Here is a 140769-nt window from a genome sequence, read left to right as displayed (position 1 = left end):
TGGGAAGGCCCGAGAACCGACTTTTTACTGGCAGCCACTAGAAATACCATGTGAACGCATGAAATCGAAAAATTTCCTGGAACTCATGTGCACAGCTTCCACGTGGCCCCTGGGAATAGGCCGTGATACAAGAAAGTGTGTCATCTGGGCTGAGTTGGGTTAGTAAGGGTAGATTTGTAGCTGAAGTTGATCTCCTTTAAGACCAGAACCAGGTTTCAATGATATTGGATGGAAATCTTTCCTAAATGTGTCATGCACGCTCTTGTCTCCCTTAACGGAGAGCGTGTGGCACTGCATAGCACTTGGATGGTTTAAAAGGGCGATTCAGCAGTCTGTCACAGCTCAGCAAGGTGGCCTGGGGCGCCTTTGTTTCACAAATGGCCTAGTGGTCTCTACAACCATGTACTACCAGCTCTGTGGCTTGTTGGCCGGTGGGCGGCTGCTGCTGCCCCTGCCTTCTTTTGGCCGGTCACTTCCCCCTGGCATCCCAGTGACCCATGGCACACTACATATCTTTTTGCTTTTTCGCCGGGACAATAATGTCTGTCTGGTAGATGCTGGGCCTTCCTCGGCCTGACTCTAAGGTATGGGTGCAGGCCCTCCCTGCAGGCAAGGCACACTTGCTGAGGTATATAGAGCTGGGAGAGAGGACAGGGACACACCCCACTCACTCCATGCCAAAGTGCCAAAGGCCAGAGGAAGGTGGTGGACATGCAGCCCTCCTCCTGGGCCGTCAATGTCGCACGGAGAGACTGACTTCCTCCACTCACCATTGAGATATATGGCGGCCATGCCATTACGCTTACATGCTTGTGCAGTAAGGTGCTTGTTGTCCATCCAGGTTTTAAAGGTAGAATACACGCCCAGGCTGGTCCCAAACTCTTGGCCTCCCAAAGCACTGGGATTACAAGTGTGAGCCACCGTGCCCTGCCTCTTCTTCTTTTGAGCTGAGAGGCTGGACTGGCTGCCTCTGAGGTTGCCTTCTGCTTTATTGTTGCTGTGGTTTTCAGGATGTAGCTAGGGCCCTACAGGAAAGTACCCAGGACCTTAGCTCATTTCACCTCCCTGTTCTGCAAGACCTGGTCCACGATACTTGTCCTGAGTTCTCACCGTTCCATGTGGCCTTTGGGAATCATCCTCATAGGTAGAGGAATTGAGGCTCGGGAAGGGGACTTGCCCATGCAAGACACTGCTTTGATGGAAGATACGCTTAGCATCGTCCAGCCTCTGCAGCTCATGGGACTGGCTGCCAGCCCCAGTCCCAGAGGGTGTGGCCTTGGAGAGGGGCTTTGGATCTCCTTCCTCTCCGGCCTCCTGGTTTTGCCCCTCGCCCTGCATAGAAAACTCCCGGAGTCCTCATGTCTCACGTTTCCCACGCTGTCTGGGATCTTCTGGAGATGGTCACAGACAGGAAAGCCAGGGAGGGCCTGATAGGCGGACCAGGAGTCGGGGAGAGGAGGAGGGTGCCTGAGGTCATGACTGTAGGGACTTCTCAGAGAAGGACACTTCAGGGGGCAGTTGGTGCCCCCATCTGGGAACGTTCTGCAGGTCCGAGCCCTCTGAGGATGATGAGGGCGATTGATAACCTCTGAGGTTCCATCCACCCCTGGGGGCCCCCATCTTGGGAACCTCTGTATCCTTGTATGGTTCAGTTCCTAGAGGTCACAGCAGGGACACACACCGGGGGGAACTGTGATTATATGGGGGAAGTGGTGATATTTTTAGAGCTTTCTGCAGAACACACTCCTGGTTTCCTGCTCTCCAGTCACACAGGTGAGCTTCATTGGAAGCCTCCCACCAGCTTCTGCTTTCTGCTCTAGTCCTTGGAAGCAAGGACTTCTTGTTCGTTCTTGTTAGAACAGAAGCAAGCCTTCTCGTTCAGATATCGCGGCCTCTCCTGGGTAAAGCTAAAGACCCACTTACCGATTTTTCTGTAAGTGGAGTAGTCAGGGACCATCTCAAGCGGGGGTGGTAGGGGGAGGAGCACCATGGGCTTAGAGCCCCTCTGGGCCAGTGATGCCTAGCCTGCTGCATAGCCCATTTGTTTTGTAGACTTGCAGTGCCAAACTTCAGCTTTCTGGGCTCCAACTAAGGGCTTGAGCTCAGTGCTGCCCTAGAGGGTCCTGAATGCCTTCACTTACAGAACCTTAGAGTTGCAGAGACCATCAGAGAAAAAGAATTAAGAGGGACACCTGTAATCCTTAACGCTTGGGAGGTTGCAGCAGTGGTGGATCACTTGAGTTCAGTAATTAAAGACTAGCCTGCCAATATGGTTAAAACCCCGTCTCTACCACAAACAGCCGGGCATGGTGGCAGGGGCCTGTGGTCTTGATATTTAGAGGCTGAGTAAGGGAGAATTGTTGAGCCTGGAGGTGAGAGGTTGGCAGTGAGCCACCACACCACGCACTCCAGTTCGCCTGGGTGAGGAGCAAGACTCTGAGGAAAAAGCAGGGGGAAGGAAACCGGGACTGAGGAAGGGAGGGGTTTGGCTCCAATGAATGGAAGGTGAGTGCACCAGTAGAGCCAGGACCTTGACCCAGGTGTCCAGACTCCCTGCCCTTCTTGGCATTATCAGGGCCCCCAGATCCACTGCCAGCCTTGTCTTTGGATTGGGAGTAGGCGAGGAGAGCAAGAAGCTGCTGTTTGCGTGGCACAGCCGCAGAGACAATCCTGTTTAAGAACACAACAAACAAACTCAGACCATGCACAGTGGCTCATGCCCATAATCCCAGTGCTTTCGGAGGCCAAGGTGGGAGGATCTCTTGAGGCCAGGAGTTTCAGACCAGCCTGGACAACATAGCAAGATTCTGTTTATATATATATTTAAAAACTAAATAGATGTGGTGGCTTCACCTGTAGTCCCAGCTACTCAGGAGGGTGAGGCAGGAGGATCACTTGAGCCTAGGAGGTGGAGGCTGCAGTGAGCTATGATTGCACCACTGCACTCCAGCTAAGGGCTTGAACTCCAACAGAGCAAGAGCCCAACTTTGTGAGCCCAGCATGCTTCCACCATGTCACTCTGCTGGCATGACCCTACTCCCTCTAAAAAGAAATATGATGAATTTAAACCAATGAGGTTAGGTGTGGAAAATACCATCCCAGCATCTTGGGAGCTGGAGGTGGGCAGATTTGGAGGTCAGGAGTTTGAGACCAGTTTGCCAATATGACGCAAACTCTCTGCCTTACTAAATATACAAAAATTAGTCGATGTATGGCACACACCTGTAATCCCAGTTATTGTGAGGCTGAGGCATGAGAACTTTTCTGAACCCAGAGGCAGATGCTGCAGATGGCCAAGACTATGCCACTGCACTCCATCCAGCCACACAGTGAGACCCCTGCCTTGGAAAAATAAATAAAAGACCAAATGAGTGACCTGAATATAATCATTGTAGGGAACAAGACGGTAATCCCAGCACTTTGGGAGGCCAAGGCAGGCAGATCACGAGGTCAAGAAATCAAGACCATCCTATAACATATGCAAAACCCCCATCTCTACTAAAAATACATAAATTAGCTAGGCATGGTGGCATACAGCCTGTAGCCCCAGCTACTTGGGAGGCTGAGGCAGGAGAATTGCTTGAACCTGGGAGGCGTGAGACAGCAGTGACAAGATCACACCACTGCACTCCAGCCTGGCAACAGAGCAAGACCACCTCCTCCCTCCCTCTCAAAAGAAAGAAAATTACCACTGGTACAATACTCTGAAGTTTTTTTTTTCTTGATTTTTCAAATTAGTTTCTACTACTGTCCTCTTTCTGTCCCAGGATCCAATCTAGGGTCCCACTTCACTTCCAGTTCTTATTCTCCTCGTCCTTCTCTGGGCTGGAACAGTTTGTCAGTCTTTATCCTTCATAACCTTGTTACTTTCATAGAGGTGCTTTATTGAATGTCCCTTAATTTGAGTTTGTCTTAAGTTTTCCCATGTTTCGACAAAGATAATGCCCTTCATTATTTCTTTTTTGACAGAGCCTCCAGCCTGTGCTGGAGTACAGTGGTGAGATCATAGCTCACTGCAGCCTTGAACTCCTGTTCAAGTGATCTCCCACCAACCTCTCAAGGCGGCATAATACACACAGGCGATGCCACCACACCTAAGCTAGTTTTTCTTTTTGGAGATGGGGTCTTGATTGTTGCCCAGGCTAGATAATGCATTTTTGACATTAAATCCCCCCAAAATGGTGTGTCCCTCCCAGAGCATCGTATCATGGGGTGATACTGACTTGTCTGTTACTGGTGACGAAGGTCATGAGCATTTGCTAAAGTGGTTTCTGCCAGGTGTCTCCTCTAAACAGGTGCTATGAGAACCTGCATTTTTTGTTTGTTTGTTTTTGAGACAGGATTCTCTCTCTGTTGCCCAGGCTGGAGTGCAGGGTGTGGGAGCCTTGCTCATTGGAACCTCTGCTGCCCAGGGTTCAACGATTTCTCCGCCTTAGTCCCCCTGAAGTAGCTGGGATTACAGGCACCTGCCACCACGCCATTAATTTTTAGTTTTAGTAGAGATGGGATTTCACCATCTGCCAAGATGGTCTTGAACTCTGGACCTCAAGGGATCTACCCACCTCGGCCTCCCAAAGTGCTGAGTCACCACGCCTGGCTTTTTAAAGACGGAGTTCATTTTGTTGCCCAGGCCGGAGGCAGGTACAATCTCAGCAACCTCCACCTCCTGGGTCTATGAAAGATTTCATGCCTCATTTGATTTATATTGGGACCAGGCGTACACCACCATGCCCAGCTAATTGTTTGGCTTTTAGTAGAGATGGGGTTTCTCCATGTTAGGTGGTATCAATTCTCCTGACCTCAGGATCCACCTGCTTCAGCCTCCCAAAGGCTGATTACAGGCCAAGCCACCGTGACCCGCCCGAAGTCTGCATTTTGCTAACACTGGTAGGGCGAAATACTTTTTATTTTCTTAGATCTGGCTACAGGTATGAAATGATTGGTTTTCAGAGCCTTTTTGAGACAGGATTCACTTGTCAGCTTCCATGGCCTGACCAGGTGACGGATTGTTGGCTCACTGCAGCCCCAACCTCCTGGGTTCAAGCCACCCTCCTGCTTCAGCCTCCCAAGTACAGCGCACTCACCGCCTGGCAGACTTTTAAATTTTTAGGAGATGGAGTCCCACTATGTTGCTCAGGTGGTCCTCAAACTCCTGGCCTCAAGTGATCCTCCCACCTCATCCTCCCAAAGTGCTGGAATTACAGGTGTGAGCCACCACACCCCTCCTGAGTCCTCTGAATTGCCCAGGAAAAACAAAACTAGTTATCTCTACACACAGAGGCACCCAAGGAGCTGCGGAAAGCTGCCAAGGCACCTCAGTGACTTATTTGGTGATGAGTACAGTGGCTTTCTCTCACTCAGTTTCTGATAAGCTGCAGCACCAAGTTTGCTCTTTTCCCAGTGCCTCCTCTCAGCGGTCCGTCCTGCAGTCCGGGGAGCATCCCTGCCACTGTGCCCGTGCAGATGCCAAAGCCCAGCAGAGTCCAGCAGGCGCTCGCAGGTAGGTGCCTGCCCTTGGGCTGCAGAGCAGTCCAGTCTGACTCAGTGGGGAAGAAATTGTGATGTGGGGCCTTGTCACCCTCTGGATCCTCAGGGAGAGCCATGGCTTCCAGGGGAGCAGCTTTTCTGGTGATGTGAAGTCCCCCAGAGTGAGCCCAGGCACCCATCCTTTGGCTCTCTGGGGACGTGGGTCCTGATGACGGTGGGCGCTCGAGTGCAGAACTTTTCATATCCTTTAACATTTTTGCATTGAATTGCATTATATTTAAATAGTCATTTGTCCTGAAATGTTTTAAACATTTCTTAAAGGAGCCCCCTCTCTGGGAATTAATGACCTATTTCTGCTGCATACCTCATCTTGAATAAGAAGCACCTTTTGGGTCCAGCCAGATCTTGTGCTGTACTAACCATACATCTGCACATCTTGAACTGTTTTGGGTTTCATTTAATTTTTAGAAACAGCCCTTGCCTTGTCACACAGCATGGGACAGGCAGGCATGCTTAACCCAGCTCACTGTCTGAACTCTGGGCTCAAGCAATGCTTTCACCTAGTGATCCCAAAAATACTCTACTACATTGGTCTCTCGCATCCATTCTGTTTCAGCAGCCTGGGTAGCAGGGGTTTGGTAGAAGCCCACACATGGCAGGGTTTTGGTTTTTCTTTTTCTTTTTGAGACAGAGTCTGTTCCCTGTCACCACTGGAGTGCGCGGAGCGGGATCTCAGCTCACTGCAACCTCCCTGCCTCCCAGGTTTAAGCAGTTCTCCTGCCTCAGCCTCTCCCGAGTAGTTGGGGATTATAAATGCCTGCCACCACACCCAGGTAATTTTGTATTTTTAAACAGAGATGGGTGTCGCCATGTTGACCAGGCTGGTCTTGAACTCCTGACCTGCCCCATCCACCCACCTTGGCCTCCCAGTGCTGGGATTACAGGCATGAGCCACCATGCCCCAGGCCTTTTTCTTGTTGCAGAGGATAGGATCTTGCTGTGTCTCTCAGGCTGGTGTGCAGGCTTAGGCCATAGCTCACTGCAGCCTCCAACCCCTGGGCTGAAGCGATCCTTCTGCCTCATCATCCTGAGTAGCTGGGATTACAGGCACATGCCACCATGCCCGCCAGTTTTTTTATTTTTTATAGAGACAGGGTTTTACTATGTTGCCCAGGCTGGTCTTGAACTCCCAGGCTCAAGCCATCATCCTGCTTTGGCCTCCCAAAGCACTGGGATTCCCATCACGAGCTGCCGCGCCCAGCTGAGGTTATTTTCTAACTTCTGGAAAGTGCGAGGTATGTCAGGAGGTAGATGGCACCGCCGTTGCTCACAGGGTGATGTAGCAGAATTCAGTGAGTTGGTGTTTTAGGTGAGTCGCTGTCATAGTGCAGGGTGGCTGAGAGGGGACAAGTCTGGAGGCAGGGCGGCTAGTGCAAAGCCTGATCTCAGACCTGGGGGCACCAGCCAAGGCCTGACCAGCTTCAAGGTAGTGGAGTGGAGTAGGAGGTTTGGTTTGAAACATTCAGAGGCAGGAGCCGTCAGGCTGAGGGTTGTGAGGGGGGATTGGGGGTAGACTGAGGCCTGCTGGAGCACAGCCAGTCATGACTCAGGAGCAGCCTAGGGCTTGGTGTGTGGAGCACAGCCAGTCATGACTCAGGAGCAGCCTGGGGCTTGGTGTGTGTGAATTCATTGCATCCTTAAATCACTGAGGTAGGGGCTTTTGTGCCCATTTTCTTTTTTTTTTTTTTTCGAGACGGAGTCTCGCTCTGTCACCCAGGCTGGAGTGCAGTGGCCGGATCTCAGCTCACTGCAAGCTCCGCCTCCTGGGTTCACGCCATTCTCCTGCCTCAGCCTCCCGAGTAGCTGGGACTACAGGCGCCTGCCACCTCGCCCGGCTAAGTTTTTGTATTTTTAGTAGAGACGGGGTTTCACTGTGTTAGCCAGGAAGGTCTCGATCTCCTGACCTCGTGATCCGCCCGTCTCGGCCTCCCAAAGTGCTGGGATTACAGGCTTGAGCCACCGCGCCCGGCCTGTGCCCATTTTCATTAGAGGAAACAGGCTTGGAGAATTAAAAAATTCTCTGCCAGCCCTTGGCAGAGCTGAGACACAGCCCCGGGCCTTCTTGCCTATGACAGTTTGGTGCTGCTGAGTCTGGGGGGAGGTTTGGAGGGACTGATGGCTGTGGAGTGGCCAGTGGAGCTGTTCTGGGGCAGTGGGATTTGGCTGTGGGCCTCAGAAGAGCAGTTTGTGGCGGAATGAGGTGCCCCGACCCCTCACTGGAGCGTGTGCGCTAGAGACCGCGGGCGGGACTCTGGGAAGAGAAGCCTGAAGAGAAAATGAAGGAGCAGCCAGAGAGGTGGGGGCAGGAGGGAGAGGAGCTGGAGTGGGGCAGGGGAGACGGAATGAGCAAGACGCACTGGCCAGAAAGTCCCTGCCCACTGAAGTCACCATGCGGCGCCGTGGGGAAGTCACAGTGTACCGTGTATGCGCGTGTGCGTGGGCGGCCGTAGTGGTGTTGGAGACAAGTTGTGGGTAAACAGACGGGGCCCCCACACGGTTCCTCATGGCCTAGCTCCTTCCAGCTCTGGGGCTGTCGCGAGCCTTCGTGGCCAGGCCTGACAGCGACCTCTGAGGCCATGACACAGATCTGAGTGCCCAGGATGTGGAGTTACCACCTGCCCCCTTCCTCTGCTCTTGAGGCTGAAGGTTCTATCCAGGCTGCGTCCCAAATTGTCCATCCTGTTCTCTGTCCCCGTGGCTCTCAGAGCAATCCCGTAGCAAAGCAGGTATTTTAACGTCCGTTTTACTTGTGGGGAAACAGATTCGGGAAGCTGGTTCAGGCCTAAGGAAATAGGAGAGCCTGCAGGCTGTGTAGCCTGCTGCCTCCCCCAGTTCAAGGCCCAGTGTTGGTGCCTGTTGGGGGAGCGTTGTCTAGGGGAGCGGGGAATGAGAGGAGCCTGGCCAGCACCCCAGAGCCAGAGCTGGAGAGCGGTGTCCTGTCACCCTGGCGTGCTTGTGGGTTGAGGAATTATACCATGCCCGGCTGCAGAGACGAGTCTTCGTGCACAGGGTTTTGCAAGGAGGTTTATAACCAGGAGGTCATGCTTTGGAAGGACTGGGTGCTGGAGGCGCTGCTTCCAGGTGATGGTGCCTCCAGGTGACAGCTCCCCTGGCTGTGGCATAGCCCAGCCCCTCCTTTATCGGGTGGGGGTAGGGACTGTGAGGCTGGGGCCAGGGTCTCCACCCCTCCTCTGGTCACAACAGTGGTCCATCCACAGCTCACACTGCTGCCCGGGGCAGGGGTGGGTGTCAGCAGCCTGCCCAGGACTGCTCAGCTGGTGAGGGCTAGCACTGGGCTCGAACCCAGGCTGGGAGGTCAGAGCACACAGAGGAGAGGCTTGGATCTCAGCCCTGGCCCTGGGTGCTAGAAGGAGGGGTGTCTGCAAATTGGAAGTGAGAGTCAGTGAGTGGGGGCTTCACTCTTCGGGGCTCTGACAGCGGGAATCCTCCCAGATGGGTGGAGAAAAAGGCTGTGGCCCTCTGAGTTATTCAGGTGATTCGGGGGCTGTCAGGAGTTTGGGGGGCTGTCCCTAGCCCTCCTCCTCTCCAGGCTTCTGGGTTGAAACTTGTGTGTTTGTGACTTGAATTCAGGGGAGTGGGTCCTGCCTTAAAAAGGACACGCATGTCGCTCATGTGGCCTCCTGGGGGCTGGTGGCGGCCCAGGGATGTCTTCATTCCTCAGCAAACACAGAGGGCTGCAGGCCTCCCAGGGACCAGGCACTGGAGATGCAGCTGCGGGCGGGACCTCGTGGAACTGGTGCTGAGGGAAGACAGTCCATAGAAGCAGAGGAGAGTGCATAGCAGGAGTCGTCCAGCAGAGCGGGGCAGGAGGCTTGGAGGCACAGGCCCCGTCAGGCGGTGTTCAGGGAAGGCCTGCCCACCGAGGCAGTGCTGCCGGAGAACCCTGGGTAGGGAGATGTGTTCTGGTCTTTGGTCCTCCCAGAGGACGCGGGTAGTGCAGAGGCACCAGGTTCTCTTGAGGAAAACTGCATCTGTCCCTGTCCTTTCCCATCTCTCTGCCACCGCGCCCGCTTGTCCTTCTCTCCACCCAACATTCAGTTCCCACAGGAACCGCATTTGAGCCAGGAACAAGCTTGGGACGTTGAGGGCATTACGCTCCCGGGCTTGAACCTCCGTCCTCTGATGCACGCTTTGGTGTCTCCTGCTGAGCGGCCACTGCAACTCACCCTGCCCGCCTTGGCTGTGCTGCCCAGGCTGGTGGCTGGCCTCCGCTTCTGTCCGCACAGCCAGGCACATGTGCCGGGTTGAGAAACTTTGTTCTTCTAGTGGGGGCGCCGTGGCTGGCCCTCACCCCTGAGTCACGCCGTCTGTTCCTGCGTGGGGAGTGGGGTCCAGGAGGGCTGGGATCTCTACCAACTCCCCCGGCACCCGACTGTGCCCAGCCTCTAAGCCAGGTTCTGCAGACCCCGGAAGCCACCTTAAGGGATGGCTAAGAAGCTCCGGGCTTCCCCTTTCCCTGGAGAGGAGGTGCTTTTGACCTGACTGACGAATGACAGGGAGGACCGGGGAGCTGGCACTATGGAGAGCAGGGTAGGCCGAGGGTGTGGCAGAAACGGGTTCGTCCAGCAGGAGGACACGCTATGTCCCAGGAAGTGCTGGGTCATCAGGGAGCACAAAGGAAGCAGTGTCAGAGGAGGGTCTCCCCAGGACAAGTGCGGGGCTCCCTGCAGGTATTGGGCAGCGGTGAGCCCTGGAGAGAGTGGCCGGTCCGTCTCAGCATAGCTGCTGACCGCAGGCCCACCCTTGCCCGACGGCATCAGGGCCACAGCCTGGGGCTTTGCTGCAGCCCAGCCCTCACAGGATGAGGACGCTGCGGTGTGGGAGCAGGCCCAGGGGCCACGTTCCTGCCCGTCCACCCCAGTGCTGTCGCTGAAGGCCGTGGCACGCAGATCAGCCAGGAGGGGTGTGGAGCACACACAGCGAGCGCCGGGTGGAGGCTGGAGGCCTGGTAACCCCAAGCCAGGAAGGCCAGGGGCCTCCTGGGGAAGCTGAGCCCTTGGAGCCAGCCCCCCCCAGGAGACCCCATGCCCTGGGCGGCTTTCTGGAGTGGTGTCCTCCGCCCTCTGCTCTCCTGAAGTCACGGGCTCCGTCCAGTCCCCACCTGCACACTGAGGGCATGGGCTTGTCTGTGGACCCTGGGGCCAGGGCTACCATGAGCCAGGCTGCCCCACCCTCTGGTTCCTGGCCTGGGTAGTCCTGGCAGCCCCTAGAGGCTGCATTCCCCAGGAAGACCTGTGGGTCCCTGTGGCCATTGATGGTGTCACGTCCTTGGCCTGAGCAGAGTTTGTTGGCGTCACATGCCGAATGAATCTTCTAATGTCTCTCCCTCTCTGCGTGTCTGATCTCACACCCGTGCAGGCATGACGAGTGTTCTGATGTCAGCCATTGGACTCCCCGTGTGTCTTAGCCGCGCACCCCAGCCCGCCAGCCCTCCCGCCTCCCGTCTGGCCTCTAAAAGTCACAGCTCAGTTAAGAGATTGAGGAAAATGTCCGTGAAAGGTAGTTCCTGTTCCCAAAAGCTCTCTGGCCTTTGCTAAGCCTCCTTCCAGCCTCGCTGCCTCTGACTGTCCTGCACAGACGCTCTTCCTTCTCTCTGCGCCCAGTCTCCTGTGGGAAGGGGCTCAGTGGCCCTTCTCCCTGCCCTCACTCGGCAGCAGAGGCGGCCCCTGGAAGCTGACTTTCCGCCGCATTCCCAGAGTTCAGCTCCTCTCCTCTAGTCACAGCTGGCCTGTGGGGGCTTGTTCTTGAGGACTTTGTGATTTTTATAAGCAACAAGTTGTGGGTGATAGGCGGCGCCCGGCTCAGGATGCGGGGACAACCGTCCCTTCTGCCAGGGCCAGCATGTGTCTCGGGAAAGGCTCCCAGACAGTGGTCCAGGTCTACTGCCCAGGTCTGCTGCCCTGGCCCCCAGCCCTGTGTGGCCGCCACGTGGGCTGCCTGAGAGGGGTCCCTTGGTGACCTCTGCCCTGCTCGTTGCATGGCCAGGGAAGGAGAGGCTTTAGGACCACAGCAGGTTCAGGGAGTTACAGCAAGACCTGCTCGGAGCAGCCTGTGATGATCAAGTTCTGAACCTTTCCCAAGCGGGTGCTGGCCCTGCTTCCACCCCCGGGCTGCGGAAGTGTGGACTGCAGCCAGTCCAGACTCTCTCGAGTGGGCGTGGTGGCGGGCAGGGAGCGTGGTCATGGTCCTGCTGGCGCTCAGTGGCTGTGTCATCTCAGCAGGTCCTCCCGGAGCCTCCGCTTAGCAGAGGAGCTGGGCAAGGACTAGGAAGTACTCGAAGCACCTGGTATGCGGCAAGGGTGGCTTCCGATTGTGTCCGACCTCCAGCCCACAGGCGAGGAGGTGTGCTCAGGGAGGGGTGGGCCTTGAGCTCCTGCCCTCAGCCCAGGGCTCTGCACGCCCTGCCCTTCCCCTGCCCTGGGGGAGGAGCCGGACTCGTTGGCAGGCCGGGCTGGCAACCTTCTGTGGCACTTGGGTTTACCTGGGAAGGACAGGCTCTTGGCGGGTCACCTCGCTGGCCCCTTTTGAGACATGTGGCTAATGGAAAGCTCCCTTCCATTCTGAAAAGCTGCAAGGGCTGGGGTGGGTGGGCGGGGGTGGGATGCTGTGCCCGGCCTCACCCCAGGCTCACCCGGAGATGGCTCTGGAATTGGCAGGCTTTTCTAAAGGAAAAGGCCCCCCTCGGCTTGAGTAGGGCGTTCCAGTCACACGGAGGGCCACCCTGAGCCGGGGAACCATCATTCTGGTCTGGCGTTCTCGCCACAGTGACTGGAGTGTGGGTTCGGGCAGTCTTTATGGGTGTGTGGAGGGGTGGGGTGTGTGGAGGTATGTGGGGTGTTTGAGGTGTGGGGTGTGTAGAAGTTTGGGGTTGTGTGGGGTGTGTGGAGGTGTGAGGTGTGTGGAAGTGTGGGTGGGGCGTGGAGATTTCTCTATCATGCGTGTACTTTTTTTCTCTTTTTTTTTTTTTTGAGACGGAGTCTCACTCTGTCACCCAGGCTGATGCAGTGGCTGATCTCAGCCTCACTGTAAGCTCCGCCTCCCGCTCTTTAGGCTATTCTCCTGCCTCAGCCTCCCAGAGAGTAGCTGGGACTACAGGCGCCTGCCACCTCGGGCCTCCTCTCGCTAGTTTTTTTTTTTTTTTTTTTTTTTGTATTTTTATGAGACGGGAGTTTCACCCTGTTCGGCCAGGACATGGCTCTTGCATCTCTCTAACTGTGATCCTCCGCCTTGCCTCCCAAAGTGCTGGGATTACAGGCTTGAGCCACTGCCTTTCCATTTCTTTTTTCATTGAGATGGAGTTTCACTGTTGTCACTTCAGGCTGGAGAGTGGGCAACAGTAACTGGGTTCATTGCAACCTCCGCCTCCTAGGTGGGTTCAAGTGATTCTCCTGCCTCAGCCTTCCAAGTAGCTAGGACTACAGGCATGCGCCACTGCGCCCAGCTAATTTTTTATACTTTTAGTAGAGATGAGGTTTCACCATTTTGGCCAGGCTGGTCTCAAACTCCTGACCTCAGGTGATCCACCCATCTCAGCCTCCCTATTAGCACCCACCATGCTGAAGATGAGAACCCAGCATGTCTCGGAAAGGAGCAGGGGTTTTGGGACACAGGTTCTACCTCCTCATGTCTCCAGGGTGCCCTGGAAGCATCACTGACCACAAAGGAAGCCCTAGATGGGCACCAAATCACCCCTCTCTGTCCTCTGCAAAGCTGTCTGCACCCACTCCCCCGCCCGGCCCCTGCTGACTGGCCACCAGGCCCAGCGAGTTCTTCCCCACATCCCAAGCTCCCCACCTCCTGAGACCTTCTCCTTGTAGTCGCTCCAGCCCACCCTCTTCCCTTGCAAAGACTCCACATCCTCCAGGCCCAGCTTGCGTCGCTCAGGATGACCCATCACATGCCCTCTGCACCCTCCACAGCACTGACCAGAACCCTAGCAACTGCATCCACCCGTGGCTGTAACCATGGTCCTTCTACTCCTCCCCAGGTGGCAGCAACCCCAAGCCTGCCTCATTCACAGCTGCATCGCTGGGACCCAGCCGGGGCGTGCCACGTGGTGAGTATTCTAGAATGTTCTATACACCGCTTCAGAATGACAGAGTGAAGGTGGACAATGATTCCAGTCAGCACCTCCAGTTGTCTGAATGAGAAGAGGCCTGCAAATGCCCCCATATGATGGCCGCCCCCCATGGCACTGGCTGTTGGAGTGCCGGTCCAGGGTCCAACATTTAGCAACCAACATCAAATGTCCTAGTCTCTCCTAAGCCGCATAGACTGATAAGGTGACATTTCTCTCACTTACGGACAGGAAACCGAGGCTGAAAGAGGTCAAGGGGACTGGGTGTGGTGGCTCACACCTGTAATGCCAGTGTTTAGGGAGGCTGGGACAGGAGGGTCGTTTGAGCCCAGGAGTTTGAGGCCAGCCTGGGCAACATACTGAGATCCCATCTCTGCAGAAAATTTAAAAATTAGCCAGGTGCGGAGGCGCACGCCAATAGTCCCAGCTACTCAAGAGGCTGAGGCGGGAGGACAGCTTGAGCCCAGGAGTTGGAGGCTGCAGTGAGCTATAATCCCAAGGCACTCCAGCCTGGGTGACAACAGGCCCCACCTCTAAAAAAAAAAAAAAAAAAAAAAAATCAGGCCAGTCACGGTGGCTCAAGCCTGTAATCCCAGCATTTTGGGAGGCCGAGGTGTGCGGATCACGAGGTCAGGAGATGAAGACCATCCTGGCTAACACAGTGAAGCCCCATCTCTACTAAAAATACAAAAAAAAAAAAAGGCAGGCGTGGTGGCAGGTGCCTGTAGTCCCAGCTACTCAGGAGGCTGAGGAAGGAAAATGGCGTGAACCCAGGAGGCAGAGGTTGCAGTGAGCCGAGATCGGGCCACTGCACTCCAGCCTGGGCGACAGAGCGAGACTCCATCTCAAAAAAAATATATTATAATAATAATAATAATCAGAGCTGATGCAGCGTGTGTGCACGCTGATGCCAGAGCCCATGCCTGCTTCTTTCCAGGGGTTGCTCCAGATCTGTCTCCCTTCCAGGGAAGGCGGTCTTACCCTTCTCATTGAAATCTTGCTGGGGTAGTACAGTCTGGTACCACACCAGAAGCCCAGGGTCCCAGTCTTATCATGAGCCACACGACTGTGAGGACGTCACTGTAACTACCTGGGTCTCAGTTTCCTCATTGGCAAAATGGGGATAAAATATGATGTGTACGCTTGAGGGGACAGTCATGGGAATCTCCAGATTGTATCAGTGGTGGCCCTACCGGCCAGGGCCCTGCATGGGCGTGTTGTCACAATGAGGGTGTGTAGTGCTTGAGAGACGTGGGTCGTGCTCTCCTTTCCTCTTCCCCCTCTTTAAGCAGGGCCTGTAAGTGAAGCCCAAGGTGAACCTCAGACTGAGTCCTCCTCGCTAAGACAATGGGCCGTAGAGCCAGACCCGACCTGGGTTTGTTCCCTGTGCTGCCTCTTAGTCGTGTATGTGTGACCTTGATTGAATAACTCAAGGTCACACATACACTACTTAATAAAAGGTGACATTTATGTATTTATTTAGAGTCTCACTCTGTCACCCAGGCTAGAGTGCAGTGGCATAATCACCACTCACTGCAGCCCCACGGCCTCCTGGGCTAAAGCCATCCTCCTGCCTCCGCCTCCCGAGCAGCTGGGACTACAGGCATGTGCCACCACACTCAACTGATCTCTTAATTTTTTGTAGAGACAGCGGTCTCACTCTGTCACCCAGCTGAGATTACGGGCACGCGCCACCATGCCTGGCTATCATATCATCTTGATGGTAGTATCTAAGCTCTCCAAGCTTGCTTTCTTTGGGAAAATGGAGTTATCAACATGTATCCTAAGTGTTTTTCATAGGGATAACACAGACAGGTGTGTATAAGGTACCCACACAGCACTAGGCATACAGCAGACAGTCAACCCATCTCGGCCTCCCTGCCTCTCCTGGCCCCTCACCTCCAGCACTTGCCTACCCTTTCAGTCTCGAGGAGGAATGGCCACGAGGGCAGCCCTGAGTATACAGCATGAGAACACAGGTGAGTCAGGCCTGCAACAACTCCGAACACAGGAATCGGCAGCTCTGTGGGTGCTAGGCCTGCCACAGAGCTGCCAATTCCTCCGACAAAAGCCCACAACCCGCCCAGAGGATCAGACCTGAGGTGCCCTCGGGCAGGCGGGCTGAACAGCTCAGCTCAGTGTCTTCAATTAGAAGTTTCTGTAACCACAATGAGGTACAAATCAGAGGACTGCCTTCCAAGCCAATTACTCCTGAGTGTCACTCATCTCTCGGGCAGCCAGGGCCGCCTCCATCATCGGCACACGGGGAAAGTCCCAACATGTCCTCATGGCCCGGATGAAACAACTCTCAAAACAGCCTGGGAAATACAGGTGAGGACTTCAGCTAAAACATCTCATGAAGGCACGCGGCCTCCCCGATGGAGGGCGTGCCATGTCCCAGGCCCTAGGAGGGTACTGGAGACTCCAGAGGAGGATGACAAGGCACACAAGCCCCTCCATGACCAGCCACTGTTCGTACTCACACCAAGCCCTCCACCTTTGATACCTACAGCTAATTCTAGAAAGTTCCAGAACATTCCAAGCCACTTACCACCCTCTAGCAATTGATCCTCTCTCTATACCAGCCTCCAAGCAAACACGCCCATCCTTCCAAGACCCAACCATGGCATCCCCTCTCCTGCGCCCCCCACCCACACTCTCGCCAGGGAGGGCTGGCTCCACCCACCCTTGTGTGCACAGCACAGGCCACTTACACAAACACAGCTGCACTCCCTGGTTTCGGTGGCCTTCTCCCCACCAAAACAGAAACTCCCTGAGGGCAGAGCTGGGGCTGCAGCTCTTCAGGTGCCCAATATCCCAGAGGCTCTGAAACACCAAAGGAGGGGTGAGCCTTCTGCTCCAGGGGCACAGGCACCTTTGAGTCACTGCCCAGAAACGCCCACTGTGTTCCCCTTGAACCCAGCAATTATGCACAATACAGTGGCGAGTCGGTGCACCAGTCTCTGCAGCAGCCTTGGCTTAACCATCACTTAGCTGCAGCTTAAAAACCTAATTTGTTTCAGCTCCTAATGATGCGGGTTCATTATGAAAATTATTAGTATTATAATTGGCCATGGGAAAAAGCCTCAATTTGGAGGCAGCCTAAACACTTTACAATAAAGGAATTCTTGCACCAATTATGGAACATTCTAATGATGGAATACAAATCAGTCTTAAAAAATGAAAGAAAGGGCCAGGCACAGTGGCTCATGCTTGTAATTCCAGCACTTTGGGAGGCCAAGGCGGGCGGATCGCCTGAGTCCAGGAAGACAAGACCTGCATGGGCAACACAGCAAAATCCTGTCTTTACAAAAAACAGAAAAATTAGTCATGTTTGGTGGTGCGTGCCTGTAGTATCAGCTACTCAGGAGGCTGAGGTGGGAGGATCGCTTGAGCCCTGAAGGTTGAGGCTGCAGTGAACCGTGATTGCACCACTGCACTCCGGCGTGGGTGACAGAGAGAGACCCTGTCTCATAAAAATAAATTAATTAAAAATTAAAAGTCTGGAAAGAACAACACTAAAATGTCACTGGAATTAAAGAACTATGGGATTGTTTTTGTTTTTGTTTTTGAGAAAGAGTCTTGCTCTGTCGCCAGGCAGGAATGCAGCGGCACAATTTCGGCTCACGGCAACCTTCACCTCCCAGGTTGAAGCAGTTCTCCTGCCTCAGCCTCCCAAGTAGCTGGGATTACAGGCACACACCACTACGCCTGGCTAATTTTTGTATTTTCAGTAGAGACAGGGTTTTGCCACATTGGCCAGGTTGGTCTCAAACTCCTGACCTCAAGTGATCCACCCGCCTCGACCTCCCAAAGTGCTGGGATTGCAGGTGTGAGTCATTGCACCCAGGTTATTCTTTCTTTACCTCTGTTTGTACTAGAAAAATGTTCTAAAATAGTCATATAACTTTTTAATAATCAAAGCTTTTTTTTTTTTTAGACAGAGTTTCATTCTTGTTGCCCAGACTAGAGTGTAATGGCGTGATCTCAGCTTACTGAAACCTCCACGTCCCGGGTTCAAGCGATTCTCCTGCCTCAGCCTTCCAAGTAGCTGCGATTACAGGCACCCGCCACCAAGCCCAGCTAATTTTTTTTTTTTTTTGTATTTAGTAGAGACAGGGTTTCACCATGTTGGCCAGGCTGGTCTCAAACTCCTGACCTCAGGTGATCCACCTGCCTCGGCCTTCCAAAGTGCTGGGATTACAAGCATAAGCCACCGTGCCGGGCCAAAGTTTTTTGGGTTTTTTTGTTTTTTTAAATATTAACAACTTTGACCCGGAAAAACAAACCTTGCTTTTCCTTTACAGTCTCTTGTCAGGTTTTCACTGCAAATCTGTCCATAGGATCGTGGCTGAGGCACCATGGAATGCTGCTGTTCTACTGGAGATGCAATTTCATCCAAAAGAAAAAGGGAAAAGTATCCAAAAGTCTTTCTAGTCTCAGGGGAATTAGAAAAGCTTCAGAACAAGATCTGCGCTGGCACAAGAATCTGAGTGGCAATCACCCTGCCCAGCTGTGAGCCCTGGGGCGGGTGAGCCCCACACATGGATCTCACTGCAGTTGTGGCCTCTAGGAAGAAGGCCTTGAATGCAGATTTTAAACAGGTACTCAACTCAGACTGAGCTACGGCTCCTAATCACTACTCAGACCCGGCTATTTTCAACTTAACAATATGTGAGAAACCCATCTCATCACTGCAGACCTGCTGAAATCTGTTACGACTAATTCTTCAATCCTCACCAGAATGCTGGCTGTCCTGCCTCTGCTGTCCTGAGAGAAGATGAAAGCCACTGGGTAGCCACAGGGCAGTTATGTCCCCTTCTCTAGACTCTGTGATTCCGGCAGTTAGAGTGGGTTCAGAAACCCTTATACATGTGATCATATGCTGTCTGTCAACATGTAAAACAGGCCAAGCGTGGTGGCTCACACCTGTAATCTCAGCCCTTTGGGAGGCCAAGGTGGGAGGATCACTTGAGGCCAGGTGTTTGAGACCAATCTGGGCAACAAAGCAAGACCCTATCTCTTAAAAAAAGGAAAAGAAAAGTAAAACACAGAAATGTGGGATGTTGTTTTTGACACAGAGGTGGCCTCCATTCCTAATTTTCTTCAAGAGAACCATGAAGCTCCTTTGTAAAATAGGAGAGTTTTCTTTGAGACAGAGTCTCGCTCCATCACCCAGGCTGGAGTGCAGCGGTGCGATCTTGGCTCACTGCAACCTCTGCCTCCCAAGCTCAAGTGATTCTTGTGCCTCAGCCTTCTGAGTAGCTGGAACTACAGTGCACCACACCACACCTGGCTAATTTTTGTATTTTCAGTAGAGACGAGGTTTCGCTATGTTGGCCAGGGCTGGTCTCAAACTCCTGGCCTCAAGTGATCCACCCGCCTTGGTCTCCTAATAAAGTGCTCGGATTACAGATGTGAGGCACTGCGCCCAACTGGAAAATGGGAGAGTTCTGAGAAGTGTGGACTGGAAACCAGTGACAGGAGGTAACTTCTACCTCTTCCCAGCTCTGATTCCACTAACATGGTCTAAACTTTCCAAACTCAACCCACACCACTGTTCAAGTCCTTCTTTTCTAAGCTGTTTCTCTTTCGGGTACTTTCCAAGAGGCCTGGGCCTGAAACTCCACACCCCACCAGCTGACACAGTGTGCGTGACCTGGAACTAGAAATGACCTTCTCATAGGGCAGATGGCCACCCACGGGGGACACCTTGTTAGAAAGCCTCTCCAAAGACCTGGGAGAGTTGAATCCTGACACAGACATATCAAAGAAATGTTCTACTTTACTAGAAATTTTGTTTAAAATGTACAAGTTAAAATCAGTGGCTGAGCATGGTGGCTCACACCTACAATCTTAGCTACTCAGGAGGTCGAGGCAAGAGGATCACTTGAGGCCAGGAGGTCAAGACCAGCCTGGGCAACACAGAGAGACCCCCATCTCTATTTATTAAAGAAAGGGGAAAGAAAACAATTTGGTAATATATATCGAGAGGTTTAAAAATGTTCACTTCCTTTGATCCAATAATTAAGACTCTAACTTGAGAAAACTATAGAAGAATTTTGACGTGAAGCTATTCACTACAGCACTGTATTACGTAAAACAGAAGCATAGGGCAAACTCCATAGAAGTCAATAAAATGTTAACAGCTGTCTTTGAGTGGAGAAACCATAGGAGACTTTTCTTTTTTTTTTCTTTTTTACTTGCTTCTTCTTCATACATAGGAGATGTTTTGTTCGACTTCCTTATATATCTGAAATTTTCACATTTTCTAAAATGAGAAAGCATTACTTCTGTTATCAGAAAAAAACTCTCCTGGCCGGGCACAGTGGCTCATGACTGTAATCCCAGAGCTTCGGGAGGCCAAGGCAGCAGATCACCCGAGGTCAGCAGTTTGAGACCAGCCTGGCCAACATGGTGAAATCCCGTCTCTACTAAAAATACAAAAATTAGCTAGGCATGGTGGCAGGCACCTGTAATCCCAGCTACTTGGGAGGCTGAGGCAGCAGAATCCCTTGAGCCCGGGAGGTGGAGGTTGCAGTGAGCTGATAACTGCACCATTGCACTCCGTCTGGGCAACATGAGTCTCAAAAATCAAAACAAAACAAAACAAAACAAACCTCTCCTTAAAATGCCAAACACTTTTAAAAGGTCATAAATGTAAACCAAACCACCACCACCGCTGTGTCTTACCATCATTACTTTAAATGGCTGCTGCTATCCCAGTGCGGTTTCACTAATATCAGGCCCTGTCAATTTACCATGGCACCTCCCTGACAACAGACACATCCCCCCATCCCCGAGTTCCACAAAAATGGAAGAACCAACCATCCACATTCCTGACTATGACAGCAGTCCTGTGAGTATGGCGGGATGGGGCTTTGCTTGAAAAGAGAGATCACTCAGGCCAGTGCCTCCCACACCTTAGTGAAAGATGGCACGAAACCAGCATGGGATTTGTCCCTTGCACAGTGGGTGGCTGGAAGGGAAGTGACAACTCTTCTGGCTGGGGCCTGACGAGCCCTCCAGGGACAGGTCAGAGCAGAACCTTCCAAAGGGCAGCCACGGTGCCAGCCCAGTAACCTACAATTCCCTTGTGGTCAACCAGCTTCTCCAGAACTAAGAACCCGCTGACTCCTGGGTGGCCAAGAGCAATCTGACCGCCTACAGCCAGTCAGAAGGTGGAGCCCTGGTTTACCGGCCTACCCAGAGGGGAAAGTGGAGGAGTAATGGGGGCAGCAGTGGATATGTAATAGTAATAGCATGCCTGGGGCGGTGGCTCACACCTTGTGATCCCAGCACTTTGGCTGGCTGAGGCAGAAGGACTGCTTTGAGCCCAGGGGTTCAAAGTTGCAGTGAGCTATGATCGTGCCACTACACTCCAACCTGGGCAACAGAGCGAGAGCCTGTCTCTTAAAAAAAAAATAACAGCAGAGCAGGAACCTGCATCCAGGAACAGAGCCCTCTGCTCCTCCCTCAGAATGAATGGAGACCAGAAATCAGATGTTTATGCCCAAAAAAAGCAGGATTTCGTTCAGCACTACTCCCAGATTGTTAGGGTGCTGACTGAGGATGAGATGGGGCACCCAGAGACAGGAGATGCTATTGCCGGGCTCAAGGAGATCCTGGAGTACAATGCAATTGGAGGCAAGTATCACCGAGGTTTGACGGTGCTAATAGTGTTCTGGGAGCTGGTGGAGCCAAGGAAACCGGATGCTGATAGCCTCTAGCAGGCCCTAACCGGGGATTGGTGTGTGGAACTGCTGCAAGCTTTCTTCCTGGTGGCAGATGACATCAAGAATTCATCCCTCACCCACTGGGGAGAGATCTGCTGGTATCAGAAGCCGGGAGTGGGTTTGGATGCCATCAATGACGCTATCCCTCTGGAAGCATGTATCTACTGCCTGCTGAAGCTGTATTGCCGGGAGCAGCCCTGTTACCTGAACCTGACTGAGCTCTTCCTGCAGAGTTCCTACCAGACAGACTGGGCAGACTCTGGACCTCATCACAGCCCCCCAGGGCAATGTGGATCTTGGCAGATTCACCGAAAAGAGGTACAAATCTATTGTCAAGTACAAGACAGCTTTCTACTCCTTCTACCTTCCTGTAGCTGCAGCCATGTACATGGCAGGAATGGATGACAAGAAGGAGCATGCCGATGCCAAGAAGATCCTGCTGGAGATGGGAGAGTTCTTTCAGATTCAGGATGATTACCTTGACCTCTTTGGGGACCCCAGTGTGACCGGCAGAGTTGACACTGACATCCAGGACAACAAATGTAGCTGGCTGGTGGTTCAGTGTTTGCAGCGGGCCACTCTGGAATAGTACCAGATCCTGAAGGAAAATTACAGACAGGAGGAGGCCGAGAAGGTGGCCCGGGTGAAGGCACGATACGAGGAGCTGGATCTGCTGGCCGTGCTCTTGCCACATGAGGAAGACAGAGCCAGGTCATGGGCCTCACTGAACAGTATGCAGCGCCCCTGCCCTGAGCCATCTTTCTGGGGCTTGCGTGCAAAATCTACAAGTGGAAAAAGTGACCTAGAGACTGCAAGGGCGGGGAGAGAAGGCTCTCAATAAGTCAACTATTGTGTAAAATAAATAAATAAATAAATAACAGCAATGACTACCAGGTAAAGGTTTACCAGGCACCAGGCACTGCGCTAAGCCCCTCCACCTGACTAGTAATTCTCGTTGGTCCTCACAACCAGGGAAGCGGGATATTTCCATTCCACAACAGAGAAAAGTGAGTCACAAGAAGACATGCGGCTTGCCCAAGGATATCCAGGGACTGAGAACACCCAAATCTGTTTCCAGAGTTCCTGTCTTTCCCACCAAGACAGACTGACGCCGGACAAACTGGCCTGTAGATGTGTTTTGCTTGGGCTACTGAGGTTTGGCTTCTAAAAACTGAGTGGATGTTTAAAAATTGGAATATTTAGCCAGGCTAAGTGGCTCACGCCTGTAATCCCAGCACTTTGGGAGGCCGAGGCGGGCAGATCACGAGGTCAGGAGATCGAGATCATCCTGGCTAACACGGTGAAACCCCATCTCTACTAAAAACACAAAAAATTAGCCGGGTGTGGTGGCACGCGCCTGTAGTCTCAGTTACTCGGGAGGCTGAGGCAGGAGAATCACTTAAACCCAGGAGGCGGAGGTCACAGTGAGCCGAGATCACGCCACTGCACTCTAGCTTGGGCGACAGAGTGAGAATCTGTCTCAAAAAAAAAAAAAAAAAGGAATATTCACAGTAAAAAAAAAAAAAAAAAATCTAGATTTCCAGCTTCCCTTGAAAATGAGAAAAGATGGCAACATTTGCAGGTAGGACCTAGATCCATGATCTGCTTGGCAACACCAGCTAAACTGCAATGGTGGCTGGGACGTCCTCTCTGGGTGACCACAGCTACCACAACTCCCTGTGGCTGGGGCCAGCATGCTTTTCCTGTAAAGGACAGAAAAAGTCTTTGCAACAACTCTGTCACTAGACCACAAGAACAGCGATAAACAATTTGTAAACAGGAGGGGTTGCATAGCAATAAAACTTTATGAACTAAATCAGGCAGTGGGGCTGAACACGGTGGCTCACGCCTGGAATCCCAGCACTTCGGAAGGCTGAGGTGGGCGGATCATTTGAGGCCAGGACTTTGAGACCAGCCTGGCCAACACAGGGAAACCCCATATCTACCAAAAAAAATACAAAGATTAGCCAGGCGTAGTGGCATGCGCCTGCAGTCCCAGCTTCTTGGGAGGCTGGGGCAGGAGAATCACTTGAACCCAGGGGGCGGAGGTTGCAGTGAGCCAAGGTCACGCCACTGTACTCCAGCCTGGGCAACAGAGTGAGACCCTGTCTCAAAAAAAAAAAAAAAATGGCAGTGGGCCAGATTTGGCTGATGGGCCATCACTTGCAGACCTCTGCCCTGTGGCCTCCCTCACATCTGCTACCGTGCTTTCACACTCCTACAGTTGAGCAAGACTTCTCTGAACTCACGTCTCTATCAAAAAGGGAGAGAGTGCTCTGCCTCTGGCTAGCTTGGCCAACAACACGCCCTGCCCTCTGCAGACATGTCAGCCTTTGCCCAACACCTAAGGGTGAAATACAGCATCCAACAGCACAGCAGGCAGCATGCCAACAGAGCCACACCAGGCGTTGATAACATTCTCTGCATCCGGGAATCAGGCCCTGGCCTCTCTCTCCCCTTCCTCTCTCCATTCCCCCCGGATCGTCAGGATCTGTTCCCATGGCTTCAATATTCCCCTGCATACAGATCACCCAAAGCCATCCTCATGATGCCCTGCCTGAGCCCCTCAAACCCTCAGCTCCCGCCATCTGGACCTCCTGGCAGTGCCCGGGGCGGGTCAGGCTGTTTCATGCCCTTCGTCCCCCACTGAGAATGCCCATTGCCCTTGTCCACTTACTCATCTCTTAATTCCTAACTCGAGACTTTGCCCTGTGAGATCTTTCCTACGTTCACTCCCGCTCCACAGGCAGAAGTGGCCACTTCTAACAATCAAGGCCCACATGACGTCTGAGTGCCATTATCTGTCTCCTCCACTGGGGAATGCATAAGCTCCTTAAAGGCAAGGATCATGTTCAGGAAAAGACTTCAAACCAGACCCAGAAAACTGAGTACTAGTAAAAAACTACATTTCACTATGTTAAAATGAAGAACGGCTGATCAACAGAAGACACCTTAAAGAAAGCGGAATAATAGGTTAAAAGCTGGGAGAAGATATTTGCAATAGACACGAAGGATTAAAATCAGCAATATATAAAGAGCCCTAGAGATCAACAAAAAATAAAGCACCAAGAACCCTACTGAAAAACTAGCAAAAGACATGAATATTTCACAGAAAACACATATGCCAATAAACGTAAGAGGAGATAGTCAGCAACGGGGCTGAGGGACCTAGAAACCAAGTTCCCAAAGATTCCATTTTCTACTCATTCACTTGGCCAACAGCAAATGTTGGTAAGACTGTGGAGTTGCAAGACACAGTACACTGCTGGTGAAGTGGATACTGGGATAAGCACTTCATTCATGAAACAGTCTAGCAATAGCTACGAAAGATGAACATTGCTGAGCATGGTGGCTCTCTGTCATCCCAGCACTTTGGAAGGCCAAGGCGGGTGAATTGCTTGAGCCCAGGAGTTCAAGACCAGCCTGGGCAACATGGTGAAACTCCATCTCTATCGGAAAAAAAAAAAAAAAAAGAGCTGGGCATGGTGGTGTATGCCTGTAGCCCCAGCTACTTGGGAGGCTAAGATAGGAGGATCACACGGGCCTGGGAGGCAGAGGTTGCAGTAAGCCGTGATCACACCATTGTACTCCAGCCTGGGCAACAGAGCAACATTTTGTCTCAAAAAAAAAAAAAAAAAAGTTGAACATTTATTTACCCTATAACCCAGCAAAATACCACTCCTAAGTTTATATTCTTACATACGTATGATAGGAGACATACATGGAAATTTTGGAACAGAATGCTTACAATACCAAAAACCTGGAGGCCGGGCACGGTGGTTCACGCCTGTAATCCCAGCGCTTTGGGAGGCTAAAGCAGAAGGATCACTTGAGACTAGGAGTTCAAGACCAGCCTGGGCAACACAGTGAGACTGCCTCTACACAAACTTTAAAAATTAGCTGGGCATGGTAGCCTGTGCCTGTAGTCCCAGCTACTCCGGAGGCTGAAAGGGAAGGATCCCTTGGACCCAGGAATTTGGGGCTGCAGTGAGCCATGATCATGTCACCGCATTCCAGCTGCCTGGGTTACAAGGTAAGACACTTTCTCTAAAAAAAGAAATAGGCTGAACGTGGTGCCTCACGCCTATAATCCCAGCACTTTGGGAGGCCAAGGAGGGCGGATCACCTGAGGTCAGGAGTTTCAGACTGGTCTGACCAACATGGAGAAACTCTGTCTCTACTAAAACCACAAAATTAGCCAGGCATGGTGGCACATGCCTGTAATCCCAGCTACTCAGGAGGCGGAGGTTGCGGAGAGCCGAGATCACACCACTGCACTCCAGTCTAGGCAACAAGAACGAAAACTCCGCCTCAAAAAAAAAAAAAAAGAAAGAGAAAGAAAGAAAGAAATACACATGTAAGATAAACGAAAAAAATGAAAGAAAGGAGATAATGATTACCTCAGCATAAGAACAGAAAACAAGTTCAAATGAAATGATTGGATGTTCTAAGGGGACCTGATAAAACAGAAAACTTTTTAAAGTTTTTTAAAATTAAAAAAAAAAAAAAAGATTAGATGTATACTTTTGTTTCATGATCCCAGCTTTTGTTTTGGGTGCCTAGATTGCCGGAGCTTACTACATTTATTAAAAATAACTTACTAAATAAGGAAAAGTAGGTCAGGCATGAACACTGAGGAGTATGTACTAATCAATCTTGTTCTCAGCTTAGCTGATAAGGCAAACACCAAAGGGACTGCTGAATTCATCTTTGTACTCCAAGTGCCAAGCACAAGCCCTGGCGCACAGAATTTCGGGAGGCATTTGGGGAATGAATCAGTGCTCTTCTCTCTAGCCCATGGCCTCATTTCCTGTTGGCCTCTTAATACCTTCAACACGTCTGAGGCCAAACGCATCTTCCTTCCTCATTCTCCTTTTCCCCCTGGATTTCCCCCAGGCGGCCAAGAGAAAAATCTCAGACTCTCAGTCCTCCTCAGCCCGCTCCCCCAGGCCTAGCAGCTGCCTGCCCTCAACTCTGAAGCCCCTTGCTAACACCTGGCCGGGACCCTTATGCCTCTTACTTTAATAAATACTCCCTCCCAGCCAGGTGCAGTGGCTCATGCCTGTAATCCCAACACTTTGGGAGGTCACAGTGGGTGGATCACCTGAGATCAGGAGTTCGACACCAGCCTGGTCAACACAGGGAAACCCAATCTCTACTAAAAATACAAAAATCAGCCAGGCGTGGTGGCAGGTGCTTGTAGTCCTAGCTACTCGGGAAGCTGAGGCAGGAGAATCACTTGAACGCGGGAGGTGGAGGTTGCAGAGCTGAGATTACGCCACTGCACTCCAGCCTGGGTAATAGAGCTAGACTCCATCTCAAAACAAACAAACAGACAAGCGCTCCCTCCCAAACGGCTTCTCCAACTCTGCTTTCTCCCTCTCATACATCTCAGATAGAAGGCGGGGGGCAGGGCGGGTGACAAGATTAAGCTTCCTGAACTACCATTCTGATCTTGTTTTTTACACACCTCCCCTGGATCTCTAGAATGAAATTCAGATTCCTTAGGCTGATAGTCAAAGTCGATCACAATACAGCCCCTCCCTTGCTATCAACAATATTTGCTGGTGCCCTTCCCTTCCATCCCCCCTCATGTATACCTCCCCCACCACAATCCCCCTCCACAGTGTAAGTGATCCAGAGTAGTTTAATCTACTACTCCCGTCTGCATCAGGGTGTCCCCACCCCCATGACTCTGCTCCGCCCTGAATCCCACCTACTTGGTCCCCTGTCCTGACCTTACCCACCCTTTTATGGCCCAATTTAAACAGCACTTCCCACGATGCCTGGATGTGCCCAGCAGAAAGCAAACACCCTCTAAATTAGCCAGGCGTGAAGGTGTGCACCTGTAATCCCAGCTACTCGGGAAGCTGAAGCACGAGAATCTCGAGCCTGGGAGGCGAAGCTGCAGTGAGCTGAGGTGGCACCACTGCACTCCAGCCTGGGTGACGGAGTGAGACTCTGTCTCAAAAAGTAAACAAAACAAAACAACAACAAAACGAATGAAAGAAAACATCCTCTTATCAACTTCCTTATCAGTTCTCTATGTTCACTTTATCTCTTCGACTAGACTATGAGCAACTGAGGGCAAAACCACTTATCTGCCTCTCCCCATGAAGAAGCTGGCATGGTGTAAGAAGACTGTCACAAAGCGAATAATCCAGTCTAACCCATTCCACACGCTCCAGTGTGCTCCTTTGAAATGTCCCTCACGAGGCCAGGCACGGTGGCTCAGGCCTGTAGTCCCAGCACTTTGAGAGGCTGAGATGGGAGGATCACTTGAGGCCAGGAGTTAGAGACCAGCCTGGACAACATAGAGAGACACTGTCTCTAGATAAAACATTAGTCGGGTATGGTGGTAGGCACCTCAGCCACTCTGGAGCCCAGGAATTTGAGGCTATGGTGAACCATGATCACTCCACTGCACTCCAGCCTGGGCGGCAGCAGCAGACCCCAACTCAAAAAAATAATAAATAAAATACCCCTCATGGAAATCTAAAATCCTTCCGCTCCCGAGTCTTGGCATGGCCCACATAACCCTCCCCACTCAGCCCTCTGCCTGCTTTTCCAGCTTCCTCTACCACATACTAAGCTACTTACAGTAGCCCAGCTGTGTACCGGTAGCTTCATGACTTTGCAAACGCTGACTCTTCTCCCAGACGACTGTGCCCCACTTTCTAAGTCCTACTCCTCTTTCACAACCCCCCTCAACTACCACCTTCCAGGAGCCTTCCTGACCTCCCTCTAGCCCTCCCCTTTCTGGATGTGGGTAGGAGGGCCTTGTGCTTTCCCCCAGCTCAGTATATGTCACACTGACAATACTTTGTCACTGACTCTGGTTTGTCTTTTCCACCAAACAATGCGCTCCCAAAAGACAGAGATCTTGTCTGGCACCCAGTAAAGGTTTATGCAACAAAAGAAATGAAAACTGCCAGTTCAAATGCAGAAATCGTGACTTGTGTCTTCCATCCCATAAAGCATGTCTTAAAGTGGAAAGCATCTTCTAAGACTAGTTAGTGAAACAGGAGAAGCAGCTGGCAAGACGCCACTGCAATTTATTTGAGACAGGTGGCAATCAACAGTCAACTTCCAGGGCGCACGTTTATCCTGCAGACCTCAAATTCCACCCTCCCCAATCCTCACCTTCTCTGCACCAGATAGAGAAGGCAGCAAGGTCGAGTCCCCATGGCTCTCACCTTTTCTCTCTGGAGAGCTGGCACAAACCGTCCCTTCTGGATGAAGACACCAGCTCCTTAGGAAGAATGACTTGTTTGAGTTCCCATCTTGATACAAACCACAAACAACAAAAACCGGGCAAATCTGAAAGGCTTGCTGACTCAGCGACACAAATTCCAAGGCACCTTTGCCAACTAGGAAGAAGATGATCAGGTTTTAAATTAAACAGCAGTTAGTAAAAAACAAAGGTACAGATGTTGGATCCGTGTGCTGTGCCTGGGGACTGAAAATCACCAGATTTATTTTCCAATAGCCTGGGCGGAGCAGAAAGTACAATAGTCTTCGTCCACCCACTTAACAATCAAGGAGATAGCTGAAAAAAACAACAAGCAAACAAAACCCTGAGCCCTTTTTAAGTTTTTTATTATTATTATTTTTTGGAGACGGAGTCTTGCTCTGTCACCCAAACTGGAGTACAGTGGCATGATCTTGGCTCACTGCAGCCTTCGCCTCCCAGTTTCAAGCAACTCTCCTGCCTCAGCCTCCTGAGTAGCTGAGATTATAGGCATGCGTCACCACACCTGGCTATGAGCCCTTTTCTTTAAAAAAAGAAAAAAAAAGTTTGTTTTTTTGTTTGTTTGTTTTTTGAGACAGGGTCTCCCTCTGTCGCCCATGCTGGAGTGCAGTGGTGTGACCATAGCTCACTGCAGCCTCCAGCTCCTGGGCTCAAGCGATCCTCCTGCCTCAGCCTCCCAAGTAGCTGGGACTACAGGCACCCACCAACACGCCCATCTGATTTTTTACAGAGACAGTGATCTCAGGAATCTTCTTGTTTCCCAGGCTTGTCTCAAATTCCTGGACTCAAGTGATCCTTCCACCTCGGCCGCCCAAAGGGCTGGGATTACAGGCATGAGCCACCGTGCCTGGCCTGAGCTTTTTCCACAGAAAGCCCTAAAAGGACTTCATAAGCCAGTCTGGCAGCTAAGCATCCAGGAAATCAACACACCAGAGACGGTAAATATTTAAGGTCACAGAGCAACCGAATCAGAGGGCTTGCTATCCAGATGGCTTAAGTAAGCCCGGATGGTGGCCACCAGAAAGTCTACCTTCTAGAGCGCTAGAGGAGCTAGGAGGGCATGCAGAAATATTCTGAGTTTCTCAAGGGTCCAGACGTCTGTACACATGCTATTTATTTCCATCGCTGTTGGCGCTTAGAGAAGTGGAGCCAGCTTGGAGGAGGAGGGCAGCTGGCTGAGACAGTCGCGATGAAAGCGCAGCTCCAGAAAAGGGAACCGAGTTCTAAATCTTTTTCGGCACCCCTTAAGGACCCCAAAAAGTGACCCAGGGCCCCAGGAACTCCCGGGAAGGCTCCCCACAGGAGAGCAGGGAAGCAGAGTTAGGAAGCAAACTCCTCCAAAGTACAACCCATGGCCCAGTGAGTCCCTTCACCTGGGGGTAGACCCCAGCAGGACCCATCCCTCGTCAGGGAGCCAGTGGCAATCTCGTCACCGCCTCCTCCGGGTACTTTGGGAAGGGGTGCGCTCCTCCCGAGCGACCCGGACTCCCGGGAGCGGCGCCCCTCCGCCTGCGAGCCCCTCAGCCTTCACCCGAACGTCCTCTCTCGCACCTGGCACCCTGTCCCGTCCAAAGCTCCCGGCGCCTCCCAAGTCCCCCAACTCCCGCCCTCAGGACCTTGATCCCGGAGACCGATAGCCCCGACACCCTAGATCTCCCGGGACCCCCGGGTGTCGCCGTCGCCCCCCCCTCACACCCACGCCCGCCCCCTTCCGGTCCCAGCTAGGCTCCAGCTCCCCGCGCCACCCCACGCCCCCGGGACCGCAGCCCTAACGACGCGCAGGTGGCCTGCCCGCCCTCTCACCAAGGCTGAGGAGGACGAGGGGACGGGACGGAGGGCACCACCGCGCTCAGGCTGCAGCTCTGGAACGGCCTGGGCAGGGCTCTGGCTGTAGCTCCGACTCTCAGGAGAAGGCAGCCAGAGTGAAACTCAGCGTCGCAGCTTCCGAGAGCGCCGCTGCGCATGCCCGGGGCGTGCGGCCTTCTGGGAAATGTAGTCCCGGTGGGGCCCAGGGGGCGGGCGGGAGGGGGGGCTCGGGGGGAGGGGCTCAACCCAAGGCGCACCTGCTCCGGTGTCTGTTTTCTTCCTTCACCTGTTCACTCATTGACTTATTCCTTCAGTAATTACTGACTTAATTTTAACTAGTTTTTACTAGTACATACATAGTGCCAGGTCATGTGCTACTGTGTTTCCCTTTTTTGTTTTTAAAATTAATTTTATTTTTCTTTTTGTACAAATGGGGGTCTTGCAGCGTTGCCATGTTGCTCAGGTCGATCTCAAACTCCTGGCCTCAAGCGATCCTCTTGCTTCAGCCTCCCAAAGCACTGGGGTTGCAAGTGTGAGCCATCGAGCACAGCCTTTTTAAATTTAAATTTTTGTCTTTTTCTTTTCTTTTTTGTTCTTTCTTTCCTTTTTTATTTGTAATATTTATTTATTTTGCTACTGTGTAGTGGGAGTGTGGGAGTGAATAAGTGAATCAGAAATGGTTTCTCGGCTGGGCGCAGAGGCCGATGCCTGTAATCCCTGCACTTTGGCAGGCGAAGGCTGGCGGATCACCTGAGGTCAGGTTCTAGACCAGCCTGGCTATTCTTGGCAAAATCCCGTCTCTACTAAAAATCCCAAAAGAATTAGCCAGGCGTGGTGGCTTGTGCCTGTAATCCCAGCTACTCGGGAGGCTGAGGCAAGACAATCACTTGAACCCTGGAGGTGTAGGTTGCAGTGAGCTAAGATCGCGCCATGGCACTCTAGCCTGGGCGACAGAAAAGGAATCCCTCTCAGGAGGAGGAGGAGAAGAAGAAGAAGAAGAAGGAGAACGAGGAGGAGGAGGAGGGGGAAGGAGGAGGAGGAGGAGGAGGAGGAGAAGAATAGAAAAAGAAAAGAAAAGGTTTCTCGCCGGGCGCGGTGGCTCACGTCTGTAATACCAGCACTTTGGGAGGCCGCTGGGGCCAGATCACGAGGTCAAGAGATTGAGACCATCCTGGCCAACATGGTGAAACCCCATCTCTACTAAAAATACAAACGTTAACTCGGTGTGATGGCGCGCGCCTGTAATCCCAGCTACTCGGGAGACTGAGACAGGAGAATCACTTGAACCCCTGAGGCGGAGGTTGCAGTGAGCCGAGATTGTGCCACTGAACTCCAGCCTGGGCAACAGAGCAGGAATCCGTCTGAAAAAAGGAAGGAAGAAAGAAAGAGAGAGAGAGGAAAGAAAGAAAGAAAGAGAGAGAGAGAGAGAGAGGAAGGAAGGAAGGAAGGAAGGAAGGAAGGAAGGAAGGAAGGAAGGAAGGAAGGAAGGCAGGCAGGCAGGCAAGCAGGCAAGCAAGCAGGCTAGGTTGGTTTCTCTCCTGGGAAAGCTTCGTATCTAGTTGGAAAGTCAGGCACTTAAACATACAATTACAATATAGTGGGGAAAATGTTTGGATAAAGGAGGGCACAGAAGGATATGCCTAACTTGGGAGTGGGGAGAAGACATCACAAGACAGATAAAGGCTATGTGGGTTTTTCAGTCCATAGAGAAATTTGCCAGTTGGAGCACAGGGAAGCTATTGTAAAGCAAGAGAGATGTGAAAGTGCCTCATGCACTCTGGAGGCAGCCCAACGTTCCTGGTGGCCAGGACAGGGGACACATGGAGGGAAGGGAGTGAGGAAGGAGAAAATGCACTAGGCTATGGCAGGATCTGAGGAGTATGGGGAGAAGCCAGGGTAAGATTGTGATGAACTTTAGATAATGTGAGTGTTCACACATGTGTGCACATACTACATATGCTGAATATTATGTATACAGTTTCAGTGGGATCAAGTTTCTGTGAATCTTGGAGGACCATGCACCCAGTTAGAGATACTTACCTGGAATGACATTATCCTAAGGTCATTGATCCTTTACAGGGTTACTCGGGAGGCTGAGGCAGAAGAATTGCTTGAACTGGGGAGGCAGAGTTTGCAGTGAGCTGAGATCATGCCATTGCACTCCAGCCTGGGTGACAGAGCAAGACTCCGTCTCAAAACATATATATATATACAAAAATTAGCTGAGTGTGGTGGTACATGCCTATAATCCCAGCTACCCGGGAGGTGAGGCAGGAGAATCACTTGAACCTTGGAGGCGGAGGTTGCAGTGAGCCGAGATGGCGCCATTTCACTTCAGTCTGGACAACAAAAGTGAAACTCCATCTCAAAAAAAAAAAAAAAAAAGGAAAATAAAATAAAAATCTGACCTCAGGTAATCTGCCCGCCTCAGCCTTCCAAAGTGCTGGGATTACAGGTGAGGGCCACTGCATCCGGCCAGAGTTCCATTTTTATAACCTGAAAAGACGGACTATTTTTATTTGGGCAAAATAAAGAGTTCTGGTTGTGAAAAGAAGTAAAATAGGGCAGTATCAAGAGGGAGAGTGGGGGGCATGGACTTTTATATCTTTGACAGGAGAGAGAAGAGTGTGCTGACTTCTGAAACTGCAGCAGGGTGTCTGCCCCCTGGGAACCTGGAAATGAGGGAAACAGGCTTGGCCACTTGCAAAGTGAACTTGAAACTAATATATGTAGCAAAGGGTCAGAGACAAAAGAACTGCCTGGCAGGAGGGGGCTGGTTAAATAACCCCAGAGCACTAGGCAGCCCCAGAAGGAATGAGGAAGACTCACAGTGCCCTAGATCTATAGTTAAGCCAAAAAGGAACTTTGAGCAAGGCAAGATGGCTCATGCCTGTAATCCCAGCACTCTGGGAAGCGGAGACAGGCGGATCACCCGAGGTCAGGAGTTCGAGACCAGTCTGGCCAACATGGTGAAACCTGTCTCTACTAAAAATACAAAAATTAGCCAGGTGCGGTGGTGCACGCCTGTAATCCACCTACTCGGGAGGCTGAGATAGGAGAATCACTTGAACCTGGGAGGCAGAGGTTGTAGTGAACCAAAATTACACCATTGCGCTAGCCTGGTTGACAGAGTGAGACTCAGTCTCAAAAAAAAAAGGAACTTTCAAAATAGAGGGTAGAGAATATAGGAATATGCACCCATTTGTGTTTTTTAAACAATTGCATACAATAAAGAAGAAAGTTTCTGGGAAGAAACCCAAGAAGCCCTCAGAAGGTAGGGGGATAAGCTGAAGAATTTTTTTTTTTTTTTTTTTTTTTGAGACGGAGTCTCGCGCTGTGTCACCCAGGCTGGAGTGCAGTGGCGCGATCTCGGCTCACTGCAAGCTCCGCCTCCCAGGTTCACGCCATTCTCCTGCCTCAGCCTCCGAGTAGCTGGGACTACAGGCGCCCGCCACCACGCCCGGCTAGTTTTTTGTATTTTTAGTAGAGACGGGGTTTCACCATGTTAGCCAGGATGGTCTCGATCTCCTGACCTCGTGATCCACCCGCCTCGGCCTCCCAAAGTGCTGGGATTACAGGCTTGAGCCACCGCGCCCGGCCTAGCTGAAGAATTTTTAAAGATTTTATTTATTTATTGATACAGTGTCTCCCAGGCTGGAGTACAGTGGCATGATCATAGCTCACTGCAGCCTCGACCTCCTGGGTTCAAGTGATCTTCCTGCCTCAGCCTCCTGAGTAGCTGGGACAACAAGTGTGCACCACCATGCCCGGCTGATTTTTGTATTTTTTGTCGAGACAGGGCCTCACCATGTTGCCCAAGTTGGTCTCAAACTCCTGGGCTCAAGCGTTCCTCTTGCCTCAGCCTCCCAAAGTGCTGAGATTACAGGCGTGAGCCACCCACCGCGCCTGACTGAATTGTTAAAGATTTAGAGAGGGCTGTCGGCCTGGCGCAGTGGCTCATGCCTCTGATCCCAGCACTTTGGGAGGCCAAGGTGGGAGGATCACCGAAGGTCGGGAGTTCGAGACCAGCCTGACCAACATGGGGAAACCCCGTCTCTACTAAAAATACAAAAATTAGCCAGGCGTGGTGGTGCATGCCTGTAATCCCAGCTACTGGGGAGGCTGAGGCAGGAGAATCTCTTGAACCCAGGAGGCAGAGGTTGCAGTGAGCCAAGATCGCACCATTACACTCCAGCCTGGGCGACAGAGTAAGACTCAGTCTCTAAAATAAATAAAATAAAATAAAATATAAAATGAAATGAAATAAGGCTCTCTCCTCTCTGGCAGTATCCCCACTCCCCACAACACACACAGTAGGGCAGTTTACCACTGGCATTCTTGCATAAAGGTCCACAGCCTAAGGGGCAGTGGTAGGAGCAGCAGCAGGAAGTGTTCCTGGCAGGAGTTCTTTGTCTGAAATTTTCTGCCTAGAGATGGTGTCTTTTTTTTTTTTTTAAACTCCTCAAAGGCTGAGGTTTATTCAACACACCCAGCCCACCAGCGCTCTGAAGCAACTGAAAATGAATGACGTGGCCCAAGAAAGAATGTGACTGTTGGCCACACAATGGGGAGTGGTGTTGAGCAAAGAAATTTAGATTCTAATACCCATAATCCCAGCACCTGGGGAGGTCACACTCCTGAGCTTGAGCTCAGGAGTGTGAGACCAGCCTGGGTGACAAGGCAAGACCCCATCTCTACAAAAAACAAAAAAATTAGCCAGGTGTTGTGGGATACCCCTGTGGTTCCAGCTACTTGGGAGGATGAGGCAGGAGGATCACTTGAGCCCAGGAGGTCCAGGATGCAGTGAGCTATGATGACACTACTGTGCTCCAGCCTGGGTGACAGGGTGACATCCTGTCTCAAAAAAAAAAAAAAAAAAAAAAAACAGAACAAGTCGGGGCGGGGCATGGGTAGAGCGTGTTTGCAAACTATTGGAACTTTTCCACCACTTGATGAATGAACGGCGAGCACGTGTACCTTACTTTAGATTTACCACAAGGGAACCGGTGAAAAGGATGAGCCTTTTATTTGGTTTTTGAGATGGGGTTTCACTCTTCTTGCCCAGGCTGGGGTACAGTGGTGTGATCCTGGCTCACTGCAACCTCTACCTCCCATATTCAAGTGATTATCCTGCCTCAGCCTCCCAAGTAGCTGGGATTACAGACACGTGCCACCACGCCCGGCTAATTTTTGTGTTTTGAGTAGAGATGGGGTTTCGCCATATTGGCCAGGCTGGTCTTGTACTTCTGTTTGTTATGCAGGTCACACCTGGGTCCTGAGCAGGGGCCATCATCGGAGACACCAGGTGATGTCCATTCATCAGAAATAATGAGCAAAGCAGCTGTGGCTTCTAATCAGACCATCCCTCTAGGGTGTCAGATGGAGGCCAATTAGTGGAGGCACTAGACAACCAAATTCTGCCTTTCCAAGCAAAACACCAGCAAATGCTCTAGCCCTTAGCATTGATGCTAGAACCCAGTGTCTTGCTTTTGCTTGGATTTTCATGATCTTTTCTTGCTCTGGGCGAGCTGGGGGCTGGTTCTAGGATCAGAACCTTCAGAGGCACTAAGAAATGCCACCTGGAGTGGAGTTAAAGAATTTCTTTTTTCTTTTCTTTTTTTTTTTTTTTAACTCCTCCTGCTATTGTCAGAGGCGGGTGAACCAGAGCAACTCCATTTTGAATAGGGGCTGGATAAAATGAGGCTGAGACCTATTGGGCTGCATTCCCAGATGGTTAAGGCATTCTAAGTCACAGAATGAGATAGGAAGTTGGCTCAAGATATAGACCTCACTGATAAAACAGGTTGCAGTGATGGCTGGGCGCAGTGGCTCACGCCTGTAAGCCCAACACTTTGGGAGGTTGAGGCGGGCGGGTCACGAGGTCAGAAAATCGAGACCATCCTGGCTAACACGGTGAAACCTCGTCTCTACTAAAAATACAAAAAATTAGCTGGATATGGTGGCGTGCACCTGTAGTCCCAGCTGCTCAGGAGGCTGAGGCAGGAGAATGGCCTGAACCCGGGAGGCGGAGCTTGCAGTGAGCCGAGATCTTGCCACTGCACTCCAGCCTGGGCAATAAAGCAAGACTCCATCTCAAAAATAAATAAATAAAATAAATAAATAAATAAATAATAAATAAATAAAACAGGTTGCAGTGAAGAAACCGGTTAAAACCCACCAAACCCAAGATGGCGATGAAAGTGACCTCTGGTTGTCCTCACTGCTATGCTCCCACCAGCACCACGACAGTTTACCAATGCCACGGCAACGTCAGGAAATTACCCTATATGGTCTAAAAAGGGCAGCATGAATAATCCACCCCTTGTGTAGCATATCATCAAGAAATAACCATAAAAATGGGCAACCAGCCACCGTCGGGGCTGCTCTGTCTATGGAATGGCCATTCCCTTATTCCTCTACTTTCTTTTTTTTTTTTTTTTTGAGACGGAGTCTCGCTCTGTCGCCCAGGCTGGAGTGCAGTGGCCCGATCTCGGCTCACTACAAGCTCCGCCCCCCGGGTTCCCGCCATTCTCCGGCCTCAGCCTCCCGAGTAGCTGGGACTACAGGCGCCCGCCACCTCACCCGGCTAGTTTTTGTATTTTTTTAGTAGAGACGGGGTTTCACCGTGTTAGCCAGGATGGTCTCGATCTCCTGACCTCGTGATCCGCCCGTCTCGGCCTCCCAAAGTGCTGGGATTACAGGCTTGAGCCACCGCGCCCGGCCATTCCTCTACTTTCTTAATAAACTTACTTTCACTTTACGGACTTGCCCTGAATTATTTCTTGCGTGAGATCCAAGAACCCTCACTTGGGGTCTGGGTAGGGACCCCTTTCCTATAACACCATCATTCTCAAGTTTAGTTTAGTTTTGTTTTGTTTTAGAGACAAGATCTCACTCTGTTGTCCAGGCTAGAGTGCAGTGATGTGATCACGGCTCACTGCAGCCTGGAACTCCTGGGCTCAAGAGATCTTCCCACCTCAGCCTCTTAAGAGTGCTGGGATTATAGGCTTGAGCCACTGCATCCAAACTCAGGCCTTTTTTTTTTTTTTTTTTTTTTAAATATAAATTCCTTTTTTTTTTTCTTTTTGAAATGGGGTCTTGCAGTGGCTGGATCATATCTCACTGCAGCCTCCAACTCCTGGGCTCAAATGATCCTCCCGCCTCAGCCTCTGGAGTAACTGGGACTACAGGCACTCACCACCATGCCTGGCTAATTTTTATATTTTGTTTGGTAGAGATGGGGTTTCACTATGTTAGCCAGGCTGGTCTCTAACTCTTGGGCTCAAGAGATCCCTCCACCTCAGCCTCCCAAAGTGCTCGGATTACAGGTTAAGCCACTGTGCTCAGCCCGAATTGATTCTTTTTTTTATTTCACTTTTCCCCCTGTGATACAGCCCCAGGAGATCCTCAAATAAATTCTTAAAACAGTCTTATGACTCTAATGTCAGAAATCTTATCTACAGGAACAATGGTATGCAATGGTCAGGAACTAGTGCCACCTGACTTTTAGCAACAAGGAAGTGGGCCAAAATTGCAGCCTGATTAATGCTTAATTATAACTCTGTTTCTGTCCAGAACCCAGCACACAGTTCTTGTCACTCCTGTGGGGATAGTTTCATTCTCATTGTAAACGAATATTCTGATGCATTGGTTTGGGATATATAGATTGTTCAAGAAAAGGGATCAAGCCTGGTGCAGTGGCTCACACCTGTAATCCGAACACTTTGGGAGGCTGAGGTGGGTGGATCACCTGAGGTCAGGAGTTCAAGACCAGCCTGATCAACATGGCAAAACCCCCATCTCTACTAAAAATACAAAAATTAGCCAGGCGTGATGGTACGCACCTGTAATCCCAGCTACTCGGCAGGCTGAGGCAGGAGAATCGCTTGAAACCCGGGAGGCGGAGGTTGCAGTGAGCCAGGATCGCGCCATTTGCACTCCGGCATGGCCAACAAGGGCAAGAATCCACCTCCAAAAAAAAAAAAAAGAAAGAAAGAAAAGAAAAGAAAAGCACGCTTGGTGACTGTGCTAGGTTTTTTGAGATGAGTTTTTTTTTTGTTAAATAAGAGCAATTTTGTTTAACTTGGGGGTTATTTAAAGATTGTTTCAAAATATGGATTTAGGAAGGAAATAGAAACAAGGTGGGAAGAAGACCAGTAAGTAGGAGAGATGTGAAGAAAAGTTATAAGTATGAGGATGTATTTTTGGTAAAGAAAGTTGAAAAGAGAGTAATTTTTCATTTTGCATAAGAGAAGACTTTGGCCAAAATCAAGAGGAAAGGAAAGTAAATTTCTGTCCTAAAGTAGATTGCTAATATAAAAAAAGATGTATAGGAGAAAATTGAAGGTTTAAGGAAGTTGTAGGTTTGTGGAAGATTAATCTCATGAAAGGAATTTTGTGTGTGATTAAGCTGGCTGAAATTAGAAGGGGATTATTTATAAGATTTTTGGCCGGGCGTGATGATTCATGCCTGTAATCCCAGCACTTTGGGAGGCCAAGGCAGGTGGATCACCTGAGGTCAGGAGTTCGAGACCAGCCTGGCCAACATGGTGAAACCCCATCTCTACTAAAAATACAAAAATTAGCCAGGTGCATTTGGTGCACTGTCCCACCGGGGAGGGTTGAGGGGCAGGAGAATGCAGCTTGAACGCCTGGGAGGCAGAGGTGTAGTGAGCCAAAGTGCACCATTGCACTGGCCTGAGGTGACACAGTGAGACTTGGTCTCAAAAAAAAAAAAAAAAAAAATCATAAATATTTATAAGATATACTAAAAATTGAACTTTCTTTTCTTTTTTAAAATTTATTTCCTTTTGGGGTGCTTTTGTCTGTTGCTTGGAGGCTAACCATGGATTGAAGAATATAAGCAATCTCAAAACCGCCGCAACCCGCCTCCCCAGTTCAGTAGGTCACCCTACTGTCCAGAGTAGCAAGTCCCGGTGCCTGCTCAGGCTCAACTAATTTTGCATTCAAGCAGAGATGGGGAGTCTCACCCGTGGAGTCAGGCTAGTCTCAAACTCCTGACCTTGTAATCTGCCATAAGCCTCCCAAAGATATTGGGATTTTAATTTTCTTGGCCCAAGGTGAGGTTTGTTTTTGAGGCAAGGTCTTGCGCTCCACCATGCCCAGGCTGGAGTGCAGTGGCGATCCGCCGGCTGCTGTAGCCTTAATCTCCTGGGCTCAAGTGATTCTCCCACTTCAGCCTCCCAAGAAGATAGGACTACAGGTGTGCACCACCACACCTGGCTAATTTTTACTTTTATTGTAGTGGTGAGGTCTTCCCATGTTGCCTAGGCTAAAAACTGAGCATTAATATCAAAAGTACACTGATGGATTCAAGACCACAATTTGGGCCCCTATGTTGGAACCACAGGGTTTTTGTGGACCATTGATCTGCCCTTTACAAGAAAATTGCAGAATGGTGTAAACCTGGGAGGCGGAGCTTGCAGTGAGCTGAGATCCGGTCACTGCACTCCAGCCTGGGTGACAGAGCGAGACTCCGTCTCAAAAAAAAAAAAAAAGACTTTTCTTTACCTTTTAGGTAACTGGCCTAGGAAACAGAGAATCTCTGTTTCATCAAGAATATTGGCCAGGCACGGTGGCTCACGCCTGTACTCCCAGCACTTTGTGAGGCCAAGAAGGGCAGATTACCTGAGGTCAAGAGTTCGAGACCAACCTGCCCAACATGCTGAAACTCCGTCTCTCCTTAAAATACAAAAATTAGCCGGTGTGGTAGTGAGCACCTGTAATCCCAGCTACTTGGGAGGCTGAGGCAGGAGAATTGCTTGAGCCCAGGAGGCAGAGGTTGCAGTGAGCCGAGATCATACCACTGCACTCCAGCATGGGTAGCAGAGCAAGACTCTCCTCAAAAAAAAAAAAAAAGTATTTATTGTGCTTTGTGTCTTTGAAATCTTTTCTCACTTTGGTTTTATTTCACAATGACCTGTGATCCTACTTTGATCAAGCGTTTTAAAACTTTGATATTTGACAAACTTTTCAAAAATCACAATTAAGGCAGACACAGTAGCACACGCCTATACTCCCAACACTTTGGGAGGCTGAGGCAGGAGGATTGCTTGAGCCCAGGAGTTTGAGACCCACCTGGGCAATATAACAAGATCCCATCTCTACAAAAAATAAATAAAATTAGCTGCACATGGTGGCACATACCTGTAGACCCAGCTACTCTGGAGGCTAAGGTGGGACAATTACTTGCTCCAAGAGTTCGAGGCTGCAGTGAGCTATGCTTCCGTCCATGCACTCCAGCCAGGGTGACAGAGTAAGACCCTATCTCAAAAAAAAAAAAAGCCAGGCTGGTGGCTCAAGCCTGTAATCCCAGCACTTTGGGAGGCCGAGAGATGGGTGGATCGAGGTCAGGAGATGAGACCATCCTGGCCTAACATGGGTGAAACCCTGTCTCTACTAAAAAAAAATACAAAAACTAGCTGGGGTGGGGTGCCTGTAGTCCCAGCTACTGAGAGCTGAGGAGGCAGGAGGTGAACCCGGGAGGCAGGGCTTGCAGTGAGCTGAGATCCGGCCACTGCACTCAGTCTGGGTGACAAATGAGACTCCGTCTCTCAAAAAAAAAATCAAAATTAAGCATTTTTGACCTCAAACTAACTTTAGGATGTTCCAGAGGACTCCTGAACCTCTCAAAGGATCTGCAAAAAAAGAAATATTAAACCAATTGGGCCTGTCTGATATATTAATTTATATGAGGCTGGGCACAGTGGCTAATGCCTGTAATCCCAACACTAGGAGGCCAAGGCAGGAAGATTGCTTGAGCCCAGGAGTTTGAGACCAGCCTGGGCAAAATATCGAGACCCCCGTATCTACAAAAAAATTTTTATTTATTTTTTTATTTTTTAGACAGAGTCTGGCTGTTGTGGGCCAGGCTGGAGTGCAGTGGTGCCATCTCGGCTCAATGCAAGCTCCATCTCCCTGGTTCAAGTGATTCTCCTGCCTCAGCCTCCTCAGTAGCAGGGATTACAGGCACGCACCACCACACCCGGCTAATTTTTGTACTTTTAGTAGAGACGGGGTTTTGCCATGTCGGCCAGGCTGGTCTTGAAGTCCTGACCTCAGGTGATCCACCCGCCTCGGCCTCCCAAAGTGCTGGGATTACAGGAATGAGCCACTGCGCCCAGCCAAAAAATTTTAAAAATGTAAAAATAAAATAAAAAATAAGGCTGGGCATGGTGGCTCACGCCTGTAATCTCAGCACTTTGGGAGGCCGAGGCGGGCGGATCACAAGGTCAGGAGTTTGAGACCATCCTGGCTAACATGGTGAAACCCCGTCTTTACTAAAAATACAAAAAATTAGCCGGGTGTGGTGGCGGGCGCCTGTAGTCCCAGCTACTTGGGAGGCTGAGGCAGGAGAATGTTGTGAACCCGGGAGGTGGAGCTTGCAGTGAGCAGAGATTACACGACTGCACTCCAGCCTGGGCAACAGAGTGAGACTCTGTCTCAAATAAATAAATAAATAAAATAAATTACAAGAGAAGGATCGGCAAAATAAGAAATATTTCACCTTGGCCAGGCGCGGTGGCTCAAGCCTGTAATCCCAGCACTTTGGGAGGCCGAGACGGGTGGATCACGAGGTCAGGAGATCGAGACCATCCTGGCTAACAAGGTGAAACCCCGTCTCTACTAAAAAATACAAAAAAACTAGCCGGGCGAGGTGGCGGGCGCCTGTAGTCCCAGCTACTCAGGAGGCTGAGGCAGGAGAATGGCCTGAACCTGGGAGGCAGAGCTTGGAGTGAGCTGAGATCCGGCCACTGCACTCCAGGCTGGGCGACAGAGCAAGACTCCATCTCAAAAAATAAATAAATAAATAAATAAATATTTCACCTTGAGATATATTTATATGGGTATGTTATTAATATATTCAAAAATTATAAAACATACCTAGAAATCTGATGTATCAGTCAATTTTGGTTCACAAATAACATTCTTGTCAATTATGTCATCATTACGATGGACTCAGACCAGGTTTTGGCCATGGCCACTTGAAGTCTTCATGTCCACACTTAATTGCCTTAGTCTAATGTCTTTCTGAAAGCTTCTTGCCAGCAATTATAATCCCAGGGAGTTATGTCTTCAAGGAGCTTCATGGAAAGAATGAAGTCTGACAAGTATGGGTTTCTAATAACTGTGAGTTCACACTATTGAACTAAATTTCCAAAACTTGGCCAGGCACCGTGGCTCACGCCTGTAATCCCAGCACTTTGGGAGGCCAAGGTGGGCGGATCACCTGAGGTTGGGAGTTCGAGACCAGCCTGACTAACATGGAGAAAACCCGTCTCTACTAAAACACACACACACACACACAAATTTAGCTGGGCGTGGTAGCACATGCCTGTAATCCCATCTACTCGGGAGTCTGAGGCAGGAGAATCACTTGAACCCGGGAGGCCGAGGTTGCGGTGAGCTGAGATTGTGCCATTGCACTCCAGCCTGGGCAATAAGAGCGAAACTCTGTCAAAAAAAAAAAAATTCCAAAACTCGAATGAAGAAACTGATGGGTTTGTGAAATTGCTAATACAGATCAGAGCAAGAATTACTTACAAGACTGAATGAACTGATGAAAAAGAATTATGAATCTTTTTTTTTTTTTTTTGAGACAGGGTCTCACTCTGTCACCCAGGCTGGAGTGCAGTGGTGTGATCTCAACCTCCGCCTGCCAGGTTCAAGCAATTCCCCTGCCTCAGCCTCCCAAGTAGCTGGGATCACAGGCACCCGCCACCATGCCCAGTTGGTTATTTTTATTTTTATTTTTTTTGTGTGACAGTGTCTCGCTCTGTCGCCCAGGCTGGAGTGCAGTGGCCGGATCTCAGCTCACTGCAAGCTCCGCCGCTGGGTTTACGCCATTCTCCTGTCTCAGCCTCCCGAGTAGCTGGGACTACAGGCATCCGCCACCTCGCCCGGCTAGTTTTTTGTATTTCTCAGTAGAGACGGGGTTTCACCGTGTTAGCCAGGATGGTCTCGATCTCCTGACCTCATGATCCGCCCGTCTCGGCCTCCCAAAGTGCTGGGATTACAGGCTTGAGCCACCGTGCCCGGCTGATTATTTTTTTTTTAAGATGGAGTTTCGTTCTTGTTGCCCAGGCTGGAGTGCAATGGTGCGATTTCGGCTCACTGCAACCTCTGCCTCCCAGGTTCAAGCGATTCTCCTGACTTAGTCTCCCTAGTAGCTGGGATTACAGGCATGTGCCAGCATGCCCCGCTAATTTTGTATTTTTAGTACAGATGGGGTTTCTCCATGTTGGGCAGGCTGGTTTCGAACTCCTGACCTAAGGTGATCTGCCTGCCTAGGCCTCCCAAAGTACTGGGATTACAAGCGTGAGCCACCAAACCAGGCCTGGATCTTTTTTTTTTTTTTTTTTTCACGGCAGGGTCTTGCTGTGTCACCCAGGTGAAGTGCAGTGGTGTGATCATGGCTTGCAGCAGCCTTGAATTCCTGAGCTCAATCAATCCTCCCACCTCAGCCTCCCAAAGTGCTGTGTTACAGGTGGGAGCCACTAGACCCAGCTGAATTATGGATTTTTAAGGCTGCTTTATGTCAAACATTGCGGGTTCTTTTAATATTGTTTTCCAGATTTAAGGAAACTTTTTTCTTTTAAGCTTTGTATAATTTATAGTAATTTGGTAAAGTACTTTTGAAAACAAAAATGAAAATATTTGCTTTTCTTCTCTACCTGAACCCTCCAGAATTTAGAAGCAATTTATGATTATTCTTATTTTTACAGCAACATGGTTATTTGCATAGGTTCAGTAAGAATCTGTTCTCTGTCCAGGCACAGTGGCTCACACCTATAATCCCAGAACTTTGGGAGGCTGAGGCAGGCAGATCACTTGAGATCAGGAGTTCAAGACCAGCCTGGCCAACATGGCGAAACCCTGTCTCTACCAAAAATACAAAAATTAGCCTGGCACGTTGGGCATGTACCTGGAATCCCAGCTACTAGGGAGGCTGAGTCAGGAGAATCACTTGAACCTGGGAGGTGGAGGTTGCTGTAAGCCGAGATTGTACCACTGCACTCCAGCCTGGGTGACAGAGTGAGATTTTGTCTCAAAAAAAAAGGAGGGCCAGGCATGGTGGCTCATGCCTGTAATTCCAGCACTTTGGGAGACCAAGGGGAGCGAATCACAAGGTCAGTTCGAGGTGACTATAGGGAGAAAAATTATGTTTCAATAGAAAAATGATAGTTTACCTGTTATTATAGTAATGTTCATTGTTTGAGTTATTTATCTACCTATAGACTGTATTAGATTCTGGATTCTTCTAGTTTTCTCTAATGTCTGGCTACAATCTCTAATTAAGAATGAGAACTGGCTGGGCGCGGTGGCTCACACCTGTAATCCCAACAACTTGGTAGGCTGAGGCAGGAGGAGCACTTGAGGTCAGGAGTTCAAGACCAGCCTGGTCAACATGCTGAAACCCCATCTGTACTAACAAAATAGAATAAAATTAGCCGGGCATAGTGGCATGCCCCTGTAATCCCAGCTACTTGGGAGGCTGAGGTGGGAGGATGGTTTGAGGCAGAGAAGTCAAGGCTGTAGTGAGTTATGATGGCGCCACTGCACTCCAGCCTGGGCAGCAGAGTGAGACCCCATCTCAAAAAATAAACCCACACCCAAAGTGTTGGTTTACAGAGGTTTTCCAGTGCAATAGGAAGTTTCTGGAAACTTTAGGGAAAGAGGAGGACTAAGCAATGGAATCAAGAGAATCCGTAGTGGTTTTCCACTACCTTTCATTTCTAGTCTAGTTCCCCTAGGAGGCAGGCAGGCCACGCCCTCTGACATTGCTGCTGGAGGCCGTGGCTCCTGGCAAAGGCCCAGGGAAACTATCCTGCTGAGGCCCATCTGGAGCTGGCGGGGAGCTGACACTCAGGGTCACATCTTAGTCATAACTCCTCCCCTCCCCTGACACAGCCACTTCCTCTTTCTGCTGAGGACAGAAGTTGAATGAAGGACAAGCTCTCAGAATGTTGCAACCCCGAAGAACTTGAGTACGAGGAAGAGACGTGTGTTTATTGCGGGAACCGTTCCCTGGTATGTACTGGCTCATAGAACAGCTCCAGCAACACGTGCTCGGATGCCAAGGGTGCCATGAAGACCAATCCTCGCTATAATCCTGATGGAAAGAACTTCCCTGTCTGAACAGAGGGTGGTGGTAAGTAAACGGATTGTCAGGGGTAGAAGCGCCCAGCGGACTCCAAGCCTGGAGCATTTTGCCGGAGACCTCTTGCGTGAACCATGATTCCACCAAGGGCTCAACTCATTCCCCCAAGCAGTCACGTCATCCCCGTATACAGATGAAGCCACCTGCTAAGCTAGAAGTGGCAGGAAGAGGCCAGGTGTGGTTTGTGGCTGCTTGGGCAGTTGAGGCACGAGGAACGCTTGAGCCCAGGAGTTGGAGTCCAGCCTGAGCAACATAGCAGGACCCCATTTCAAAAAAAGAAAAGAGTGGCAGTTAGGACTAGGACCTGGGGATATGGCTTCAAGGATGTTTCCGAGCCTCCAGGCCACATTCTCTGCCTTTCCAGTTGATCATCTCGACAGGGAAAGCCTACGGGCACATGCGTGCCCAGATGGGCCAGCATCTCCCTTATCCAGCCCATGAGGCCTCCCTCTCCAGGCCAAGCCCCACTCTTTACTAGGCATTGAGGCCTTCCATGTCCTCAGGGTACAGATTCTCCCCCTGTCTCTCCCCTCCCCTCTTTTTGAGATAGTCACACTGCAACACCCAGACTGGAGTGCAGTGGCATGATCTTGGCTCACTGCAACCTCTGCCTCCTGGGTTCAAGTGATTCTCCTGCCTCAGCCTCCCCAGTGGCTGAGACTACAGGCACTCACCACACACCCTGCTAATTTTTATATTTTTAGTAGAGACAGGTTTTGCTATGTTGGCCTGGCTGGTCTTGAACTTCTGGCCTCAAGTGATCCACCTGCCTCGGCCTCCTAAAATGCTGAGATTACAGGTGTGAGCCACCACACCCACTTCCCCATGGTTGAGGATTTGCTTCTGGATCACCACCTCCAGGAAGCCCACCTCCCCAACCCCTAGGCAATTTTATTTTTTGAGAGGGTCTTGCTCTGTCACTCTGGCTAGAGTACAGCAGGAGGCAGCAAGGCTGGGACCTGGGCAGTGAGCACAGCTCACTGCAACCTCGAATTCCTGGGCTCAAGTAATCCTCCAGCCTCAGCTTCCCGAGCAGTTGGGACTACAGGCATGTACCACTGTGCTCGGCTAATTTTTGTATTTTGTAGAGATGGGGTCTCACCATGTTGCTCAGGCTGGTCTTGAACTCCTAGGCTCAAGCCATCCTCCCACTTTGGTCTCCCAAAGTGCTGGCCCAAATTACAGGCCTGAGCCACCATATCTGACCTTTTTTGAACCCCAGCCTGCTACTCCCCTACAGATAGATCACACCACAGCCTGCTTGGGCCGCGAGTGGCTCACCTGCAACAATCCCTTTGTGCCACAAGTCCCTGGCTCAGGGACTTAACCTTAACCACTCAAATCACCTGGGTATTTTTTTTTTTTTTTTTTTGAGATGGAGTCTTGTTCTGTTGCTCAGGCTGGAGTGCAGTGGCACGATCTCGGCTCCCTAAAACCTCTGCCTCTCTCAGGTTCAAGCAATTCTCCTGCTTCAGCCTCCCAATTAGCTGGGATTGCAGGCACCCACCATCATTCCCAGTTAATTTTTTGTGTTTTTAGTAGAGACGAGGTTTCACCATGTTGGCCAGGCTGGTCTTGAACTCCTGACCTCAGGTGATCCACCTTCCTGAGCCTCGCAAAGTGCTGGGATTACAGGTGTGAGCCACCATGCCCACCCCACCCGGGGATTTAAGATGCAGATTTCTGGGTCTGGGATGGGGCTTATAAGTGATACAGTTCCCACAAATGCTCAGGTGAGACCAATGTTCACAGACCACACTTAGAGTATCAAAGGCCTTCCTGCTCTCGGTAGGTCCAAAGCTACCCAAACATTGCTCTGAATGCACTATAGACATGTCTATACCCAAGTCAACATGCTGGAGCCCCTTGCCCTCAGCCAGACAGCAGGCCAGAGATAAGCACCATGCCAGTTGCACCTGAGCATCTTTCAGCTTTCAGTTTATGCCTAATCCTGCTCAGTAGGTGCCACCCCATGTGGCCCACAAGGACTGGCAGGCTCATAGCAAGTAGCCGGCCAGGCTGGGGATGCCACAGTGAAAGTGAACTTCCCCGAGTGAGAATGGCTTGAGTTTGGGGCAAGGCTGGAGCCAGCTACTGTGGGAGGCTTTTCATCCCTTGGGGGTACCATAAACACCTTCCCCAAAGAAGGTGGCACGAGCTCCCTGGGTACCCCCCTTGGGGCACCATTCCGTTACTAAGTACTCCTAGGGACTATGGCCAAAACCTGGGTGGAGGGAAGCAGCCTGTTTAGGGAAAGCGACAAAGGTGGGGGGAGGTTGAGAAGCAGCTCCCCTCAGTGACAGTGAGGCCTCACATCTATAATCCCAGGGTTTTTGGAGGCCAAAAGGATCACATGAGGCCAGGAGTTCGAGGCCAGCTTGAACCAGTTCCTACCAAAAATACAATAAGCTGGGCATAGTGGTTCATGCCTGTAGTCACAGCAACTCAGGAGGCTCAGGCAGGAGGATTACTGGAGACCAGGAGTTCCAGGTTGCAGTGAGCTATGATTCTACTACTGCACTCCAGCCTGGGCAACAGAGCCAGACCCTTCCCTCTCAAGAGGGACAAATCAAAACAAACCCAAAATCAAAGCAGTTTCTCAGCCTTCCTGAGGCCTCCTACTCCCAAAGCAAAAGTGCCTACCTCAGAGCCACCTCAGGACCACTAGCTCATGACATGGGGCTGCCTCCTGGAATGGCTTAGGGTGCCAGTCCCCCTTGCTACAGCATTGACAAATTCATACCAACATGCCTTGAGAATAGCTTCAAGCCCAACGTGACAGCTAAGACCAGGCAGAAGGAGAGCTCCCATCACTGCCCTACCGGGAGGGTCCAATCATGACTGGCCTTCTGGCCTCTAGCGTCTGAACAGAGCTGGCTGCCTGCTTGCCTCGGAGAAAGGGGCCTGGAAGCTCCCCCCTCCCGTCTCCCATGTCTAGAGTCAAATCCATGGGGGCCAGAGATACAAGATTCTTTGCTAATCTAGAAGTAAGGTGGGCCCAGCCAGACTGACCTTCATCTAAGTTTCCATGTTGGTTCCCATGGAGGTGATAGATCATAGTTGTCCGCAAGGACATGAACCCTACCCTGTTTACACTAGCGGCACAGTAGTGCTTGCTGGACTGTGCTATGTGAGTGCACGGGGCTGGTGGTATAGTCTTCCCCACCCGACACAGTCAGTACTAATTCTGATCTTCTAATCACACCACAACCAGATACTGCTTTCTTCTTTTATTGGGAAACAGACACAGGGCGGGAGGCAGTGCGCCACCTCCTGGTGTAAACCAGGATAACAGCGGTCAGAGTCAGAGATGCCACCACGGCCAGGCCTATGCCCAGCAGCAGCACGGAGGTGTCAGCCGGCAAGGCCCACTGCTCTACTTCATAGTCAGCACTCCTGTCCAGGAAGATCAGTGGCCCCACGGTGATATCTGCTTCTTCTGTCACTGTAGAAGGAGAACAAACCCCCGGAGGTCATCTTAGTCCCTAACCAGGAATCAGGTTGGAGGTTTATTCTGCCTCAGTGGGCTGAACTAATATGTTGTCTTTTTTTTGTGTTAACAAAGTTCATAGACAAAAAAAGACAGCTTTCTCGGCTAGGTGTGATGGCTCATGCCTGTAATCCCAGCACTTTGGGAGGCTGAGGCAGGCAGATCACCTGAGGTCAGATGTTTGAGGCCAGCCTGGCCAACATGGCAAGATCCCCATCTCTACTAAAAATAAAGTTAGCTGGGCATGGTGGCACATGCCTGTAGTCTCAGCTACTTGGGAGGCCGAGGCAGACTAGCTTGAACCCAGGAGGCAGAGGTTTCAGTGAGCAGAGATCATGCCACAGTACTCCAGCCTGGGCAATAGAGCGAGACTCCATCGTGAGGGGCAGGGCAGGGCAGGGGGAAGGAAAGTTTTCTCATACAGAGAAAGTAGGTCACCCACAAGAGGGATTTCCCTAGTATATCAGGTCTTTTTTGTAGAGACAGGGTCTTGCTATGTTGCCCAGGCTGGTCAAGAACTCCCAGGCTCAAGTGATTTCTCCAGCCTCAGCCTCCCCAAGTGCTGGGATTGTAGGCATGACCCAGCATTCTGGCCAGATTATTATTTTTTTGAGACAGAGTTTTGTTCTTGTTGCCCAGGCTGGAGTACAATGGCATAATCTCGGCTCACCTCAACCTCCACCTCCCAGGTTCAAGCAATTCTCCTGCCTCAGCCTCCCAAGTAGCTGGGATTACAGGCATGCACCACTACGCCCGGCTAATTTTGTATTTTTAGTAGAGATGAGGTTTCTCCATGTTAGTCAGGCTGGTCTCGAACTCCTGACCTCAGGTGACCTGTCTGCCTTGGCCCCTCAAAGTGCTGGAATTACAGGCGTGAACCACTGTGCCCAGCCAGATTATCTTAACAGCTGCTATATTTCCCCTACATGCCTAATGATGTCTCAGTAGAAGCCTAGGATGACAGCAGAGCTACCCTGGCTGCCACTGAGGTGGTGGGCTGACAGCCCTTCCTGCTTAGCCCCAGGATTTGTGTTAGGGAAAGGTAGCTGCAGGCCTAGGAGCAAACAGCTTTAATGAAGGACAAGGGAAAAGACCATCACCCTGAAATGACAGCAGATACCCTCAACTGAATAGGGGATGATGAACAGCCTCTTGGCCGTCCTGTGACATACCATGCCTGCGGTTACGAGAAGCAGACCTGGACCACTGGCTCACGACATGGGGCTGCCTCCTGGAATGGCTTGGAGTGCCACAGTCACCCTTGCTACAGCATTGACAGATGTCAGCTGGGCCTTCCACTGGGAACCAGCTGAGATGAAAGACAAGCAGCTTAGATTTTTGTTGCCTGCAGGAAGCAGTTTGCTGATAATACATTGGGGGAAATAGACAAGGCATCGCCGATTCAGTTTCTACCCCAGTCATGGGGCACCTGGCCTCCTCACCTGTTGGAAGACTTGCTGAAGGAACAGGCTTTGTTGAGTTCGTCTGGTTCCTGCTCAGCTGGGATGGCCTTCAGGTGGCAGGTGATGTATATCTGCAAAAGGAATAACAGCTATTTCCAGGCTGAGTTCCAAGCTGTGCCTGGGAGTTTAACATGCCAGTTCTCATATAACCCTTAACCCTTTAAAGAGGGAGAAGGGGCCAGGCACAATGACACACATACCTATACTCCCAACACTTTGGGAGGCCGAGGCGGGTGGATCACCTGAGGTCAGGAGTTCGAGACCAATCTGGCCAACATGGTGAAACCCCATCTCTACTAAAAATACAAAGTTAACCGGGCGTGGTCGTGGGTACCTGTAGTCCCAGCTACTTGGGAGGCTGAGGCAGGAGAATCTCTGAACCTGGGAGGCAGAAGTTGCAGTGAGCCGAGATCATGCCACTGCACTCCAGCCTGGCTGGCAGAGTAAGACTCCGTCTCATAAAATAAAGAGGGGGAAGGAAGAGCCTCATCTCTAAGATGGTCTAAAGGTTCACTTACCCAATGTTAGAGCAAGTAGCAACTAATTTTAGACTGAAATCCACCATTTATCATTCCCCGAATCTTTTCCAAACTTACCCAATCATTGAGCGTGCTTGACCCTGGGCTTCTGAGACAGGGTCTGTCACCCAGGCAGGAGTACAGTAGCATGATCATGACTCACTATAGCCTTGACCTCCCGGGCTCAAGGATCCTCCCACCTCAGCCTCATGAGCAGTTGGAATTATGAGTACACGCCACCACACCTGGCTAATTTTGGATTTTTTTTTTTTGCAGAGATGAGGTTTTGCCATGTTGCCCAAGATGACCTCAAACTCCTGGGCTCAAGTGATCTGCCCGCCTCAGCCTCCCAAAGTACTGGGATTACAGGTATGAGCTACTAGTACCCAGCCAATCCTCAGCTTAACTCAGCATTGCTAAACCCCTGCACCCACCCCCAGGTGACTGAGGTGGGTGGTGGACACCTTACTAGCGAACAGCTTAGCTGGGCTCCCCACACTGCCACCTGCCACTTGACTAGTGACAAACTACTTTTCTTCAGGGATGTAGTCACTGTATTGCCAGCTACGGCAAGGCCAAGTTGTTTGTGACCCGAGGTCCTTGGGCACATAGAAGCCTTTCAGACCTGCTCCTATGGAGTTTCCATTTCAGACCTAACAGGTTTTGAGACAGAGTCTCACTCTGTCACCCAGGCTGGAGTACAACGGTGCAATCTCAGCTCACTGCAACCTCCACCTCCCAGGTTCAAGGGATCCTCCTGCCTCAGCCTCCCAGGTAGCTGAGACTGTACATGCACACCACCATGCCTGGCTTTTTTTTTTTTTTTTTTTTTTTGCATTTTCTTGAACTCCTGACTTCATGGTCCACTCGCCTCAGCCTCCCAAAGTGCTGGGATTACAGGCGTGAGCCACTGCGCCTGGCCAGACTTAAGAGTGTGATGGCTCACTCCTTGGGCAAGCTTCCCCGGGCTTTTCTTCCTCACACACGCCTCTGCTATTAGTCAAGCCTAGGTCAGCTTCCTTTCACCTGTAAGGGATATGATGACCAGAAGACTCACCAGGCTGACACCCTGACAGTCCTAGCCTCTGGGACATGTTTACCCACATTTTTAGACAAGTATGAGAGAATGAACCCAATCTGAGCTCCTGCTGGGAGCTGAACGGCCCCCTACCCAGGGAATAGTCAACTGCCCTGTAAGCCACCCCTTTTTTTTTTTTTTTTGAGATGGAGTCTCACTCTGTAGCCCAGGCTAGAGTACAGTGGTACAATCTCAGCTCACTGCAGCCTCTACTGCCTGGGTTCAAGCGATTCTCTTGCCTCAGCCTCCCAAGTAGATGGAATTACAGGCACCCACCACCACGCCAGGCTAGTTTTTGTATTTGTAGTAGAGATGGGGTTTCACCCTATTAGACAGGCGGGTCTTGAACTCCTGGCCTCAAGTGATTCACCTGCCCTGGCCTCACAAAGTACTGGGATTATAGGCGTGAACCACCGTATTGGCCAGGCCTTCTCATCTTTGGCTGACATTCCATCCTGCCACTGGGGTTAGGGGCCATTTTGACAGAGCCAGGGCTCAGTCTAGCCTTGGCCCGTCCCCAGGTCAGTTTCCCTTCATATTCCAGGCAGGGATGAAATTCCTCCCTGCTCAACCTCAGGCAGAGCATGGCAATTCTGCCACCTTCTAGCAGAAGCCCCAGAGCCACAAGCCTCAGTCACCACCTAGTGGCCAAGCATACCAGCAGGGAAACTTGAAACCATGTAAATTCAGACTTTTAGAAACCAGCCAGTTTAGCAGTTCTCCAGCTGCCCATCTTAGCCACCTGCCCCGCAAGTAAGAAGCTTCCAAAGCCCTGTAGTCTGTTCCAGAAAGGAAATGTACTTTCATCCTTAGCTTCTTCCTAGTATGTTTTTCTGGTGCTAACTGGAGTCTAAGATCCCAGGGTAGTACCCCTATAGCGGCCTTTCAGAAGCAGGGTCTAGGCTGGGCATGGTGGCTCACACCTATAATCCCAGCACTTTGGGAGGCCATGGTGGGTGGATCACCTGAGGTCAGGAGTTTGAGACCAGCCTGGCCAACATGGTGAAACCCCATGTATATATATATATACACACACACACACAAATTAGCTGGGCATGGTGGCGGGTACCTATAGTCCCAGCTACTTGGGAGGCTGGGGCAGGAGAATTGAACCAGGGAGATGGGAAGTTGCAGTGAGCTGAGATCGTGCCATTGCACTCTAGCCTGGGCAGCAAGAGTGAAATTCTACCTCAAAAAAAAAAAAAAAAAAAAAAAAAAGAGTTGGGTGTGGTGGCTCATGCCTGTAATCCCAGCCCTTGGGGCAGCTGAGGCAGGTGGATCACCTGAGGTCAGGAGTTTAAGACCAGCCTGACCAACATGGCGAAACCCCATCTCTACTAAAAATACAAAAATTAGTGAGGTGTGGTGGTAGGCACCTGTAATTCCAACTACTAGGGAGGCTGAGGCAGGAGAATCACTTGAATCGGGAAGTAGAGGTTGCAGTGAACCGAGATCGCGCCATTGCACTCCAGCCTGGGTGACAGAGCGAGACCGTTTTAAAAAAAAAAAAAAAAAAAAGCACAGGGTCTTGCTCTGTTGAGGGCAATGGCACCATCATAGCTCACTGCAGGCTTAAACGCATGAACTCTGATCCTCCCACCTCTGCCTCCCAAGGTGCTGGGATTACAGATGTGAACCACTGTACCCAGCTACCCTATGGCTCTGAAATAGGGTTGTTCCTTCTTTGTGCCATGGGACATAGTCTACTGAGGCGTCATCAATCCTACCTTTGAAGGGGAACCCTCCAAGGGCTCAGACTATCTTCCATTAAACAGCACTGTTCTCTGGTCTTAGTCACCCCTCAATCCCCAGAGATTGAGAAACCACCTCAGTCTATACCCACACTGACCGCTACCACCTGGGTAAAACCTTCTCCCCAATCTTCCTCCCAAATGGGCCACATCTGAAGTCAATCTTGACTTCCTCCCACAACCAGGATCCTCTCCCCTAAGGAGCTATTGGTCACTGATCCGAGGACCAGGACTCTTTTAGCAAATCTGCCCTCCTGTATCCCCGGCCCCATTGAAGCAGGGCCTACCACCGAGAGCTTCAGGCCATCTCATCAATATTAGATGCTTTTCCCTTTTGCTACCCTAGTGACCCATGTTGATCTTTCTCTTCCCACAAGGCAGCTGCTGGAAGAGGTAAAGTGGCATCGATGTGATCATCTTTGATGAATTTCTACTTTGTCCCTTAATGCCACCCTGACGTATGAGCCTCTGCTTCAGAGGTTTGCAAGCCTGGCTGCGTGTCAGAATCACCTGGGAGCTTAAGTGGCTTTTGATGCATTTCCAAGTAGAATAAGAGATCAGTAAATGGAGAATAGTAAAATGCTAGTAGGCTGGGTGCAGTGGCCCATGCCTGTAATCCCAGCACTTTGGGAGGCTGAGGCGGGTGGGTCATTTGAGGTTGGGAGTTCAAGACCAACCTGGTCAATATGGTGAAACCGTCTCTACTAAAAATGCAAAAGTTAGGTACGCAGTAGTGGCACAGGCCTATAATCTCAGCTACTTGGGAAGCTAAGGCAGGAGAATCGCTTGAGCCTGGGAGGCGGAGGTTGCAGTGAGCCAAGATTGTGCCACTGTATTCCAGCCTGGGTGACGGAGTGAGACCCTCAAAAAAACAAAAAACAAAAAACAAAAACCTGGGCGCAGTGGCTCACGCCTGTAATCCCAGCACTTCAGGAAGCTGAGGCGGGTGGATAATGAGGTCAGGAGTTTGAGACCAGCCTGGCCAAGATGGTGAAACCCCATCTCTACCAAAAAATACAAGGATTAGTCGGGCATGGTGGCAGGCACCTATAATCCCAGCTACTCGGGAGGCTGAGGCAGGAGAATTGTTTGCACCCGGAGGCAGAGGTTGTAGTGAGCCAAGACCGTAACATTGCATTCCGGCTTGGGCGAGGCAGTGAGACTATCTCCCAAAAAAAAAAAAAAATGCTAGTGGTAGAACCTAGATGGTGTACACATTGAAGTTGGTAGTTTTACAGCAAACACCCATGAAGATTTTGGTAATAGAATGTTACAAAAATGTGACACCAGGCCCTACCCTGATAGAGTGAAGGTATGAGACTCTACAATCAGTATTTTTACAACCTCTCCAGATGGTTAGTATAGAGCCAGCATTGGAAACCCCTGCTTTAATCACTTCCTAACCACCTATTCTATGCTCACGGCCCTGCCTCTCATCTCAGTGAGCTTATTTAAAAGCTACTTGAGGCTGGGCATGGTGACTCACGCCTGTAATCTCAGCACTTTGAGAGGCCAAGGTGGGTGGATCACGAGGTCAGGAGTTCAAGGCCAACCTGGCCAATGTGGTGAAACCCCGTCCCCGTTAAAAATACAAAAATTAGCTGGGCGTGATGGCGGGCACCTATAGTGCCCAGCTACTTGGGAGGCTGAGGCAGGAGAATTGCTTGAACCTAGGAGGTGGAGGTTGCAGTGAGCCAAGACTGTGCCATTGCATTCCAGCCTAGACTGTAGAGTGAGACTCCAACTAAAAAATAAATAAATAAGGCCGGGCGCGGTGGCTCAAGCCTGTAATCCCAGCACTTTGGGAGGCCGAGACGGGCGGATCACGAGGTCGGGAGATCAAGACCATCCTGGCTAACATGGTGAAACCCCGTCTCTACTAAAAAATACAAAAAACTAGCCGGGCGACGTGGCGGGCGCCTGTAGTCCCAGCTACTCGGGAGGCTGAGGCAGGAGAATGGCGTAAACCCGGGAGGCGGAGCTTGCAGTGAGCTGAGATCTGGCCACTGCACTCCAGCCTGGGCGACAGAGCAAGACTCTGTCTCAAAAAAAAAAAAAAAATAAATAAATAAATAAATAAATAAATAAAAGCTACTTGAAAGCTGGGCACGGTGGCTCACGCCTGTAATTCCAGCACTTTGGGAGACCGAGACAGGCGGATCACCTGAGGTCGGGAGTTTGGGACCAGCCTGGACAACATGGTGAAATCTTGTCTCTATTAAAAATACAGAAATATTAGCTGGGCACGGTGGTGGGTACCTGTACTCCCAACTACTTGGGAAACTGAGGCAGGAGAATCACTTGAACCTGGGAGGCAGTGAGCCGAGATGGCACCACTATACTCAAGCCTGGGCATGACAGAACAAGACTCCATCTCAAAAAAATAAAAGCTACCTGAGGGCTGGGTACAGTAGGTTATGCCTGTAATCCCAGCACTTTGGGAAGCTGAGGGAGGAGGACTGAGGCCAGGAACTCAAGACCAGCCTCGTCAATAGAGCTAGACCCCATCTCCACAAGATAACTTAGTTGGACATGGTAGCATGTGGCTGTAGCTCATCCTAGCTACTCAGGAGGCTGAGGTAGGAGGATGGCTTGAGCCCAGGAGGTCGAGGTTGCCCTGCACTGCAGACTAGGCATAGGAAGCCTCTTTCTGCAGAGGGCAAAAGACCCATGATTTGATTTTTACTTTTAACCACCTACCAGTACACTTCCTGGCTCGACGTCGGTCCTTGAACCTGTACTTCCTACCGCATCCCTCCCCGCCTCAGCCATCAGAGGCAGTTCCCATCTTTATTCCTTCCTTCTCCTTCCCTCGTGTCAATTGGAACTTTCTAGTTTAGGTTCTCAAGGAGAGGCCCCAGACTGGCAGAACCAACACTTAAGAATGCAGATGCTATTTATGTATTTATTTAGAGATGGAGTCTCGCTCTGTTGCCCAGGCTGGAGTGCAGTGGCACAATCTCAGCTCACTGCAAGCTCCGCCTCCCGGGTTCCCGCCATTCTCCTGCCTCAGCCTCCCAAGTAGCTGGGACTACAGGCACCCACCACCGTGCCCAGCTAATTTTTTGTATTTTTAGCAGAGACGGGGTTTCACCATGTTAGCCAGGATGGTCTCGATCTCCTGACCTCGTGATCCGCCCGACTCGGCCTCCCCAAGTGCTGGGATTACAGGCGTGAACAACCGTGCCTGGCCAAGAATGCAGATTCTAGGCCTCACTCAACCACCTGAAACAAACCCTGGGTTGGGGCCCAGTCTCAGTTTCAACAGGCTCTCCAGGTGAGGATGATGCCTTCAGAATCGGCCTAGCCTAGATCAAGTTCAAGAGGCCACCCTGCCCAGTAAGTTCACACTGGTCTTCTTTGAACCTGGAGAAAGCCTCCAGGAAGGCTAACGCCTGTTTTTTTTTCTTTTTTTTTTTTTTGGAGACAGAGTCTCACTGTTACTCAGGCTGGAGGTTCAGTGGCATGATCTCTGGTCACTGCAACCTCCACCTCCCAGGTTTAAGCTATTCTCCTGCCTCAGCCTCCCAGGTAGCTAGGATTACAGGTGCCCACTACCACACTCAGCTAATTTTTTTGTATTTTTAGTCAAGTCGGGGTTTCACTGGGCCAGGCTGGTCTTGAACTCCTGACCTCAAGTGATCCGCCCCCCTCTCGGCCTCCCAAAGTATTGGGATTACAGCATGAGCCACTGTGCCTGGCCTCTACCTCTTAAGGCTTCATATTGTTCATTCTTATTCTTGAAGGCCTCACTAAAGCTCATGGCTTTACTTGTAAGTTTGAGTTACTGGACAGAGCTCTAAGTCATTTGCTTAAGGGTAGAGCTGGTGAGCAAACCCACTCAGTTGGATATGAAGGTTGCAAGTTCAGCCTTCTTCCAGGCTGTTAAAGCTCTTACCATGTTTCTGGAGTCATTAGCAAAGTGGAAGACATCCACTGTGAACTGGAGTGTATCTGGCCCGGGTCGAGGAACTTTGAACGCAGAAGAGGCATCAGTGAGACCATCGACAAGACAGCTTGGAAGAGAACAGAATGGTGTTAAAACCAGACAGGTGGGCCAGGCACGGTGACTCACGCGCATAATCCCAGCACTTTGGGAGGCCAAGGTGGGCGGATCACTTGAGGTCAGGAGTTCAAGACCAGCCTGGCCAACATGGTGAAACCCTGTCTCTACTAAAAACACAAAGGTTAGCTGGGTGTGGTGATGGGCACCTGTAATTCCCAGCTACTTGGGGAGGCTGAGGCAGGAGAATCACTTAAACCCAGGAGGCAGAGGTTGCAGTAGGCAGAGATCAAGCCTCTGTATTACAGCCTAGGCTACAGAGTGAGACTGTCTCAAAAAGCCAAACAGGTGGCTCTAGGGTCATCTTGCTAGGAAGGTTCTCTAGGCAGGGAGTCCAGTGCTCACCCATGGAAGTCCACGATGGTGTGATAAGGGGAGGCATTCTGGTCTGGTGTTGGTGTGGCCACGCAGTGGTCCACAAACAACCGCAGTGGCACGTGGCTGCCAGTGTGGATTTCTGCCTGGAGGTGGGCTGCATCTCCCAGGTGGAAGGTAGGGGACCTCTTCTCAGCGTTCCAGTTCTCTGAAAGACACAGCCAGCTGGGCATGGTTGGCTCACGCCTGTAATCCCAGCACCTTGGGAGGCTGAGGCAGGTGGATTACCTGAGGTCAGGAGTTCGAGACCATCCTGGCCAAAGTGGCAAAACCCCATCTCTACTAAAAATAGTCAGGTTAGCTGGGTGTGGCATCACAAGCCTGTAATCCCAGCTACTCGGGAGGCTGAGGCAGGAGAATCTTTGAACCCCAGGAGGTGGAGACTGCAGTGAGCTAAGATAGCACCAGCGCACTCTAGCCTGGAGGTCAGAGCTAGACTCCGTCTCAAAAACAACAAACAAAAAAAAAACAAAGACACAGCCAAGGGCAGGGGTTTGAGATGGCCCAGGGCTTTACACAGCTGTCCCACCCAGCCTTCTCTTACCCTCCATCAGACGCAGAGAGAAAGTCAGCTTCTCCTCCGAGAATACCGTGGTCCTGAAGGGTAACCAGGTGGGCAGGATGGCCTGGCTGCTCACATTGCCCTGCCTGAGAGAAGAACAGCAGCTGTGCACACCTGCCTCAGGTCACACTCACCTGGGCCCCCACTGATGGGGAATATCTCACTGCTACCCCACTACAGGATCACCAGCTATGGCCCAGCCAGGTAGCTGGTACAAGATGGCTGAACAGACACCTTGAGCCTGAGGCTGCCCCCAGACCCTCCTGAACTTCTGCACCTGTGAGTGGCCCAGCCCTCCTAACTGATGCTATGATGCTATCTGGGCTGCTGAAGACAGATACAGCTGAAACTAGGAGTTTGGTTTCTAGACTGAGATCTGCTCCTTCTTGAGCCCTGGACCTGAGTGCAGTAGCTCGAGCCTGTAATCCCAGTACTCTGGGAGGTGGAGACAGGAGGATTGCTTGAGGCTAGGAGTTTGAGAGCAGTCTGGACAACATAGCGAGACTCTCTATAAAAAAAGAAAAGATAGCTAGGCACAGTAGTGTATACCTGTAGTCCCAGCTACTCTGGAGGCTGAGATGGGAAAATTGCATGAGCCCAGGAGGTCAAGGCTGCAGTGAACTATGATGGCACCCACTGCACTCCAGCCTGGGTGGCAGATTAAGACTTTAAAAAACAAAAAACCAAAAAGCCACCACACATACTTTAGCCCTAGAGGTTCAGGTTTGGGGTCTGATAGCACGCCCTGCACAGTACTCCACAGGATGCTTGAGAGGGGAATCAGTTAAGGCCATCCTTTAGAGATCAAAGATAGGCCCGTAGGGTCTTGAGATGCTACCAAGAACCTGAACCCGCACCAGTGACTGGGAAGTCCATGGAAGCAGGTCTGGGTATCTGCAGATACCTCTGCTGACCCCACAGGATCTGCTGGGAGAAGCTATTCCAAGCAATGGATGCATCTATTGATAACCAGACTCAGGTATCTGGAGTCAGGTTAAAGCATCCTAGCCTACAGCCAGCCTCTCTAGTACTGCCTGCAGCCAATGGATCAGGTGAGCCGCCATCCTCAGAGGCCAGGCCCAGACAAAGCTACTCTGAAGTCAGAGACTTTAATGGTCACAGGAGGGCTTCAGTCCCTCCCACAGGCTGGGCGGCCTGCCCTTGATTCTTCCATCTCCACTACCCACATAGACACCAAACTCCTCCAGTTGCTCTTAGCTCCTCCGAGTCAGCCTCTACAGCCTCTGCAACCATGGGTCAGGCCTCATCGAATTCGGTTTTCCAGCCTCCCAGCTGGTTCTCACTGGTTCCCACTTGTCTTCTGCACCAGCCACCAGGTGACCCTAGGTGGAGATTCAGTCCTCACCCATTCCAGGAGAGGCACCTGTGGTGAGGCTGGTGAGCCCATCTATCTGGCTCCCTCATTTCCCTAGTCCCTGGGCTCCAGCCCCTAGGCTGCATGTCATCTACTAGGGGCACACTGCCCTCCCGTGGGGTATGTGGCCACATGGCTCTGTCCAGGCTATCTCAGCCTCAAGGTCCCACTCCAGGATCCTGTTCTAGGATAACCCCTACCATGACTCCTCCCAGGGGCATGGCTCATCCCTCATGTCCTGACTGGTATCAGCTACCTACCCACTTCACACTAGCATTTTCTTTTTGAGATGGAATCTTGCTCTGTTGCCCAGGCTGGAGTACAATGGTGCCATCTCAGCTCACTGCAACCTCCGCCGCCTTGGTTCAAATGATTCTCCTGCCTTAGCCTCCCAAGTAGCTGGGATTACAAGCACGCACTACCACATTCAGCCAATTTTTTTGTATTTTTAGTAGAGATGGGTTTCACCATGTTGGCCAGGCTGGTCTCGAACTCCCGACCTCGTGAACTGCTCACCTTGGCCTCCCAAAGGGCTGGTATTACAGGCCTGAGCCACCACACCCAGCGGCATCATGTTATACACACTCCCAGACTAGTTCAACGGCAGGGACAAAGTACCCTGCACCCCATGCTGAGGCCAGCACAGGACCCAGCATTGTCCTTGGGAGCCACAGTTTCTCTTCCCACTTCAGAGCCTGAGTTCACAAGCACGTGCTTGATGCCAGGGCCCCGAGGACCACAGAAGAGTAGGCCACCACCGCCCAGGTCAGATTCTAGAACCCAGCCTAGCACTATTATTTTTTTGAGATGGAATATCGCTTTGTTGCCCAGGATGGAGTACAGTGGTTCAATCTTGGCTCACTGCAGCCTCTGCCTCCTGGGGTCAAGCAATTCTCCTGCCTCAGCCTCCAGAGTAGCCGGGATTACAGGTACCCGGCTAATTTCTGTGTTTTTAGTAGAGATGGGGTTTCACCATGTTGGCCAGATTAGTCTTGAACTCCTGACCTCAAGTGATCCACCTGTGTCAGCCTCCCAAAGTGCTGGGATTACAGGCGTGAGCCACTGCACCTGGCCCCAGCCTAGCGCTATTGGAAGGCCATTTCTGAACCCTTAAGGAGGGCCCAGGCTGGCACAGTACCATCCCCGGGGCTGGGCAGCTCTGCAGCTTCCGCTAAGCTGCCGTCAGGCTCCTGATGCTCTTCTGGGACTAGAACTATACTCAGCAAGACCCCCAATCCCGCCCAGAGCAGTAACCACAGCTGCAAATGCTTCCATAAATAATTCTAATAGCCATGCTGCAAGCTGCCGCCCATAGCCAGCCCACTTGCCTGCAGCCACACCCAAGGTGCTTTTGCACCAGGGGCCATGAGTCAGTCCCACACTGACCTGGGGTAGCGGCACTCGATGGGAATCTCTGCGCGGTTAGTCCTCACGATGGACAGGTTTCCCACGGGGCGGGGGTTGTGGAGCAGGAAGGTGCTGTACACCAGGGCATCGTCAGTCACCTGGAGGAAAGGTGAGAGGTTAACGCTACCGGCATCACCTGCCTGGATGTACCCAAGTCATACATGAGTACGCAGGGAGGGCAGCAGGGAGGGCAGCCCACAGGGGGACAGAGAGACCACAGGGTCAAGGCCAGGTGCAGTGACTCACACCTGTAACCCCAGCACTTTGGGAGGCCAAGGATTGCTTGAGGCCAGGAGTTCGAAACTGGCCTGGGCAACATAGCAAGACCCCATCTCCAAAAAAGAACACAGGCTCTGCCACTGGTCAGTAAAGAGGCAGGACAGGTAATGTCTTTGTACCTCAGAATCTACTTCTGATACATTGACACCTCAGGCAGCCTGGATCAACTACATGGCAGATACCATGCAGCAGCCAAGCAATAGAGGCATCAGGATACATGTTTCCCTTCTGACACTCCCCCTCCACACCCCCCAGTACATAGTTTCCTCTTTCAGGAGAGGCCCAGGGCTAAGACAGCCCCCAGGAAGGAGCCAGGAAGTACCCAGCTGTTAACACTTATCAGCTTCTGGCCGGGTGCTATGGCTCACGCCGGTAATCCCAGCACTTTGGGAGGCTGAGGCAGGGAGATCACCTGAGGTCAGGAGTTCAAGACCAGCCTGACCCACATGGTGAAACCCCATCTCTACTAAAAATACGAAATTAACTGGGCATGATGGCGCATGCCTATGATCCCAGCTACTCGGGAGGCTGAGGCAGAAGAATCGCTTGAACCCGGGAGGCAGAGGTTGCAGTGAGCTGAGATTGTGCCACTGCACTCCAGCCTGGGCAACAAGAACAAAATTGTCTCAAAACAAAAACAAACACATCAGCTTCTAACCTATTCAAGCCCATTTCACATAAGGTGGGGGAGACTGGTTCAGAGGTTGCCTGAGGCAGGAAGTGCACAGGTGAGTGCTACTGGGGAAATTTGCATCGTCCAATAGGGCTGCAGAAGGCAGGGCCTGCCTGGGAGATAGTTTTACAGCAAACATCTATGTTTGAAGATGTTGCTAGAATATTAGAAAAATGTGACACCAGGCCCTACCCCACTAGAATGAAGGTATGAGATTCTCTTCGAGAATCAGTATTTTTACAACCCTTCCAGGTGATTAGCATAGAGCCAGCATTGGAAACCCCTCCTTTAGTCACTTCCTAACCACCTTTTTTTTTTTTTTTTTGAGATGGAGTCTTGCTCTGTCAGCCAGGCTGGAGTGCAGTGGCATGAACTCAGCTCACTGCAACCTCCACCTCCCAGGTTCAAGCAATTCTCCTGCTTCAACCTCTGAGTAGCTGGAATTACAGGCACGTGCCACCATGCCCAGTTAAAAAAAAGATACAGGGTTTCACCATGTTAGCCAGGCTGGTCTCGAACTCCTGGTCTCAGGTGATCCACCCGCCTCAGCCTCCCAAAATGCTGGGATTACAGGTGTGAGCCACCGTGACCAACTCCTAGCCACCTATTCTAAGCTCACTATCCCCACCTCTCATCTCAGAGAGCTTGTTTAAAAACTACTTGAGGGCTGGGTGCAGTGGCTCACGCCTGTAATCCCAGCACTTTGGGAGGGATGAGGATTGCTTGAGGCCAGGAAGTCAAGACCAGCCTAGGCAATAGAGCTAGACCCCATCTCTACAAAAAGATAACTTTGCTGGGCACAGTGGCATATGCCTGTAGTCCGTCCCAGCTATTCAGGAGGCTGGCTTGAGCCTAGGAGGTCAAGGTTGCCCAAGAGCCCAGGTGGCTGCCTGGCCCTGACCCAACTAACTCGATCTTCAGGGAACAGTCCTAGACCTTATTAGCAAATGCCCCAGCACAGACAGAACCAGCATAGTTCGTGGAGCCCCTTATTCACAAGTTATTACCATTTCAGGGCAGGAGGGCATTCAATTAAGCACTGGGCCCCACAGAACTGCACAGGCTGTATACCTGGGAAGCTGGTCTTGGCTGTAATTTTTTTTTTTTTTTGAGATGGAGTCTCGCTCTGTTGCCCAGGCTGGAGTGCAGTGGCATGATCTTAGCTCACTGTAACCTCCGCCTCCTGGGTTCAAGCAATTCTCTGCCTCAGCCTCCTGAGTAGCTGGGATTACAGGTGCTCGCCCCTAACTTTTTTGTATTTTTAGTCGAGATGGGGGTTTCACCATCTTGACCAGGCTGGTCTTGAACTCCTGACCTCGTGATCCGCCCACCTCGGCCTCCCAAAGTGCTGGGATTACAGGCGTCAGGTGCAGGTGATTCTTACCGGGCAGAACTGGGAAACACCACACCAGAGGAAGGAATTTGCAGGCTTTGCTCCTCATTGCAGTCACCTGAGATCCTTAATACCCACAGCTGGTCCCACACCCTTTCTATTTTAGCAGCCTGGACATCAGGAGTTTTAGAAGCTCCACAGGTGGTTTTTTTTTTTTTTTTTTTTTTTTTTTTTTTAAATAAAAGAGGGTCTTGCTCTGCCTCCCAGGCTGGGATGCAGTGGCACAATCGTAGCTCACTGCAACCTCCAAATCATGGGCTTAAGCAATCCTCCCGCTTCAGCCTCCCAAGTAGCTGAGACTACAGACAGGCACCACCACACCCTGTTAGTTTGTGTGTGTGTGTTTTTTTTTTTTGGTAGAGAAGCGGGTCTCATTATGTTGCCCAGGGTGGCCTCAAACCCCTGGTCTCAAGCGATCCTCCCATCTCAGTCTCCCAAGGTGCTGGGATTATGGGCACCATTGCACCCCAGCCTGGGCAATAAAAGCAAAACTGTCTCAAAAAACAAAAACAGCTGGGCGCGGTGGCTCACGTCTGTAATCCCAGCACTTTGGGAGGCTGAGGCGAGTGGATCACGAGGTCAGGAGATCGAGACCATCCTGGCTAACATGGTGAAACTCCATCTGTACTAAAAATACAAAAAAATAGCCGGACATGGTGGTGGGCACCTGTAGTCCCAGCTACTCGGGAGGCTGAGGCAGGAGAATGGCGTGAACCCAGGAGGCGGAGCTTGCAGTGAGCCGAGATTGTGCCACTGCACTCCAGCCTGGGCGACAGAGCGAGACTCCGTCTTTAAAAAAAAAACACACACCCACACACACACACAAACAAATACCACTTATCAGCTTCTAACCTATTCAAGCCCATTTCACAGAAGGTAGGGGAGCCAGGCGCCTGGCTCCCCAAGTAAATCTAAGACCTGTTTGGGAGCCTCTAAACTAGAATAATTCCTCAACTCCTGAAGCTCTCTCTGGCCTCCCTCCCCAGGAAAACAAGGGCCCCCGAGTCCTCAGAGAGCCCAGGAGACCACACTTAAGACCAGAGCTCTGGCCGGAGGACTCCAGGGGCTGGAGGCAAGCTATTGGCAAGGAGCCAGGTTCCCCTGAGGCGGGAGAGGACAGGCCCTCCATGGGGCAACAGGAACTTGGTCCAGGAGATTCAGGGTTCAGCTGGGGAGCTGTGCGTCCAGCCCTGCCCTGCCGTAAGGCCTCTCCTTGCAGCCTCTTTCCCCACCGGCCAGGGGAAGGGAGGTCTGGCCTGGATTTCTTGGTGTTTTCCTGCATGTACCTCGGGTTAAGCCCTCCCCCCTTGAAGCTGCCCCCAGGGACCCACTGGAGCTTTATAAGGTCTTCAACACCAAGGTTATGATGCCCCCACCCCCACACCACTTATCTACGTGGGATTTTATTTTATTTTATTTTTTGAGCCAGAGTCTCGCTCTGTTGCCCAGCCTGGAGTGCAGTGGCACAATCTCAGCTCACTGCAACCTCTGCCTCCTGGGTTTGAGTGATTCACCTGCCTCAGCCTTCCGAGTAGCTGGGATTACAGGCACGCACCACCGTGCTTGGCTAATATTTTTATTATTAGTAGAGACGGGGTTTCACCATGTTGGCCAGGCTGGTCTCAAACTCCTCAGCCTCCCAAAGTGCTGGGATTACAGGTGTGAGCCACCATACCAGGCCCCAGTTAGTTTCTTTGAAAGCTTTTAAGAGATAGGGGTCTACACTATGTTGCCCAGGCTGGCCTCAAACTCCTAGCCTCAAGTGATCCGCCAGCCTTGGCCTCCCATAGTGCTGGGATTACAGGCATAAGCCACTGCACCTGGCCCACTTGGTGCTTTTAAGATAATACTATGGGTCTCTTCAGAATGAGTTTCTAATGCTCCAAGCGTTAGAAACAGCCCCTTAGGCTACACACAGGGCTGCCCTATCACGCATGCCTGTGTGTCACAAACCCACCTGAGTCAGAGTGGCGTGGCTTGGGCCAGCCCGAAGTGCACTGCCACCTCTGGCTCCACCCCACCTACCCAGTGTTGGCAATCAGAGGCAGGAGCTGCCCTAGGCGCCGGTGCCCTCAGCGCCCAGCTTCAGGCCTCAACTGGGCCACCTCCCCACCTACAAATGAGAGGGATCCACCCAACCCCACCTCTCACTGCCTGTGGCCACACTCCCCATCCCCGGCTGCCTCGAACATCCTCCCACCAAAGCCGGGGCCGCCAGCCTCTCTACCTGCATGCTGCTGCCACACTCGTGGAGTCCAACCTCAAACCTGACCACATCCTCGGTGTCCATGGAGACCAGAGGCTCACAGGCCTCCGGGCCCAAGGTGAGGTCAGCAGCCCTGATGAGCTTCCCAGTACCAAAAAGGTCTTTGCTGACCGTGACCAGCAGGGTGGCCTCCCGACACTCCACCAGTACGGGCTGTATGGACGTCTCAGCACGGCTGGCTCCACCCTGCAAGAGCCAGAAGGGTTGGGGGTAGCACAGCTCGGTACTACCCCAGAGCAGAAGGCAGATAAAGAGCCTATAGCTCAGCTCCATGGCGCCTGCAGAGCAGCGGGCAGCCACCACTGGCCGTCTTATACCCGTGGGATGCTGGCTGCTGCCACCTGGGCTCTCAGCTGCCTCCCTTCCCTAGCCAGCTGGGCCCTTGTTGCATAAAGTGGTTCCCATCCAGCAGCATCAGTAACACCTGGGAGCTTGTTAGAACTGCAAACCCTCAGCCCTCACCCCAGCCTGACCACAGTAGAATTTGGCTTTTAGCTTGGAAATCCCCCACATGTATTCACGTCAAAGTTTTTTTTTGCTGTTTGTGTGTGTGTGTGTACGCGTGTGGTTTTTTTGTTTTTGTTGTATTGTGTTTTGTTTTGAGACAGAGTCTCGCTCTGTTGCCCAGGCTGGTGTGCAGTGGTGCGATCTTGTTTCACCGCATCCTCCACCTCCCAGCCAGCTCCAAGTGATTCTCCTGCCTCAGCCTCCCGAATAGCTGGGATTGCAGGCAGGCATGCACCACGCCCAGATAATTTTAGTATTTTTGGTAGAGACAGGGTTTCACTATGTTGGGCAGGCTGGTCTCGAAGTCCTGACCTCAGGTGATGCTCCTGCCTCGGCCTCCCAAAGTGCTGGGATGACAAGTGTGAGCCACCGGGCCTGCCCTGCCCACTGGAAAGTTTTATTTTTTTTGTTTTGTTTTTTTGGGGGGAGGGGGGATGGAGTCTCGCTCTGTCACCCAGACTGGAGTGCAGAGGCACAATCTCGGCTCACTGCAAGCTCCGTCTCCCGGGTTCACGCCATTCTCCTGCCTCAGCCTCCCGAGTAGCTGGGACTACAGGCGCCCGCCACCACGCCCGGCTAATTTTTTGTAGTTTTAGTAGTGACGAGGTTTCACCGTGTTAGCCAGGGTGGTCTCGATCTCCTGACCTCGTGGTCCTCCCGCCTCGGCCTCCCAAAGTGCTGGGATTACAGGAAAGTTTTTAGCTTGGAAATCCTCACGTGTATTCATGTTAAAGTTTGCAAAGAGTGTGCTGGCTGCCTGGTGCGTCACAATGTATCACAGCTTCCCTCCAATTCCCTGCTGGCCCTGCCCTTAATAAGCTCACAGTCCGACAAGGGAGCTGTCCCAGGTCTGTGTGGGACACAGGAGAAAGCCTTTGACTGAAGAAGGGTCAGGGGGATTAGATCTGAGACATAAGGAGCTCATTCCAAGTGTGAGAAAAAGGAGGCAGTATCAATTAGGAGACAGGAGGAATTTCATGGGTCTCTGCCTTATTTTATGGGAGGCCGGGGGGGTAGGTCAGTTCAGGCAGAGGCAGCTGTGTGAAGGGAGGTGGAGAAGGGACCCTGGGTTCTTCATTCCTGGGTGAATCCCCGGGAGTTCATACTGAGACAGAGCAGAAGCGGGACCTGACTTCAGCTCACCCCAACCAGGGCATTCTTTCTTTCTTGACAGAGTCTCACCCTGTCACCCAGGCTGGAGTGCAGTGGTGCTATCTCGGCTCACTGCAACCTCTGCCTCCCGGGTTCAAGTGATTCTCCACCTCAGCCTCCTCAGTAGCTGGGATGACAGGCACCCATCACCACGCCCAACTAATTTTTGTATTTTTAATAAAGATGGGGTTTCACCATGTTGGTCAGGCTGGTCTCGAACTCTGCACCTCAAGTGATCCTCCCTCCTCGGCCTCCCAAAGTGCTGGGATTACAGGTGTGAGCCACTGTGTCCCGCCCTCATGTCAATTTCTTTTCTTTTCTTTCTTTCTTTCCTTTTTTTTTTCCATGACAGAATCTTCGTCATCATGTCGCCACAGGCCTGGTAGTGCAGAGCACGATCTCAGCTCACTGCAACCTCCGTCGATCCCGGATATCAAGCCAAGGTTCTCCAGTGTCCTCAGCCTCCTGAAGTAATGCTGGACTGATTGACAGCCTTGTTGCCACACTACCATGACCAGCTAATTTTTGTATTTTTAGTAGAGACGGGGTTTCACCATGTTAGTCAGGTTGGTCTCGAACTCCTGACCTCAGGTGATCCACCCGCCTTGGCCTCCCAAAGTGCTGGGATTACAGGCGTGAGCCACCGCTCCTGGCCACCTCATGTCAATTTCTATTGCACTGAGAGAGCCCAAGGACCCGTGTTTGGGGTAGGTAACAAGACCTGCTAAAGCCTCAGGTCCCCGGGAGTGAAAGTAGCAGTTTAGGAGGCCGGGCAGAACCCTGTGGGTGCCAGGCTGAGATGTTGGACTTAGCCCTGTGGGAAAAAGAGGCCACGAAAGGAACAGTATTGGCTGGGCACGGTGGCTCACATCTGTAATCCCAGCATTTTGGGAGGCCGAGGCGGGCAGATCACCTGAGGTCAGGAGATCGAGACCAGCCTGGCCAATATGGAGAAACCCCGTCTCTACAAAAAATACAAAATTAGCTGGGTGTGGTGGCATATGCCTGTAACCCCAGCTACTTGGGAGGCTGAGGTGGGAGAATCGCTTGAACCTGGGAGGTGGAGGTTGCAATGAGCCGAGGTCACACCACTGTACTCCAGCCTGGGCAACAGAGCAACACTCTGTCTCAAAACAAAACAACAACAACAAAAAGTTTACTGCAAGGGTCCTATCAGGAGATGATGAAGGACTGACAGGTACAGCATTTACCAGTGGCCTACTCTACGCTGTCCCTGGGTGAAATTCCTGCAAGACAGGAGGAAGAATACAAAAACTAACGACATTAGCTGGCCATAGTGGCACACACCTGTAGTCCCAGCTACTCAGGAAGCTGAGGTGGGAGAATTGCTTGAACCTGGGAGGCAGATGTTGCAGAGAGCCAAGATTGCACCACTGCACTCAAGCCTGGGCGAGACTCCACCTCAAAAAAATAAAAAATAAAAATTATACATGTATATGTGGGTATATATAATATATATAATTTTTAAAAATTTAAAAATTTGCCAGGCACAATGGCTCACATCTGTAATCTCAGCACTTTGGGAGGCTAAGGTGGGAAGATTGCTTGAGCCCAGGAGTTCCAGACCAGCCTGGACAACACAGTGAGACCCTATCTCTACAAAATCAAAGAAATTAGTCAGGCATGTTGGCACACACCTGTAGTCCCAGCTACTTGGGAGGCTGAGGTAGGAGGATTGCTTGAGCCTGAGAGTTCTAAGCTTCAGTGAGCCACGATTATGCTACTGCATTCCAGCCTGGGCAACAGAGTAAGACCTCATCTCAAAAAAAAATGTGGAGATGGCCGGGCACAGTGGCGTCATCCCAGCACTTTGGGAGGCTGAGATGGGCAGATGACAAGGTCAGGAGTTTGAGACCAGCCTGACCAATATGGTGAAACCCCATCTCTACTAAAAATACAAAAAATTAGCTGGCATGGTGGCATGCGCCTGTAATCCCAGCTACTCAGGAGGCTGAGGCAGGAGAATCACTTGAACCTGGGAGGTAGAGATTGCAGTAAGCTGAGATCGTGCCACTGCACTCCAGCTTGGGTGAGAAACTTAGTCTCAAAAAAAAAAAAAAAAAAAGAAAAGAAAAGAAAATGGAGACGGAGACACACACACGTGGAGAGATATATGTATGTGTGTATATGTTACATATAGACATAAATATAAAGAGATATAGGGAGAGAGGGAGGATATGTATCAATCTTCATATTGGCTGAACCTGGGTAGAAGGTAAACAGGTGTTCTTAGTGTTATCTGTGCAACTCTCGTCAGTTTAATTTCAAAATAAAAAGTAAAACAAAAAATAACCAAAAACATGAAAAACTCTGTGTCAGATTCAAATGAGACAGAAGACGATGCTGTTAACCAAGTACCAAAAGCAACTGCTAAAACAAAATATGAGGTTCCTAGGTATAAAACAAACAAAAAAAGATATGTAAGATCTTTGAGGAAAAATTAACAAAACTGTATTGGCAGTCAGAGTAAAGAATGCCTAAATTTACAGAGGTATTCCATGTTCATGGATGGGAAATGCAATATCATCATTATGTCAATTCTTCCAAAATTAATCTGTAATTTCTATCAAAATCCCAACATGTTTTAGCTATATGTGGGTAGAACTTAGTAAACTGATTCCAAAATTTATATGGAAGAGATAAGGATCAAAAAGTCAAGATTTTTGCAGAAAAAGAACATCTAGTACGAGTGTGGTGGCTCACACCTATAATCCCAGCACACAATTTTGGGAGGCCGAAGCAGGAGGATTGCCTGGGGCCAGGAGTTTGGGACCAGCTGGGCAACATAGTGAGACTTTATCTCTATGAAGAAGAAGGAGGAGGAGGAAGAGGAGGAGGGAAGAAGAGGCTGGGCATGGTGGCTCATGCCTGTAATCCCAGCACTTTGGGAGGCTGAGGCAGGAGAATCACTTGAAGTCAGGAGTTTGAGACCAGCCTGGCCAACATGGAGAAACCCCATCTCTACTAAAAATATAAAAATTAGCTGGGTGTGGTGGTGCGCACCTGTAATCCCAGCTACTGGGGAGGCTGAGGCAGGAGAATCACTTGAACCTGGGAGGTGGAGGTTGCAGTGAGCCAAGATTGAGCCACTGCCCTCCAGCCTGGTGACAGAGTGATACTCTGTCTCAAAAAAAAGAAGAAAGGAGGAAGAGGAGGAGGGGGAGGAGGGTAAAAGAAGAAAGAAAAAGAGGGACAGGAAGGAAAGAAGAGAGATAGAAAGAAAGAAAAGAAAGAGAGAAAAAGAACATCATGAGACACACACCCTAACAGATATAAAAACATATTATAGAGACATGATAATTAAGACACATTGCTGTTAGAACAGAAACAGTGGAATAGATGAGAGAGCCTAGAAGCATTCACGTGCATATGTGGAAACATGATACAGGATGGAGAAAACAGATGGACTCTTCAAGAAAAGGAGCTGCATCAATTATTATCCATCTGGGGCAAAATTGGATTTCACTTCCCACATAAAAATGAATTCTAGATAGATTAAAAATCTGAATGGGAAAGAACAAAACTAAAACTTTGAGAAGAAAATATAATCTTCAGGGCAGAGTGAGGTGGAAAGTATTTGCTAAATAAGACCCTATCCTCCAAAAATAATGCACAAATTGTAAAGAAAAAGTGACTTTTTAGAGCACTTTCATAATGACCAAAATTGTTATAACAATAATGACCAGGTATTGCTCACTCTCAATATGGCAGGGACTAGACTGAGTTCCTTAATCCTGACACTCATCCAGGAAGGCACTATTTGCTCCATTTTACAGCTGAGGGAATAAGCACTCAGAGAAGTTAAGGAACTTGCCCAAGTTTGCATAGCCAACGAGGAACCAAACCAAGATTCAAGGGTCTCTCTGACGCTTTCTGTTTGAGTTAACAACACCCAATGTGTGCATTGGGGGAGATACATCCAAAAAATAACTCCAGTGCAAAGATGTGTTATTATTTTGGCCTTTTTTTTTTGAGACAGAGTCTCGCTCTGTTGCCCAGGCTGGAATGCAGTGGCGTGATCGGCTCACTGCAAGCTCCGCCTCCCGGGTTCATGCCATTCTTCTGCCTCAGTCTCCTGAGTAACTGGGACTACAGGCGCCCGCCACCACACCTGGCTAATTTTTTGTATTTTTAGTAGAGATGGGGTTTCACCGTGTTAAGCCAGGATGGTCTCGATCTCCTGACCTCATGATCTACCCGCCTCGGCCTCCCAAAGTGCTGGGATTATAGGCGTGAGCCACTGCGCCCAGCCTTCTTCATCTCTTTTTTTTTTTTTTGAGATGGAGTCTTGCTCTGTGGCCCAGGCTGGAGTACAGTGGTGCTATTCTGGCTCACTGCAACTTCCACTTTCCAGGTTCAAGTGATTCTCCTGCCTCAGCCTCCCGAGTAGCTGGGATTACAGGCACATGCCACCATGCCAGGCTAATTTTTGCATTTTTAGTAGAGAAGGTGTTTCACCATGTTGTCCAGGCTGGTCTTGAACTCCTGACCTCAAGTGATCCGCCTGCCTCGGCCTCCCAAAGTGATATTTTGGCCATTTTAAGGACTTTATGGACTCACCCAGATATCCAGTAGGTGTTTTAAAAAATAGCACTATTCACCAGACAAGGTGGCTCACATCTATAATCCCAGCACTTTGGGAGGCCAAGGCGGGTGGATCACCTGAGGTCAGGAGCTGGGGACCAGCCTGGGCAACACAGCGAAACCCTGTCTCTACTAAAAACACAAAAAATTAGCCGGGTGTGGCTACATGCCTGTAGTCCCAAATACTTTGAAGGCTGAGGCAGGAGAATTGCTTGAACCCGGGAGGCAGAGGGTGCAGTGAGCCGAGATTGTGCCCTTGTACTCCAGCCTGGGCAACAGAGTGAGATTGTGTCTCAAAAAAAAAAAAAAAGCACTATTCAACTATTCAAAGCCAGACATGGAAGCTCATGCCTGTAATCCCAGTGCTTGCTTCGGGAGGTAGAGCTGGGAGGAGCAACTGAGTCCAGGAATTCCAGCCCAGCCTGGGCAACATAGCAAGACTCCATCTCCGCAAAAAATAAAGTAAAATTAGCCAGGTGTGGTGGTGTATGCCTGTAGTCTCAACTACTAGGGAGGCTGAGGTGGGAGGATCACTTGAGTCCAGGAGTTCAAGGCTGCAGTGGGCTACAATCACACCACTGCACTCTAGCCAGAGAGACAGAGTGAGGTCTTGTTTCAAAAAAAAAAAAAAAAAAAAAAAAGAATAAAAGAATAGTACTTTTCTTTCTACTTGTCAACCTGGGAAGACAAAATACCTGGCGTGTGATGGAAAATAAGAGGAACCACAAATTTGAGAACGTGCCAGACACACATACATACATAGTGATGATCATTAATTCTATAGCCAGAATTCATTGATTCTGTATCCAGACTTTGGCTGGAGGGACCTCAGTGGGTTGAGATTTAGCCCATATTTTGCACAGTGGAGATGAAATGAAAGTTAGGGATATGAGGCCTGGCACGGTGGCTCATGCCTGTAATCCCAGTACTTTGGGAGGCCGAGGTGGGCCGATTGCCTGAGGTCGGGAGTTCAAGACCAGCCTGACCAACATGGAGAAATCCCGTCTCTACTAAAAATACAAAAAATTAGCGAGACATGGTGGTACATGCCTGTAATCCCAGCTGCTCGGGAGGCTGAGGCAGTAGAATCGCTTGAACCTGGGAGGCGGAGGTTGGGGTGAGCCGAAATCACACCATTACACTCCAGCCTGGGCAACAAGAGCGAAAATCCGTCTAAAGAACAAACAGCAACAATAACAAAAACAAAAACAAAAAAACAGAAAATTAGAGATATGAAAGGGTTTGTGTATGTGTGTGTATGTGTGTATGTATATATACATATATATATATATAGAGAGAGAGAGAGAGAGAGAGAGCGCGCATCCTCCTCTGTTTCCCAGGCTGGAGTACAATGACATGATCTTGGCTCACTGAAGCCTGTGTCTCGCAGGCTTAAGCGACTCTCCCATCTCAGCCTCTTGAGTAGTTGGGATACAGGTGCATGCCAGCATAGCCGGCTATTTTTCTTGTAGAGACAGAGTCTTACTATCTTGCCCAGGCTGGTCTCAAACTCCTGAGCTCGAGCAATCCTCTTGCCTCAGCCTCCCAAAGTGCTAGGATTACAGATGTGAGCCACCCACCTGGCTGATATATAAAATTTATAGCCTATTTCATCTCACATGTGACCCTGACTGCAGCTAAGGAAAATAAATATTTTGTACAATATTCTGGCTCTTTATTTTGCTGAGACAGGGTTTCACTGTCCCCCAGGTTGGTATGCAGTGGGGCAATCACGGCTCACTGCAGCCTCGACTTCCCGGGCTCAAGCAATGCCCCCACCTCAGCCTCCTGAGTGGCTGGGACTATAGGTGTGTGCCACCATACCTGGTTAATTTTTCTATTTTTTTTTTGTAGAGCCAGGGTTTCACCATGTTGCCCAGGCTGGTCTTGAACTCCTAGGCTCAAGCGATCCTCCTGCCTCAGCCTCCGAAAGTGCTGGGATTACAGGCTGAGCCACTGCACCCAGTCTGCTTTCTTTTTTTTTTTTTTTTTTTGAGACAGAGTTTTGCTCTTGTTGCCCAGGCTGGAGTGCAATGGTGTAATCTCAGCTCACTGCAACCTCCGCCTCCCAGGTTCAAGCGATTCTCATGCCTCAGCCTCCTGAGTAACTGGGATTATAGGTGTGCACCACCATGCCTGGCTAATTTTTGTATTTTTGGTAGAGACAGGGTTTCACCATGTTGGCCAGCCTGGTCTCAAACTGCTGCTCTCAGGTGATCCACCTGCCTCAGCCTCCCTAAGTGCTGCGATTACAGGCATGAGCCACTGCGGCTAGCCCTAGCCTGCTTTTCATTATAGAGCATTTAAAATCACCTAAAAAATAGAATCTAAAATAAAAACCAAATCCACTCCCGTTACCCCCAGCCATTGGTAACCATTGTCTTAGTTAATAGTTTGTGCTGAATCATTCCAGACCTTTTTTTTTTTTTTTGAGATGGAGTCTCACTCTGTCACCAGGCTGGAGTGTGGTGGCGCGATCTCGGCTCACTAAAACCTCCACCTCCCGGGTTCCAAGGATTCTCCTGCCTCAGCCTCCCAAGTAGCTGGGACTACAGGCATGCGCCACTACGCCTGGCTAATTTAGCAGAGACAGGGTTTCACCATGTTGGCCAGGCTGGTCTTGAACTCCTGACCTCAGGCGATCCGCCCACCTTGACCTCCCAAAGTGCTGGGATTACAGGCGTAAGCCACCATGCTGGACCTCGTTCCAGACCTTTTAATGCATATATCATAATTTTAAAATATGCTTACTAAATGCAACGTGGTATCCTGGATTGGCTCCTGGAACAGAAAAAAGGACATTAGTGAGAAAACTGGTAATATTCATTCAAATAAAATCTGTGCTTTGGTTAATATTAATGTGCCAATGTTAATTTCTCAGTTTTGACAAATGTACCATGGCTGCATAAGATTCAGAGTTGTGCTGGGTACTGTGGCACACATCTTGCATCTGTAGTGCCAGCTATTTGGGAGGCTGAGGCAGGAGGACTGCTTGAGCCCAGGAGTCGGGCTGTGGTGAGCCGAGATCTCATCTCTGCACTCCAGCCTGGGCAACAGAGTGAGACCCTGCCTCTAAAAAAATAAAATAATTATGCTGAGTGAAATAAAGCAGACCCAAAAGTGTTCATGCTATATGGTGACTTTTTTATTTTTATTTATTTATTTTTTGAGACGGAGTCTTGCTCTGTCACCCAGGCTGAAGTGCAGTGGCGCGATCTCGGCTCACTGCAAGCTCCTCCCACCAGGTTCACGCCATTCTCCTGCCTCAGCCTCCCACGTAGCTGGGACTACAGGCGCCCGCCACCACACTCGGCTAATTTTTGTATTTTTTAGTAGAGACGGGGTTTCACCATGTTAGCCAGGATGGTCTCGATCTTCAGACCTCGTGATCCGCCCACCTTGGCCTCCCAAAGTGCTGGGATTACAGGTATAAGCCACTGCGCCTGGCCACTATATGGTGACATTTATATAAAATTCTGTTTTGGCCGGGTATGCTGGCTCATTCCTGTAATCCCAGCACTTTGGGAGGCTGAGGCGGGTGGATCACGAGGTCAGGAGTTCAAGACCAGCCTGACCAACATGGTGAAACCCCATCTCTACTAAAAATACAAAAATTAGCCGGGCATGGTGGCAGGCCCTTGTAATCCCAGTTCTTCAGGAGGCTGAGGCAGGAGAATCACTTGAACCCAGGAGGCGCAGGTGGTGGTGAGCTGAGATCACGCCATTGCACTCCAGCCTGGGTGACAGAGCAAGAGTCCGCCTCAAAAAAGAAGAAAGAAGAAAGAAGAAAGAAGGAAGCAGAAGCAGAAGCAGAAGCAGAAGAAGAAGAAGAAGAAGGAAAAGAAAAAGAAGAAGAAGAAAGGGGAAGAAGAGGAAGAAGAAGAAGAGGAGGAGGAGGAGGAGGAGGAGGAGGAGGAGGAGGAGGAAGAGCCTGTTCCTGCATGAGAAGGTCTTTTCCTAATTGTCCTAAATGGAATCATCAGCACTTGCGCATTACTGACCTCCCAGGAGCTGAAGTGTTGAAGAGGACCACATTCCTTAATAGGCAAACTCAGAGAGAATCCACTTACAGACTATAGGCGGATTTTCCCGCTCTCCAGTCATGCCAGGCGGCTCCCAAAGGGTCTTTGAGGAGGAAAATCAGTGACTCAACCCCTAGGCACCTGCAGCTTCTCATGTCAGGAAAAACCACTTGTCAGAATCCATGTATCACACCTTGAAGGGGTGACTTAGAGAAATGCTAAAATATTTTGCTTTCGAATACAAATATTAAAATGGGGCTTGGTGCGGTGGCTCACGCCTGTAATCCCAGTACTTTGAATGGCCAAGGCAGACTGACTGCTTGAAGCCAGGAGTTCAAGACTAGCCTAGGCAACATGGTGAAACCACATATCTACTAAAAATATAAAAATTAGCCAGGCATGTTGGCGCACACCTGAAATCCCAGCTACTTGGGAGGCTGAGGCATGAGAATCACTTAAACGTGGGAGGTAGAAGTTGCAGTGAGCTGAGATCACGCCATTGTACTCTAGCCTGGGTGACAGAGAACGACTTCATCTCAAAAAAAAGAAGACGAAAAAATAAAAGAAAGGAATGTATAGGGATATGTGGGTACTCTTCACCCCGGTTTCCTCAATGTTTATTATTTTATTTTATTTTATTATTATTTTTTTTGATAGGGAGTTTCGCTCTTGTTGCCCAGGCTAGAGTGCAATAGCACAATCTCAGCTCACTGCAACTTCTGTCTCCTGGGTTCAAGCGATTCTCCTGCGTCAGCCTCCTGAGTAGCTGGGATTACAGGCATGTGCCACCACGCCCTGCTCATTTTGTATTTTTTAGTAGAGACAGGGTTTCTCCATGTTGGTCAGGCTGGTCTCAAACTCCTGACCTCAGGTGATCTGCCCGCCTCTGCCTCCCGAAGTGCTGGGATTACAGGCGTGAGCCACTGTGCCCAGCAATGTTTACATCTTACATAAAATTATAATACCAAAACCAAGAACATGACATTGATACAAGGTGTGTGTATAGTTCTGTTATTTTATCATACACAATTAAGATACAAAACTGTTTCATCATCATAAATACCTCCTTTGTACTACCTCTTTGTAATCATACCCACTCTTTTTTTTTTTGAGACGGAGTCTCGCTGTTTTGCCCAGGCTGGGGTGCAGTGGCGCGATCTTGGCTCACTGCAAGCTCTGCCTCCCGGGTTCACACCATTCTCCTGCCTCAGCCTCCTGAGTGGCTCAGACTACAGACACCCACCACCACGCCCAGCTAATTTTTTGTATTTTTAGTACAGATGGGGTTTCACCGTGTTAGCCAGGATGGTCTCGATCTCCTGACCTCGTGATCCGCCTGCCTTGGCCTCCCAAAGTGCTGGGATTACAGGCGTGAGCCACCGCACCTGGCTCACACCCACTCTTGTCCTCCACAATCCTTTAACCTAAGCATTAGTAATCTGTTTTTCACCTGTGCAATTTCATCATTTTGAAGATGCTGTAGAAATGGAATCATGCAATGTGTGAGCTTTCAGATTAGCTTTTTTAACTCATTATAATGCCCTTGGGATCCATCCAAGTTGTTACATACATCAACAGTTATTCCTTTTTATCTTTTTCTTTTCTATTTTTTTTGAGACAGAGTCTCTCTCTGTCCCCCAGCCTGGAGTGCAGTGACGCAAGCACAGCTCACTGCAGTCTCAACCTCTTGGGATCAAGTGATCTTCCCACCTCAGCCTCTCGTGTAGCTGGGTCCACAAGAATCACCATGCCTGGCTAATTTTATCTTTTTTTGGTAGAGTTGGGGTCTAGCTGTGTTGCCCAGGCTGGTCTCAAATTCCTGGGCTCAAGCGATCCTCCTGCCACAGCCTCCCAGGTAGCCTCCCAGGTAGACTACAGGCACACGCCACCTCATCCAGCTAAAGGAAATTTTGAATGCTTCCGGTTTTTGGCTATTACAAATAAATCTGCTACGAACATTCGTATATTGTTTTTTTGTGAAGATGTAAGTTTTCATTTCTCTGGGATAAATGCCCAGGAGTACAATTGCTGGTTCATATGGTGAGTGTACATTTAGATTTTTAAGACACTGTCAGACTATATTTCAGAGTGCCTGGACCATTTTACATTCCCATCAGCAATGTGTGAGGAATCCAGTTTCTCCATATCTTCACTAGCATTTGGTATCACCAACTATGTTTTTTTCAGCCATTCTGACAAGTGGGTGGCAATATCTCATCATAGTTCTTTTTTCTTTTTTTCCCCTAAAACAGGGTCTCTCTCTGTCGCCCGGGCTGGAGTGCAGTGGCACAATCATAGCTCACTGTAGCCTCAACCTCCCAGTCTCAAGTCATCCTCTCACCTCAGCCTTCCAAGTAGCTGGGACTACAGCCCAGTGTGCACCATCACATCTGGCTCTGTTTCTAATTTTTTATAGAGATGGGGTCTCCCTTCGTTGCCCAGGCTCGTCTTGAGCTCTCGGCCTCAAGTGATGCTCCTGCCTTGGCTTCCAGAAGTGTTGGGATTACAGGCATGAGCCACTAGTCCTGGCCACTGTTTGCTTTGATGAGAAAGATGAGGCCGGGCGCGGTGGCTCAAGCCTGTAATCCCAGCACTTTGGGAGGCCGAGGCGGGTGGATCACGAGGTCAGGAGGTCGAGACTATCCTGGCTAACATGGTGAAACCCCGTCTCTACTAAAAATACAAAAAACTAGCCGGGCGAGGTGGCGGGCGCCTGTAGTCTCAGCTACTTGGGAGGCTGAGGCGGGAGAATGGCGTGAACCCGGGAGGCGGAGCTTGCAGTGAGCCGAGATCACGCCACTGCACTCCAGCCTGGGAGCACAGCGAGACTCCGTCTCAAAAAAAAAAAAAAAAAAAAAAAAAAAAAAAAAAAAAAAAAAAAAAATGAGAAAGATGAGAGCTTGCTTAGAAGCAGAAAAATCTGGTTGGGAAGGAGCAGCTAAATGTGGAAGACAGATAGATGTGCAGATGGAGGGAAGGAGGTCCCTGAGATGATGGAAGGAATGGAATCTGGACTTTGGGGAAGGGGCTTCCCCAGGCCAGGGGAGGAGGGAGGGAAGAAGGATGGGTGCAGGCAGCAGGGGTGTCATTTTGCAGCATGGTGATGGCAGCCTTCCATCAAGTATTTTCTTTGTTCTTTTCTTTTTTCTTTTTTTTTTTTTTTTTTGAGACGGAGTCTCGCTCTGTTGCCCAGGCTGGAGTGCAGTGGCGCAATCTCAGCTCACTGCAACCTCCACCTCCCGGGTTCAAGCAATTCTCCCACCTCAGCCTCTCAAGTAGCTGGGATTACAGGCACCCACTACCACGCCTGACTAATTTTTGTATTTTTAGGAGAGACGGGGTTTCGCCATGTCAGCCAGGCTGGTCTCGAACTCCTGACCTCAAGGGATCTGCCCACCTTGGCCTCCCAAAGTGCTGGGATTACAGGTGTGAGCCACCTCGCCTGGCGCATCTAGTACTTTCTTTTTCCAAGAAACAGGAAACAGCATCATGACCAGGAGCCAGGAAATTAAGTCCCGCCGGGCCCACACCCGTGACACCTGTTTTCCTCCCTTGGCCTCAGTCTCCCCAGCCTCACCATAAAAAGCTGGGACTGGTCCCCAATTTGTTTGATCCTCAAGAGCATCTCAACATTTTTTTTTTTTTTTGTCCAGGTGCAGTGGCTCATGCCTGTAATCCCAGCACTTTGGAAGGCTGAGGCAGGAGAATCCCTTGAACCCGGGGAGACGGATGTTGCAGTGAGCCAAGATCGCACCATTGCACCCCAGCCTGGGCAACAAGAGCAAGACTCCATCTCAAAAATAAATAAATAAATAAATAAATAAATAAATAAATAAATAAATAAGGCAAGCGTGCTGGTACACACCTGTGGTCTCAGCATGCTAAAAGTCTGAGGTGGGAGAATCGCTTAAGCCCAGGAGTTGGAGGCTTCAGTGAACTATGATCACCACTACGCTCCAGCCTGGGTGACAGAGCAAGATCCTGTTTCAATAAATAAATAAAATGAAAAATAAATAAACACATGCCCCCGGTAGGGATGCGGATGCACCACCAGGTTTGGGAACTGTCCTGTAGGGGCTCTAAGGGCCCCTCCAGCTCTGAGAGTTTGTGCCTCCATGGGAAAGATACAGGATCCCAGCATAGCCCTTTATTGCGGTTACAAACTACAAAATAAGCCACACATCATTTCCTGCCACCTATAACTACAAAAGCCCAAAAAGCACCAGAACTCAAGAAGAACTACACACTAGCTGGGCACGGTGCCTCATGCCTGTAATCCCAGCACTTTGGTGAGGCCAAGGCAGGCGGATCACCTGAGGTCAGGAGTTCGAGACCAGCCTGACAAGCATGGAGAAACCCCGTCTCTACTAAGAATACAAAATTAGCCGGGCGTTATGGCGCATGCCTGTAATCCCAGCTACTTGGGAGGCTGAGGCAGGAGAAATCGATTGAACCCAGGAGGAGGAGGTTGCAGTGAACTGTGATTGCACCATTGCACTCTAGCCTGGGCGACAAGAGCGAAACTCCATCTCAAAAAAAAAAAAAAAAAACTACACAAGAAGGCAAAATTAGGCCGGGCGCAGTGGCTCAAGCCTATAATCACAGCACTTTGGGAGGCTGAGGCAGGTGGATCCCTTGAGGTCAGGAGTTCGAGGCCATCCTGGCCAACATGGAGAAACCCAGTCTCTACTAAAAATACAAAATTAGCCTGGTGTGGTGGCACATGCCTGTAATCCCAGGTACTCGGGAGGCTGAGGCACAAGAATTGATTGAACCTGGGAGGCGGAGGATGCAGGGCGCTGAGATTGTGCCATTGCACTCCAGCAGCCTGGGTGACAGAGAGAGACTCTATCTAAAAAAAGTAATAAAAAAATAAGGCAAAATCGGCAGACTGCGAGTGAGGTTGTGAGGTCCTGCCTATGTGGGAAACCCACTCCATACACTGTGGCTCCTGGGACCATTTCTAAACCCTTAGCTGAGACATGGGTCAGGACATCATCATGGGGACATGGGGACTCCCGGGCTGGATCAGGGTTACCTCCAAAGATCAGGATGCTTGGCTGCCCTGCAAAGGGGTGGAGACCTATCCAGGACTTTCTGAAACCTGAACCCTGGGGTGGGGGGGCTGTGGGGGGAGGAGGGGCTGCCTGGCCCTGACAGTCCATGCCTCCCCCCACCACGTAGCTCCGCCTTCACCTGGGTGCCCTTTTTCTGGGGCCGCTCCAGCTGGTGCCGGCCACCTCCACTCCCCTTTGCTTCTCGCTGTCCCTAAAGTCGGATGGGGACAGGCTGGGGCCACCAGCCAGCTCCATGGACAGGGACTTTGCCTCTGCTCACCTTCCAGCTGTGGAAAGAAAAGAAGAAACGCCTGTGTTGATTTCTATTTGGAAGATCCTTCTTCCTCCTAAACTTCCAGGGGCAGACAAAGTGATTCGATCCTGGATTGACTGTAGAAGAAGGGACAGAAAGAGCCCAGAACATTCCCCCAGGTATGAATCCTTCGCTTTTGCTGGGGTGTTTGTGCGTGTGCGTGTGTGTGTGTGTGTGTGTGTGAGAGAGAGAGAGAGAGAGCGCGTGAGAAAGAGAGAGACAACCATTTCCCACTGGTCAAATGATAAATTGTCCTTGTTAATCTCCCAAGCCCCTTCTGGCTGCTGTTTTCTACGATTCTGTAGCCATCACCTTGATTCAGTCACTCAACAAACATTTCCTGAGTATCCACCCCATGCCAGGGGCAACCACTGAATAAGATCTGGTGTCCGCCCTCGAGGGTCTGCAATCTAGTTGGAGAAACAATAATGATAACAATAGCTACCATACCTAGAGTGGGCCAGACACTGGGCTAAGCCTTGTGAAAACATTGCTCATTGAAGTTGGCAAAAATGGTAAGGGGTAAGTGGATCACGAATGCCGTTTTACAGATGAGAACAGTGAGGCTTTGCAAAGTGAAGGTCATACAGCTGGGAGATGGTGGAGCCGATGCTGCAACATGACCGCTGTGTTATGCTGCCGGCTGTACTGTAGAGAATGCAGGCAATAGATGGACTTGGGAAGGGATATGAAGGGATGGGAGGGCTTTCAAGAGCCCTAATCACCAAAGACAGGGAAGGATGAAGCCTCGTCTTGCCGGTGTTCCCCAGGGCGTGAAGCAGGAGCACACTGGAGGGGCCCACCTTGGAGCTGGGAGGGTGAGGAGGCAGGCTTGCCTGGGATTTGAAATCTGTGGCGGTCAGGATCGGGGCTCCTTCTCCCTCATTCCTGGGCTGAGGTGGCAGGGGATAGAGGTGGGGAAGCTGAGGATTCCTGGCAGGGTCTCTGGGAGTTGCCTGTCCCGAGGGTGGGGGCTGATCTGGCCTGGGGGTGCCAGTATCCCAGCAGCCTGAGAAGTGGGTTGCATTGAGGCCAGGAGGCCCAGACAACTATGTGCGCCCCGCCCCCCAACAACAAGCAAAGACTGGACTATGACTTTCCCCCTCCTCACGGTTCTCAGCTCCCATCTCCCAGCTGTCCCCAGTCCAGGCAGAAGGAGGACAAAAGGTGATTATTCCACTGGGGGCTGTCCTGGGCCCCATGAATGGGGTGTTGAAATCCCCGTGTCCGCATCCAGATAGGCTTTCATCTTCTCCCCAACCAGACTGTGTACACCAGGGCAGAGGTAAAGCCAGTGACAGGAGGGGGTTGGGGGGACGGCGGGGAGCTCCTTCTGGGATGAGCACCCATGTCCCCCAGTTCCCACTCTCAGTGTAGCCCAAACAGAACCATCCTCACCACCACCATCCTCTCCACCACCGCCTCCTACAAAGTCCCCATCAGAGTGGCTGGGAGCCAAATGGATGCTCCTAGCCCCCTGTCCCCCACACCAAGAGAAGCCCAGTCCTGCCAGTTCAGTCTCCTACATACCTTTCGCATCTCTCCTTCCTCTCTGCCTCCCATGGCCTGAAGTCTGGACAACTGCATCAGCCTCTAAACCAGCCTCCCATCTCTCCCCAACCAACCATTCCACAGTCCACACAATGCATCAGACCCCTGCTAAAAGTCTGCAAGAAAAGGGGACATGAAGCCAGGCGCGGTGGCTCACGCCTGTAATCCCAGCACTTTGGGAGGCCGAGGCGGGCGGATCACGAGGTCAGGAGATCGAGACCACGGTGAAACCCCGTCTCTACTAAAAATACAAAACATTAGCCGGGCGCGGTGGCGGGCGCCTGTAGTCCCAGCTACTCAGGAGGCTGAGGCAGGAGAATGGCGTGAACCTGGAAGGCGGAGCTTGCAGTGAGCTGGAGATCGCGCCACTGTACTCCAGCCTGGGGGACAGTGCCAGACTCCATCTCAAAAAAAAAAAAAAAAAAAAAAAGGGGACATGAGAGAGGCTTCTGGGACGCTGATTACATGGTGTGAATGCTCTTTGAGCTCTAAGCTCATGGTTTATGCACTCTTTTTTCCTTTTTAGTTAGAGACAGGGTCTCATTCTGTCATTCAGGCGGGAGTGCAGTGGTGCGATCATGGCTCATTGCAGCCTTGAACTCCTGGGCTCAAGTGATCCTCCTGCCTTGGCCTCCCAAAGCACGCACCACCTGGCCCAGCTAATTGTTTTTAGTTTTGTAGAGATGGGGTCTCACTATGTTGCCTAGGCTAGTCTTGAAATCCCGGGTTCAAGAGATCCTCCCTCAATTAGCTGGGTGTGGTGATGCCCGCCTGTAATCCCAGCTACTCAGGAGGCTGGGGCAGGAGAATCACTTGAACCTGGAAGGTGGAGGTTGCGGTGAGCCGAGATCATGCCACTGCACTCCAGCCTGGGCAACAGGGCGAGACTGTCTCCAAAAAAAAAAAAAAAAAAAGAAAGAGATCCTCTTTCCTTAGCTTCCCAAAGTGTACACAGGAATGAGACGCCATGCTTGGCCTAGAGTGAATTTAAATCAGGGCCGGGTGTGATGGCTCACACCTGTAATTCCAGCACTTTGGGAGACTGAGGCAGGTGTATCACTTGAGGTCAGGAGTTCTAGACCAGCCAGGTCAACATGGGGAAACCCCGTCTCTACTAAAAATACAAAAATTAGCCGAGTGTGGTGGCACATGCCTGTAACCCCAGTTACTCGGGAGGCTGAGGCAGGAGAATCGCTTGAACCCAGGAGGCGGAGGTTGCAGTGAGCGGAGATCAGGCCACTGCATTACAGCCTTGGCGACAGAGGGAGGCTCTGTCTCAATAAACAAATACATAAAAATACATAATTTAAAGCAGAAGAAATGAGCCAATAAAATGAGAAAAAATATTAAGGAAATCATAGTTACCATGACTCACACTACATAAAATAAGTGAAGGAAGGTCTGAGAGAGTAAATGCTGTTTACAATGTTCGGCCCATTTTGGGTGGAAAGCCTTTGAAGATTTTTTTTTTTTTCTGATTTAGGATTGGGGTATTAAAAACAAAAAAAGTGCAAGACAGGAGGATCACTTGAGGCCAGGAGTTTGAGACCAGCCTGAGTAACAGCACGAGAGCCCATCTCTACTAAAAAGAAAAATAGAAAAATAATTAGCTGGGTTTGGTGGTGCGAGTCTGCAGTTCCAGCTACTCAGGAGGCTGAGGCGGGAGGATCCTCTGAGCCCAGGACAGGGAGGTTGCAGTGAGCCATGATCATGCCACTGCACTGTAGCCTGGGTGACAGAGTGAGACCCTATCTCTAAAACATGAAAAAAAATTCTTTAAAGTAAAAAAAAGTAATTAATTAATTTGAAAGGGAAACTTTATATTGTTCCAATAAATGGAAAACCGGAGTCCTTTATAGAAGGCATTGTACAATTTAAAAAGAATTAATGAAAAGAAAACAATACATGTGTATCTATAGCCTCCCAAATTAAGTGGGTTGCTGTCCGTGGCACCAACATATTTCAAATGCACAGACCGGGTGCGGTGGCTCATGCCTGTAATCCCAGCACTTTGGGAGGCTGAGGCAGGTGGATCACCTGAGGTCAGGAGTTCAAGACCAGCCTGGCCAACATGGTGAAAACCCATCTCAACTAAAAATGAACCAGGTGTGGTGGCGGGTGCCTGTAATCCCAGCTACTCAGGAGGCTGAGGCAGGAGAACTGCTTGAATCCGGGAGGCGGAGGTTGCAGTAAACTGAGATCGTGCCATCACACTCCAGCCTGGATGACACAGCCATACTCGATCAAAAAAAGAAAGGGAGGGAGGGAGGGAGGGAGGAAGGAAGGAAGGAAAGAAAGAAGGAAGGAAGGAAAGAAGGAAGAAAGGAAGAAAGGAAGGAAGGAAGGAAGGAAGGAAGGAAGGAAGGAAGGAAGGAAGGAAGGAAAGGAAGGAAGGAAAGAAGGAAGGAAGATAAAAATCAAATGTGCAGCTGTGGAGGATAACCTCTGAGCCCTTGGGCTAGTCATGGTTTGGGCCGAGCCAACCCTCCCAAACCCTTCTCCCACCATTTGCCCTCTTCACACGTCCTCAGCTCCAGCCATATCTGATTCCTCATGTGTTTCCATCCAAGCAGCATCTTTCTCGCCTCCCAGCTTTTGCCTCTGCCGTTGTCTCCACTCAGAATGCCAAAGGCAAGTGGAAATACCATTTTTCCCTGAAGCTGGTCCCTCCAGGAGGTAAACACCTGGGACTTTTTTTCTTTTACTTGCAGCCTTGGCACAAGTGATCCTCCTACCTGAGCCTCCCCATTAGCTGGGACTACAGACATGCGTCACCATACCCGACTCATAAAAAAGAAATGTTCTGGACCGGGCGCGGCAGTGGCTCACGCCTGTAATTCCAGCACTTTGGGAGGCCAAGATGGGCAGATCCCTTGAGGTCAGGAGTTCGAAACCAACCTGGCCAATATGGTGAAACCCCCCCTCTCTAGCAAAAAAAGAAAGAAAGAAAATATATAAAATTAGCTGGGTGTGGTGTTGTACGCCTGTAATCCCAGCTACCTGGGAGGTTGAGGCAGGAGAAGCGCTTGAACCTGGGAGATGGAGGTTGCAGTGAGCCAAGATTGTGCCATTACACTCCAGCCTGGGCCACAGAGCAAGACTCTGTCTCAAAAAAAAAAAAAAAAAAAATTCTAATTTTTGTATTTTTTAAATTAAATTTTTTTTTTTCTTTTTGAGGCAGAGTCTTGCTCTGTCACTAAGGCTGGAGTGCAGTGGCATGATCTCGGCTCACTGCAGCTTCTACCTCCCAGGTTCAAGAGATTCTCCTGCCTCAGCTTCCCGAGTAGCTGGGATTACAGGTGTGCTTCACCACACCTGGCTAATTTTTGTATTTTTGGGACAGCTGGGGTTTCACCATGTTGGCCAGGCTAGTCTCGAACTCCTGAACTTAAGTGATCCGCCTCCCTCAGCCTCCCAAAGTGCTGGGATTACAAGCGTGAGCCACTGCAGCTGGCCTAATTTTTGTATTTTTTGAAACAGACGAGTTTTCGCCATGTTAGCCAGGCTGGTCTTGATCTCCTGGGTTCAAGCGATCCACCCGCCTCAGCCTCCCAAAGTGCTGGAATTACAGGCATGAGCCACCAAGCCCGGCCTCATTTTTAAAAACTTTTTGCAGAGGTGGGGTCTCACTATGTTGCCCAGGCTGGTCTCAAATGCCTGGGTTTAAGGAGTCCTCCCACTTCGGCCTCCCAAAGTGCTGGGAGGCCCAGCAACATTTGAGATCTTTAATTTCAGATGTTCCAACTGTAACTTATCCCTGGCGCCTTGATGGGAGCATCTGAAACACCCTTCACCATCTGGATGGGCAAGGAAGCAGAGATGCAAACTGGTCCCCAGCCGGATGAGAAGGGCTGGGGGTGGAGGTTGGGAGATGGGAGTGCTGCCCCTCCCTTCCTCCCCCAAGCCCTGTCTTTCCTCCTCCTCCTGCCTCTGGGTGAGTCCTCCCCTGCTAGCCCTTGCCACTTCCTCTTTCTGGCTCTCGGGTTGTCCCAGCTGTAAGTTTATAGTAGGAGGGGGGTTGTGAATGAGCTCATTCCTGCTGTTCTTTCCAACGCTGATATTTGCCCAGAGTTGACAAAAGAGCTAGGAGTCTGAGTTTGGGGAATGAAGGGCTCAGTACTGGAGGTGACAGGTAAACGTACCCGGGGAATGGGCAGTTAGGGGACACTGGGCACAGGGAAGGAGAGAAAGAGGGTGTGCTCACCAATGGCTTTTGGAAAGACAGCTGGTAAAAGAGATGAAATCAAATGACCTAGGGACTATCCAAACATAAGAAGAAGGCCGGGCGTGGTGACTCACACCTGCAATCCCAGTGCTTTGGGAGGCCGAGGCAGGCAGATCACCTGAGGTCAGGAGTTTGAGACCAGCCTGGCCAACACGGTGAAACCTGAGTCTCTAGTAAAAATACAAAAATTAGCCGGGCGTAGCAGTGTGCACCTGTAATCCCAGCTACTCGGAAGGCTGAGGCAGGAGAATCACTTGAACCTGGGACGTGGAGGTTGCAGTGAGTCAAGGTCACACCACTGCACTCCAGCCTGGGTGATAGAGCAAGACTCTGTCTCAAAAAGAAATAAAGATAAATAAATAAATAAGAAGAAGTGGAGTCAGCTGGACACGGTGGCTCACACCTGTAATTCCAGCACTTTGAGAGGCCGAGGCTGGTGGATCATGAGGTCAGGAGTTCAGGACCAGCCTGGCCAACATGGTGAAACCCTATCTCTACTAAAAATACAAAAAATAGCTGGACGTGGTGGTGGGCACCTGTAAGCCCACCCAGTCAGGAGGCTGAGGCAGGAGAATCGTTTGAACCCGGGAGGTGGAGGATGCAGTGAGCCAAGATCGTGCCATTGCACTCCAGCCTGAGTGACAGGACGAGACTCTGTCTCAAAAACAAAAAAAGAAAAGAAAAGAAAAGAAGAAGTGGAGTCTCAGTTTCTTTTTTTTTTTTTTTTGAGATGGAGTTTCGCTCTATCGCCCAGGCTGGAGTGCAGTGGCCAGATCTCAGCTCACTACAAGCTCCGCCTCCCGGGTTCACGCCATTCTCCTGCCTCAGCCTCCCAAGTAGCTGGGACTACAGGCGCCCGCCACCTTGCCCGGCTAGTTTTTTTGTACTTTTTTTTTTAGTAGAGACGGGGTTTCACCATATTAACCAGGATGGTCTCGATCTCCTGACCTCGTGATCCGCCCGTCTCGGCCTCCCAAAGTGCTGGGATTACAGGCTTGAGCCACCGCGCCCGGCCAAAAAAAAGAAAAGAAAAGAAGAAGTGGAGTCTCAGTTTCTTCATCAGTAAAATGGGTACACAAGTGCAGGTTGCAGGGGGTGGTTATAAGGATTCTACAAGGTAATGTACGTGAAAGTGTCAGAACTGTCATACCCGGAGCACAAGTGTGGAATTTCTGGGCTTTCCATCTGCCTGGTAGGCAAATTTCACTTTCCTGTTTCCTCTCCCACCTCCACTCTCAAGCATCATGCTCAGAACTGCATGATGAAGAAGAGTGTGGCTGTCTGGGTAGCCTCTCAGCTCTACCCTTGATTTGCTATGTGGCCCTGAGTAAGTTGTCTAATCTCACTAACCCTGAAGTTGCCTTGTCTGTAAAATCCTGCCTAACTTATAAATTATCCTAATGATTAACGGAGTTCGCCTAAAGAAAGCAATGAGGGCCGGGCGCAGTGGCTCACGCCTGTAATCCCAGCACTTTGGGAGGATGAGGTGGACGGATCACCTGAGGTCGGGAGTTCGAGATCAGCCTGACCAATATGGAGAAACCCCGTCTCCACTAAAAATATAAAATTAGCCAGGCATGGTGGTGCATGCCTATAATCCCAGCTACCTGGGAGGCTGAGGCAGGAGAATCGCTTGAACCCAAGAGGCAGAGGTTGTGGTGAGCTGAGATTGTGCCATTGCGCTCCAGCCTGGGCAATAAGAGTGAAACTCCGTCTCAAAAAAAAAAACCAAAAAAGAAAAAAAGAAAGCAATGAGGACATACATGATAGCTAAAGCAGAAAGACTCAAGGCCAGCCAAGGTAGCTCACACCTGTAATTTTAGCACTTTGGGAGGCTGAGACAGGAGGATCACTTGAGGCCAGGAGTTTGAGACCAGCCTGGGCAACAAAGTGAGACCCCTGTCTCTACAAAAAATTAGGCTGGGAGCGGTGGTTCATGCCTGTAATCCCAAAACTTTGGGAGGCTGAGGCAGGCAGATCACTTGAAGTTAGGGGTTCAAGACTAGCCTGGCCAACATGGTGAGACCCCATTTCTACCTAAAAGTATAAAAATTAGATGGGTGTGGTGGTGTGTGCCTGCAGTCCCAATTACTCAGGAGGCTGAGGTGGGAAAATCAATTGAACCCAGGAGGCAGAGGTTGCAGTGAGATGAGATCATGGCACTGTGCTCTAGCCTGAATGGAGTAAGACTCTGTCTAAAAAAAAAAAAAAAAAAAAAATTAGCTGGGTGGGGCGGCAGGAGCTTTTAGTCCCAGCTATTCTGGAGGCTGAGGCGGGAGGATGGATTGAACCCAGGTATTGGAGGCTGCAGTAAGCTATGATCATGCCACTGTCTCAAAAAAAAAAAAAAAAAAAGAAGAAGAAGAATGAAGTAGAAGGGCTCAGATAGGTAAATCTTTAGGGAGGAAAATATAATGAATCCCAAAGCCAATTTACACATTTAAGGTAGAGCTACTGAACATCTGCTGAGTACCAGGCTCTAAGCAGAGAGTCCTGGGGACACAGAGTTGAGACAAGCATAGCCACATTACCAGGGAGAAGGCCCCGAAAGAGGCCTAGGTATGTAGTGCTCAGGAATTCAGAGGAAACAGAGAGCACTTGCAGCTGAGGGCTCCAGGATGGCTTCCCAGAGGAAGGAACTCCAAGTTGGGACTTGAAGAAAGCTTTTGCCCAGGTGTGTTGGCTCACACCTGTAATCCCGGCACTTTGGCAGGCCAAAGTGGGTGGATTACCTGAGGTCAGGAGCTCAAGACCAGTCTGGCCAACATGGTGAAACTCCATCTCTACTAAAAACACAAAAATTAGCCAGACATGGCTGAGGCAAGAGAATCTCTTGAACCCTGGAGGTGGAGGTTGCAGTGAGCCAAGATCGCACCACTACACTCCAGCCTGGGTGACAAAGCAAGATCCTGTCAAAAAAAAAAAAAAAGCCGGGCACGGTGGCTCAAGCCTGTAATCCCAGCACTTTGGGAGGCTGAGACGGGTGGATCACGAGGTCAGGAGATCGAGACCATCCTGGCTAACATGGTGAAACCCCGTCTCTACTAAAAAATACAAAAAACTAGCCGGGCGAGGTGGCGGGCGCCTGTAGTCCCAGCTACTTGGGAGGCTGAGGCAGGAGAATGGCGTGAACCCGGGAGGCGGAGCTTGCAGTGAGCTGAGATCCGGCCACTGCACTCCAGCCCGGGCAACAGAGCGAGACTCCGTCTCAAAAAAAAAAAAAAGAAAAAAGAAAAGAAAAAAAAAGAAAAAAGGCCGGGTGCAGCGGCTCACGCCTTAATCCCAGCACTTCGGGAGGCCAAGGTGGGTTGATCACTTGAGGTCAGGAGTTCAAGACCAACCTGACCAACATGTTGAAACCCCATCTCTACTAAAAATACAAAAATTAGCTGGACGTGGTGGTGCACGCCTGTAATCCCAGCTACTCGGGAGTCTGAGGCAGAAGAATTGCTTGAACCCCAGAGGCGGAGGTTGCAGTGAGCTGAGATCCAGCCACTGCACTCCAGCCTGGGCGACAGAGCGAGACTCCATCTCAAAAAAAAAAAAAAAGAAAAGAAAAAAGCAAGGCGAGGCTGGTCAGATGGTTAGAAGATTCTAGAAGAAGGCGAGACTCCTGCAGGTAACAGGGGTCATTATGGAATTTAGCATTAGTTTGAGACGTGCAGATCTACAGATTTACACCCGCAGATCTCTCTGGGTTGGCCTGGGGACCACTAGGAGAGGGGTGAGGCAGGGAAACCAATCAGGACAGTCAGAGAAAGAGACAATGGCAAAGCAGGGGTACTGAAGTCCAAGAAGATGGGGGTGATGTTGAGGACCGTGGGGGTTGGGGGGTGTGTTCCTAGGACCAGGGAGACATGGTGTGGGCAGAGGGGCCAATGCTCTTCCTCACTCTGTTTCAGCCAGCGCCCTACAGCCCACTCCACTGACCTTTCCAGGTAGGTGCCCTGTCCCGCCCTTCCTCACCCTCACCTGTCCCCCAGGTTCTCCAGTCTCAGACAGGGAACCACGGGAAGTGATGACTAACCAGCTCCCCTTGACTCTAGATGCCCCCATCTCAGAGGAGCTGTAGTCTTCCCATTTTCCAGAAGGGATTGATCCCAAGGTTCCCATGGATTCATGGCAAAGTCGGTAACCTGGCTGGGTCCCGTAGCGCACGTCTGTGATCCTAGCGCTTTGGGAGGCCAAGGCAGGAAGATCACTTGAGCCCAGGAGTTTGAGACCAGCCTGGGCAACATAGTGAGACCCCATCTCTACCAAAAAAAAAAAAAAAAAAGGGCATCCTGGAGTGGGCATCCTAGAGGTTGCACTCAGTGACCCCCTGGTGCCAGCTCCACCCTCTTCACAGAACTGAGGCTGGTGGGGGGCCCCAGCCGCTGCCGGGGGCGCCTGGAGGTCATGCATGGTGGCTCCTGGGGCAGCGTCTGTGATGATGACTGGGACGTGGTGGACGCCAACGTAGTGTGTCGCCAGCTGGGCTGTGGCCTGGCGCTGCCTGTGCCACGGCCCCTCGCCTTTGGCCAAGGCCGAGGCCCCATCCTGCTGGACAACGTGGAGTGCCGCGGGCAGGAAGCTGCGCTGAGTGAGTGCGGCAGCCGTGGCTGGGGCGTCCACAATTGCTTTCACTACGAGGATGTGGCTGTCCTGTGTGATGGTGAGTGGAGCCCTGGGACCTGGGGGGACAGACAGACAGACTGTGGCAGGCAGCAGGGCTGTAGGCTAGATAAATGAAGGGACTTCCCACGGGTAAGGCTGTTCCATGCAGATCAGGCCAGAGGCTACGATGCCTGGTGCCGGGGAAGAGTCCCAGCCTGGGTCCCAGGGATTATTCTGGGTCATTGCCTGACTTTGGACCAAAAGGAAATCAGCACTACTGCTTCCACGTAAGGCTTTGATTGTGCCAGCAGAGCCCCTCTCCCTTTTAAAAAAATTTTTTTGGAGGTTTTGGAGATGGGGTCTCACTCTTTGACCCAGACCAGAGTGCAGTGGTGTGATCATAGCTCACTGCAGCCTCAAACTCCTGGGCTCAAGGGATTCTCCCGCCTCACTAGCTGGGACTACAGGTGCAAGCCAGCCCGCTGGTTCCCCTGTCCCAGTTTTAAAAGCAGACAATCAGCCGGGCACGGTGGCTCATGCCTGTAACCCCGGCACTTTGGGAGGCCAAGATGGCAAGATTGCTTAAGCCCAGGAGTTTGAGACCATCTTGCGAACATAGCAAGATCTCATCTCTACGAAAAATCAGAAAAATTAGCAAGGCATGGGGGGGTCCCCACTACTTGGGAGGCAGAGGAGGGAGGATCGCTGGAGTCTGGGGGGTCAAGGCTGCAGTGAGCTGTGATTGTGACACTGCACTCCAGCCTGGGTGACAGAGCAAGACCCTGTCTCAAAAAACAAAAAACCGACTATTGGGGTAACACTGGCCATGAGCTCCACGTGGCATAGAGCTGCAGCGGAAACTGAGAGCAGTGCTTCTAGTTTTCAAGAAAATCAGGGGGTCTCATGAAAACACAGATTGAGGCCCCATCACAGAGTTTCTGATTCTGCAGGTCTGGGTGGGGCCTGAGAATCTGCATCGCTAACAGTTCCCAAGGGAGGTGAACTGCTTTAAGAACTGTGCTTTAGGGAGGCTAAGGCAGGAGAATGGCGTGAACCCGGGAGGCAGAGCTTGCAGTGAGCTGAGATTGCACCACCGCACTCCAGCCTGGGCAACAGAGCGAGACTCCGTCTCAAAAAAAAAAAAAAAAAGAACTGTGCTGCAGGCTGGGCGCGGTGGCTTATGCCTGTAATTCCAGCACTTTGGGAGGCCAAGGCAGGCGGATCATCTGAGGTCAGGAGTTCAAGACCAGCCTGACCAACATGGTGAAACCCTGTCTCTCTACTAAAAATACAAAAGATTAGCTGGATGTGGTAGCAGGCACCTATAATCCCAGCTGCTCAGGAGGCTGAGGCAGGAGAATTGTTTTAACCAGGGAGGCGAAGGTTGCAGTGAGTTGAGATCACGCCACTGCACTGCAGCCTGAGCGACAGAGCAAGACTCCATCTCAAAAAAACAAAAACAAAAACAAAAAACCGTGCTTTAGAGGAGTCCAGGACTCTGGTGTGGCCCCTCTCCTCTCATACCCCAGGGTTCCTGGCTGCGACTCTGTGTGGCCAGAGAGGCTCTGGGGGCAAGCACCTTATGGGTCCATCCTCCTGCCCCTCAAACACCCTGTGGTGTGAGGATGGAGAACAGAAAGACCCCTTCATCCACTCCATGTCCTTTCCAGAATTCTTGCCAACGCAGCCCCCAACAAGGAAGATGTTAACCAGTAGAGTACCCCCTACAACACCGCCGAATGGAAAAAGTACGTAAGCATAATGTGGGCAACACCTGGGTTCTGGGACAGGAGTCTCTCACACCCTATCCTAGGCAGTGGGAAGACAGGGATTACAAATTGAAGATTGAAAGTTAGAGAAAATGGCTGGCCGCGGTGGCTCATGCCTATAATCCCAGCACTATGGGAGGCTGAGGCCAGCAGATCACTTGAGGTTGGGAGTCTGAGACCAGCCTGGCCAACATGGTGAAACCCTGTCTCTACTAAAAATACAAAAATTAGCCGCGCGTTGTGGTGGGTACCTGTAGTCCCAGCTCCTCGGGAGGCTGAGGCAGGAGACTCGCTTGAACCCAGGAGGCGGAGGTTGCAGTGAGGCGATATCATTCCACCGCACTCCAGCCTAGGTGACAGAGTGAGACTCCGTCTCAAAAAAAAAAAAGGAGAGAGAGAGAGAGAAAGAGAGAAAAGAAAGAAAGAGAGAGAGAAGGAAGGAAGGAAGGGAGGAAGGGAGGGAGGGAGGGAGGGATGAAAGAAAAGAAAGAAAGAAAAGAAAGAAAAAGAAAGGAAGGAAGGAGGGAGGGAGGGAGGGAAGGAAGGAAGGAGGGAGGGAAGGAAGGAAGGAAGGAAGGAAGGAAGGAAGGAAGGAAGGAAGGAAGGAAGGAAAGAAGGAAGGAAAGAAGAAAGACATTGAGAGAAAATGGCCGGGCACAGTGACTCATGCCTGCAACCTCAGCACTTTGGAGGCAGAGGCAGGCGGATAACTTGAGGCCAGGAGTTCATGGCCGACATGGTGAAACGCTGTCTCTACAAAAAATACAAAAATTAGCCAGGCGTGGTGGCACATGCCTGTAGTCCCAGCTACTTGGGAGGCTGAGGCAGGAGAATCACTTGAACCCGGGAGGCAGAGGTTGCAGTAAGATCATGCCACTGTACTCCAGCCTGGGGGACACAGTGAGACCAAAGAGAGAAAATGAGTGAGGGGTGAGACTGGAGCTTAACCTCACAGGAAAGTCAGATGAGCCCAAGAATGATGATCATGACTAGAACAAGAAAATGAAAAGTGCTTTAAAAGAGGGACAGTGAAAGAGGCAAGGAAGTCCAGAGGTGGAAGAGGGTCCCGTTCCTCAGGAGATCAGGGAGGGCTTCCTGGAGGAAGAGGTGTGGGCACCATATCTTGAGGATGTCATTTGCAGTAGATGAGAAAGCAGCACGTCCCAGGCTGCCAGGAGACAGGGAGCAGGGTAGGGGGGTTGGTTTTAGGCAGCAGAGATGATACTGTGATCCCATAAACCACTCCCAGTCTGGACCAAGGAGGCGGTACCCTGGGCAGCAGGGTGAGAAGATGCCCATGGGTTGTAGGTCCTGGGATACCGGGCTGCCTTTGTGGTTTGGACGGGAGCAGAGGCCAGTGGGACATGCGCCCTGCCCCCGCCCTTGTCCCCAGGTGAGGGCAGCGTGCGCCTGGTAGGGGGCGCGAACCTGTGTCAGGGCCGAGTGGAGATCCTGCACGGTGGCCTGTGGGGCACCGTGTGTGACGACGACTGGGGGCTGCCGGATGCTGCTGTGGTCTGTCGTCAGCTAGGCTGCGGAGCGGCCATGGCCGCCACCACCAACGCCTTCTTCGGCTATGGCACGGGGCACATCCTGCTGGACAACGTGCATTGCGAAGGCGGCGAGCCCCGCCTGGCAGCCTGCCAGAGCCTGGGCTGGGGCGTGCACAACTGTGGCCACCACGAGGACGCGGGAGCACTCTGCGCAGGTGCGGGCTCTAGGGGCTGTGGGCGGTGGGCGGTGGGCGGAGGCGGGGCAGGTGGGCGGGGCCCTGCGCCAAGGCTGGAGGAGGAGGCTTGAGTGGGCAGGTGGATGTGGAGAGTGCTTTGGCTGTCTTGATGCTCCCCAGAGCTCTCCAGGCAGCCTCCAAAATTACTTGTATCTCAGTACTGTACTGGAAGTGCCTCTGAATATCCCAGAACTCCTGGTGGTACACTCCACGGCTACGTAACAATACTGCATTAATCCAGCCTGGCCAACATGGTGAAAATTAGCCGGGCATGGTGGTGCACGCCTGTAATACCAGCGACTCAGGAGGCTGAGGCAGGAGAATCGCTTGAACCCAGGAGGCGGAGGTTGCAGGGAGCCGAGCTGACGCCACTGCACTCCAGCCTGGGTGACAGAGAGAGACTCCGTCTCAAAAAACAAAGAAACAGAACAAAACAAAAACTGCACTATTGCTTCACCAATACTCAAGGATTCTATAGCAATATCCCAAGGATGCCTCCAGAACGTTCCAGCAAGTACTGTTCCTGGACCACTTTAGAGTAACACTCTAGAATAACACTCAGAGTAACACTCTAGAATTGCCCCAGAGATATTCCAGAATTCTCTAATGCTCACAGAATTACCTAGCACAACCCTCTGTCATTGTGATGCTCTAATAATAGTATTTTCTCCCCACCTGGGCCCTCTCCAATTTGGGAGGGTTTCTCAGCAAAGAGGAATAATAGGGCCAATAATGCTATTTCACAGATGGACTCTGCTCTGTAAGAGATAATAGTGGTTGCCCACAACTCATAATTCATAGCAAACTAAGGGCAATGTGTATAGGTGAGAAAGCTGAGGCACAGAGAGTCAGAGCCTTGCCCATGATCACACAGTCGATGCAAGGCAGGCGAGCCCCCAAATTGAGGTTTAGTCCAGTAGGATTTTTTATTTCCCTCAGCAAAGGATTTAAGGGCCAGCTGGTGTTAGCAGCTTTCATTGACGCAGCAGTGCACAGCAGCAGCAGAGACCCCGCTCCTTGCCGAGCAGGGCTACCCCATAGGCAGTGTGCCCAGAGTAGCAGCTCAGAGACAGGTCTGCAGTCGTAATTCTATTTACTTTCAAGTATATGCAAATTAGGGGACAGATGATGCAGATATTTTAAGAACTAGAATGGTAATTTTTGGGTTGTCTGTGTTGCCATGGAAAGGTAACTCCAGGTGTTGCCACGGCAATGGTAAACTGACATGGCACACGGGTGGATGTATCTCATGGAGAGGCACTCCCACCCCATCCCTGTTTCAGCTAGTCCTCAATTTGGTCCGGTATCTGAGCCCCACCTCCCGAGTTGAGTGAGCCCCCACCCCGCCCCATTTCCCCCTCAGAGATTAGTTTGTTTTTTTGTTTGTTTTTTTTTTGAGACAGAGTCTCGCTCTGTTGCCCAGGTTGGAGTGCAGTGGCGTGATCTTGGCTCACTGCAAGCTCCGCCTCCCGGGTTCATTCCATTCTCCTGCCTCAGCCTCCTGAGTAGCTGGGACTACAGGCACCCGCCACCTCGCCCGTCTAATTTTTTGTATTTGTAGTAGAGACAGGGTTTCACCGTGTTAGCCAGGATGGTCTCGATCTCTTGACCTCATGATCTGCCCGCCTCAGCCTGCCAAAGTGCTGGGATTACAGGCGTGATCCACTGCGCCCGGCCTGAGATTAGTTGTCTTTTTGTTTTTTTTACTTTAAGAGGGGCTGTAGAAGGGCAGAAGTCTGTCTCAGTGAGCCCTGACAGAGCTCCTGCTAACCCTGGTCATGGCCCTTGCCCTGCTAGCCTTGTTTTCTCTGTAAGAGGGGGATAATGGCCCGGGCATGGTGGCCCATGCCTGTAATCCCAGCACTTTGGGAGGCTGAGATGGGCAGATCGCCTAAGGTCAGGAGACCAGCCTGGCCAGCATGGTGAAACTCTGTCTCTACTAAAAAAATACAAAAGTTAGCCAGGCGTGGTGGCGGGCACCTGTAATCCCAGCTATTTGGGAAGCTGAGGCGGGGAATCGCTTGAACCTGGGAGGCAGAGGTTGCAGCGAGCCGAGATTGCAGCATTGCACTCCAGCCTGGGCAACAAGAGTGAAACTCCGTCTCAATAAAAAGAAAAGAGGAGGATAAAGGGAACTCAGGACTGTGTATAGTCCTCCCTGATGGGCAAGGCCTTCTGTACTCCATGTCTGTTGGACACAGTGGGCTTCTGATGAGAACATGGGACATTGGAAAGAAATGAAAGCGTGTCTGTGAGAGCCCTGTATAAACTGAAGTGTACACCTCACAGCACAAGCGAATTACAACTATCAAAGTGGGGACAGGCCTCCTTAGACCCCCGCTACGGCTGGGCTACCAGACCTGGAAGTAACATCTATTCTCTCCTCCAGGGAGACCCTCCTATCCTCCCCTGACAGCCCATGGCTGACCAGGGACCAGAATCTCAGCCTCTGACCCTGCCCCTTCTCTCCTGCCCTAGTCCTGGGTCCCCCAACGCTCACAGCACTGCCATCCTCGGCCACAAGACAGGACTGGGCTTGGCACACAGATCCATCCGGTAAAGAGCTCAGCCCTCCAGGCGGGAATGTTAGGGGTACGGTGGGTGCGGCTGGGAACTGGGAAGAATGTTCTGGATCCACAGGCGGGGGCCCTGGCTAACAGGCCAGGGCTTTGGCCAGATGGTGCAGAGGTGGGTGAGAGAATTATGAGCAGACGGAGCAAGGATGATGAAACTCAGAGCTCTGAAAACTTCAGCGGGGTGGGAGGAGGCAGTAAGAGATTTCTTCAAAGCACAGAAGTAAAATTTGGGATGTGGGTGGTGGCTCACTCCTGTAATCCTAGCACTTTGGGAAACAGGCGGGAGGATCGGTTGAGGTCAGCTGAAGACCATCCTGGGCAACGCAGCTAGACCCTGTCTCTAAATATATGTATATATATTTAAATTGCCAGGCATAGTGGCTCATGCCTGTAATCCCAGCACTCTGGGAGGCTGAAGCAGGTGGATCACTTGAGGTTGGAGTTTGAGACCAGCCTGGCCAACATGGTGAAATCCCATCTCTACTACAAATACAAAAATTAAAAAGAAATAAATAAAAATACAAAAATTAGCCGGGCACCTGTAATCCCAGATACTTGGAAGGCTGAGGCAGGAGAATCGCTTGAGCCTGGCAGGCAGAGGTTGCAGAGAGCCCAGATTGCACCACTGCACTGCAGTTTGGGCGACATAGCGAGACTCTGTATCAAAATAAATAAATAAATAAATAAATAAATAAATAAAACTAGCTGGGCATCGTGGCTTGTGCCAGTCCTAGCACTTTGGAAAACTGAGGCAGGAGGATCGCTTGAGGCCGGGAGTTCTAGGCTGCAGTGAGCTATGACTGCATCACTGCACCCCAGCCTGGGCGACAGAGCAAGACCCTGTTTCGAAGTTAATTTTTTTTTTTTTTCCAATGGGACGATGCTGAGATTGGGAATTGAGAGACCTTACGAGGGGGTCGATTGAGATGAAGGTTGAATCAAGGTTAGCAGTGCAGTTGAAATTAGGATATGAACTATCCCTGGACCTGAAGTTAGGGTAATACATAGAATTAGCTTTCGGTTAATTCAACCAAGTTTCCCCGAGATCCCAACGCGCGCCAGACAACGCGGTGACTCTGGGGTTGCAGCTGAGTGGGGGTACGGGTGTGGTAGGGTTGGGGGGTCTTGGTAGGCGTCCCCGTGCTCTGCTGCAGGACAGAAGGCCTCCTCGTTCCCTGCGAACGCTCTAGATGCCCTGTCTCCGCAGCTACAGGAGTTGGCCCCCAGCCTTCCCGGGAGACGGCACTGCTCACCACCGCCGCCTGGGCCGCGGGGAAGAAAAGTAAGTGGCGGTGCCCAGGGTCTGCGGGGGGTGGGGGAGGGTAGGGCTGGGGCTATGCCCGGGAGCCGGCAGCCCCAGCCCAGCCCCTCTAGCCGCGAGCCTATGCACCCCGCAGGCGGGCGGCTGCGGCTGGTGGGCGGCCCGGGCCCGTGCCGCGGCCGCGTGGAGGTGCTGCACGCCGGGGGCTGGGGCACCGTGTGCGACGATGACTGGGACTTTGCGGACGCGCGCGTGGCCTGCCGTGAGGCGGGCTGCGGGCCCGCGCTGGGCGCCACGGGCCTGGGCCACTTCGGCTACGGCCGCGGCCCTGTGCTGCTGGACAACGTGGGCTGCGCCGGCACCGAGGCCCGCCTGAGTGACTGCTTCCACCTGGGCTGGGGCCAGCACAACTGCGGCCACCACGAGGACGCGGGCGCGCTCTGCGCAGGTGAGGCCTCCCGCGGGGCCGCGCACTGCGGCGTGGGAGGGGAGGGGCGGGGCCGGGCGCGGCCTGGGCGGGGCCACGCGTGAGGCCTCTCTGCGGCACTGCCGCCCGGGGAGCATGCGCACTCCGCAGAGGGGAGCCGCCCCGCCGTCCGTGCGCCCTGCGGCTGCGCGGCGGGGCGGGGCCGGAACGGAGAGCCTGCTGCAGTGGAAAATGGGGCGGGGCCTGGGGAGGGCCGCGTGGTGCAGCGGTGAGGGGCGGTGTCCGAAGGTCAGGGCTAAGGCCGATCCCTGTTAGAGAAAGGCATCAAGTCCGTAAAGGGCAGGGCCGTTTGCTCCCGGCTAAACCTAGACCCAGCAAAACTCTATTAAGCAGAGTGGATCACCCTTACCAGAGCTAGCGTGTGACCTTTGGGCGGAATCAATGGAAAGGGGTGTTTGCAGTTTGGCAGAACATTGTGAAATTCATTGATTGTTGTGGGAATTGATGTCTTCGCCCTCATTTGGTGCCCCAGGGCTAGTAGGCCCTACTTCCCATAGTTTTGTCCACAAAAGGTTCTGCTTTGGGGCCAAGGTTTGGAGAGGCACAACCCCTATTTCTTCTTCTTTTTTTTTTTAATCTTTTGAGACAGAGTCTTGCTCTGTCACCCAGACTGGGGTGCAGTGGCACGATCATAGTTCACTGTAGCCTTACACTCCTGGGCTCACGCAATCCTGCCCCGCTCAACCTCCAGAGTAGCTGGGACTACAAGGGGCATGCCGCCGTGCCTGGGTAATTTTTGTATTTTTTATAGAGATGAGGTCTCGCTGTTTTGCCCAGGCTACTCTCGAACTCCTGGTCTCAAGCGATCCTCTCACCTTGACTTTTTTTTTTTTTCTCGAGACAGAGTCTCAGTCTGTCACCCAGGCTGAAGTGCAGTGGCTCACTGCAACCTCCACCTCCCAGGTTCAAGCGATTCTCCTGCCTCAGCCTCCCGAGTAGCTGGGACTACAGGCGCATGCCACCATGTCTGGCTAATTTTTGTAGTTTTAATAGAGACAGGGTTTCACCATGTTGGCCAGGCTGGTCTACGAACTCCTGACCTCAGGTGATCCACCTGCCTCGGCCTCCCAAAGTGCTGGGATTACAGGCGTGAGCCACCATGACCAGCCTTACCTTGACCTCTTAAAGTGCTGGGATTACAGGTGTGAGCCACTGCCCCCACCCAGTGACACAACCCCCATTTCTGATCAAGGGGAGCAGTTCTTCAGGAACCTGTGAAGTCCTTTTTGTCCCTAGGACAGGCTTTCCTGGGGCGAGCAGGAGGGAACCTGGCCCTAAGGAACATGCTCCCCATTGTGACAGCCACCTCTTTATCTCTGTCCTTCCTTAACCAGGCCCAGAGGAGCTGGGACTGCAAGTCCAGCAGGACGGTTCTGAGACCACGCGGGTGCCCACTCCTCGGCCCAGAGACGGTAGGTGCCTATAATCCCCTGAAAGTGGGTGGAGGCATGAGGGTCTGAAGGACATGGATTGGGGGAGGTCACAGCCTGGGTTATAAAGCTCAGCAGATTAACACCAGGACCTGGAAGTCTTGTCCTTTTGGTTGGTCTCAGGCCTCCTTTGTGGGAATATGGTATCCAGAAAGAAGGAGGTGAGCTTTAAACTAGAGAAATCTGGAGATTCCTAGAGGTGAGATCAGAATGAGGGGATAAGGATCCTGTCCTGAGCAGAGCAATGAAAAAATTCAGAATGTAGTTCTGGGAGCCCAGGGGGTTGAGGGAGACCATGGAGACCATGATGACCTCCAGGGGACACAATAGGATGCAATCACAATCTCCAAACAACCGGCCTGGGGCTAGGGTACTGGGATTACGAGCAGAGGACCAGGGAGAGAGCAGACATAAAGCACCCAGCACACGTCACGGATCACTCAAAAATGTTTGCACGCTTTCTCCCAGTCCTGAGACTCTGGATCTGGACTAATGCTCATCTTACTTATTTATTTGTTATATTATTTTTTTGAGATGAAGTCTTGCTCTTTCACCCAAGCAGGAGTGCAATGGCACAACCCCCACCTCCCAGGTTCAAGCGATTCTCGTGCCTCAGCCTCCCCACTAGGTGGGATTATAGGCATGTGGCACCACACCCAGCTAATTTTGTTTGTGTGTATTTTTAGTACAGACGGGGTTTCACCATGTTGGCCAGGCTGGTCTCTAACTCCTAACCTCAAGTGATCTTCCAGCCTTGGGCTCCCAAAGTGGTGTGATTACAGGCATGAGCTTTTGCATCTGGCCCCATCTTATTTATGTTTGAGACAGTCTTGCTCTGTCATCCAGTGACATCTTATTTATGTTTGAGACAGTCTTGCTCATCATTCAGTGGCACAATCATGGCTACTGCAGCCTTGACCTCCTGGCCTCAAGCGATCCTCCTGCTTCAGCCTCCCAAGTACCTGGGACTACAAGGCACACACCACCACCACCACGCCCAGCTAATTTTTATTTTTTTGCTTTGTTTTGTTTTGTTTTTAGAGACAGGGTCTTGCTATGTTGCCCAGGCTGCTGTCCAGCTCCTGGGCACAAGCAGTCCTCCCTCCTCAGCCTCCCAAAATGCTGGGATTGCAGGCATGAGCCACGGTGCCCAGCCAGTGCCAATCTTACTTTAATTTAATGTGTCTGCCTTCACCTAGTGGCTCCTAGGACAGTGCTCAGAGTGTCTCAGACCTCTCTTTACTCCCAACCTGGCCTAGCTTGGGAGTGGTCCGGCATGGACCAGCCCCTTCCAACCCAGCCCTTGTCCCCCCACAGGGCATCTACGTCTGGTCAACGGAGCCCACCGATGTGAGGGGCGTGTAGAGCTCTACCTAGGGCAACGGTGGGGCACTGTCTGTGATGATGCTTGGGACCTGCGGGCAGCCGGTGTCCTGTGCCGCCAGCTGGGCTGTGGCCAGGCCCTCGCAGCCCCTGGTGAGGCTCACTTTGGCCCAGGCCGAGGCCCCATTCTCCTGGACAATGTCAAGTGCCGTGGGGAAGAGAGTGCCCTGCTGCTCTGCTCTCACATCCGCTGGGATGCCCACAACTGCGACCACAGTGAGGATGCCGGTGTCCTGTGCCAGCCTTCATGACCCAGCCCGCTCTGCACACCACCTCTTCTTCCGGGAGCTGTGATCTGCCCTCCCTCCTCCAGGAAGCCCTCCTCTTGTGACGACTACAGCTCACTTTGCCCCTTCTTCCCTTGCCTGGGAGAGAGCCTACCCAGACAGTGCAGTCCTGCGTGGGGGAGCCTGGCTATACCCCCATCCACTTACTGCGTGACCTCAGCCTGTCATCGACTATTGTGAGCCCAGTTCAGTGAAAGCTCCCGTGGTTTTGCTCAGCCAAAACCAAAACAAGGGGAAGAGAAATGATTCCTAACTCTTCTCTTTGGTGGGGCTCTTTTTATAGCCCCAGCCCCTGCCTTCCTTGCCCTAGATCCAGGAGGCTCAGGGGCTCTTTAAATGGGGTATCTCCTCTTCCCCCAATCCATCTTGGGATCCCCAAGAAGAGGGAAGGCAGGAGGGGCCTACATCTCTTACCTTGGGCCCTCAGGGGCTGCAGAGGAACCTGGGTCCCTGCCCTGCCCTGTTCCGCGAGGGCCTGGACTCACTCAGATGGTGCTCGGCTGGACAAGGGGACTGGGGGAGGGGCCAAAGCAGGGACAGTGGCCCCTCCCTGCAGCTGGCAGCATCTCTGATTTATGCCGTCCCCACCACAGAGCCTCCACTTTGCAGGAGCAAAGAACCCTGGGGGCCTCTAGCCACCCGTTCATAGGTGCCAAGTCAATAAAGCATTGTCCCCCGTCTCTTGTAACTGAAGTCACTGTCTGAGCACAAATGTATTCTCTGTGGCAGCAGGAGAGACTCTGGGCAGGACTCTCGGGAGGAAACAGGGTTCGGGATGGAGGACGGTTCAAGAGCATCATCCGAGAGCTCTCAGCAGGTCCATCGTATCCTGGAAATGCTGAGTCATGGTGTCAGGCCTCCATGGCCCCTAGGGAGTCCCTTAACCCAACTCCTCTCTCCTTCCACATGAGAGCATCGGCGCTGGGGAAAGTCATTTCAATCCCAGCATCTCTTGGGAGTCGACGGAGTGGATGCAGGTCGTATCAAGATTATCCCATAACACGGTGAAAAACCCCTGCCTCTTTACTGGTAATACTGAAAACTAGCCGGGTGGAGCGCTTCAGAGTCTCAGTTATTGGGGCTGGAGGCAGGAGAATGGCGCGGAACCCGGGAGGCGGAGCTTGCAGTGAGCTGAGATCCCGCCACACTGCACTCCCAGCCCTCGGCGACAGAGCGAGACTCCGCCTCAAAAAAAAAAAAAAAAAGAAATCAACGTCCAGCAAAAGGAAGCAGCTTGCTCAAGGCCACATAGCAAGGCATTGGAGTCGCTAGAGGAGAGAAGAATTTTTTTTTTTTTTTTAAGACGGAATCTCACTTTGTTGCCCTGATAAGTGCAGTGGCACAACTCGGCTCCACTGGAACTCAGCTCCTGGTTTCTGCGGTGATTCTCTGCTCCCAGCCTCCTGGAGTAGCTGGGACTACAGGCTCAGCCACCACGCCCGGCTAGTTTTTGTATTTTCGTAGTGACGGGTTCTCACCCATGTTAGCCAGATGGTCTCGGGACCTGACCTCGTGATCCACCCGCCTCGGCCTCCCAAAGTGCTGGGATTACAGGCTTGAGCCACCGCGCCCGGCTTCTCTTTATTTTTTAAGAGACTGAGTCATTCTGTCACCCAGGCTGGAGTGCAGTGGTCTTCATAACTCACTGCAACCTCGAACTCCTGGATGCAAGCAATCCTCCCACCTCAGGCTCCCAAGTAGCTAGGACCACAGGCGCATGCTACTATGCCCAGCTGTTTTAAGATTTTTCTTGTAGAGATGGGATCTTTGTTACCCAGGCTGGTCTCAAACTTCTGGCCTAAAGAGATCCTCCTGCCTCGGCCTTTCAAAGCACTGCGATTAGAGGTGTGAGCCACTGTGCCCAGCTGAGAAAAAATTCTCTTTCTTCGGTTTTGTTTTGTTTTTTGTTTCTTGAGACAGAGTTTTGCTCTTGTTGCCCAGGCTGGAATGCAATGGCACAGTCTCAACTCACCGCAACCTCCGCCTCCTGGGTTCAAGCGATTCTTCTGCCTCAGTCTCCTGAGTAGCTGGGATTACAGGCATGCGCCACCATGCCTGGCTAATTTTGTATTTTTAGTAGAGACGAGGTTTCTCCATGATGGTCAAGCTGGTTTCGAACTCCCGACCTCAGGTGATCTGCCCACCTTGGCCTCCCTAAGTGCTAGGATTACAGGTGTGAGCCACTGTACCCAGCCTTTTTTTTTTTTTTTTTTTTTTAAAGACAGGGTCTCACTTTGTTGTCTAGGCTGGACTACAGTTACATGATACCATGTTGGTTCACTGCAACCTCTGCCCAGGTTCAAGCGATCCTTCTACCTCAGCCTCCCAAGCAGCTGGGACTGCAGGTGCATGCCACCACATCCGGCTAATTTTTGCTTTTTTTTTTTTTTTTTTTTCTGAGATGCAGTTTCACTCTTGTTGCCCAGGCTGGAGTGCAATGGCATGATCTCAGCTCACTGCAACCTCTGCCTCCCAGGTTCAGAGCAATTCTCCTGCCTCAACCTCGCAAGTAGCTGGGATTACAGGTGCCCACCACCATGCCCGGCTAATTTTTTGTATTTGTATTACAGACGGGATTTCACCATGTTGGCCAGGCTGGTCTCAAACTCCTGACCTCAGGTGATCCACCTGCCTCGGCCTCCCAAAGTGCTAGGATTACAGGCATGAGCCACCTCACCCGGCCAATTTTTGCCTTTTTTGTAGAGACACAATCTTACTATGTTTCCTGGCTGGTCTTGAATCCCTAGTTTCAAGCGATCGACTGGCCTGGACCCACCAAAGTGCTGGGATTACAGGTATTAGCCGTCATGCCCAATCCCTTCTTTTGCTTTGAGACAGTTTTGCTCTGTCAGTCAGGCTGAAGTGCAGTGGTACAATCATGATTCACTGCAGCCTCGACTTCCCAGGCTCAAGTAAGCCTCCCACTTCAGCCTCCCGAGTAGCTGGGACTATAGGTGTGTGCCATGACACCCCGATTTTTTTTTAAGTTTTTTTTGCAGAGAGGGGGTCTCACTATGTTGCCTAGGCCAGTCTCAAATTCCTGACCTCAAACAATCCTCCCACCTCTGCCTCCCAGAGTGCTGGGATGGCAGGCCTGAACCACTTTGCTTGATCTCTCATCTCCCTTTGTTGACTCTATGTCTGCCTCCTCCATCTTTTAAGGCCTCTTGTGATTATATTAGGCCCACCTGGGTAATCCCGGATCATCCTCCATCCCGAGATCCTTAATTTAATCACATCTGCAAAATCCCTTTAGCTGCATAAAGGAACATATGCACAAACTCCAAGGATTAGGGTATGGGAATATTTAGGGGCCAGTATTCTGCCTCCAACAGGCTCCAAATTGGGGTCATGGCTCTCAGCCAGGGAGTGAGGTGGATGCTTTGGCTCCAAACTCCATCGGCTTCTGGCAGTCATGGCTTTGTCTCCATTTGTCAGGGAGTTCTCTGAGCTGTGTCATTGGAGGATGAGACCTGGAGAAATGTTTCTTGTTTTGTTTTTTGCAAGACAAGAGTCTCGCTTTGTCACGAGGCTGGAGTGCAGTGACGCAATCTCAGCTCACTGCAACCTCCACCTCCTGGGTTCGAGTGATTCTTCTGCCTCAGCCTCCCAAGTAGCTGGGACTACGGGCACGCACTACCATACCTGGCTAATTTTTTGTATTTTTAGTAGAGATAGGGTTTTGCCATGTTGGCCAGGCTGGTCTCGAACTCCTGGCCTCAAGTGATCCGCCTGCCTCGGCCTCCCAAAGTGCTGGGATTACAGGCATCAGCCAACGCGCCCGGCCACTGAACCCAGCCGTTTTTTAAAAAAAAAATAGAGGCAGGGTCTTGCTATGTTGCCCAGGCCTGACTTGAACTCTAGGGCTCGAGCAATCCTCCTGCCTCAGCCTCCTGAGTAGCTGGGACCACAGATGGGCACCAGCACACCCGGCCGAGCCAACTGTTATTTAACTTGGTGTCAGCTTTCATTTTCTCCCGATGATCTTCATGGACACCCCCGTTGGTATGAACTGGGAGCCCTCATCCCACTCTGTACCTCCCTAGTAACCACACTCACCCTTGCACGAAACTGCTGCCTAGGCTGGGTGCAGTGGCTCACGCCTGTAATCCCAGCACTTTGGGAGGCCGAGGCGGGCGGATCATCTGAGGTTGGGACTTGGAGACCAGCCTGGCCAACATGGCGAAACTCTGTCTCTATGAAAAATACAAAAATTAGCCAGGCGTGGTAGCAGGCACCTGTAATCCCAGCTACTTGGGAGGCTGAGGCAAGAGAATTGCTTAACCCGGGAGGCAGAGGTTACAATGAGCTGAGATTGTGCCACTGCACTCCAGCCTGGGCGACAAAGCGAGACTCCGTCTCAAAAAAAACAAAAAACAAAAACAAAACAAAACAAAACTACTCCCTGGACTGTATGCTGCACTAGCCCAGTGGAATGCTGAGGGCTAGGGCTGTGTCTGTTGTGCCTAACTTTGTGCACATGTAGCACACACAGTGGAGGCTCAAATAATATTTGCCAAGTAAGGCTGGGAGCAGTGGCTCACATTTGTAATCCCAGCACTTTGGGAGGCCAAGGCAGGCAGATCACGAGCTCAGGAGTTCAAGACCAGCCTGGTTAACCTGGTGAAACCCCGTCTCTACTAAAAATACAAAAATTAGCCGAGTGTGGTGGCACGGGCTACTCCAGAGGCTCAGGTAGGAGAATTGCTTGAACCTGGGAGGCGGAGGTTACAGTGAGTCAAGATGGCACCACTGAACTCCAGCTCTGGGCGACAGAGCAAGACTCCATCTCAGAAAAAGAAAAAAAAAAATTGCCAAGTGAATACAGCACATGCACAAATATTTATGAAGCCCTGTGTACTAGGCCAAGTACCATGCTGACCTCTGGAGCTCCAGAGCAAGAAGAGGCCTAGACCAGGTTCCTGTTTGCCCGACACAGAGATGACCTTCAAGAGGAGCAGAGAGCCAGATGCGGTGGCTCACTGTATTCCCAGAAGTTTGGGAGGCCGAGGCGGGCATATGACCTGAGGTCAGGAGTTCGAGACCAGCCTCGCCAACATGGTGAAACCCCATCTCTACTAAAAATAAAAAATTAGCCAGGTGTGGTGGCAGGTGCCTGTAGTCCCAGCTACTCAGGAGGCTGATGCAGGAGAGTCGCTTGAACCCAGGAGGCGGAGGTCGCAGGGAGCTGACATCACGCCACTGCACTCCAGCCTAGGCAAAAGAACAAGACTCTGCCTCAAAAAGAAAAAAAAAAGGAGAAGACAAATGTCAAGGCATTGATCAAATCAGTGAACTAGATCATCTGACCTAGTGCTTCAAAGAAAATAAAGGCCAGGCGCAGTAGCTCATCCCTGTAATCCCAGCACTTTGGGAGGCCAAGGCAAGCAGATCATTTGAACCCTGGAGTTGGAGACCAGCCTGGGCAACACAGCAAGACCCTCCTGTCTCTACAAACAATGAAAAAATTAGCCGAGTGTGCTGGCTCTCTCCTGTAGTCCCAGCTACTTGGGAGGCTGGAGTGGGAGGTTCACCTGAGCCCTGGGAGGTCGAGGCTGCAGTGAGCTATGATCTGCCACTGCACTCCAGCCTGGGCAACAGAGTGATAGTCTGTTTCAAAAAAATAAATAAATATATATATATAGAGAGAGAGTAATAAAAAATAAGAAACAGAAAGAAAAGAAAAGAAAATGAAGCAGGGTCAAAAGGTGGGGATTGGGTAGTCAGGTAAGGCCTCTGAGGAGGTGAGGTCTGAGCTGAGCCTGAGCAGGAAGAGGGAGATGGCCATCAACATTTTGGCTATGAAATGGTTTGGGAAGTACTATTCCAAGTCCTTCAATGGAAACTTAGCCTGGCCTGCGGAAGGACCAGGGAGCGTTGTGATTGCAGCAAAGAGGAACATGCTAACGAGTCAGAGAAGCTGGTAGGGCCTGGGCCACTGAGGGCTTTTTAGGCCACAGGGAGGTGTTTTATTCTAAAGATGATGAGAATTCATTGGGAAGTAAGTGACAGAGGTGCCTTGAGTGTCAAATTCGTTCTAGGACCCCACTCCCATACCAACATCTATAGATGCACTTATATAAAATGGTGTAGTATTTGCATATAACCTACACACCATCCTCCCGCATACTTTAACATCTCTAGATTGCTTATAATACCTCATATGATGTAAATGCTAGGTAAATAGTTATTATACTGTTTTGCTTTTGTTTCTTTTTTTGAGAGGGAGTCTTGCTCTCTCACCCAGGCTGGAGTGCAGTAGCACGATCTCACCTCACTACAACCTCCAACTCCTGGGTTCAAGGGATTTTCCTGCCTCAGCCTCCCGAGTAGCTGGGATTACAGGCCCACGCCACCATATCCAGCTAGTTTTTTTATATTTTTGGTAGAGACGAGGTTTCACCCCATTGGCCAGGCTGGTCTCCAACTCTTGACCTCAAGTGATCTGTCTGCCTCGACCTCCCAATATTTGTATATTTTTTATTATATTGTTATTTTTATTGTTTTAAAAATATTTTCCATCCACAGTTGGTTGAATTCATGAATGTGGAACCCATGGATACAGAAAACCAAATGCGTATTCACAGGGGTGTGCAGCCATCACCACTGTCTAATTTTAGAACATTTTCTTTCTTTTTTTTTTTTTTTTTTTTGAGAGGGAGTCTCACTCTGTCACCCAAATTGGAGTACAGTGGTGTGATCTTGGCTCACTGCAACCTCCGCCTCCCAGGTTCAAGCAATTCTCCTGCCTCAGCCTCCCGAGTAGCTGGGATTACAGGCACTTGCCACCATGCCCAACTAATTTTTGTATTTTTCATATAGACTGGGTTTCACCATGTTGGTCAGGCTGGTCTCGAACTTCTGACCTCAAGAGATCCTCTCACTTCGGCCTCCCAAAGTGCTGGGATTATAGGCATGAGCCACCGCACCTGGCCTACTTCACTCCTTTTTATGGTGGAAGAATATTCCATCATATGGATTTACCACTTTTTGTTTACCCATTCACCTGCTGATGGACATTGGGCCATTCGTACTTTTTGATTCTTATGAATAATGCTGCTATGAACATTTGTATTCTAGCATCTATTTGATAACCTGTTTTCAGTTCTCTTCGCTGTATACCCAGGAGTAATGCTGTTTAACATTTTGAGAAACTATCAGTTTTCCACAGTGGTTTCATTTCACATTCCCACCAGCAGTGCACCAGGGTTCCAGTTTTTCCACATCCTCACCAACACTTGTTATTTTCGTTTTTTTAAAAAAAATTCTTGGCTGGGTGTGGTCGCTCACGCCTGTAATTGGAGCACTTTGAGAGGCCAAGGCAGGTGGATCACGAGCTCAGGAGTTCGAGACCAGCCTGGCCAACATAGTGAAACTCTGTCTCTACCAAGATAGAAAAATTAGCTGGGCATGGTGGTACGCACCTGTAATCCCAGCTACTTGGAAGGTTGAGGCAGGAGAATCACTTGAACCTGGCAGGCGGAGGTTGCAGTGAGCCGAGATCGCGCCATTGCACTCCAGCCTGGGTGACAGTGTGACAGTGTGACACTCCGTCTCAGAAAAAAAAAAAAAAAAAAAAATTCTAGCTATTTTAGTGGGTATGAAGTGGTATCTCCTGGTTTTAGTTAGCACTCACATCTTTTTTTTCTTTTGAGACAGAGTCCTGTTCCGTCACTCAGGCTGTAGTGTAATGGTGTGATCTCAGTTCACTGCAACCTCTACCATCCTGATTCCAGCAATTCTCCTGCCTCAGCCTCCTGAGTAGCTGGGACTACAGACGCACGCCACAACGCTTGGCTAATTTTTATATTTTTAGTAGAGACAGTGTTTTGCCATGTTGGCCAGGCTGGTTTCGAACTCTTGACCTCAGGTGATCTGCCCACTTCGGCCTCCCAAAGGCTCCCAGGTGTGAGCCACTGTGCCCAGCCTTCAGTTGCATCTTAATGACTAATTATGTTGAGAATCTTTTCATCTGCTTATTGGCCATTTATCTTCTTCTGATAAGCATCTATTCAGTCCTTTGCCCATTTTCCATTAGACTTTTGCTCATTTTTTAAAAATGCAGAACTGTCTAGCTATCCCAGTCTAGTGGCTATGAGACTCAGCCTTCAAAAATTGCCCTTTTTGATTTCCTAGGTCTCTCCTGCCTGGCAGAGTGGCTCACACCTGTAATCCCAACTCTTGTTTTTGGAGACAGAGTCTCTCTGTTGCCCATGCTGGAGTGCAGTGGCAGCGATCTCAGCTCACTGCAACCCTGCCTCCCGGGTTCAAGCCATTCTCCTGCCTCAGCCTCAAGTAGCTGGAACTACAGGCATGCGCTAACATGCCTGGCTCATTTTTGTATTTTCAGTAGAGACAGGGTTTCTCCATGTTGGCAAGGCTGGTCTTGAATTCCTGACCTCACATGATCAGCCTGCCTCAGCCTCCCAAAGGGCTGGAATTACAGGCGTCAGCCACCTCGTCCAAGTAATCCCAACTCTTTGGGAGGCCAAGGAAGGAGGACGGCTTGAGGCCAGGAATTTGAGACCAGTTTGGGCAACATAATGAGAATCCATCACTACCAAATTTTAAAAAAAGTAGCCAGGACGTGGTGGCGCGTGCCTATAATCCAAAATACTGGGGCAGCTGAGACAGAAGGATCACTTGAGCCTAGGAGTTCTAGGCTGCAGTGAGATGATGCGCGGGATCACACAGCTGAGATGTGCACTCTGAACAGTGGAATTCCAAAGCTCCATGCTCTCCCTATAACTCTTACTGCCTTATCTCCAAATCTCCAAGTGTTTATTGTTACCTCCTCTGTACAGAAGAGAAACTAAAGGCCAGGGAAGCCTGGGAGGTTTTCCTGGGTCACACGGAAAGGCCAGGGACCAGGTCTTGGGTCTCCCACCCCAGCCCACAGATCTCCCCGCCCCGATGGCATAGACACTGGGGACAGGGAAGGGCGCGGAGTGACTCGGCCTTTCCGGCCGGCCCAGTCGGGTCGCGCCTTCCTGCTGAGTCACGGCCTCCACGGGGAGCCGCTCGGGGCGGGGCTGGGGAGACAACGGGAAGCTGGAGTTCGCCCCGCGTGGGAACCGGAGCCCCACCCCTGGCCCCACTGTAGCCTCCTGATTGGAGAGCCTGCGACTGGCACAGCCTATCACAGCCAGCTGCAGAGTGCTGATGAGGCGGGGCCGAGGGCGTAGGCCACACCCCCTCCTCCTCCCCTAGAACCCGCCCATCGCGCCGCCCCTCTCGGGGCTTCTGGGGACATCCCGGGCCCAGCCACTGGATGGGCGGGGCTGGCTGGGCCCTGGGCACGGAGCCCTGCGGACTACGCGGGCACAGGAAGGAAGGGACAGGAACGGCCTCCACAAGCCTGGCATGAAGGCGACCTTATTAGTCTATGTGGCCACTCGCAACTTACAAAGAGCGTTTCTCTCCCCCCAACCCTGCCCCCTCCCACCAAGGCTAGGCTGGGGTATTTACTCTTGTTTTCAGGGGTCTTTACCCTTGTAACCCAAAGAGGCCTGTTAAAATTGTAAAGCTGTGGGTCACGCCTGTAACCCCAGCACTTTGGGAGGCCAAGGCGGGAGGATCACTTGAGCGAGGAGTTAGAGACCAACCTGGGCAGCAATACGCGGCACCTCCCTACCAATCTCTACATGTACCCTAAAAGCTACTTCCGGGTTGGTGGTGCATGTGCCTGTAGTCCCAGCCACTCTGGAGGCTGAGGTGGGAGGATCACTTAACTCTTGGGAGTCAACACTGGGCGTGAGTCATGAGCCGACACGCCGTACTTCAGCCTGGGTGACAGAGGAGACCCTTGCCTTTAAAATTGCCGGAAGGCCAGGCCGCTCAGATCCCAGCACTGGGAGGCCGAGATCGGCTGGACACAGGTCAGAGATCGAGACCATCCTGGCAAGGGCGTCCTGCGAAACCCCTCGCCTCTACTAAAAATACAAACTAGCCGGGCGAAAGGGTCTCAGTGCTACCGGGAGGCTGAGGCAGGAGAATGGCGTGAACCTCGGGAGGCGGAGCTTGCAGTGAGCTGAGATCCGCCACACTGCACTCCAGCCTGGTGACAGAGCAGAATCCCCACCTCAAAAAAAAAAATTATAAAACCAATTTTTAATAAAACCAGGATTGGAAAGGGAGGGGCTCCTGTACACTCACAGACATGTGCACTAGAGTGAGGGTTTAACAGAACCAGCTGCCTAGAGGCACCCCAGCAAAGGCATGAGAGTGCAGGGTCTCCAGAGCGCGCCCTGGGACTTTTTTATTTTTTTATTTTTTTGGACATGGAGCACACTCTGTTGTTCAGGCTGGAATGTAGTGGTGCAATCTTGGCTCACTGCAATCTCTGCCTTCTGGGTTCAAACGATTCTCTTGCCTCTGCCTCCCAAGTAGCTGGGACTACAAGCATGGGCCACCACACCCAGCTAATTTTTTGTATTACTAGTAGAGGTGGAGTTTCACCATGTTGGACAGGCTGGTCTCGAACTCCTGGCCTCAAGTGATCCCGCCGGGCCAGATTTGAATTCTTTTGGGATTTTCTTTTAGATGAAGTCTTGCTCTGTCTCCCAGGCTGGAGTGCAATAGCGTGGTCTTGGCTCACTGCAACCTCTGCCTCTTGGGTTCAAGCAATTCTCCTGCCTCAGCCTCCCGAGTAACTGGGACCACAGGCGCATGCCACCACACTCGGCTAATTTTTTGTATTTTTAGTGGAGACAGGGTTTCACCATGTTAGCCAGGATGGTCTCAATCTCCTGACCTCGTGATCTGCCCGCCTTAGTCTCCCAAAGTGCTGGGATTGCAGGCGTGAGCCACTGCACCTGGCCAGATTTGAATTTTTAAAAGATCGCTCTGGGTATCCTGTGGAGAAGAGATAGTAGGGAAACAGGGAATCCAGAGGCATTAGGGAGCAGGGAATCCAGTTTGGAGACTGCTGTGATAGTACAGGGAGAGAACTGGTTTGAACCTTGATGGGAGTGGTAGAGACAGTGAGAAGAGGATGAATTGTTGACCTGTCCAAAGTGGGCTGTTATGCTCAGGAGAATTAGAATACAGCTCCCTCCCTTAGACCCCATATGTTTATTTGTTCATTTATCCTCTCATTTTTCTTTTTTCTTTTTTCTTTTTTTTTAGAGACAGGGTCTTGCTCTGTCATCCAGGCTAGAGTGAAGTGGCGCAATTATAGCTCACTGCAGCCTCCAACTCCTGGGCTCAGGCAGTCCTCCTGCATCAGCCTCCTGAGCAGCTGGGACTACGCGCGTGCATTACCATGCCTGGCTAATTATTTTCTCATTCATTCAACAAATATTTGAGCACCACTCTGGGTCAGAAATTATGTCCGGTCTGCCAGGGAGAGGGTCTGCTGCTGCATCCATTGAGGGCTTGGAAGAAAAAGGGTGATGTCTGCAAAGGGATTGCTGCAGACCTCACGGCAGCCCCACAACTGCACAATATTTGGACGTTGTCTTGGGGTGCCTGGTCTCATCTTCTTGCTGCCAGCCAGCCAGAGATTATTATGTTTTCTTGGCAGATGCAGAAACAGGATGCTCAGAGAAGGGACCAGTCTGCTCAAGGTCACCCACCCTGAGCTAGAGGCAGCCTTGGAATCTGAGTATCTGGGCTCTCACCCTCTTCGCTTCCCCCTGCAGTCTGGCTGCCCACATTGGTTTGTTTCATGCTCAGAGAGTCCCTCCATCACTCTCAGGCAGGAGGGGAAGCTGCAGACAGAGGGATGCTTGCTCCCTGCCTCTCTGAGTCCAGCTCCAATCTCGAGATTGCTGTATTATTAGTAACAGCCCACGTCTGCGCAGTGCTTAACAGCCTCCAGTGAGCCAGGAGACTTTGCATGCAATATCTCATTTGATCCACCTGGCCAGCCACAACTGGGAAGTGAAAATTATTGTTCTCATTTTACAAGTGGGGAAACTGAGGCTCAAAAACGGTATGCATTCATTGAATTACATTGAGGTTCAAAGACACACAACAAATACATATCCACCAAATTCGGATCCCCTGCTGCTGTGGGATGCCAAAATGAACAGGATGTGGACTCTGCATGCAGGAGGAGACAGCCTAGTGGGATATAATTCATATACATTCCTAGGCCTTGTATGAGACCTCATGTGGGGGACATTGCAGGAGAAATGTTATGGACATCGGAGGCAGAAGAAAAGGTCCTGCCTAGTAGAAGTTCTGCGGCCAGGCGCGGTGGCTCAAGCCTGTAATCCCAGCACTTTGGGAGGCCGAGATGGGCAGATCACGAGGTCAGGAGATCGAGACCATCCTGGCTGACACGGTGAAACCCCGTCGCTCTACTACAGTCACAAAATTAGCCGGCCAGGTGAGGTCTGTGTCCAGTTACTCGGGAGGCTAAGGCAGGAGTATCGAGTAACCGGGAGGCGGGCTTGCAGTGAGCCGGTAGATCCGCCACTGCACTCCAGCCTGGGCGACAGAGCAAGACTCCATCTCGTACACAAATAAATAAATAAAGAAGTTCTAAGAAGCCTTCTGGAAGAGCAAGCATTTAGCTGGGATTGAAGGACCTGGATTTGGGTAGCTGGGGAAGGGGAGATGGGCTCCTTCCATACCTTCTCCCAGCATCCTGTATCCTAGGCTTCTTCTGTTGGTGTGTCTCTCTCTCTTTTTTTGAGATGGAGTCTCGCTTCTATCAGCAGGGCATGATCTCGCTCACTGTAAACCTCCCAGCCTCCTGTAGCCTAAAGTAGAGATTCTCCTGTCTCAGCCTCCTGAGTAGCTGGGACTACAGGCACGCGCCACTGTGCCCAGCTAATTTTTGTATTTTCAGTAGAGACAGGGATTCACCATTTTGGCCAGGCTGGTCTCATACTCCTCGCCTCAAGTGATCTGCCCACCTCAGCCTCCCAAAGTGCTACTTGCATGCGGAGCTTCACCTGATCCCGCCCAATGTGTCATTATTTTATGCACCTAATAGGCACTCAACCTTTTTTTTTTTTTTTGAGACTGAGTCTCACTCTGTTGCCCAAGCTGGAGTGCAGTGGCGTGGGGACAAGGGGGTGATAGACAGGAGCCAAGACCAGGGATCTTTGAAAATTATGCAGCCCTGGGAGTTGGGATCACAACCTATTCTCACCACTCACCACCCTCATCTTGGCTAGATTTTGAAACTATTGAAACCATCCCCAAAGGATGTGGTGCAGTGGAGGAAGACATAACCTCTAAGTTCTTGTTGATACTCCTTATACTCCCAGCTCCTGCCCCAGGTCCCCATCTCTATGGGGCAGGTGAAGACTTGCTCTGAATCACTGAGGACTGGGAAGCGCCTTTTTTGAGATGGTGTCTTGCTCCTGCTGGCTGGAGTGCAGCACCATCTCAGCCTCACCCAAACTCGCCTCCTGGGTTTAAGCAAGATGCCTGCCTCAGCTGGGACGACAGGTGTGCGCCACCACGCCTAGCTAATTTTTGTATTTTTAGTGGAGATGGGTTTTCACCCCAGATTGGCCAGGATGGTCTCAATCTCTCTTGACCTTTAGATCCACTCATTCTGCCTCCCAGAGTGCTGGATTACAGGTGTGAGCCACTGCACCTCGCCATGCTGTCTGATTAGATGCAAAATGAAGACTGCAAGACGTGGGCTGGGCGCAATGACTCATGCCTATAACTGCAGCACTTTGGGAGGCCAAGGTGGTAGGATTTCTTGAGCCCAGGAGTTTGAGACCAGCCGGGCAACACAGGGAGACCCCTGCTCCTCATCCATCTCCTGTCCCAGAAAGTAAAAATAAACAAACAAACAAACAAATAAATAAAATAAGTGAGCCTAGCTACTAGGGAGGCCAGGGCAGGAGGATCCCTTGAGCCCAGGAGGTTGAGGCTGCAGAGAGCTATGATGCCCTCCAGCCTAGGCAACAGAGCAAGACTCTGTCTCCAAAAAAACAAAACCAAAAAGACTGCAAGGATCCTTGTGGCCGCCAGCACTACAGCTGTGAATTGGAGTCCGAGCAAGCCCAACGCAGCCCTCGTCCTAATTTGCACCTCATCCTCCTCCTCTCGGGAGGAAGCCCCTTCAGGCCTGCCTCAGCCCGTGTGGGAGTCAGTCACCTCTGCTGGGCTTTCTGCAGCAGTTTGTCCAGATGGAAGAGACGCCCCAGCTGCCTGGCCTGGTGGCCTCCACCTTCCCTGAGCAGCCGTCCCTCTTGCACGGATTGGGTCCATCCCAGCAGCTTCCTCAGGAGTCTCCTGGCACCCGGACAGGCACTCAGCGTCTTCTTTCCCTGTCTCCATCTCTGGCAGTCTGTCTTCCTGTCTGTCCCTCTGTCGGATCCTCATCTCTCTCTGGGGCTGTGTTTCCACTATGGTGTGTCTGTTTCTCTGTCATTACCCTTTTCTCATCTCTGTTATTATTATATGTTTTGTCTACCTCAAGGTTTCCTCCCTGATCTTTCTCCTATCCCAGGAATGGCCTCAGGATTTCCAGCCCCTTAGGAATCACAGTGGCCCCTGCCCTTCCTGGTCCCTCTCCTCCACTGCCTCCATGAGCCAGTGGATAAAAAAAATTACAGACCAGCCGCGGCTTCCGCCAGGCCTGGTCTCCAGCACTTTGGGAGGAAAGATCACTTGAGGCCAGAGTTCGAGATGCCCGGGCCAACATGGCTGGGCCTCGCTTCTACTTCAAAATACAAATATTAGTCGGGTGGAGCACCTGTAGTCCCAGCCAGGAGGTTGAGGCAGGGAGAATCACTTGAACCTCGGGAGGGGAGGTTGGGGAGCCGAGACCGCACCACTGTACTTCAAGCCTGGGAGGACAACAGAGTGAGACTGTGTCTAAAAAAATAAAAATAAAAATAATCCCATTGTCGTGCTCCACCTATTCAGCCCTTGGCTTCCCCTTCCTCACATGAAGCCCAAGAGTCCCACACCATTCCACTCCATAGAGCTGGACGCTGCTGTCTCACTTGTGCTTCTGCCGTAATGAAATGGATGTCCAGCTCGTCCCAGAATGGGAGGTGTGGAAGCCCAAGCCCCGGCTGCCCCACTCGTCATGCTGCCCCTCCTAGACGCCTTGGGCAAACCCCTTTCCTCAAAGCTCAGGTTCTGCAGCTCCATAAGCTGTCCCTTTGCCCAAACCACCTGGTCCTAGGTGGGATTCCTGAAACCTTTGGTCTCTGATTGTAGTTTTCCTCCTTCCCCAGACCCTGCCTCATCCTGGGGAATTCCTGCATCCACAGCACACGGCATCTTCCATCTGAGCATGTCAGGGTGAACCTTCTCAAACCTGGGCTTCAGCCCGCATCCATATCAGCCCCCCATGACCCATGACCCAGGGGTTTATGTGGATCTTGGGGGACGTCCCAGAACCAGGTGCATACTCCACTCTCCACTCTCCTGTTTGTTTTTGAGACGGAGTCCACTCTGTTGCCAGGCTGGGAGTGCAGTGGCTGACCCTCAGCTCAATGCAACCTCTGCCTCCTGCTCAAGGCAATTCCCTGGCTCACTTTTCCCTGCAGCTGCAGCCACCATGCCCAGCTAATTTTTGTGTATTTTTAGTACAGACTGGTATCACCATGTTGGCCAGGATGGTCTCAATCTCCCACCTCGCGGATCCGGGCCTGCCTTGGGCCCTTGATATGAGCATTGTGTTTTAGTTAGCCGACTTTGATGTTTTGTATTTCGGATTTATTGTCTCGATTTATTTTAGGTTCTTCTTCAGGTTTCTGTGCCTTGATTGTTTTCTCTCTTTTTTCTCTTTTTTCTAATTTTAGAGATATGGAGATTATTTTTAGCGGCCCGGCGATGAAAGCGGTGAGTTGATTCTGCTTCGAACAACGAGAAACCGAAGGCGTCAGCATGTTCGTCCTTTTGCGGCTCAACCGGAGCTCACCCTGATTTGCCTGTCCCACTGCCCAGTCCATCCTGTCACTTCAGTGGAACCTCCCTGAGTGCTCCAGACCTCCCCGTTTCCAGTTATCCACATGTCCCTCCCACCTCCACCCCTAACCCTCCAGCCTCTCACTCCCTCTGAGCCCCAAAGTAAGCCAAACCATCCTTGCATCTCCCAGCTTCTGAGTAGCCCTCCTCAGCTGGCCCACAGCCACCAGCAAATATCAGCCTCCCTTCTTTCACCCGGAACGACACCACTTGTTCAAAATGTTGTTCCAAATTTTTCCTTTTTTCTCTCATAAGATTGTCTTGCTCTGTCACCCAGGCTGGAGTGCAGTGGTGCAATCACAGCTCACTGCAGCCTCCAACTCCTAGCCAGCAATCCCTGCCTTTAGCTCTCCCAAGCAGGGATTACAAGTGTGGCTCACCACACTGCTAATGTTTTGAATTTTTTTTATTTTATACAGACGGGATCTCTCTCTCTGTTGCCGGCTGGTCTCCAACTCCTGGACTCAAGAAATCTTCCCAATTTGGCCTCCCAGAAGGCTTGATTATAACGCCGGGGCCACTGTGCCCAGCCAGGACTCCAAATCTTTTTTTTTTTTTTTGGAGATGAGGATTGGCATTCTGAGATCTACTGGCCAGACCTGCTCTCAGCACAGAGCGATCTCAACCTCAAAAGAGAAAAGAAAAGAAAAGAGAAGAAGGTCAACAGCTAGTCCGTCTTCAGGTTTTGCTTCTCAGGACCTTTTATCTTACCGTCCCCCAGTCCCAGAACCTAGAAAATCCCCATGATGCCATCGCACCCTCTTTATGTATGTATGTATGCATTTTCTCTTTCTATGAAATGGGGTCTTAGTATGTTGCCCAGGCTGGTCCTGAACTCCCAAGCTCAAGCAATCCTCCTGCCTCAGCTTCCCAAATACCCGCGACTACAGGCACATGCCACTGTGCATGGCTTATTGAGCACTTAATTTTTTTTTTTTTTTTTTTGGAGATGGAGTCTAGCTCTGTCACCGAGGTTGGAGTGCAGTGGTACAATCTTGGCTCACTGCAACCTTCACCTCCTGGGTTCAAGCAATTCTCCTGCCTCAGCCTCCTGAGTAACTGGGATTACAGGCGCACACCACCACACTTGGCTAATTTTTGTTTCTTTTTTTTGAGATGGAGTTTTACTCTTGTTACCCAGGCTGGAGTGCAATGACGCAATCTCGGCTCACTGCAACCTCTATCTCTTAGGTTCAGGTGATTCTCCTGCCTCAGACTCACGAATAGCTGGAATTACAGGCATGTATCACTACACTCGGCTAATTTTGTATTTTTAGTAGAGAAAGGGTTTCTCCATGTTAGTCAGGCTGGTCTCATCCACCCACCTTGGCCTCCCAAAGTGCTGGGATGACAGGCGTGAGCCACCGTACCAGGCCCATTTGTGTGTGTGTGTGTGTGTGTGTGTATATATATATATATATATATTTTTTTTTTTTTTTTTTTTGAGACGGAATCTTGTTCTGTCGCCCAGGCTGGAGTGCAGTGGTACAATCTCAGCTCACTGCAAGCTCTGCCTCCTGGGTTCACGCCATTCTCCTGCTTCAGCCTCCTGAGTAGCTGGGACTGCAGGCACCTGCCACCATGCCTGGCTAATTGTTTGTAGTTTTAGTAGAGATGGGGTTTCATCATGTTAGCCAGGATGGTCTCCATCTCCTGACCTCATGATCTGCCCGCTTTGGCCTCCCAAAGTGCTGGGATTACAGGCGTGAGTCACCGCGCCCGACCCATTTTTGTATTTTTTTTTTTTTAGTAGAGATGGGGTTTCACCATGTTGGCCAGGCTGGTCTTGAACTCCTGACCTCAAGTAATCCATCTGACTCAGCCTCCCAAAGTGCTGGGATTACAGGCGTGAGCCACTGTCATCAAGCACTTCTGATCTGCACAAGATAGCTGGAGTTCAGATAACTTTGGCAAAGGCAAGAAAATGTAAAGGTTTTCATATTAACTCAAGTGGCTTGTTGTGAGCTGATGGATCACTGGTTCCTCATTTAACAAAGGAAAGACAAAGATCCACAGAAGATAAGTGATTGCTTTAAGGTTATTTAGCAAGTCATTGTTGGAACCAGGCCTCTAGGGTTCTATTTGCTGTCCTGGCTCCTGAATCCAGCATGGATGGCCACAGTCTTGGGCAGTCCACCTGGCAACTGCCCTCCCTCCAACTTTGCCAGTGGGGCCTTGACTCTGACTCTTGCAGAGACCACACTCCTTCTCATTCCCATGATGGGGCAGGTCATTTGCTTCTTCCCTCTGTCCCCTCCCTCACCTACCTACCTTCCTCTGCATCCTCTGATAGACGGGGTTAGAAATAAATCCAGCTGGCCAAGCACGGTGGCTCACACCTGTAATCCCAGTGCTTTGGGAGGCCGGGGCGGGTGGATCACCTGAGGTCAAGAGTTCGAGACCAGCCTGGCCAACATGGTGAAACCCTGTCTCTACTAAAAATACAAAATTAGCTGGGCATGTTGGTGGGCGCCCGTAATCCCAGCTACTGAGGAGGCTGAGGCAGGAGAATAGCTTGAACCTGAGAGGTGGAGGTTGCAGTGAGCCAAGATTGTGCCTCCGCACTCCAGCCTGGGCGACAGAGATTCCGTATGGAAAAAAAAAAAAAAAAAAAAAAGATGTCACTCCATTCTCTGTCTCAAAAAAAAAAAAAAAAGAAGAAGAAGAAGAGAAAAGAAAAAGAAGAAATTCCCTCCACTGAGCTAGTGCTTCTGGATGGTAGGATAGGGAACAGGAAACACAAGAGCCAAGTTTACAACCCAGCGACTCCACTGACTGGCTGTGGGACGTGGACAGATTACTTCATAATCCTACTGTCCAGTGGGGTCTGGGGGCACGCATTTGCTCCTCTGTTTCTTCTTACTTATTGGCCTTTCCCAACCATCTGAGTGTTAGGGACCGAGGCAGGGACAGGGGAGGATAGAGCATTAATTACAGAGCCTAAAACAGCCTTTTTTTTTTTTTTTTTTTTTGAGACTTCGTTTCACTCTGTCGCCCAGACTGGTGTGCAGTGGCATGATCTCGGCTCACTGAAATCTCCGTCTCCTAGGTTCAAGTGATTCTCCTGCCCCAGCCTCCCAAATAGCTGGGACTACAGGCGTGCACCACCACACCCAGTTAATTTTTGTATTTTTAGTAGAGACAGGGTTTCTACATGTTGGCCACAATGGTCTCGATCTCTTGACCTTGTGATCCACCCGCCTCAGCCTCCCAAAGTGTTGGGATTACAGGCATGAGCCATTGTGCCTGGCCCCAAGGCAGCCTTTTATGTAGACCACCCCTAGGTTGAGGGTGCTATCCCTGGGGCTGGAGGCCAAACCTTCACTTGTCCTAAGGTGCTCTTTGGCCTTATGTAATGCTCTGGGCTCATATTTCTCAAAGCGGGTGGTGTCAAGAGCCTAGCACCCCATGTCGTGGCCATCAATGTTGTTGGTCATCTTTCCATTTCCATCGCACAACAGGCATTATGGATGGAGAGAAGCATTTGGTGAAAACCTACTCTCCACTCCTGGAGAGTGTCCAATGTGGGGACAAAAGGGCTTGACATATTCTGGTGTCATGATTGATCAATTGATTTATTGATGTGGAGTCTCTATCTGGCGCCCAGACTGGAGTGCAGTGGTGCAATCTCAGCTCACTGCAACCTTCGCCTCCCTGGTTCAAGAGATTCTCCTGCCTCAGCCTCCCAAGTAGCTGGGACTATAGGTGCGTGCCACCATGCCTGGCTAATTTTTGTGTCTGGTGTCATCGTTAAGAGCTGCTGGGCTGGGTGTGGTGGCTCATGCCTGTAATCCCAGCATTTTGGGAGGCCGAGGCGGGCAGATCACGAGGTCGGGAGATCGAGACTCTCCTGGCCAACATGGTGAAACCCCATCTCTACTAAAAATGCAAAAATTACCTCGGCATGGTGGTGCGTGCTTGTAGTCCCCAGCTACTCGGGAGGCTAAGGCAGGAGAATTGCTTGAATCCGAGAGGTGGAGGTTACAGTGAGCTGAGATTGGGCCACTGCACTCCAGTCTGGCAACAGAATGAAACTCTGTCTCAAAAAAAAAAAAAAAAAAAAAAAAGGGATAAAAAAAAGCTGCTGGAAGCTGGGAGTGGAGGCTCATGCCTTTAATCCCAGTACTTTGGGAGGCCAAGGTGGGGAGGATCACTTGAGGCCAGGAGTTTGCGACCAGTCTAGGCAACATAGCGAGATCCTCATTCCTACACAAAACAGGTTAACTGGTCATGGTGGCGCCTGTAGTCCCAGCTACTCAGGAGGCTGAGGTGGGAGGATCACTTGAGCCCAGGAGTTGGAGGCTGCAGTAAGCTATGATCCTACCACTGCACTTAAGCCTGGACAACATAGTCAGATCTCGCCTCTACTACAAGTTAAAAAAAAATTTTTTTTAAATTTAAAAAGCTGTTAGGGAGAAGGAAAGTTATCCTTTTTCTTTTCTTTCTTTTTTTTTTTGATGGAGCCTTGCTCTGTCACCCAGGCTGGAGTGGAGTGGCATGATCTCAGCTCACTGCAACCTCTGCCTCCCCGGCTCAAGCCATCCTCCAAACCATGTTCCCAGGCTGGTCTTGAACTCCTGAGCTCAAGCAATCCTCCCACCTTGGCCTCCCAAAGTGCTGGGATTACAGGCGCGAGCCACCATGCTCCTCGCCCGAGCTTTTGACGAGTCTCATTTCTGTAGCCTGAAGCTGAGTGCAGGCCGGATCTCTTGTGCTCACTGCAGCTCCGGGCCTCCCCACCACGCCATTCTCCTCGCCTCAGCCTCCCCGGTAGCTGGACTGTGCACCACCTCAGCCTGCTATTTTTGTATTTCTTAGTAGAGACGGGTTTCCCACCGGTATTAGCCAGGATGGTCTCGATCTCCTGGATCTCGTGGATCCCACTCCATCTCGGCCTCCCAAAGTGCTGATTACAGGCTTGAGCCATCACCGGCCTATATTTTTTCTTTTTAATCCCAGAGGTAGAACAAGAAAGCACGGGCAGAAGGTTCTGGGTATGTGAGAGCTGTCCCACAGTGGAAAGGTGACCTCGCCGGAATGCAAATTGCCTGTGGCTGTAGTGCTAGGAAGGCTGAGAACAAGGAGATGGAGAGCTGTATACAAGATTTCTATCCTGGACAAACTAGAGTCCCACTCCCTGCAAAGTTCTTTCCCAAATCCTAACAACCCCTAAACTCCAGGAAGACAGGGAAGGGCACCTGGCTGGCTCTGAAACCTAGAAGGCACTGCAGGGCCCACGCCCTGAGTCATCTTGATCAAAGTGGAAGGAGGTGGAGATGGTGCCTTTTTGCCCTGCCTGTCCCCAGGCCTGAGCAAGGAGTTGGGGATGAATGTCTGTGCCTACTTCCTGCCCTGGTGCTCGGCTCCTGTCTGTCTGCTGGGTGTCAGCACTGGGCACTCCTATTACATGACCAAGTGGGATTTGCACTCTGGAAGCATTAGTGCTGGGCAGACTTGGCAGAACGGCCAATACTCACAGAAAATGCTGTAGCTCCCACCCCTTCCAGCCAGCTCCTGACCCTCCCTCCTGGTTGTTTTCCTTCCTTTTCAGGCAACCCAGGACACGGCTCCTCAGACCACTGGTGGTGCATAAACCCTCCAGAGAGATTTGAGCCCATACAGATCCTCAGACCTCCTCAGCACTGGAGAATGATCCACCATGTCTAGGTGGGGTCTGGGGCCTATTCTAGATCAGCTTTCCTCAGAGTGCAGGGGACTGTGATGCACAGCTAGCTGAGGACCATGCTCAGCATCACCCATGAGCAGTGGTTCTGTCCCCGACTCCCCTCGCCATTACAGCTCCAGCTGATGGGAGAAATCACTTCCTTGAACGGATTGCCTGATGGGCTCTCTCCACTTGAGTCCTCTAAAACACACAAACAGCCACTGTGGCAGGCTCACACTGGTAATCCTAGTACTTTGGGAGGCTGAGGTGGGAGGATTGTTTGAGGTCAGGGAGTTTGAGACCAGCCTAAAATACAGCCGGTGACACTGTCTCAAAAAACGGTAAATATTAGCTGGGTGTGCGGTGCGACGCAGTCCTCCCAGCTACTTCTGGGAGGCTGAGGTGGGAGATCAGCTCTGAACTTGGGAGCTGAGGGCTGCAGTGAGCCATGATCACACCATTGCACTCCAACCTGAGGACAAAGGGAGACCCTAAAAGTCAATACACACACATACGACATACACACACACACACACACACAATTAAAACCACAGGCTGCCACCATCCCCTCGGGCCACTGTGGGTCCCCCAAGCCAACGTTTGTCCCTTCTGTTGGTATCTAAGTAGCCAAAACACTTAGATTCTTCATGCAGCTCAGTTTGAATACTGCCGCTCCGGCTCTTTACAGTTCATTCAAAGTGGGCACGGTACAGTTTTCTCTGGTGATTCAGTTGGAACCTGCCTGGATTGGTAGGCATTGGCCCAAGTTCACGTTAGCTAGTTTTGGGAGAAGATTGCAGCCCAGGCTCTCCTTGAGAATACTTCTGCCCTTTGTATTAGTGGCCCATTTTTTTCATGGTGACACATTCCTTGTGGTGGGATACATTTCTTTTCGGTTTCTTTTTTAGACAGAGTCTCTGCTTCCTGCATGGAAAGGTAGCAGCTGATCTTGGCTCATGCACCCTTGCCTCGGTTCCAGTACTTCCAACCTCAGCCTCCCAAGTAGCTGGGATTACCACCATTCCTGGCTAATTTTTGTATTTAGTAGAGACAGGGTTCTCACATGCCGGCTAGGATGGTCTTGAACGCCTGGCTTCAAGTGATCCGTCTGCTTTGGCCTTCCAAAGTGCTGGATTATAAGCAGGCATCGCACCTTGCCTCTTTAAAAGTTATTTTTTAACTTTTTATTTCATAGCTGCCTCACCTAAAATGGCCCACTCCATGCAGTGGCGCCATCATAGCTCACTGCAGCCTCCAACCCTGGGGTCATGTGATCCTCCCAGCTCAGCCTCCCAAAGTGCTAAAGGTAAGGTGAGCCACGCCCGGCCTGATTCCCTTCTTAAAGCAGAGTTCCTCATTGAACACAACTGCTGAACACCTGCTCCATGCTAGGCTTGAGATCAGAGATGGCTCAGATTGAGTCCGCTGGGCCTTAGAGGAATACACCTCAGAGAAGATTTTGACTCATATACATCTGAGGCAACATGGTGGTCTGTGTCTTTCTAGAGAGAACAGCTGCAGGAGCCCATGTGGTCCCAGGTGAGTGGTTAGTCTCAACCTGCCGGGCCTGAGTGGCATGAGGAGGTAAGGGTTCAATGGGGGTGGGCCACAGAAGAGCTCTCAAGGAACAGCTTTTGAAAAGCCCAGACTGGGCCAGGATGCAGTGGCTCATGCCTGCAACCCAGCACTCCTTGGGAGGTCAGGCGAGCTGATCACCTGAGGTCGGAAGTTCGGGAGACTGCCCTGGACTAACATGGAGAAACCCCATTCCTACTAAAAATACAAAATGTCAAAGTGGGCATATGATTATAGTCCCTATTCAGGAGACTGAGGCAAGAGAACCACTGAAACCACAGTGGAGGTTATGGTGAGCTGAGATTGTGCCATTGCACTGCCCTGGGCAATAAGAGTAAACCTCACTCAAAAAGGAAAAAAAGAAAGAAAGAAAGAAAGAAACAAAGAAAGAAAAGCCCAGGTTTCCAGAAAAGGATGACTCCATACCTATAATTCCGGCACCTTGGAGGTCGTGAGAGATTGCTTGGGCTCCAGGAATTTGGGACCTGCCTGGACAACTAAACATAGACCCTATCTCTACAAAGCAGACATTTTTTCTACCAGGTGGTGGTAAAGAGCCTGTATTCCCAACTGCCTCAGCTGGGCTAAGGGGTGGGAGGATCATCTGAGCCTGTATCGGGTTGCCGCGGGTGAGCTGCGATGGTACCACTGCAGTCCAGCCTGGGGCTGAGTAGAGTCGACCTGCCCAAAGGAAAAAAAAAGATATTTTGATCTTTCACTTCGGGAGGAATGGGTGCTGACACTGAGACGGAGCCATTAGTTGAAAAGCTGTTGCTATAAACTGGAAGATCTTTAAGAAGCATCCACTGGCTACTCTATTTTATATGCAATAATCTGCACCCGGTGAGAGGCAAAGTGATTTGCCCAAGGTCACCCAGCAAGATTAATGGCAAAGGGCTTCAACCGTGGGTCCGCCCAGGGTCATGCCTCCCTCCACTGGCCCTGAGATCCTCAGAGAAGTGTCAGAGATTTCTGTCATTCTTGCCCTGCTGCAGGACACAGCCCTGCCAAGTGACGTGAAGTGTCTCTAAAGGACAGGCCGGGAGCATTGCTGCTTGGCTCTGCAGATGCCGCCATGCCGCCCTGTACCAATCAGGGAGCTTCCAGTCGAGGAAGCCAGAGCTGTGGATGGGGGCCGTGTGGGATTATGACTGCACAGAAATGGGCAGCATAATCATGTCCCTGGCTGGCCTGCGTGGTTCACCAACCCAGCCGGAGAGGGGATGCATTTAAATGTCAGCGTCCCTCCAAAGCACTGTGAGAAGGCTGGGATGAGGGTGTCTCTTCGGGTCAGGTTAGTCACTCTTTCCTGGAGCAGACAAGGAGGGTGATCCTGGACAGGAAACGGTGCCTTTGCTGAGGTCTGCTCTGGGCTTGCACCAGGCCTGTTAGCTGAGACACAGAGAGGCTGTGGTGACTTTATTGATCACACAGCCTTCTCTGTGTCTCCTCCGTCTTTAAAAGCCAGGGATGAGGCTGGGCGAGGTGGCTCACACCTGTAATCCCAGCACTTCTCGAAGCCGAGGCAGGTGGATCAGCTGAGGTCAGAAATCAGACGCTCGCATAACATGGTGAAACCCTGTCTCTACTAAAAGTACAAAATAAGCCAGGCATGGTGGTGTGCACCTGTAATCCCAGCTACTCAGGAAGCCTGGAGGAAAAAAATCACTTGAACCCTGGGAGGCAGAGGTTACAGTGAGCCAGGAATCATGCCACTGTGACTCCAGCCTGGGCAGGACAGAGCAAGACTCCACCAAAAAAAACCCAGAGATGGCCCTGAGCTTTTCCACCCCAGGGCCCTCCAACTGTCTCCCCAGGTCTGCAGGCACAGATCGGACTCCCCCATTTCCACAGCTAAAGAATGCTGCAGTGGCCAGGCACTGTGGCTCACATCTGTAATCCCAGCATCTTCTTTAGGAGGCCGAGGCAGGTGAATCACTTGAGGTCAGGAGTTCAAGACCAGCCTGGCTAACATGGTGAAACCCCATCTCTACTAAAATACAAAAATTAGCCAGGCTTGGTGGTGCATGCCCGTAATCCCAGCCACCGAAGGCTGAGGCAGAAGAATCGCTTGAACCCGGGAGGCGGAGGCTGGTAAGCTGGTGATCGCGCTATTGCACTCTAGCTCAAGGCACAGATGGAAACTTGCGTCTCAAAAAAAAAGAGTTCAGTAGCTTCCATTTTGAAGAAGAACATGCTGAATCTAGAACTATGACTCATCACAGCTGGTGGGCGCTTAGTGCTCCTTTAGCTTCATCTCACATTTTCTGATGGGGAAATTAGACCCAGAGAAGGGACAGGTCTTATGTACAGAGCTAGGGGCCAGGCAGAGCCAGAATGCTAGCTCTTAACGTCCTGGCTCCAGGTTTCTTTCTGCACCACCACAGGCAGCGGAGGAGGAAGCCAGGATCTGAAGCCATTTGCTCTTTGTGATGTCGTCACGCCTCCAGCCGCCCCTCCTAAACAGCTACAGGGACCTGTGGGCAGCTGCAGCTGGAAGCCTAGAGCCTGCAAAATCAGAGGGGAAAAGGAAGGCACGGGCCAACCTCCCGCAATTCATTGGAGGGAGGCTCCGTGAGGCCAGTGGATGTCATTCCCAGTTTGGCTTTCTGTGAAACACGTTTCTTTGCACTGCTTATTTTTCTTTCCCAAACAGATTTGGCCTGGAGCTGGTTTTTTTTTTTTTTTCCCCTTGCATTAGGACTGTTGGTGGAAGGAACTGGAGTAGGAGGCCTGGGAAAGGTAGCCTGAAATGGGCCAGGAAGTTCCTGAGATTTCAAGCATCTGGTCCTGGAATCATGGTCTGCTTGGGTTTCACATGTAAAACCCAGGCTGTGCTCAGCCCACCCCCACGATCATGGCTTTGGGCCAGAGGAGCCCAGGCCTGCCTGCAAGGAGGAAGAGAAAGGAAGAGGAATGACTTGGCGAACACCTGCATGCAAGAGACAGAAGGAAGTGGAGGCCTATTCAGCAGCAGCAGGATCGCATTTTGCTGGGTGGTGTGGTGAGAAGAGGGTCCAACCAGGTTGGATATGTGAGAAAACTATTTCTGACTCTCCCCACTCAGTCCACCCTTCCCACCTCCCCACAGTGCCAGTCTCCCCTAAAGCACACCTCCTCTTTCTCTTCCCTCATTCATTTCTTTCTTTCCTGTTTTTTGAATCATTATTTTCTATTTTTTTTTATTTTAGAGACAGGGTCTTGTTGTGCCCAGGGGCTTGGAGTACAGTGGTGCATCACTGCTCACTGCAGCCTCCAACCCTGGGTTCAAGCAATCTTCCTGCCTCAGTCTCCAAATAGCTGGAATGACCATGCCCAGCTACTGTTTAAATTTTGTTTTGTAGAAATGGTATTGCTTAAGTGTTGCCCAGGCTAGCCCCGGAACTCTTGGTCTCAAGTAATCTTCCTGCCTTGCCTCCTGAGTAGCTGAATCATAGCCACATTCATTTTTGTTTTATTTTATTTTTTTTTCTTTCTTTTGAGACGCTTTGTCTCGCTCTGTCACTCCAGGCTGAGCGCAGGTGGCACAATCTTGGCTCACTGCAACCTCCACCTCCTGTCTGCTATTCTCCTGCCTCAGCCTCCCCAGCTGAGACTACAGGCACGCATCACCACACTTGGCTAATTTTTGTATTTTTAGAGACAAGAGCCTGTTTACAAGCTTTCAGCCAGGGCTATCCCAAACCCTGATCTCAGGTGATGCCCACCTCGGGCCTCCCAAAGTGCTAGGATTACAGCATGAGCCACTGCACCCGCCATCCATTTCATTTATTTCCTATGCCTCCTCCATGTAAATACCTATGTGCTTCCAGTCGCTAAGAACTGAGCAGCCAAGGTGATGTGATGAAGAAGACAAAACCCAGAAGCTGATCATTTTCTGCCACTGTTAAAATCTTTTCACAGGCTTCCCGACATCTAGAATGTAATTTAACTCCTGGGCCAAGCCATTCAGTACCCCATGTTCTGGGTCTGCGACTCTATCCCCAGCCCCTTACCCATCACCTAGACACCAGATGGCTACTCAGATTATTGTCATCAATAAGGCTCTAGGGAGCTGGGTGTGGTGGTACATGCCTCAGTCCCCTGCCACTCAGGAGGCTGAGGTGGGAGGATCACTGAGCCTGTGCAGGAGGCTACAGCCAGCTAGTGATCTACCACTGTACTCCTCCAGCCTGGGCAGCCATACAGTGAGATCCCCACCTCTAAAAAATAAGTACATAAATAAATAAATCAGGGAGGAACTTGCCTTTGAGTCTTGCTACCTGTGCCTCTGCCTGCTCCTCAAATCCCATACAATCCTTTAAAGGCTGGCTATTGGAAATGTTACCAAACTCCTGGAGAAGTTTTCAGAACCTCTTCCTATGTAGCCTGAATGGGGCCAGTTTTAACAAATGTTTACAGTGCTTAACACACGCTGAATTCCTTGAGGACAGGGGTCCTCCAGCATCTGGCATAGAGCCTGCAATATTCCCCCACGGCAACTCTTTCATTCCAGATTCTCATCCACACTTCATGTTTCCATTTTATTTTTCACTTCTTTTTTTTTTTTTTTTTTTTTTGAGACGGAGTTCGCTTCTGCCGCCAGGCTGGAGTGCAGTCGGATCTCAGCTCACTGTAAGCTCCGGCCCCTCCTCCGGGTTCACTGCATTCTCCTGCCCCAGCCTCTGAGAAGCTGGGATCAGCAGCCTCGCCACTCCTGCGCCCCGGCTAGTTTTTTGTACTTTTTTTTAGTAGAGACGGGGTTTCACCGCGGTTGTAGCCAGGATGGTTCCAACTCTGACTGGGTGATCCGCCATCTCTGCCCTCCTTAAAGTGCTGGGATTACAGGCTTGTTTCACTCTGGCTATTTTTCACTTCTTATTGATTTTTTGTTGTTATTTAGTTTTTATTTCATAGTCACAATCTTACCTCTGCAATTCAACCAAACATGGAAGGGAAGAACAAAAACATGGGACCCAGGCTGGGCGCGGTGGCTCAAGCCTGTAATCCCAGCACTTTGGGAGGCCGAGATAGGCGGATCACGAGGTCAGGAGATCGAGACTATCCTGGCTAACACGGTGAAACCCCGTCTCTACTAAAACATACCCAAAAAAAAAACTAGCCGGGCGAGGTGGCGGGCGCCTGTAGTACCAGCTACTCGGGAGGCTGAGGCAGGAGAATGGCATAAACCCAGGAGGCGGAGCTTGCAGTGAGCCGAGATCCGGCCACTGCACTCCAGCCTGGGCGACAGAGCCAGACTCCATCTCAAAACAAACAAACAAACATGGGACCCAAATGGAACTGTAGCAAGAGCACAAAGACGATAGGATACTGGGAGCAAATGGGGTGGATAGGTGCTCTCCTGAGCTACTGAAGAAATGGTCTGGTGGTTAAGATAAAACACAAATCAAATTTATTAGAGTTGTCCATAGTCAGCAATGGTGATTTTTTTTTTTTTTTAAGGTGAAGTTTCGCTCTTGTCGCCCAAGCTGGAGTGCAATGGTGCAATCTCAGCTCACTGCAACCTCTGCCTCCCAGGTTCCAGTGATTCTCCTGCGTCAGCGTCCGGAGTAGCTGGGACTACAGGCACCTGCCACCACGCCCAGCTAATTTTTGTATTTTTAGTAGAGACAGAATTTCACCATGTTGGCCAGGCTGGTCTCAAACTCTGGACCTCAAGTGATCTGCCTGCCTCGGCCTCCTGAAGTGCTAGGATTACAGGCATGAGCCACCGCGCCCGGCCATAGCAATAGTGATCTTCTTGCTGGTCTTGCCATTCCTGGACCCAAAGCACTCCATGGCCTCCACAATATTCATGCTTGCTTTCACCTTGCCGAAGACCACCCTGCTTGCCATCTAACCACTCAGTCTTCTTGCGTGGCAGTGCAGATGAAAAACTGGGAAGCGTTTGTGTTGGGTCCAGCATCTGCCATGGGCAAGATGCCAGGATCTGTATGCTTCTAGGATGAGGTTCTCGCCATCTAATTTCTCCTACATAGATGGACTTGCCACCATGCCATTATGGTGTGTGAAGTCGACTACCCTGGACACATAATCCCCTGGAATAATTCCTGCGTGGCAGGAACCCTTGCCGGAAGCGGTGGCTCACGCCTCAGGTCCCAGCACTGGGGAGCCGAGGCGGGCTGGATCATGAGGTCAGGAGTTCACACCAGCCTGACTAATATGGCGGTACCACTCTACAAAATACAAAAACCCGCCGCGTAAGTAACGCAAGGCCTGTAATCCCAGGTACCAAGAGGTTGAGGCAGGAGAATCGCTTGAACTCAGGTTGCAGTGAGTCGAGATTGTTCACTCACACTCCAGCCTTGGCTACAGAGCGAGACTTCATCTCAAAAAAAAAAAAAAGAAAGAGAGTAGTAGCAACCCTTATAATCAAATCCTTTCTCTCCAGTGCTCAGAAAACGAAAGTTTTCTGCTGTCTTTAGAACCTTGTCTGCTAACAGCTCTGATATGTTAACATGGCTTTACAGTTTACAGAGGTCACTTCTTGGCTTCTTGGTTTCCAGGCCCCTAATCTTGAAGGAGACGCAGCTCGAGGGCTTGACCATAATGTCAAAGAACACGATGAGATTGACCATGGCCAGCAGCAGAGTACTCCTGGCGGCAGCAGCGTCTGCAAAGCTCACTTTTTTTTTTTTTAATATGGATTTTCGCTCTTGTTGCCCAGGCTGGAGTGCAATGGCACCATCTCAGCTCACTGCAACCCCCGCCTCCCAGGTTCAAGCGATTCTCCTGCCTCAGCCTCCCCAGTAGCTGGGATTACAGGCGCTCAGCTAATTTTTGTATTTTTAGTAGAGATGGGGTTTCGCCACATTAGCCAGGCTGGTCTCGAACTCCCGACCTCAGATGATCCACCCGCTTCGGCCTCCCTTGGGATTACAGGTGTGAGTCACCAAGACCAGCCAAAGCTCATTTCCTTTTTTTTTTTTTTTTTGAGATGGAGTCTCGCTCTGTCACCCATGCTGGAGTGCAGTGGCACGATCTCAACTCACTGCAACCTCAAAGCTCACGTCTTATTGACTTCTAGCATACTGTACATATCTTGCCTATTTTCTTGGGAAGGGATTTTTTTCTGTTTTGTTCACTACTGTACCTTGTGGCTTAGAATAGGGCTTGGAACACAGTAGCTTCTCATAGATAATTGTTGAATACATAAAGTAAATAAAATGTGTAGTCAAAACTATGGGGCCTGCAGGCATGGTGGCTCACGTCTGTAATCCCAGCACTTTGGGAGGCCGAGGCGTGAGGATCGCTCGAGCCTAGGAGTTCGAGACTAGCATGGGCAACAAAGCTAGACCCTCGTCTCTACAAAAAACAAAACAAAGCAAAAAAACCTATGCTATCTTTAAGCTACGTGGAATAATATGAACGAGAATATATCAGCGTGACCTCAGTAGGTACGTATGCCTAGGAGGGGAGAGAAGGGCTGGACAACCAAGCCCCAGACACAGCCCATTAAGGCGTGGAGTAGGCTCCTGGTAGCTGAACTGAATCTTTAGCACTCCACCCTGGAGAGGAAGAAGGGGTTCTCCAGGGTCAGCCAGCAGACAGCTGCATCCTTTCTGGAAACTAACCAGTGTGGCCAGCCGGCATTTGTCGTTCGTCCTTGTTTTCACCTAGTCAGGCCCAAGAGAATCAAGGTGGGGTGAGGGGTTAGTGGAAGCTCGTAGGGGGAGGAGGTGACAGTCCCCAGAGTCTGGCCCCTTAATTCAGCCATCCCGCGGGCAGGCACCACACTGAGAGTCTGGATCTACAAAGGACGCGCCTCCTGTCCTTCCCCCACCACGACCTGCTACGTGATCTCGGAAACAGGGTCTAGGACTGAGGCCCCTGCCCCCTCCTCTCGTAATTTCCCGGAGAATATGGGGCGGGGCGGTGAATCAGCACTCGCAGGGACTGATGCAGCCCTGATCCCCGCCAGGGGTCCCCAGCGGCCTCGGGATTCGAACCACCCCCAGTCCTCCTGCGCCTGCGCGCTACCTCAGCTGGGAGTTGTAGTCTTGACCGCCCCTTTGTCCTCGGTCTTCTCAACGCCTCAGCCCACGGCAGGTTACACTACAACTCCCAAGGGCCCATGCGTCGGAGGCCTGGCGGGGCGGGGGGCTGAAGGGAGAGGGATAAGGGGGCGTCTGGAGAAGCTGGGGTGAGGGAACTGAGGAGTGAAGTGAATAAAGGGGAGAGTGGGGGCGCAGTGGGAAAGGACGTGGTGCCCGGAAGACGCGCAGTGAGCCGAGTTGGGGAGCGGGGAGCTCTAGCCGCGGCCGGGCCCGGGCGGGGCCTGGGCGGGGCTTGTGGACGGGCGGGCGGGGCCTGCCTGCGTCATGTGGCGTGGGCGGGGCCGCAGGGGGTTGTCCGTCCGTGGCACGCACAGCAGCCGCAGCCGCCTCGCTCCCGGTCCCGCGGTCGCAGCTCCAGCCGCCTCCTCCGCGCAGCCGCCGCCTCAGCCGCTCGCTCCGTGGGTCGGTCCTCTCCGGCACTTGGGCTCCAATCGCGCCCTCCAAGCCCTTCACGCCGCCCCAGTGTCCTCCTCCTTCTCCGGCCAGACCCAGCTCCGCGAAGATGGTGGACCGCGAGCAACTGGTGCAGAAAGCCCGGCTGGCCGAGCAGGCGGAGCGCTACGACGACATGGCCGCGGCCATGAAGAACGTGAGTGTCTCCTCCCCTCCCCCGCCGCTCCCTGCCCCTCCGAAGACGCGGTCCTTGGCGTGGAAGGCCCGGGGCTTCGTCGCCCTGTCGCGATGGTGGGGTGACCGCCCCGTCTCGCTCACTGAGGGGGGCCGGGGAGGGTCCCCAGAGCCGACGGGAACACGGGCTGTGACGCGGCCTCTCCTCGGCGTCCCCGGGGCCCCGCGGCGCTGCCTCTCTGGCCCGGCGCGGGCGCGGGGCGGGGCGGGGTCCCGCGGGGCTGGACTTGGGAGCCGGGTCTCGGGTCCCAGCGGCTCTAGGGGTATAGGGGATCCGAGCGGGGAGGCGTGCGCATCCTTTGTGCCCCACTTCCCCCCTCCTCCCAGCCCGGGCGTGGGGGCGGGGGACCGCATGGATGCGGTTCCTCTTTCTCTCCCTGGTGTCTGGGCGGCGCCTTTCCCATTCACTCAGCAGGTCTCCCGGTTTTCCACCTCCCCAGCCCCCCCAAAATCTTCCCCACTGTCTGTCCCGACAGATCCTGAGAATCTTCCCAGAAACATTGTATAGGGTCTCTTGAAAACCTGAGCTCCGTGGCGCAAAATCGAAACCACCTTGCTCACGTTTTTCTTAACAAAAGGCTCTTCTTTCTCCATTCCCCCAAAGCAAGTCCTCCGGCTTTTAGGAAGGGGGAACGTTTGTCTCGCTAGCGTTTTCATTGATCGTTTTCAACATGTCATCTCCATTTTATTCCCTAATGTTTTTGTATTGAAAAGGGTAGGTATTGCCTGTAAAATAAAAGGTGGTGAATGTAGCTGACTGGTTCGATCCGTGTGACATATGCCGTTTCTTTTTTGAATACAGGCACGCGTCTGTGAAATTCCTATAAGTTGGGGGAAAAAATATTCTGTCTGATCTGATAGTGCAAACAAAGCGGTGGTGAGAGGCAGTATCAAGTCATTCCAGAAGATTCTGCATTTGTCATATTGCAGAGAGCCTAGACTGGGTGGAGGCTGGGAGGAGTTATTTTAAAGGGGAAAAAGTCTTTTTAAAAATTTTTGGTCGTTAGATGCATCTGAGGCTTTTTTTTTTTTTTTTTTTTTTAAAGCGAGTACGTCTTCATGCTGATGAAAAGAGAATACTGATCTCCAGTTGTCGCATTTTGTCTGGGTTGCAGATTCCTCCCTGTATTGCACCATTTTGTCAGTAACACCACATTTATCTAATGGGCTGTCAACCAGTTTGATATTAGAGGAGGGGGAAGTATTGAACATTATGAAATGAAAGGTGGAAAATTAATGATTTCGGGCTCCCACTATCTTAATAATTAATTTCCTGCCTTATGTAACAAAGGTTTTTCAAATGCATCTCCATTGTGAAGTGGATGCTGGAGTGTACCTTGCATGTTACATCTTTTAAATGAAGCATTATTGATATTACAGATCAATTCTTGAATAACTTTACTGGTTCTCAAAAGAGGACAGTGCTGATACCTTTACATTTAAACCAGGTATTTTAACAAAGAAACGTTTTTGTCTTATTAAAGAAGAGAACCGGTTCTGAAATTCGGAATACTGCTGTGGCCACAGTCGCTGTCTTACAAGGTTTTAATGCTCAAATGATGTAAGTTGCACTTCTAATGGGTATCAGTATTGGAAATATCTTCAGTTCGTGTTATTTAATTTAGACTCTTCTAATTTTTCCGTATTTCTAGTTCCACAGGAAAGCGAGTGACCTCGCACCTATATCTATAGCAACCAAGTGATGTCACACACAATGACACAGAGGCTGCAATGCACCTAAGGGCTGGTAGGGAGTGTGCAAATGGCATTTATCCAAGGTAATGCAGAAATTAGCCGATAAGCCAGGTGGAATCGAGCACTTCATATTCCACCAGATAAGAATTAGTCCAAAAAATAAGGATTTCATTTACCCTTAAACATGCAAATCCCTGACCTCTAGCTAGGCCTTGTTCACCCTATTGCTAGCTTTCTCACAAAAGTTTATAAGATGCTTTTTTTATATTTTTAAACATTCATCTCACTTATTTAAAATACTGGGCAATGATGGAATAAAAGAAATTTTAAACGATAATATATTTTATGGAATAAAAGTAGAAATTTTAAACAAGAATATAGTTTACGATAATAGTGCAGAGATGAGATGTATACTTGTGTTTATTTCAGATAATGAATTTGGCAGGTTTTAATAAAAACCTTAAAAAAATGATGACTTTCTACTGAGTCATTTTCAGTTACTGTTAGGGAATGAGAACCAGTTCCAAAACCTTTTAAATCGAGGTTTGGGAAGTTTGTTTTTTACTAGATTTGTGCTTCTGCTCCTTCACAGTATAGAGGAAAGAACAGTTTGTAAAATAAAAACCTTTTTTCAACTCTGTTTCCTGTGACTTTAAGGAAATAGGCTCTGTCCCTCATTTTCCTCATCTATAAAATGGGACAGTACTTGAAAAAGTTGTGCGGATTCAATAAGAAATGTAGTAGGTGTTCCCAAATGGCAACTACCTAAGAAATTGTCTTCCTGTTTATAAAAGTCATCATGGAGAATTTGGAAACTGCAGAGAAAGAACCAGTCTTACCACTCAAGTGAGCTCTCTTTTAAGGCCAAAATCATCCTGTTGATGGATTAAAATTTATTTGAGTTTAATGAAATTATCCTAGTGCTAACACTATTAGAATCTGTGCAGAATGATAGTTCTGTGTGGGCAACCAGGACAGAAATACTGTATTATCCAGTATTTTGAAAAGAAGGAAAGAGGAATGTTAGGTCTTTTAAGACACGTTTAGTCTTGTATTGAAGGAGATTGAATACCTAGATGTGTCCTACGTATTAGACAATACTGTCTTGTCCTTTGACTTTTAATAGTCTCTTGAGAAGTTAATATTTTAAGTATGCTACTGGTACTTGCCTCGGGGGGAGAAAAGGTTCAGGGCTACTAATTTTGTTGAAGTTACTGGGTTAAGCCGTTTAATTCAGTGAGGGGTGGTGGGGGCAAAGGTGGCAAAAGGCTATCGTAATTTTTCTAAATCTTCCTAGTGGGATCAGTAGACTTTCAAATTCTTACTATCTTAAATATTCCATTCCCTAGCCACCCCCCCGCCCAGCTTTTCCAGGAGATCAATAGCCATTATCACTAATGGAGTAATGGTACCTCTGTAGACTCTTCAGAGGTGGAGTTCTGCCAACCATTATTCTGAGTCATGTGGCTTGAATTGTTCTCTTCTTGAGGGTGGAAAGAATACAGATCATACAGCTTGCTATTCATGTGTTAGCCTTCACAGTAACTGAAGCAGATATTACGTCTTTTTCTGATTATTTTGGAAATCTCCTATGTGTCTTTTGAATTCTGCTGAGATTCAACATGGCGCTAAATGTTCATCCTTATTGCAGTACTGGATTAACTGCAGACCTTGGGTAGGAGTTCATCTCTTGTATTCAGGGAAGCCTTATTTATTAAGCCACTCTCTGAATTATTGAAAAGAGTGGAGAAAACGTTGTGTTTTTATCGAGGTAGAAGTTGCATAACATAACTTTAACCTAGTCACATCACATTTCAAATGTGCAGTTGAGTGGCATTGGGTACATTCAGTGTTTTGCAGCCATCACCTATGTTCAAGAAAGGAGAAAGTGGTTACTTTTAAAAAGTGATGCCGCTCTGGCCTACAGCTGGCTGGAATTCAGCACGCCATTACCGATTCAGGAATGTGTCGATAATGGAGTGCCCACAACAGCTCACAGCCAGCGATAATTGTCTATCCCTTTGTCTTCGTTTACAAGCCTCTGAACTGAAAAAAGGGAATTAGCTTTAGTTAAGTTTGTACCGTATTCCCACTTAAAAAGTTATGGAACTTGAACGCCGTATAATGTTCACCCAAATAAATAAGAACAATTTACTTGAAATCTGAGCAAATCATTACCTCTTTGGGGATTATGGAAATTTTGCTGGTGTTCTTGTGACTCGTTTTCAGCCCCAAGGCTGGCTTTATTATCAGTGATTTGCCGCCTGTGTGGTGGTGGTTTCCTAATGAGCAGGATGCAGGACTGAGACTGGGGAGCTCCTGCAGCTTGAGGCTGTCAACTGATGGGACACCAGCCCAAGACATTCAGTACATTGTGACTGTCAGCAGCTGGATGGGAAAAGTACCGTTACTTTTCCCTTCTTTGCCCACTGCTAAGATCACCGGTCCTAACCTTTTTTTTTTTTTCTTTTTTTTTCTTTTTTTGAGAGAGTCTTGCTGTCACCCATGCTGGAGTGCAGTGGACAGTGGTGTGATATCTGGGCTCACTACAACCTCTGCCTCCCAAGTTCAAGTGATTCTCCTGCCTCAGCCTCCCAAGTAGCTGGGATTACAGGCACACATCAGTCACCACGGCCAGTTAATTTTTGTATTTTTAGTAGTGACAGGGTTTCATCATGTTGTCCAGGCTGGGCTCGAACTTCTGACCTCAGGATCTACCCACCTCGGCCTCCCAAAGTGCTGGGATTACAGGCGTGAGTCACCGTGCCCAGCCTCAAAAGGGAAATATCACTTTTAAATGATACATTACCTTCTCTTTGCCTTCTTTTTAGAGCTATTTAGGGTTTTACCAGATATTCCAGTCTATAGTTATGTGTGCGTTTGATTGCTTGGTTTTGTTTGTTTTTTTGAGACAAGGTCCCAATCTGTCACCCAGGCTGGAGCGTGGTTCACTGCAGCCTCCACCTCACAGGCTAAAATGATCCTCCACCTCCAGCCACGCAAGTAGTTGGGACTAATGGTGCATGCCACCACACCCGACTATTTTTTTGTTTTTTTGTTTTTTTTGTAGAGATGGGGTGTTGCCATGTTGTCCAGGCTGGTCTTGAGCTCCTGGACTAAAGCAATCTGCCCATCTTGGCCTCCCAAAGTGCTGGGATTACAGGTGTGAGCCACCACACCCAGCCCAGTCTATAATTATAAAGCAGCTAAATGTTGCCTTTCTACAAAGGCTACCAAATACCAGCTGCCTTCCGGCCTCTCTCAGAATCATTTTTCTGTATCTTCCCCAAATTCCATTTTAGGTATCAGCTATTATTTTGCTTAACTACCAAACCATGTTATTTTACTTAAAATTGTCGTTTGTAGAAACCTTGAAAATTTTGATATTTTACTAAATGAATTTATGAATTTGGGTGGTAGAAATTTAGTTACACGAAAACTGATTTTAAAAAATTCCCTGGGTTGGGCACGGTGGCTCACGCCTGTAATCCCAGCACTTTTGGGAGGCCGAGGTGGGCTGATTGTGAGGTCAGGAGTTCGAAACCAGCCTGACCAACATGGTGAAACTTGTCTCTACTAAAAATAAAAAAATGGGCTGGGCATGGTGGCGCTCACCTGTAATCCCAGCCACTTGGGAGGCTGAGGCTGGAGAATTACTTGAACCTGGGAGGCGGAGGTTGCAGGGAGTTGAGATTGCACCATTGCACTCCAGCCTGGGTGACAGAGCAAGACTCCATCTCGGGGAAAAAAAAAAAAAATTCCCAAAAGAAAGCTTTAATTTTAAGGTAAATAGTTATAAATAATTGGTTTGCTACCATGATTTTGTAGAAAAAATAAAAATTGTAAATCTTAAAAGACCATGTGCGTGAGTCTTTTCTTTCTGTTTAAAGAACTGGTGAAGTCTTAGTTAAATTGCTGCCAGCATTTCACTTGTTAAGTGTGTGTCCTACAGAAATAGATTTTTCTTTACTTGAGTTAAATACTACTAAT

The 140769-nt window shown here is 50.8% G+C and overlaps 3 protein-coding genes, 1 long non-coding RNA gene and 2 pseudogenes across 8 annotated transcripts in view; 4 read left to right on the top strand and 2 right to left on the bottom strand.

Moving 5' to 3' along the window:
- LOC116274642 overlaps positions 1-12411 on the top strand; it is an 18433-nt pseudogene extending 6022 nt beyond the window's left edge.
- Positions 12412-20861: 8450 nt separating this feature from the next.
- On the top strand, positions 20862-22182 carry LOC101000796 (annotated as a pseudogene).
- A 26653-nt stretch (positions 22183-48835) lies between these two features.
- Positions 48836-80492, bottom strand: ZP3 (zona pellucida glycoprotein 3). Of its 5 annotated transcripts, XM_017956629.2 has the most exons (10): positions 80465-80491; positions 75329-75358; positions 66275-66499; positions 61682-61800; positions 58903-59006; positions 58329-58506; positions 57819-57936; positions 50553-50644; positions 50283-50419; positions 48836-49065 (listed from the first exon to the last, which is right to left on the bottom strand). In XM_017956629.2, exons 1-10 carry the CDS (start codon positions 80477-80479, stop codon positions 48851-48853), a joined length of 1233 nt encoding a protein of 410 aa, XP_017812118.1. In that variant the 5' UTR covers positions 80480-80491; the 3' UTR covers positions 48836-48850. The 5 variants fall into 5 exon arrangements, with proteins under 5 accessions (XP_017812118.1, XP_017812120.1, XP_021791412.1 ...); XM_017956631.2 differs by lacking the exon at positions 66275-66499 and having other exon boundaries at positions 80465-80492; XM_021935720.2 differs by lacking the exon at positions 80465-80491 and having other exon boundaries at positions 75329-75394.
- A 63-nt stretch (positions 80493-80555) lies between these two features.
- On the bottom strand, positions 80556-83744 carry LOC116274422. The gene is made up of 3 exons (XR_004183047.1): positions 83500-83744; positions 81937-81943; positions 80556-80580 (listed from the first exon to the last, which is right to left on the bottom strand). It is a non-coding gene; the product is annotated as an uncharacterized LOC116274422 (long non-coding RNA).
- On the top strand, positions 81740-103956 carry SSC4D (scavenger receptor cysteine rich family member with 4 domains). Its single transcript, XM_021935722.2, has 11 exons — positions 81740-82088; positions 87256-87454; positions 91648-91683; positions 92094-92399; positions 94012-94089; positions 95504-95818; positions 98318-98395; positions 99623-99697; positions 99813-100124; positions 101498-101575; positions 102911-103956. Exons 2-11 carry the CDS (start codon positions 87289-87291, stop codon positions 103225-103227), a joined length of 1761 nt encoding a protein of 586 aa, XP_021791414.1. The 5' UTR covers positions 81740-82088; positions 87256-87288; the 3' UTR covers positions 103228-103956.
- Positions 103957-134719: 30763 nt separating this feature from the next.
- The window catches only part of YWHAG (tyrosine 3-monooxygenase/tryptophan 5-monooxygenase activation protein gamma), a 38356-nt gene continuing 32306 nt past the window's right edge, over positions 134720-140769 (top strand). Inside the window, exon 1 of the mRNA XM_003895859.5 lies at positions 134720-135046. Within this exon, the coding sequence (XP_003895908.3) occupies positions 134960-135046 (87 nt within the window). The 5' untranslated portion in view covers positions 134720-134959. The remainder of the gene's footprint in view (positions 135047-140769) is intronic.

Source organism: Papio anubis, chromosome 4 (assembly GCF_008728515.1).
Source record: "Papio anubis isolate 15944 chromosome 4, Panubis1.0, whole genome shotgun sequence".
NCBI lineage: Eukaryota > Metazoa > Chordata > Mammalia > Primates > Cercopithecidae > Papio > Papio anubis.
This window is presented reverse-complemented; position numbering and strand designations above follow the sequence as displayed.

Excerpts from the sequence above, each read along its gene's own strand:
- ZP3 (XM_017956628.3), bottom strand. The coding sequence starts at position 66,586 with ATGGAGCTGAGCTATAGGCTCTTTATCTGCCTTCTGCTCTGGGGTAGT. Across the intron at positions 58,507-58,902 it reads CTCTCTGCGTCTGATGGAGG|AGAACTGGAACGCTGAGAAG; the intron begins GTAAGAGAAGGC and ends TGTGTCTTTCAG. Across the intron at positions 50,420-50,552 it reads TTCAGCAAGTCTTCCAACAG|CTGGTTCCCAGTGGAAGGCC; the intron begins GTGAGGAGGCCA and ends CTTTCATCTCAG.
- SSC4D (XM_021935722.2), top strand. The coding sequence starts at position 87,289 with ATGGGAGCATCTGAAACACCCTTCACCATCTGGATGGGCAAGGAAGCA. Across the intron at positions 87,455-91,647 it reads CCTCCTCCTCCTGCCTCTGG|CCAGCGCCCTACAGCCCACT; the intron begins GTGAGTCCTCCC and ends ACTCTGTTTCAG. Across the intron at positions 101,576-102,910 it reads CACTCCTCGGCCCAGAGACG|GGCATCTACGTCTGGTCAAC; the intron begins GTAGGTGCCTAT and ends GTCCCCCCACAG.